General features: G+C 42.4%; 3 protein-coding genes across 3 annotated transcripts; 1 reads left to right on the top strand and 2 right to left on the bottom strand.

Moving 5' to 3' along the window:
* Positions 1–56,248: 56,248 nt before the first annotated feature.
* Positions 56,249–59,106, bottom strand: LOC135513622 (E3 ubiquitin-protein ligase TRIM35-like). The gene has a single exon (XM_064936498.1). It carries the CDS (start codon positions 58,028–58,030, stop codon positions 56,249–56,251), a length of 1,782 nt encoding a protein of 593 aa, XP_064792570.1. The 5' UTR covers positions 58,031–59,106.
* A 4,339-nt stretch (positions 59,107–63,445) lies between these two features.
* LOC135514173 (E3 ubiquitin-protein ligase TRIM39-like) lies at positions 63,446–66,326 on the bottom strand. Its single transcript, XM_064937427.1, has one exon. It carries the CDS (start codon positions 66,136–66,138, stop codon positions 64,348–64,350), a length of 1,791 nt encoding a protein of 596 aa, XP_064793499.1. The 5' UTR covers positions 66,139–66,326; the 3' UTR covers positions 63,446–64,347.
* Positions 66,327–73,954: 7,628 nt separating this feature from the next.
* Positions 73,955–139,647, top strand: LOC135514172 (transmembrane protein 132D-like). Its single transcript, XM_064937426.1, has 8 exons — positions 73,955–74,450; positions 82,742–83,624; positions 124,143–124,332; positions 127,307–127,450; positions 131,770–131,975; positions 135,527–135,794; positions 135,935–136,126; positions 136,229–139,647. The coding sequence occupies exons 1-8, from the start codon at positions 74,378–74,380 to the stop codon at positions 137,609–137,611; spliced, it is 3,339 nt and encodes a 1,112-aa protein (XP_064793498.1). The 5' UTR covers positions 73,955–74,377; the 3' UTR covers positions 137,612–139,647.
* The last annotated feature ends 4,532 nt before the right edge of the window (positions 139,648–144,179 follow it).

Raw genomic sequence — 144,179 nt, 5'->3', positions numbered from 1 at the left:
CCGGTTGTGATACAGCCTGAATATCCCATTGAGCATGGTGAAATTATTAATTGCACTTTGGATGGTGTATAGATACACCCAGTCACTACAAAGATACAGGTGTCCTTTATACTCAGTAGCCACAGAGGAAGGAAACCAATCAGGGATTTCACCATGAGGCCAATGGTGACTTTAAAGCAGTTACAGAGTTTAACAGCTGTCATAGGAGAAAACTGAGGATGGATCAACAACATTGTAGTTAATCCACAATACTAAGTTTATTGACAGAGTGAAAAGAAGGAAGCCTGTACAGAATAAAAATACTCTAAAACAAGCATCCTGTTTGCACTAAATGAATACTGCAAAAAAATGTGTCAAAGCAATTCACATTTAGTTACGTTTGGATCAAATCCAATACTACATATTACTGAGTATGACTCTCCATATTTTCAAGCATAGTGGTAGCTGCATCATGTTGCAAGTATGCTTGTAATCGTTAAGGACTGGGGAGTTATTCAGGATAAATAAGAAACGGAATTTAGCTAAGCACAGGAAAAATCTGGTTCAGTATGCTGGGAGATGAATTCTCCTTTCAGCAGGACAGTAACCTAAAACACAAGGCCAAATTTACACTGGAGTTGCTAAGTAAGAAGACAGTTCACGGAAAGACTGTAATCGCTTCCATAGGTGCTTCTACAAAGTTTTGACTCAGGGATGTGAATACTTATGTAGATGAGATATTTCAATTTGCAAAAATGTCTAAAAACATGTTTTCACCTTGCCATTATGGGGTATTGTGTGCAGATTTTTTAAATCCATTTTGAATTCAGGCTGTAACACAACACAATTGTGAATAATTCAAGGGGTATGAATACTTTACAGAGACTTTACAGTTTACATTCAAATCATCAACATGTAGTGTGCGTACAGTATGTGTACATCTATCTATTGGTTACACATACTGTACGTCCGTACGTATACCCAAAGAGTAGGTCACATGGGGGAGAGGTTGCTTTATTAGTTTTTTGAAACCAGGTTTGCTGTTTAGTTGTGCTATATGAGATAAAAGGGAGTCCCATGCAATCATGGCTCTGTGTAATACTGTATTTTTCCTTGAATTTATTCTGAACCTGGGACTGTGAAAATACTCCTGGTAGCATGTCTGGTTGGGTAAGTGTGGTGTCAGTGCTGTGTGTAAGTTGACTGTGCAAACAATTTGGAATTTCCAATACCTGAGGACTGTGAAAGACCCCTGGTGGCATGTCTGGTGGGGTAAGTATGTGTGTCAGTGCAATGTGTAAGTTGACTATGCAAGAAATTTGGAATTTCCAACACAATGTTTCTTATAAAAACAAGCGATGCAGCTCTTCTTCCCTCAACTTTTAGCCAAGAGAGACTGGCATGCATAGTATTAATATTAGCCCTCTGATTACAATGAAGAGCAAGACGTGCCACTCTGTTCTGGTCCAGCTACAGCTTAACTAGGTCCTTTGCAGCACATGATCATATGACAAATAAGACAAAACTAAAACCTGAAGAACTTGCTTTGTGGAGTGTGACGTCAAAAAGGCAGAGCATCTCTTTATCACGGACAGACCTCCCCCAAACTTTACAACCATTGAATCAATATGTTTTGACCATGACAGTTCACAATCTAAGGTAACATCAGATAATTTAGTCTCCTCAACTGGATCAACAGCCACACAGTTACTGGCCACCTATTCTAAAACCAACTGTAACTCTTTGTTTAGCTGTGGTTGCTGTGGTTGCTGACGCATATAGAGTTGAATCATCAGCATACATGGACACACAGGCTTTGTTTAATTCCAGTGGCAGGTCATTGGTAAAAATTGAAGGGTCAATAGAGATGCCCTGCGGTACACCACACTTTACATGTTTAACATTAGAGAAGCTTCCATTAAAGAAAGCCCTCTGTGCTCTGTTAGATAGATAGCTCTGAATCCACAATATGGCGGAGGTTGAAAAGCCATTACACATACTGTAAGTTTGTTCAACATCAGGTTATGGTCAATAACATCAAAGGCTGCACTAAAATCTAACAGAACAGCTCCCACAATCTTCTTATTAAACATTTCTTTAAACCAATCATCAGTCTTTTGTGTAAGCGCAATGATTGTCCTTCTCTATAAGCATGATGAAAGTCTGTTGTTAATTTGTTTCCAAGGAAATAGCATTGGGCCAAACACAATTTTTTTCTAACAGTTTGTTAAGATCTGGCAGCAAGCTGATAGGTGGGCTGCTAGAACCAGTAAAGCCCAGTTTACCATTGTTGGGTAGAGGAATTACTTCCCTCCGGGTCTGAGACAAACACTTTCCTCTAGTCTCAGATTAAAGATATGATAGACAGGAGTGGCTATAGAGTCAGCTACCATACTCAGTAGGGTTCTATCTGTTTTCAATGCCAGGAGGTTTGTCATTATTGATAGATAACAATACTTTTTCCACCTCTCCCGCACTAACTTTATAAAATTCAAACTTACAATGCTTTTCTTTCATTATTTGTTTTTTATGCATGAATACAATGGCTCACTGTTCATTGTTGGCCACTTTGCCAATGAAGTAATCATTAAAATAATTGGCAACATCAAATGGTTTTGTGATGAATAAGCCATCTGATTGGATAAAATATGGAGTTGAATTTGTCTTCCTGCCCATAATTTCATTTAAAGTACTCAAACATTTTTTCCATCATTGATCTTGGCTATCTTTGATCTTGGAGAGGTGGAGGAGGGCGGTACCATGTCAGCCTGGCCACACACCGACTGTGTGCTCTTATCGGTTTCCCCCTTGAAGGGTGATCTTACATGGGGTACAGGAAAGGGTGACATAGGGCAGCATGCTCCAAGGCCATTGGCATCTCACTGTTTACTAATTCTCTGATAGGGGCCCTCATTACCTCCTAAAATACACAACAGGCTACTCCCATGTTCCCTGTCTGAGAGAGAGGGGTCTATCTTACACAGGGGAGTTGGTACTGCAGAAGTTAGTAATGCAGGGAGTGGGTGTTGTCCATGGAGCAGGGGGTTGATCAGCACTTTTGTTTTACTGTCCAGGCAGCTCCAGGCCCAGAGCTGAGCTGAGGCTGAGAGTGTCAAGTAAGAGACAGAGAGCCTCTCACTCCACACACAGTTGAAAGGAGCAGTGCATCTCATTATGCCAATTATAGCTCCTTTTGTCAGGAGGGTTTTGATCTGCAGAGGGCCGGGCTCAGCGAGACAGTGTGGCCCGATATGGGGGCTGCCACGTTTCAAGTGACAATGGTGATGAGGCCTTTCATATTTACAAAAACATTTAACTCATGTGATGGCCTTGATTGGCAAACTTTTTTGATTACTTAGTAAGTGGCATGAACTAATCACCGCTTGCAGCCGCCCTGTTTGTCAACCCAATCGCAGCCCCAGGAGAGTTTGAAATAAAACACTGCTTTGCCTGCACTATTTGGACCTCAAACACGGAACTTCCTTTAATCTATTCTCTCTCAAAAAGCCATTCAAACATCTTAAATAAATGATGCTCTTAGCATTAGAATCAAAGGGCAACACCATCACTCCTAGAGCTGTGTGAGAATAACTTTTTGATGATCAGATACAGATGCACTTACTGTATGGACAGCATGTACCACAAATGTTCTGATTGTTATTAGATAAATTACTCAGTTGCAAGAAAGGCTCCCAAACCACCACAGGCAACACACTTTATTCTCATCATCTGTAGAGAATATACTTCAATATGTTTCAATTATTTTTAAATGACAAGAGGTATAATAAAACAAACTGCTTAAGATAAATAAATGCCATGTTTGAGAGCTTCACATGAATAGAGATTGGATAGTTTAAGGTCACCAGTGTATTGATCATGAGCAATGAGAGTCAGGTTGCAGGTTATGTCTAGTATTTTTTCTCATCAGGAAAAACTCCGGAAGGAAATAAGTTTAAAACTGGGTCAACCTCTCGACAGACTTGCCTGACAAAGGAAGAAACATTTGAGTGAAACACTTATTGACTTGAACAGTTTAAACAGTGCTAGGAGGGTCATGGTTAAGTCAAGGGCCTTTCCTGTATAACATTTACAAGGTTTCTTTCACCGACAAAGAGAACAAGTTCTGTTGTGAGACAGAAAGGGAGAGAAAGTGTGTGTGTGTGTGTGTGTGTGTGTGTGTGTGTGTGTGTGTGTGTGTGTGTGTGTGTGTGTGTGTGTGTGTGTGTGTGTGTGTGTGTTGTGCGTGCGTGCGTGTGTGTGTGTGCGTGAGAGAGACAGAGAACAAGAGAGTGTGCTTATCTTTGTTCAAATAGTGCATGACAGGAAACACAAAGGGTAGAAAAGAGTGTAGAAACAAAACCAGGTGCAGGATAATGACAAGGTCAAGTGTGTACTCAATGCCTCAATTCAGCCGGTGCTAGATAAGGCCCTACCTGCTGACAAGGTGTGTGCAACATAGGGGAAGGGGAGGTCAGGTACTGCTCTGAGGATGGATTCCCTCTTTACACACCCCCTCTGGAGTCCACTGTTCTGTTAGACTGAGACCCTGCTCTGTCTATGAATAAATTGGCTCGCTCACGCCCTCTTGAGGACCAACTATAAAACATTATTTCCCTTTCAACTACAGTGCATGAGAACATAGCATAACTTAGCCAGGAAAATTAAATAGGAGGGGTCCAATTCCATCTCAAATCAAAATCAAATCAAATTTATTTATATAGCCCTTCGTACATCAGCTGATATCTCAAAGTGCTGTACAGAAACCCAGCCTAAAACCCCAAACAGCAAGCAATGCAGGTGTAGAAGCATGGTGGTTAGGAAAAACTCCCTAGAAAGGCCAAAACCTAGGAAGAAACCTAGAGAGGAACCAGGCTATGTGGGGTGGCCAGTCCTCTTCTGGCTGTGCCGGGTAGAGATTTTAACAGAACATGGCCAAGATGTTCAAATGTTCATAAATGACCAGCATGGTCGAATAATAATAAGGCAGAACAGTTGAAACTGGAGCAGCAGCACGGCCAGGTGGACTGGGGATCCAGTCCACCTGAGAAGCTGCACAGTTTAAATAACAACTCCAGATTATTATCATAGCTAAATACGTAGGTGAATGAATGAATATGAAATTAACATGAAAGTTGGTAAATCTGATGCCTACTAGTGACATCTATAACTCCCATACTGCTCTTTACTAGACCAGTGTTATATAATGGTTCTGGGAAGCTTGGGAAACTACCCAGCTAGTGACAGTGAAGTATTGTTCATGGCACGTTGCCAACGTGCATTTATCTACTGGTTCCTGCAGCAAGTCTTACAATGACTTCTTGATTAAAATGCATTATTGAATATCTATGTTATGTGGCAGCCCTTCCTATAGATCATTTTGGCAAAGATTGGCACATGAAAGCCAAAAACCTTGCAAGAACCTCCTATTAAAGCATAAGGTGAGGGTTCATAAGGACGTGGCCGTCTGATAGAGGCCCAATGTGATGAATCAGTCACGACGTGAGCAAAAATGTCTAGGCTCAAAATAAGATGACACATCTTTCGAGGACTTGAGGAGGGAGAGGTGAGATGAGGTGTTTGAATCCAGATAGGACTGATCCCAATCTTGACCCTGATGCTGAGCCTGGATAAAGGGACAAAAGGTTGAAGTGAGCTGGGAGGTGAACCGGAGACCTTACATGGGGAGGCCTTGTTGGTGCCTGCTGGGAGGTGAACCGGAGACCTTACATGGGGAGGCATTGTTGGGGTCTGCTGGGAGGTGAACCGGAGACCTTACATGGGGAGGCATTGTTGGGGTCTGCTGGGAGGTGAACCGGAGACCTTACATGGGGAGGCCTTGTTGGGGTCTGCTGGGAGGTGGGGTCCTGGGAGACCTTACATGGGGAGGCATTGTTGGGGTCTGCTGGGAGGTGAACCGGAGACCTTACATGGGGAGGCCTTGTTGGGGTCTGCTGGGAGGTGAACCGGAGACCCTTACATGGGGAGGCCTTGTTGGGGTCTGCTGGGAGGTGGGCTGGGCTGGTTGGGGGATTTCTAAACAGGCAGCACTTTGACCAGATCAAACTCAGGAGTTCTGAGGGGCCGAGGCGAGGACTAGCTTGGCTTGATCTGATAGAGCTGGGCTGAGCACAGTGCGTGCATGGGAAGAAGGAGCTCTGAGTGTGTTTTTTTTTTAAAGCAGACAGCAGGTTTCATTTTTTTAAATTAATAATGAAGAGAGATTCAAAAGTGCAACCCTTCCACCACCAAGAACAGGGCTTTAAACTAGACAAAGGCTGTCCAATTCCAGGAGGCATCAAAGACTGTGTTTGTGTGACTGTGACCGTGAAATATGGTTCACGATGGATATCTGTCAATGTTATTTTTTGTATTTGGTTTGTTTTTATGTTCCTCTCCCCATTGTGATCCTAATCAAAGAGTAAAGTTAAATCATTAAGCCAGAATACATTTCCCCCACACATTTATTTGATGCTAAGAACCCACACCTGTCTTAAACTTATCTCCAGGTAAGTTTTATGATGCAGCCCCTCTTTTATTTTTCTTCCACTGTTCATTGGATCTTATTGCCATCTGGTGGTGTTAATGATGTATTACACAACATATGAAGCGCTCTACATGAAATACTACATTCTTATAGAAAACCACTCACTACTGAATATTCTTTATTACTGCATTCCAAATATATTTATTTTAAATGTAATTATAGCTTATTTGAATACCATCTGAAATGGCATTTTCCCCTATGAAATGTAATTTATCATATTTTATGATAGGCTGGTGGCTAAAAATGACTGCAAGCTCTCTGTGCTTATTCATGTATGCACATACAAGTGCAATGGGTAAGGGTTTAGCCCTGGATGTGTTGCTAGGTGTATACATACAGTTGAAGTCGGAAGTTTACATGCACCTTAGCCAAATGCATTTAATCTCAGTTTTTCACAATTCCTGACATTTAATCCTAGTAAGAATTCCCTGTCTTAGGTCACTTTATTTTAAGAATGTGAAATGTCAGAATAATAGTAGAGCGAATTATTTATTTCAGCTATAATTTCTTTAATCACATTACCAGTGGGTCAGACGTTTACATACACTCAATTAGTATTTAGTAGCATCGCCTTTAAAACGGTTTAACTTGGGGTTTAATTTTTTTCATTTATTTAACCTTTATCTAACTAGGTAGGCCAGTTGAGAACAAGTTCTCATTTACAACTGCGACCTAGCCAAGATAAAGCAAGGCATTGAGACAAAAACAACAACACAGAGTTACACTTAAACAGACGTACAGTCAATAACACAATATAAAAAAATAGAAAGAAATCTATGTACAGTGTGTTTAAATGTAGAAGAGTAGGGAGGTAAAGCAATAAATAGGCCATAGAGGCAAAATAATTACAATTTAGCAATAATACTGGAGTGAAAGATGTGCAGATGATGATGTGCAAGTAGAGATGCTGGGGTGCAAAAGAGCAAGAGGGTAAGTAACAATATGGGGATGAGGTAGTTGGGTGGGCTATTTACAGATTGGCTGTGTACACGTATAGTGATCGGTAAGCTGCTCTGACAGCTGATGCTTAAAGTTAGAGAGGGAGGTATAAGACGCCAGCTTCAGTGGTTTTTGGGTAAAACATTTTAGGTAGCCTTCCACAAGCTTCCCACAATAAGTTGGGTTAATTTTGGCCCATTCCTCCTGACAGAGCTGGTGGAACTGAGTCAGGATTGTAGGCCTACTTGCTCGCACACACTTTTTCAGTTCTGCCCACAAATTCTCTATAGGTTTGAGGTCAGGGCTTTGTGATGGCCACTCCAATACCTTGACTTTGTTGTTCTTAGGCCATTTTGCCATAACTTTGGAAGTATGCTTGGGGTCATTGTCCATTTGGAAGACCCATTTGCGACCAAGCTTTAACTTCCTGACTGATGCCTTAAGATGTTGCTTCAATATATCCACATAATTTTCCTGTCTCATGATGCCATCGATTTTGTGACGTGCACGAGTCCGTCCTGCAGCAAAGCACCCACACAACATGATGCTGCCACCCCCGTGCATCACAGTTGGGATGGTGTTCTCTGGCTTGCAAGCCTCCCCCTTTTTCCTCCTGGTTATTATGGCCAAACAGTTCTATTTTTGTTTCATCAGACAAGAGGACATTTCTCCAAAAAGTGCAATCTTTGTCCCCATGTGCAGTTGCAAACCGGAGTCTGACTTTTTTTACGGCCGTTTTGGAGCAGTGGCTTCTTCCTTGCTGAGTGGCCTTTCAGGTTATGTTGATATAGGACTTGTTTTACTGTGGATATAGATACTTTTATAACTGTTTCCTCCAGCATCTACACAAGGTCCTTTGCTGTTGTTCTGGTATTGATTTGCATCTCTAGGAGGCAGGACGCGTCTCCTTCCAGAGTAGTATGATGGCTGCATGGTCCCATGGTGTTTATACTTGAGTACTATTGTTTGTACAGATGAACATGGTACTTTCAGGCATTTGGAAATTGCTCCCAGGGATGAACCAGACTTGTGGAGGTCTACAATTTATTTTCTGAGGTCTTGGCTGATTTCTTTTGATTTTCCCATGATGTCAAGCAAAGAAGCACTGAGTTTGAAGGTAGGACTTGAAATACATTCACAGGTACACCTCCAATTGACTGAAATTATGTCAATTAGCCTATTAGAAGCTTCTAAAGCCATGACATCATTTTCTGGAATTTCCCAAACTGTTTAAGGCACAGTCAACTTAGTGTATGTAAACTTCTGACCCACTGGAATTGTGATACAGTGAATCTTAAATTAAATAATCTGTCTGTAAACAGTTGTTGGAACAATTACTTGTGTCATGCACAAAGTAGATGTCCTAACTGACTTGCCAAAACTATAGTTTGTTAAGACATTTGTGTAGTGGTTGAAAAACGAGTTTTAATGACTCCAACCGAAGTGTATTAAACTTCCAACTTCAACTGTAACTGTGTATATTATTATGGTTAGGGATAGGGTTATGGCTAGGGTTACGGCTAGGGTCTAGTCGGGTTGTAGACATTAAAGCAACATTTCCCTGAAAAACGATCTGTATTTTTGTATTAGTCCGCTGTTGATACAGTCCCAAAATGTTTTGCAAGTCAGCAGTCAAATTTTCAAGATATTGGACTTTCAAGAAGCAAAGTGTGACTTGCCACATCATCATGATAAAACAAAAGATGTGCTATGGTTAGGGTTAGGGTTAGGGTTAGGGTTAGGGTCGAGCCGGGGTGTGGACATAAACCCATGGTTAGGGTTATGGTGTCATGTTCATCGTAAGGATCGGACCAAGGTGCAGCATGAGTAGAGTTCCACATCATTTTAATAAACTGAAACTCAACTAACAAAACAACAAACAACCAAACGAAACATGACGCTATGCAAATAGTGCTGACAGGCAACTAAATATAGACAAGATCCCACAAACCCAAAAGAGGAAAAATGGCTACCTAAATATGATCCCCAATCAGAGACAACGAAAAACAGCTGTCTCTGATTGTGATAAATCACATCAGACATATGTACCTGTCCAGCACCAACACACCAACCCTCCTCTATCCCCCTCCCTCCGTCCCTCTCCCTCTGTCATGAGCTGTGCTCAGAGTTGTGTGAGAATACACCGGCCAGAATATGTCAGTACAGTTCACTGGTCCATGGACTTGCCCGACTGCTCATAACTGGCTGTTGCATTTACTCAGATGAGCATATTATTCATCAAAATGAAAATAGGCATTTGCCACATTTGGTATTGTTTCAAAGAGATTTAAATTCTATGCTGCAGCGTGAGGGTACAATTGTTTATAAAGCAGTTTCTAGCTTGCCTCACCAAGCCAGAGCCGCCAGTCAGCATGGAGCAGCCAGAGCCGCCAGTCAGCATGGAGCAGCCAGAGTCGCCAGTCAGCATGGAGCAGCCAGAGCCGCCAGTCAGCCAGGATCCGCCAGAGCCGCCAGTCAGCCAGGATCTTCCAGAGCCGCCAGTCAGCCAGGATCCGCCAGTCAGCCAGGATCCGCCAGTCAGCCAGGATCCGCCAGTCAGCCAGGATCCGCCAGAGCCGCCATTCAGCCAGGATCCGCCATTCAGCCAGGATCCGCCAATCAGCCAGGATCTGCCAGAGCCGCCAGTCAGACAGGATCCGCCAGAGTCGCCAGTCAGCCAGGATCCGCCAGTCAGCCAGGCCAGTCAGCCAGGATCCGCCAGAGCCGCCATTCAGCCAGGATCCGCCAATCAGCCAGGATCTGCCAGAGCCGCCAGTCAGACAGGATCCGCCAGAGTCGCCAGTCAGCCAGGATCCGCCAGAGCCGCCAGTCAGCCAGGATCCACCAGTCAGCCAGGATCCGCCAGAGCCGCCAGTCAACCAGGATCCGCCAGTCAGCCAGGATCCGCCAGAGCCGCCATTCAGCCAGGATCCGCCATTCAGCCAGGATCCGCCAATCAGCCAGGATCTGCCAGAGCCGCCAGTCAGCCAGGATCTGCCAGAGCCATCAACCTGCCTGAGCTTCCTCTCAGTCCTGAGCTTCCTCCTTGTCCTGAGCTTCCTCTCAGTCCTGAGCTTCCTCTCAGTCCTGAGCTACCCCTCAGTCCTGAGCTACCCCTCAGTCCTGAGCTACCCCTCAGTCCCGAGCTGACCCTCAGTCCCGAGCTGACCCTCAGCCCAGTGGGGCCCTCTGTTAGGGTTCTAAGGCCAAGGTCGGTGGCGAGGGTCGCCACTCTAAGGACTCTAAGTAAGCAGACTAAGGCTATGTTGGAGTGGGGTCCACGTCCCGCGCCAGAGCCGCCAACGTGGAAAGACGCCCACCCAGACCCTCCCTTATGGGTTTAGGTGTGCGGCCGGGAGTCCGCATCTTTGAAGTGGGGGAGATACTGTCACGCCCTGGCCTTAGTATTTTGTGTTTTCCTTATTATTGTGGTTAGGCCAGGGTGTGACATGGGTGATTATGTGTTTGTCTTGTCTAGGGGTTTTGTAGATTGATGGGGTTGTGTTTAGTATAGTATTCTAGGTAAGTCTATGGTTGCCTAGAGTGGTTCTCAATCAGAGGCAGGTGTTTATCGTTGTCTCTGATTGGGAACCATATTTGGGCAGCCATATTCTTTGGGTATTTCGTGGGTGATTGTTTCCTGTCTTTATGTTTGTTGCAACCAGATAGGGCTGTTTCGGTTTTTTCACGTTTCATGTTTTGTATATTGTTCTATTTTTCATCTTTCATTAAAGATGTATAAAGATAACCACGCTGCGTTTTGGTCCGCCTCTCTTTCACCTGAAGAAACCCGTAACAACAGTAAATAGTTCTAGTGATGATACTGGCAAAACAGAAAAATAACAACAACCTGTAATGCATCTGAGGCACTAATGAGAACAATGGGAAGGTCACATGGTCTTGGATTATCCCGGGGGTTTGTCCTATACTGTTTTGTGCCACACTGTGTTGTTGGATCTAGCTCTACGCTGACCATAGATCAGCTGCTGCATGGCATGTTCTCATCATTCACTGCTTTTCCTTTCACAGGTTCTTAAAGTCAGTGCCCATGACTCTTAACCCGAAAGAACCTGAGTGATGGTCTGGAAGGAGGTGAAGGGAGGAGAAGAGATGGGGGGCTCTAAATCTCTAGCCTGCTCATCTTCTGTCCTGCCTGTCTGGTTCACCTGGGTGGCTACCTGGCTGACGGATGGAAGACAGTGTGTGGCTCAGCTCAGGGGCATCTCTGTTCCCTGGACATCCAGGGAACAGTGATGACCAGTGGGCCATTGCCTCTCCCTGCTCCACTAGTCTCTGTTTGTGAATATACATCACAGATACAGAACAGGGTCCATGGAGGACAGAAGAATACTGGTAAGCCCTCTAGAACAAGGTCTTCTATACAGTTGAAGTCGGCAGTTTACATACACTTAGGTTGGAGTCATTAAAAGTCATTTTTTTCAACCACTCCACAAATTTCTTGTTAATAACAAACTATAGTTTTGGCAAGTCGGTTAGGACAACTACTTTGTGCATGACACAAGTAATTTTTCCAACAATTGTTTACAGACAGATTATTTCACTTATAATTCACTGTATCACAATTCCAGTGGGTCAGAAGTTCACATACACTAACATGACTTGTGCATTTAAACAGCTTGGAAAATTCCAGAAAATTACGTCATGGCTTTAGAAGCTTCTGACAGGCTAATTGACATCATGAGAAAATCAAAATAAATCAGCCAAGATCTCAGAAAAACAATTGTAGACCTCCACAAGTCTGGTTCATCCTTGGGAGCAATTTCCAAACACCTGAAGGTACCATGTTCATCTGTACAAACAATAGTAGGCAAGTATAAACACCATGGGACCACATAGCTGTCATACCGCTCAGGAAGGAGATGCGTTCTGTCTCCTAGAGATGAACGTACTTTGGTGCGAAAAGTGCAAATCAATCCCAGAACAACAGCAAAGGACCTTATGAAGATGCTGTAGGAAACGGGTACAAAAGTATCTATATCCACAGTAAAACGAGTCCTATATCGACATAACCTGAAAGGCCACTCAGCAAGGAAGAAGCCACTGCTCCAAAACCGCCATAAATAATCCAGACTACGGTTTGCGACTGCACATGAGGACAAATATTGTACTTTTTGTAGAAATGTCTTCTGGTCTGATGAAACAAAAACAGAACTGTTTGGCCATAATGACCATCGTTATGTTTGGAGGAAAAAGGGGGATGCTTGCAAGCCAGAGAACACCATCCAAACCGTGATCCACGGAGGTGGCAGCATCATGTTGTGTGGGTGCTTTGCTGCAGGAGGGACTGGTGCACGTCACAAAATAGATGGCATCATGAGGCAGGAAAATTGTGGATATATTGAAGCAACATCTCAAGACATCAGTCAGGAAGTTAAAGCTTGGTCGTAAATGGGTCTTTCAAATGGACAATGACCCCAAGCATACTTCCAAAGTTGTGGCAAAAACAAAGTCAGTGTATTGGAGTGGCCATCACAAAGCCCTGACCTCAATCCTATAGACAATTTGTGTGCAGAACTGAAAAAGTGTGCTATCAAGGAGGCCTACAAACCTGACTCAGTTACACCAGCTCTGACAAGAGGAATGTGCCAAAATCCACACAACTTATTGTGGGAAGCTTGTGGAAGGCTACCCAAGTTTGACTGAGTTAGTTTTGACTTAACTGCTTTTTAAATCATCAATGATTTCAAGGATCTGTGTGGAACATGTACAACTGCACATTTGCAGGACAAGAGACAGGCCAATGTATATATTTAACACTAGATGGCAGTTTTTACTCAATACAATTATATTTCTGTGCATGTAAAAATTGAGGACCATCATTATTTGTTTGAACACACCTATATATTTAATACTTTGGTGCTCACATCATTGCCAAGGTCTGTCCATTAGCTCATTGCATGACTGTCATATTAAATTACCCAGAACTCCTCATGTGCCCTGCAAACACATCCATCCAGAGAAACAAAACGAATAACATGGATGACTAACTGCCTGGCAAAAAAATCATAAATGATGGTTACGCTCTGACACCCACCCTTCGCACATTGTGTGTTGATTGTCACTGTCTGTTAATCCCTTGGAACTGGTAGCTGCTTGCCAGGTAATTCCTTCTGGTAAGTAGCTTCGTGTCTATCTGCTGTGGGCAAACTGGGTTTAAGATTAGAGACCCTATAGTCCTACAGAGTACAGTAGCTACTCCTAGTGAGAGGATAAATCCAAGAGATAGTCCTGGAATTAACAAGTTTGATTCTTACAGACGAAACCTACACACTACAGTACATTCTATAAGTAGCACTGTTACATAAAAGTTTCATGTAACCCATACAGTACTACTGTAACTCTGAGTCCAGTTTATTTCAAATGAAAAACTGCAATGTTTCCATCCAGTTTGTGTTGCTGACAATGACAAGGAATCCCTGCAGATGACAAACACATATCTACACAGCAGTACAGGAACCAAGAGAGTTAGAGTATGCTCTTACATACGGTACATTCTACAGACCCTATTTATTTTTAACATTTTATTTCACCTTTATTTCACCAGGAAGGCTAGTTGAGAACAAGTTCTCATTTACAACTGCGACCTGGCCAAGATAAAGTAAAGCAGTGCGACACAAACAACAACACAGAGTTACACATGGAACAAAGCGTACTATCAATAACACAACAGAAAAAAGTAAGTCTAAATACAGTGTGTGAAAATGGCGTGAGGATGTAAAGCAATAAATAGGCCATGGTAGCGAAGTAATTACAATTTAGCAAATGAACACTGGAGTGATAGATGTCCAGATCATGATGTGCAAGTAGAAATACTAGTGAGCAAAAGAGCAGAAAAGTAAATAAAAACAATATGGGGACAAGGTAGGTAGATTGGATGGGCTATTTACAGATGGGCTATGTACAGCAGCAGCGATCATTTCGCTGCTCAAATATCTGATGTTTAAAGTTAGTGTCTCCAGCTCCAGCCATTTTTGCAATTCGTTCCAGTCATTGGCAGCAGAGAACTGGAAGGAAAGGCGGCCAAAAGAGGTGTTGGCTTTGGGGATGACCAGTGAGATATACCTGCTGGAGCGTGTGCTACGGGTGGGTGTTGTTATCGTGATCAGTGAGCTGAGATAAGGCGGAGCATTACCTAGCAAAGACTTATAGATGACCTGGAGCCAGTGGGTCTGGCGACGAATATGTGGCGAGGGCCAGCCGACGAGAGCATACAGATCGCATTGGTGGGTGGTATCAGGGGCTTTGGTGACAAAACGGATGGCTCTGTGATAGACTGCATCCAGTTTGCTGAGTAGAGTGTTGGAGGCTATTTTGTAAATGACATTGCCGAAGTCGAGGATCGGTAGGATATTCAGTTTTACTAGGGTATGTTTGGCGGCGTGAGTGAAGGTGGCTTTGTTGCGAAATAGAAAGCCGATTCTAGATTAAATTTTGGATTGGAGATGTTTAATATGAGTCTGGTAGGAGAGTTTACAGTCTAGCCAGACACTTTGGTATTTGTAGTTGTCCCCATATTCTAAGTCAGAACCGTCCAGATTAGTGATGCTAGTCGGGCGGGCGGGTGCGGGCAGCGAACGGTTGAAAAGCATGCATTTAATTTGGCTAGCATTTAAGAGCAGTTGGAGGCCATGGAAGGAGTGTTGTATGCATTGAAGCTTGTTTGGAGGTTTATTAACACAGTGTCCAAAGAAGGGCCAGATGTATACAGAATGCAGAGAGGTGGATCAGGAAATCAACAGCAGCAAGAGCGACATCGTTGATACAGTGCCTTGCGAAAGTATTCAGCCCCCTTGAACTTTGCGACCTTTTGACACATTTCAGGCTTCAAACTTAAAGATATAAAACTGTATTTTTTTGTGTATTTTCTGTATTTTCATGAAGTGGAACGACATTTATTGGATATTTCAAACTTTTTTAACAAATCAAAAACTGAAAAATTGGGCGTGCAAAATTATTCAGCCCCCTTAAGTTAATACTTTGTAGCGCCACCTTTTGCTGCGATTACAGCTGTAAGTCGCTTGGGGTATGTCTCTATCAGTTTTGCACATCGAGAGACTGAAATTTTTTCCCATTCCTCCTTGCAAAACAGCTCGAGCTCAGTGAGGTTGGATGGAGAGCATTTGTGAACAGCAGTTTTCAGTTCTTTCCACAGATTCTCGATTGGATTCAGGTCTGGACTTTGACTTGGCCATTCTAACACCTGGATATGTTTATTTTTGAACCATTCCATTGTAGATTTTGCTTCATGTTTTGGATCATTGTCTTGTTGGAAGACAAATCTCCGTCCCAGTCTCAGGTCTTTTGCAGACTCCATCAGGTTTTCTTCCAGAATGGTCCTGTATTTGGCTCCATCCATCTTCCCATCAATTTTAACCATCTTCCCTGTCCCTGCTGAAGAAAAGCAGGCCCAAACCATGATGCTGCCACCACCATGTTTGACAGTGGTGTTGGTTTGTTCAGGGTGATGAGCTGTGTGGCTTTTACGCCAAACATAACGTTTTGCATTGTTGCCAAAAAGTTAAATTTTGGTTTCATCTGACCAGAGCACCTTCTTCCACATGTTTGGTGTGTCTCCCAGGTGGCTTGTGGCAAACTATAAACAACACTTTTTATGGATATCTTTAAGATATGGCTTTCTTCTTGTCACTCTTCCATAAAGGCCAGATTTGTGCAATATACAACTGATTGTTGTCCTATGGACAGAGTCTCCCACCTCAGCTGTAGATCTCTGCAGTTCATCCAGAGTGATCATGGGCCTCTTGGCTGCATCTCTGATCAGTCTTCTCCTTGTATGAGCTGAAAGTTTAGAGGGACGGCCAGGTCTTGGTAGATTTGCAGTGGTCTGATACTCCTTCCATTTCAATATTATCGCTTGCACAGTGCTCCTTGGGATGTTTAAAGCTTGCGAAATCTTTTTGTATCCAAATCTGGCTTTAAACTTCTTCACAACAGTATCTCGGACCTGCCTGGTGTGTTCCTTGTTCTTCATGATGCTCTCTGCGCTTTTAATGGACCTCTGAGACTATCACAGTGCAGGTGCATTTATACAGAGACTTGATTACACACAGGTGGATTGTATTTATCATCATTAGTCATTTAGGTCAACATTGGATCATTCAGAGATCCTCACTGAACTTCTGGAGAGAGTTTGCTGCAATGAAAGTAAAGGGGCTGAATAATTTTGCACGCCCAATTGTTCAGTTTTTGATTTGTTAAAAAAGTTTGAAATATCCAATAAATGTCGTTCCACTTCATGATTGTGTCCCACTTGTTGTTGATTCTTCACAAAAAAATACAGTTTTATATCTTTAAGTTTGAAGCCTGAAATGTGGCAAAAGGTCACAAAGTTCAAGGGGGCCGAATACTTTCGCAAGGCACTGTAGGTCTATAACAGTTTGGGTCTAGATTGTCACCCCCTTTGAAGAGGGGGATGTCTGCGGCAGCTTTCCAATCTTTAGGGATCTCGGATGATACGAAAGAGAGGTTGAACAGACTTGTAATAGGGGTTGCAACAATGGCAGTGGATAATTTTAGAAAGAGAGGGTCCAGATTGTGTAGCCCAGCTGATTTGAACGGGTCCAGGTTTTGCAGCTCTTTCAGAACATCTGCTATCTGGATTTCGGTGAAGGAGAAGCTGGGGAGGCTTGGGAAAGTAGCTGTGGGGGGGGGGTGCGGATCTGTTGGCCGGGTTTGGGGTAGCCAGGAGGAAAGCATGGCCAGCCGTAGAGAAATGCTTATTGAAATGATCAATTATAGTGTGAGTATTCTCTACAATATTTTAATGATATTATGAATAGAAACAAAGAAGTTATGTCACATGTTCAGTTATCGATAATATATGGGAATATCTGCTCAATTCAAACTTAGAACCAACCGATTGCAGCACTACCACAAAAATGGAGGAGGCAAGTGGAAAAGGGAGAAGGTAGGGAACTTGTTTGACTGCCATATATTAAAGATATAAATTGGCTGAAAGGTACTGGCATAAATAGAAAAATATACCAGTTTCATCTGAGAACAAAATGTTGACAGCTGCGCCATACAGGTTGCAAAATAAATGGGAGGAGATTTTCGATGTACCAATTCCATGGCACATGGTTTATGAACTGGTACAAACAACTACACTTGATTCAACACTTAGAGTTTTTCAATATAAAATATTTAATAAACTTTTTGCCACAAATAATGCTATATATATGGGGCATACAACAATACCAGCTCTGCAGATTTTGCTGCAAAGAGACAGAATCAACAGATCATTTCTTCTGGTATTGCCCCTGTGTAGCTTGTTTCTGGTCATAGCTTCAGGAATGGTTAAAAACCATAACATGCACTTAAAATGAACCTACAAATAGTAGTGTTGGGAGATTTGGAAAGCCATAGTCAGTTAATAAATAATATACTAATACTCGCAGGAAAGGTTTTCATCTTTAGATCACAATCTGAGGATAATATATGACTAGATAGGTTCAAAAATGTTGTAAAAAAATCACAGTACAATAGAAACATTTATGGCACATGGAAACCAAACGAGGGTGGTCTGTGATGATAGGTGGGATGTGCTGAGAGTGGCTGAGGGTTGGGATTAAAGAGCTGAGGTCTGTGGTGATAGGTGGGATGTGCTGAGAGTGGCTGAGGATTGGGTTTAAAGACCTGAGGTCTGTGGTGATATGTGGGATGGGCTGAGTGTGGCTGAGGGTTGGGTTTAAAGAGCTGAGGTCTGTGGTGATAGGTGGGATGTGCTGAGAGTGGCTGAGGGTTGGGATTAAAGAGCTGAGGTCTATGGTGATAGGTGGGATGTGCTGAGAGTGGCTGAGGGGTGGGATTAAAGAGCTGAAGTCTGTGGTGATAGGTGGGATGTGCTGAGAGTGGCTGAGGGGTGGGATTAAAGAGCTGAGGTCTGTGGTGATAGGTGGGATGTGCTGAGCGTGGCTTAGGGGTGGGACTAAAGAGTCTGCCTGGTAATGTATTATTGTTATGTGACTGCTTTATATAAAAATACCATCTTTGTAAAATATATATGTAAAATGCATGTATATGTAGCAAAAAAGCTGTAAAAAAAACCTAGATATTTGTCCTTTCGAAGAGGGGGGTGGTGGAGGGGTTAATAATAAAAAGAATATACAGCTGAAGTCGGAAGTTTACATACACTTAGGTTGGAGTCATTAAAACTAGTTTTTCAACCACTCCACACATTTCTTGTTAACAAACTATAGTTTTGGCAAGTCGGTTAGGACATCTACTTTGTGCATGACACAAGTAATTTTTCCAACAATTGTTTACAGACAGAATATTTCATTTTTAATTCACTGTATCACAATTCCAGTGGGTCAGAAGTTTACATACACTAAGTTGACTGTGCCTTTATACAGCTTGCAAAATTCCAGAAAATGATGTCATGGCTTTAGAAGCATCTGATAGGCTAATTGACATCATTTCAGTCAATTGGAGGTGTACCTGTGGATGTATTTCAAGGCCTGCCTTCAAACTCAGTGCCTCTTTGCTTGACATCATGGGAAAATCTAAATAAATCAGCCAAGACCCAATTATATACCTCCACAAGTCTGGTTCATCCTTGGGAGCAATTTCCAAACACCTGAAGGTACCATGTTCATCTTTACAAATAATAGTATGCAAGTATAAACACTATGGGACCATGCAGCCATCATACCGCTCAGGAAGGAGACGCGTTCTGTATCCTAGAGATGAACGTACTTTGCTGCAAAAAGTGCAAATCAATCACAGAACAACAGCAAAGGATCTTGTGAAGATGCTGGAGGAAACAGGTACAAAAGTATCTATATCTACAGTAAAACGAGTCCTATATCGACATAACCAGAAAGACCGTTTAGCAAGGAAGAAGCCACTGCTCGAAAACCGCCATAAAAATGCCAGACTATGGTTTGCAACTGCACATGGGGACAAAGATAATACTTTTTGGAGAAATGTCCTCTGTTCTGATGAAACAAAAACAGAACTGTTTGGCCATAATGACCATCGTTATGTTTGCAGAATAAAGGGGGAGGCTTGCAAGCCAAAGAACACCAACCCAACCGTGAAGCACGGGGTTGGCAGCATCATGTTGTGGGGGTGCTTTGCTGCAGGAGGGACTGGTGCGCATCACAAAATAAATGGCATAATGAGGAAGGATAATTCAAATCAAATCAAATGTATTTATAAAGCCCTTCTTACATCAGCTGATATCTCAAATTGCTGTACAGAAACCCAGCCTAAAACCCAAAACAGAAAGCAATGCAGGTGTAGAAGCACGGTGGCTAGGAAAAACTCCCTAGAAAGGCCAAAACGTAGGAAGAAACCTAGAGAGGAACCAGAAAGCCCTTCTTACATCAGCTGATATCTCAAAGCGCTGTACAGAAACCCAGCCTAAAACCCAAAACAGAAAGCAATGCAGGTGTAGAAGCACGGTGGCTAGGAAAAACTCCCTAGAAAGGCCAAAACGTAGGATGAAACCAAGAGAGGAACCAGGCTATGAGGGGTGGCCAGTCCCCTTCTGGCTGTGCCGGGTGGAGATTATAACAGAACATGGCCAAAATGTTCAAATGTTCATAGATGACCAGCAGGGTCAAATAATAATAATCACAGTGGTTGTCGAGGGTGCAACAGGTCAGCACCTCTGGAGTAAATGTCAGTTGGCTTTTCATAGCCGATCATTCAGAGTATCTCTACCGCTCATGCTGTCTCTAGAGAGTTGAAAACAGCAGGTCTGGGACAGGTCGCACATCCGGTGAACAGGTCAGGATTCCATAGCCGCAGGCAGAACAGTTGAAACTGGAGCAGCAGCACGGCCAGGTGGACTGGGGACAGCAAGGAGTCATCAGTCCTGAGGCATGGTCCAAGGGCTCAGGTCCTCTGTGAGAAAAATAAAGAATTAGAGAGAGCATACTTAAATTCACACAGGACACCGGATAAGACAGGAGAAATACTCCAGATATAACAGTCTAACCGTAGCCCCCGACACAAACTACTACAGCATAAATACTGGAGGCTGAGAAAGGAGGGGTTGGGAGACACTGTGGCATATGCCCTCCTTCAGTACAACATGTCACCCTTTATAAAGCACATGTCTAAATCATATTTGACAGTTGGGTTATGTAACATTTGACATAGGTGATTATGTAACACAGTTATGCCACATTTATGAACCCTTTGTAAAGCATGCCATATGATTATAGATGCTTTGTAACACATTTATGTAGTGCTTATGAAGGTATTATGGAGGCTTATTATGAAGGCTTGGGAACACTGGGCCTGGACATCAGACTCCACAGCCCTTTATATCAGAGTTGTGTCAATGAGGCGGTTTGTTTTCAATTGACTAACACTTATAATGTGGTTTGTACAGGCTGAAAAATGGAACACTTGAACATTTTTAACAAGCATGGTAACAAGCGTTCGTTGTTATATGTCTGTAACTTCAGACTGTAATTTCCACCAGTTACATGTTGTTAGCACAGTGTGACTATGAGTTATTACAATACTTGTTACAGTGTAATTAAAATGAAGTGTTACTCTCACTCCTTATTGAGATGATTTACATGTGGATGCCAAGTGAGGTCATGGCCTCGTTCCTCCTCAGAACATTGACAACATCACACCAGTGAATGATCTCTGTTGTGGACTACAGTACCAAGACTCAGATGCTTCCAGTCAGTAGTCAGACAATGATACAGTAAGTAGGTTCTCTCATTACTGATCTACTGAGGTCAGGACCCAGATTTAGTCTCCACAAGATGAAGCTACACTGCCCCCCCCCCTTCAGAATGAGTGGGACCATAAAACCAGAGGATACAATTATGTTTGGCATTGTCTCCAATCTGTTGATCAAATCACAGAGAGTGTACAACAGTTTGATTCCTAGAAAGGATCAGCAGCACATGCAGCTGAAATATAAATGTTAGACTATGCTATCTCCTGAAAGTGGTGGAATATGGTCATTGAAGGGTGAGGGTTTGAGTGAATCTGAACACGCTATAAAGGGAACATTCTGTCGGGTGGGAATCTGAATCATATACCCACGGCTGAGTGAAGCCAGGGGCATGAATTCATTAAAACATGTGAGCAATCTTCTCACCGGGAGAGAGAACTGCCTTCCTGACTGCTGCTAGAGTGTAAGCCGGTCCTATAGGTTACAGTAAGGTCATCTGTTTAAATCATTCTCCCATTATATGGTGTGATTTGACAAAGCTCAACTACTAATGCAGTAATGTAAAATATACCTTGCTTGGGTTGTTTGTCAAGAGTGTAGTTTTCCATCAAGGCAAAGGGGATAGGCTATGTATAGGACACTTGTATATGATCAATTCTCATGATAGATGTATGACAGTATGCCATTTCTGCCCATAATGGTCTGTCTGGCAGTAGCTCCATAAGTGATGTGTGTGTGCATCCTAAATGTGCAGCATTAGATTAGACTGCAGCGGGGCGTGAAGCGACAAGACAGATTAGAAGCTTTTCTCTCACACTCCAGGGGACAGAGTCAGCCATAGTGGAGTGAGCCATGAGGGCATGCCATCCCCATGGTGATATCCATGGATACACATCCATACACAACCTGACCATCAATACTGCAACAGATGATCACTCTGTTTAAAGTAAGATTGAAGACTACATTTAAACAAGATACTGTATATGATGTGTCATTTCATGGGTCTCCGAATATTACGGTCATGTTCCTGGCCTTTTACTCCGCCCATTCCATTGGTGGCCGAATCAGATCACGTGTGCTTACTGCTCTATAGAAAACTTGCTAAACAAACAACAGTCCAGGGCATGTTCACTGAATTAAAGGGAAACTGCACAAAAAAATGAGTTTCTTAGATTTCTCCCCAGCATAAAAAGTCATCCCCTGATATGGTTTAAGCATTGTTGTGAACACATTTTGTTGTTTTTCTATTAAAAAAAGTGTGAAAAAGCTGAGGTAAATCAGAAAAAATGGGGAAATCCGAAACCTGGACAAAAGAAACCAAGAAATGGAATTTGGGGAAGAAGGCAACAACAACAAAAAATATTTTAAAAAGCCCTACCAAAGTTTTTTTGCTGTACGACTGCACTTTAGAATGTGTGTCATCCTGCAGCGCAGCATTTTCTAGATTTTCCCCCCTTTCCAACAATGGATATTTTTTCTATAATTTCCCACCCGTACTGTAGGTGGAGGCATGCACCTCAAATTATTGTTTTCGGACCGCCATAATACCATAGAAGAAAAACAACAACAAAGTGTTGTAGAAGAGACAAAAACATCCACACGGTGGGAAGTTGGCGGAAGTGGATGTTGTGTTTGAAACTGATGAGTAGAGTGGAGATGAGAGTGAGAGGGTATGGATGAAAAAAGGAAATAAGAGATGTAAAGCGGTCGTGGAATCTAGTTCAAGCCTAGTTCTGACTCGTTACTGTAGTTGGAGTGAAGGTTCTGGACTGATGGAGTTACCTTGGAGATCCTTTTGACATCTCGTAGATGCATTGGATGTGGTTGTGTCAGTGAAGATAACAAGAAGCAGGCCTTTTACATATTTTCTTGTCCAAGGAGCAGAAGGAGCTTTGCACCTGAAAAAAATATTGGATTGGAATATGTTGTGTGTGGATCTGCAAAGCAGGGCGCCCAACAAGGGGTTATCTCTGGAGTGGCGCTAGAAGGGGGTTCAAAGGATGGTTAATGGAGTGGTTGGTGCACACCGACTGACCCGTATGGTTAATGGAGTGGTTGGTGCACACCGACTGACCCGTATGGTTAATGGAGTGGTTGGTGCACACCGACTGACCCGTATGGTTGGTGCACACCGACTGACCCGTATGGTTGATTGAGTGACGAAGCCAACTCTATCCATTATTTTGTTCTTTGAAGAAGAGTCTCTCCCTTCACTCGTATATTTGGGTTATGTAAGATACCCTGTATGAGCCTTCATGCCCAAACCCATGCAGTGTGATAAATGTAAAATATTTGGATATGTGTCAAGTGTATGTAGATGGAAGGAGTATCGTATTCCAGTTGAGGCAAAATGCTGTATTTGTGGTGGCGAACATTCTGTATTTGTGGTGGCGAACATTCTGTATTTCTGGTGGAGAACATGCACCCAAATTCCTGAAGTTCCTTGTTAGGGTGAAGGAGACAGAGGTGGCAAGAGTAAGGGCTGTCCAGCTTGTCTCCTATCTGGAAGCAGTGAGAAGAATGGAAGAAGGTGATCACGTTGAAGAAATCATGGTAGTTGAATGGGTGACGCCAGTAAATGTTCCTCGCCAACAGAATCCTGACATGGTACATTTTAAAAAGGTGGACTCTATCGTTTATTGCATTGGTCATGAACTGGTCATAAACTGCACAGCACAAACCAGAGACATAGGCAGAAATTGACTTGTGGCTGGGCCTGAATAAAAGTGACTGGGCCAACATTTTCCAGCAAGAATAGAGCAAAAATACCCAGACATCAGCGGTTTAGTCGTGGTGCATGAAAAAGTCGGTATATTCTAATTTTGCCACAAATTTCCCAAACGTAACAAATTCAATGAGAAACTACTCCAAATTACCTAAAATCATGGCAATGCAAAATCCACCATGATATTCAGAATGAAATAATAAGCCCTTGTGGCTAACATGTTAGGCTAAGGGGCCAGATAAGCGCACAGGTAAGAAATGGAACAGATTTCTGTGGTAGTGCGTTACATGAGAACAGGATACTCAAGGAGCTCCTACACTTCACAAAAGCTGAAGGCTTGGATTATAGACGCTGCTAATTCATCTATTAATTGTGCGTTTTGCTAGAGGATATTTATGGGTTACAAAAAAAAGGCACAGGCTACATTTAATTACGTATGTATACTGTAGCGAACAAAGTAATACTAAGTGTATGTTGTGTAATAAGTTATTTGTAGCCAATGTGCCTCACCCTAATAATTTGGTCTATTTTCCACTCTTAATTTTGCCTCCTGTTCTGACTTGGTGCACATAAAGCCTATAACTGTAATGTGTGCGTACTGGCGGCAGAGAAGTCAGGCGCAGGAGAGCAAAGGCTGTGTTACAACGGTGCAGTTTAATAATAAAAATCACAGTGAACAAAATCAATAAATAAATACAATGGAGGACGAAACCCTTCACACGCCAGACATAACGTGCACAAACTCTTACAATCAACAATTCCAGACAAGGACATGGGGGGAACAGAGGGTTAAATACACCATATGTAATTGATGTAATTGAAACCAGGTGTGAGGGAAGACAAGACAAAACCAATTGAAAATGAAAGGTGGATCAGCGATGGCTAGGCCGCTGACGTCGACCGCCGAACGCAGCCCGAACTAGCAGAGGGACCGACTTAAGCGGAAGTCGTGACATTAACCTGTTTTGGAGAAATGTGATCACTGAAATTGTCTGCTTATATGCCCCCTTTATATATCCTACTGTTCTGACTTGGTGCACATGTAGCCTATAAGCTGTTTTCGAGAAATGTGATCATTGAATATTGTAAGAGCGTTCATAGTTTGCTTATATACCCACTTTATAAATCCTACGGTTCTGACTTGGCGTGCAGGGAGAACACTAAGAACGGCCCATTGTAACGGTTTTCTTCATGTGAAAGAGAGTCAGACCAAAATGCAGCGTGGCTATTTAGATTCATGTTTAATAAAACAACTAAACACAAACACTACAAAACAAGAAACGTAATGTGAAAACCGAAACAGCCTATACAGGTGCAAAGTAACACAAAGACAGGAACAAGGACAATCACCCACAAAACACTCAAAGAATATGGCTGCCTAAATATGGTTCCCAATCAGAGACAACGATAAACACCTGCCTCTGATTGAGAACCACTTCAGACAGCCATAGACTATGCTAGAAAACCCCACTAAGCCACAATCCCAATACCTACAAAAAACCTCAAGACAAAACACACCACATACCAAAACCCATGTCACACCCTGGCCTGACCAAATAAATAAAGAAAACACAAAATACTAAGACCAGGGCGTGACACCCATGTTCTGAATTCTGTCGCTGTACATTTAAAAAGTACTGAAGAAATAGTTATATTGGCTACATTCGTCTTAGCTCACTCATTAATATCTTAATCAAAATGACAGATTGCCTCTTATCCGCTTATGGTCCCCTTATGCCATAGTTTGTATATCTCAACTGTTAGTAGAAACCACATTTCTATAAGCAAGTCAGCCATATTAGCAATGTTTTTTTTAAAGGCAGAAAATGAGGTTGAATGAACTGTTTCGCTGACAGACAAGGCTCCACTAATTGGCAGGTGTAGCAGTAGTAAGGTGTTCGGACTGCTGTTGGGACAGTTTTATATAGGCTCTAACAGTTTGTGGGCACTGTTTGGCACAGTTATAGTGCAATTAATGTATTGTTTAGTGTTGTGTTATGTTTTCCCCACCAAGACTTACATGCTAAAATTGCCACTGCTACATAACTGATATGGCGTATACCTCCACTACACTACTTTCATACACAGTGAGTATACGCACTGAAAAAAGTGGGTATAACTTCCCCTACACCACTGCTCGACATATTTACGTGAAAATTTGTGCAATCACATTGCATAATTTAACACATAACACAGGATAAATGTGACAAAAAAACACAACAAACTTGTCGTTTATTATTGACAAGTATGTAGCGCAAGTGCGCAAGTACACAACCGCTTACAACAACACCGATGACATAACAGGCCGACTGTCCGACAGTAAACAAACAACTGAACTACACGTCTATCATCTAAATATTCAGAGAGGAAGAGAGCGAGAACGAGAATGAGAAAGAGAGATATTCTACAGCAGCAGACAAGTGCAGTGATAAAATGGGAACAATTATACTGTCACAAAAATACAGATAATGGATGAACTGTTCCAACAGTCCAACCTCATGAAATAATCAACATATTATCAGATCAGATCGACCCCTCCCACTCAAAGGATCAATCCACAGTACAGGCACAGCAGGTAGATTCAGGACCATGGTCAGTGTATCGGCCGGACACCAGCTTGGCACTGGATTGCAATATGCACAAACAAACAGCTTATTGCAATACTGCACGAAGAAGCAAGGAAGAATAGAAAGCCCTGAAAGTGTTTTCATTATGAAGACAGCCACATACAATACAATGGAAACACTTTAGGCCTATATCTTGAACTGTATGAAATTAATAGCTTACTTTGAATAAGTAAACGCTACTGTATAGGCATTCAGGCATGAAAACATGAAATCATTATACATAATAGCTCACTTGAATCATAAACCTGGCCTACCAAGCCAGGCATGAAAAGAGGAAATCCTCATGCATAACCTAATAAAACGATGGGTAGCTCACTTTGAATCGAACACAATAGGCCTGGCCTACCAAGGCAGGCATGAAATCATGAATAAACAGTATTCAGGCTTACCTTTCTTGTGTGTTTCATGTTTTACAGCACAAAGCGTAGATGCCTAGGTTTAGTGTCTAAGATGGAGCTTATTTCATAGTCCAAGAGTCACCGAGTTCCCTTTCAAAGGACAACAGAGCTAAATTGTTGAGACCTGCAGTCAACATGCAAGATCTGACAGATGTTTTGATATGAACTGTTGTGGAGAAGAGTTTCTCAACAGTCCATGAAGTAATAGGAAGGGTGATGATGACCCTAGTAGTCTATTGATGTTTGGGAAGTGTCAGGGCTGCAGCTGTCCAAAACTTTAATAAGGGATGGGAATTGTTGGTTGTGTGGGTGGTTCATCAATTGCAGACAAATCCGTAGGTGGACTCGTGATGAGATGCTCAACATGATGAGGCGGGGCTGGGCGATGGTGAGCTAGCTGGGCTGTGGAAGTTGAAGCAGTAGCCATGCAAACCTCCTCATGGAGAAATTTAGATTTTTTTTTCTTCAACATTATTTTGCTTTGTTCAACACTTTTTTGGCAAGTACATGATTCCATTTGTGTTATTTCATAGTTTTCGATATCTTCACTATTATTCTACAACGTAGACAATAGTAAAAATAAAGAAACACATTTGAATGAGTAGGTGTTCTAAAACCTTGGAGTGTTCTAGTAAGTGTTCTTACACCAGTAGTGTATATATATATAAACTGAAGTTTGAGAAACAGGTCAAATAATGTATTTTTCTATAACTCTAATCCCCTTGGAACAAGCTCAACCAAAACAATACTCATCTCCAAAATGGCAAAAGGAAGTCCAAACTTTAAACATAATTTCACCAGGGCCTTAACAATACTGGAAGCAGTGATTTTCCTCAGTGGAATGGCCTCAGGAAAACGACTGGCAGCATACATCATGGTTAAGAGAAACTGCTTTCCACACTTGGCTTTGGGCAAAGAACCACCACAGTCCACCAGAAGCCTGCTGAAGGTTCGTCAAAAGCAGGATTAGGCTGCAAAGGTACAACCAATACAGCTTTGTTTGGTTTACCCAAACTCTACCAAACGCGACAGGATTTACAGTAGGCCAAAATATCCTGTTTCAGACCAGGCCAGACAAAGTTACGCAAGATACGTCTTGTTGACCCCAAGATGGCCTGCCATACAATCATCATGAGCCAACCTCAGTATCTCTTGTCGAAGAGTAACTGGAACGACAATTTGAGATACACTGGGCCAATCGTCTTGCCTAGAAGTGGCGAGAGAATGCCATTTCCTCATTGGAACACCATTTCTCTCAAAGTCACCCACATGAACTTCAAACTCCTTCACTGGACATATCGCATAAAAAAGGAGAGAAGGAAACATCTTTACTCTGTTCCACAATCAGCTGTTTCCTAGACATCGAAGTGTCAACTGTAGGGACCCTCTCTTCCTTCAGTGGTCCTACAAACTCGCTCACCTTTGGGGTTTTCAAAGGAGAGATCAACTTAGGTTTAGCAAAATCAGGATCACCCATAACCATCTTGGACAGATCGACCATGGTGGGATCACTGACATTCTCCTCAACACTAGACTTTCTCAGACACAGCACATTTAATGGCACACACTGGGAACACTCCAGGCTACTTTTCTGATAGCCATCAGGTTCCTTTACTCTGGGTTCCTTACAAATGGCAGGATTTGGCCATCTGAAACAAAGGGTACATACACATCTGATCCAAAATCTGATCCAAAATCTTGTTTAGGAAATTCACCAGACCCAACCAGAGACTTAATGGGCTGGAGTGCTCCCACAAGAAATCAAATTTCAAATCAAATCAAATTTATATAGCCCTTCTTACATCAGCTGATATCTCAAAGTGCTGTACAGAAACCCAGCCTAAAACCCCAAACAGAAAGCAATGCAGGTGTAGAAGGAGGGTGGCTAGGAAAAACAGGGCAGGGTTCCAAAACAGGTCAGGGTTCCATAGCTGCAGGAAGAACAGATAAAACTGGAGCAGCAGCACGGCCAGGTGGACTGGGGACAGCAAGGAGTCATCATGCCAGGTAGTCCTGAGGCATGGTCCTAGGGCTCAGGTCCTCCGAGAGAGAAAGAGAGAAAGAAAGAAAGAAAGAAAGAAAGAAAGAAAGAAAGAAAGAAAGAAAGAAAGAAAGAAAAAAAGAAAGAGAGAATTAGAGAGAGCATACTTAAATTCACAAAGGACAGGAGAAATACTCCAGATATAACAGACTGAACCTAGCCCCCCGACACATAAACAACTGCAGCATAAATACTGGAGGCTGAGACATGAGGGGTCAGGAGACACTGTGGCCCCATCCGATGATACCCCCGGACAGGGCCAAACAGGCAGGATATAACCCCACCCACTTTGCCAAAGCACAGCCCCTACACCACTAGAGGGATATCTCTAGTGAAGAAAGGGCTTTTTCTCTCTCTCATTTTTCTGTTTCAACTCAGGACACTGAGAGACAATGTGTCCTTTCTCATGGCAGTAATGATAAACTGGCGGACACGAAAACTCAGTTTTCTGCCAATCTTTTGGCACTGTAGAAATGGACTGAAACCGCGCAGTAGGAGGTGATTTCTGTGGATTGCTTTTTTTTGTGTAAGGATAACTACTGGGTGCTTTGTTTGTAAAGGTAGTTTTATGTGTAAACACAAACTAATCTGCAAGAACAGCAGCTTTCTCAAGAGTGAGATCCTTGTGCTCAATGTAGGTCGCAACCCTTTCGTGAAGGCAATCCTTGAACTGCTTGAGAAGTATGAGTGCCTTTAAATCCTCAAGGTCCTTGACCTCTTGAGAACCACACCACTGATCAAAAAGACGAACTCAACATGGCTTTGTGATTCTGTCTATCGTAATTGACGGAACTGTTGTCTGTATACCTCTGGGACCAACTCATAAGCCTGAAGGATAACAGCTTCAACAGTGTCATAATTTGAGCTCTGGTCAAGAGATAAAGTAGCGTACTCTTTCTGAGCTTTTCCCACCAGAAAACTTTGGAGGAGCAGTGGCCCAATGTTTCGCGTTCATTTTAGGGATGTGGCAATCCACTCAAACAGAGTGGACATTCCTGCAGTCAGCATGCCAATTGCACGCTCCCTTACAACTTGAGACATCTGTGGCATTGTGTTGTGTGACAAAACTGCACATTTTAGACTGTCCTTTTATTGTCCCTGGCACAAGGTGCACCTCTAATGATTATGCTGTTTAATCAGCTTCTTGATTTGCCACACCTGTCTGTCAGATGTATGGATTATCTTGGCAAAGGAGAAATGCTCACTGACAGGGATGTTAACAAATATGTGTTAAATTTGAGAGAAATAAGCTTTTTGTATGTATGGAGAATTTCAGCTCATGAAAACATGGGACCAATACTTTACATGTTGCGTTTATATTTTTGTTAAGAATAGATCCCGGACAAGCCCCCATTTTGTTACGTTCCACAGCAAGAAAACCAGACATGTCGCTCAAACAGAAGGAACTAATAAAGAGTCACTGACCAACAACCAAAACGAAACAGGTGGGGTTTTAGGAGCGGTTCTGAAAGACACTCATTGGGGTGTCAACTGAAAGTTGACTAGCAACAACAACTGGAATCTGAAAAATACCCACCATGAGCGCCCACTAAATTTGCCCAAGAAGAGGCAAACAAAAGAAAAACCCACATCAAACTGAAAGATAGGAAGCAAACCAAAAAGGTGGAGCAAAACGAAATCAGGGAAATCCAATAAAAAATAGTTTGTCTAGAAATCAAACGAGGTGACACCAATCGGTGCGGCCTATGTGCTAACGAGCTTATCGTGCTTACCTCAAAAAGTCTAACCTCAAAACATAAATGGAAAAACCAAATCCTGTAACATCACCAATGTAAACATGGTCCCATGACTGTAAGGTTGCATATCTCTATAACCCTGCTATACCCTACAGTGTTGAGACAATCTGACAGTACAATCTAGAACAGTATTACACAAAAAAATTGTATGGAATGTTCAACAGTGATTATTGATCTCTCTCTTTCTGCCATCCTCACGTCACTCACTCAGATCGGTACGGCCTATGTGCAGGCTGGTTGATGGCACCTACAGGCCTGTTTGAGGGACAACTGGACAGAACATATCATAATTATTGGACCTCAGCTGAGACCCTTGTCTCCTTCTTTTCAAGGAAAGCCCTTCTTTACACTTCCTGTTAAGCATGATGCTCTCAAGATGTGTCTCTTTCTCATGTTGTGTAGTATTAGATGCCCCTGAACAAGGCAGTTAACCCACTATTCCTAGACCGTCATTGAAAATAAGAATTTGTTCTTATCTGACTTGCCTAGTTAAATAAAGGTATAAATAAAATAATACATTAGGGGAAGTTGTTTGCTGTTGGCACCAATCCCACGCTGCCAGACAACATTAATGACTTTATCCCCCTCATCCAAAACTTTGCTCAACTGCTCTTTTGATTAAATCGGTTTCATTAAATGTTTAAAATAGCTTCAAGTGTTTTTTTAACTGAAAGTTGACAGATGACACTTTTATAGAGTTCGACATTTCAAAGGGTAACATGAAGAATAAAGCTCCTTTTCCAATTGGTTTTGGCTCAGTAAAACCTACCAATCTCTGTCGTAATTTCAACAATGTGTACCAATATAGTATTTTTTGTAGTAAATCTTGCTCCTTAGTCTGGAAACGCATTCATATTTTTTGTCATAACTTCAGTATCCAACATGTTTTGGCTGCTCCCATAGATATAGTAATTACAAGTGTACAACGTTGAAAGTAGCGCTTAGGTATAAAAGCTCTTGTATGGTGTTTGTCATTAGAATTTTGGTGGGCACTATGCTGGCCCAAAGGTTCCATGGCCACAATAAAGCTAGATTATGAATCAGAATGTCACGTAAATATTCTACCAGAATTAATTTGACCAGGATAACAGAGGTCCTACTGCCTGATGCATCTGGATCTGCAGATAGATACAGAGAAGATATTGGCTTAACACTCACCGTCCAATCGGTGTTGGCAACTCAATAGCATTGGCAGATAGCTGGATCATATACTGAGCAGCCCAAATGAGTAGGGGCCAAGAGCAGGGTGCAGGGGGTTTAGGCTTGAGATCCAAAGGCCTTGAATTCTCACAAAATGTGCCTATTTTCCAGAGTTACTCAAACACGGTCCAAGGGGTGCACATTTTTGTAAATGCCCTAGCACTACACAACTGATTAAAATGCTCAACTAATCATCAAGCTTTGATCATTTGAATCAGCTGTGTAGTGTTACGGCAACAAACAAAAAAACATGCACCCCTTGTTGTCCTGAGGACTAAGTTTGGGAAACGCTGCTTTAATCCAAATCGAGCAAATGAGTGCCATTACTCAGTGTAGAAGTCATTAAACCCACACCCACATTTCTGAAACTTTTTACCTGCTGTGCTCCGATCAAATCAAATGTATTTATAAAGCCATTTTTACATCAGCAGATGTTGCAAAGTGCTTATACAGAAACCCATCCTAAAACCCCAAACAGCAAGCAATGCAGATGAAGAAGCACAGTGGCTAGGAAAAACTCCCTAGAAAGGCAGGAACCTAGGAAGAATCCTAGAGAGGAACCGGACTGGGGGGGTGGCCAGTCCTCTTCTGGCTGTGCCGGGTGCAAATCATAAGAGTACAAGGCCATTAAGGCCAGATTGTCCTTCAGTATGTTAAAATGTTCATAGATGACCAGTAGGGTCAAATAATCACAGTAGTTGTTGACGATGCAACAGGTCAGTACTTCAGGAGTAAATGTCAGTTGGCTTTTCATAGTCAAGCATTCAGAGGACGAGTACAAACCCCAGCTTTACTGATCCTTCCGTACCACACAAATTGATTCAATTGTTAATTTACTAACTAACTAAATGATGACAGAGGACACACATGGTAGAGGTTATTAATTAGAATCTTAATACGATGGAAACAGGTCCGGCAACATGACTGCTTGTTTATCAAAAGAGGGAGGAGTAGAGAGGAAAAGGGTTCCATTGGGCCTTCTCCCTAGCTCAAGTGTAAAGCTCTGATTGCCCACAAGAGGTCACAATTTCTTCTTAGTTGTCCGTGGCTTCAATGCCTTGCCCTTAAATCTTAGGCAGAACTAACAGGATCCTTCTCCCATTCTAGAAAAGAGGAGTCCTCTGAAGACAGCTAATCAGCCGTGTCGATGATCCCCAGTGGGGTGATGAGAGCAATGTAGTTAACAATGTTTTGAAGATAGCAACAGGATGGTCCTAATTAAATTCATACACAGTACTTAGAACAGCTACTCAGCCGTAACATTGATTGTTAGAGAGGCTACTTTGTAATCTTCACCTCGTGTTGATTTTCCCGGTCATAACCAATGGAGACCTGAGCTGCAGCTTGAGTTCTTATGGTCTGATATGTTAATTCTCAACTCATCCTTTATACACTCTGTGTCACGCCCTGGCCTTAGTTATCTTTGTTTTCTTTATTATTTTGGTTAGGTCAGGGTGTGACATGGGGGATTTATGTGTTTTGTCTGGTCTAGGGGTTTTGTATGTTTATGGGGTGTGTCCTTTCTAGGTGTTTATGTAAGTCTGTGGTTGCCTAGATTGGTTCTCAATTAGAGGCAGGTGCTTATCGTTGTCTCTGATTGGGAACCATATTTAGGCAGCCATGTTCTTTGGGTATTTTGTGGGTGATTGTCTTCGGTCTTTGTGTCATTGCACCAGATTGAAAACTGAAACAGTCCTCAGATTTGTTGTTTTGTATTTTGTAGTGTTCTCGGTTATCGTCTATATTAAACATGTTGAACAGTAACCACGCTGTATTTTGGTCCTCCTCTCCTTCAACGGAAGAAAACCGTTACACTGGTAAAAAGGGGGCGTTTCCGTCATGCTGACACGCTCTTTGAGCTCCCTTGGGCATGGCTACTTACTGGGCAAAGTATCATCAAAACTATGATCCCGTTAGAAAGCTAAAATCACCTTCCTATCTTAACAGAAATGTTCACTTCATCCCTGGTATTTCCTACACAACGCAAAGGATGAAAACCTGACATACACAATGTGAAAACTCTTCAAGTTACAATATTTTTGTTTAACATTTTTAGAGCATTTTTAAAGACATCACAAAACAGACATTAATTTCCCATATTCCATCGCTCATCATTCCACACATTCGGATGTTAAAAATATTGTCCCAATGTTCACTGTTGGGCGGAAAACTGTCTCTGTAACAAAGAGCTTGATATCACCACTGCTGAAGACCTAAAAGAGTCAGAGGAGAGTCACGACACAGCCTTATTCTAAAATTAATTCAATTGTTTTTTCTACACATAATACCCCATAATGACAAAGCGAAAAATGATTTTTAGATTTTTATTATAATTTATAATTGAAAAAAAAACTGCAATATTACATTTACATAAGTATTCAGACCCTTTACTCAGTACTTTGTTGAAGCATCTTTGGCAGCAATTACAGCCTCGAGTCTTCTTGGAATTTGGGGATTTTCTCCCATTCTTGTCTGCAGATCTCCAAAAGCTCTTTCAGGTTGAATGGGGAGCGTCGCTGCACAGTGATTTCAGGTCTCTCCAGAGATGTTAGATCGGATTTAAGTCCGGGCTCTGGCTGGGCCACTCAAGGACATTCAGAGACCTGTACCCACAGATCTGTGCCTCAACACACTGGATTAATTTTTTCTAAAAATGTCAAGGTAGGAGATACTTCATCACTGCCAGGGCTTCCCCCAGACCGACCACCCAGTGAGTTTCTGGGGGACCCTCGCCTGTGGGGCGAGTCCTGGGGCCAGGTTTTTTGCTTCTCATCAGGGTGTTGTAGGAGGAAGTAGGGTAGGCCCAAGCTTCTGGACTGTGTGACTGACTGGACTGTGTGAATGGTCCTGTGTGAGAGAGTGTGGGGGAAATCAGTAATCAAGTAATATCAAACATTCTCTTTATCATTGATCATCAGCTCCTCTGAAAGGTAGTAAACATACCTTAAGAAAAGTTTTATTTTACAGTTATTTACATATGTACAACAGTAATTGTATTGCAATTCACGTGATGGAAATTGAGAGAACCTGCTCAAGAGCAGATTTGGAAGGAGGGATCTTGTGATTCGTGCTCACATGTCAAAGCTCCTGAATCTCACTCCTGTGAAGAAATCCTTCGGGATAAATGCATTGAGGCAGCCATATGATAAATGTGAAATTCAGATTAGGAGCTTGAAATCAATGAAAAAGTGGAGGACTACTTACAACAGAATATGGCAGAGGACATGTCCAAGGACAACACATCAAGAGCAGACAATGTGAAATACTTACCTCACCATGCAGTACTCCGAGAGGACAAGGTGACGACAAAACTGAGTGGCGTTTGATGCCTCATCCAATGAAGATGTCTGTCCATCCCTCAATGGCTGTGTACTCACAGGACCAAACCTGAATCCGGATCTGCTCAGCATTCTGATAAAGTTCTGACTACATGAGATCGCATTCATGGCAGACATCAAGAAGGCTTTCCTGCAGATATACCTAGCAGAGAGAGCCCGAGACGACATGAGATTCCTGTGGCTCACAGGCTCACAGAGCTTCCCCAAGTCTATTCTTGTTCGCAGCTACAATCAGGAAGCACCTGAAACAATATGAAACAGAACAACCAGAAGTTGTAACGAGTCACTCTACGTAGATGACTTCATTGCAAGTTCATGCGATGTTGAAGAGGCTTACTTTGTGACAACAACTGCAAAGCAAATTCTATCGACTGCAGGCAGGGACATCTGCAAGTGGATGACACACTCTCCTGAACGGAAAACAAATTGGGAGGAGAGTACGACACCTGACCACACGTTGGCGCTATAAACACAAGGAGTAGTGCTGAAAGCCTTCTAAAGCAAAAGGAAAACAAAGAGAAGTGTTCTGCAGTCATCAGCACGCATCTTTGACCCTCTTGGCTTCCTGGCGAAGAGTTGCCATTCTCATGTCAGATCAGGTGGTAACAGTGGTGCTCAGAACTACCCCAGCTACACCAGCTCGCCATACCAAGGTGGTACAGAACAGACATGCAGCCACAGAACAGCCACACACTGAAACTACACACGTTCTGTGATGCAAGTGAAAGTGCTTACAGTGCAGTAGCTTACCTGCAAAGTGAAACACAAGACGGAAACAACGAAAAGTCTAGACTCCTCCAAGTCCAGGGTAGCCCCACTCAAAAAAATGATGCTGCCACACCTGGAGCTCATGGGATCTGTGATTGGAGCGAGACTAGCAAACAACCTGATGATCACACTGAAAATGGAAAAAATATATATCAGAATGTGGACAGACCTGATTATCGTGCTGCATTGGATTTGCAACTCAGCGCAGAAATGGAATCAGTTTGTTGCAAACAGAGTGACAGAGATACAGTCCTTGACCAATCAAGAGCCACGGTCACATATTGAAGGGAAAACAAATCCAGCCGACATCTCTACAAGAGAACAAACTGTTTGAAATTGGACAAAAAGCCTGCTATGGTAGAACGGTCCCAGCATTCTGACATCACACAATCAGGTGGAGGAGACTGATGATGACAAGGTTCCAGAAGAGGTGAAATACAGAACTTAAGTCCAGTCGCCAGGTCACTGTATAGCTCACAGCAAACAGCACAGACATTACTGAACCTGTGTTGGAGCTTGAAAGGTACAGCAAACTGAAAAGAGTGTTCAGAGTGACCGCCTGTATAAAGAGATTCATAGCCATTGCTTGTACAAACACAAATATGCAGGATGAAATGACTGCTGACAAACTGTTCGAGGCAGAAAAGTACTGGATCAAGGAAACACAACAACAGAGTTTCAGTCAGGAGATCAAACTACTGAAGGCAGGAAAAAGCGTAAACAATGACTTAAAATCAGATAACTGAAAACATTCCTGGATGAACACGAACTACTCAGTGTAGAAGGAAGTCCAACTTCACATTCAGAGAGCAGCACCCATGGGTTCACAGATACGCAAATGCTGATACAGTTCCATCATGAGAAGGTGATGCATTTGGGAGGACGAGACATTAGTACAAATCAGAGAGAAATCCTGGATCTTGCATGCTAGGCAGCTAGAGCACAGTGGCAGGATGTATAGACTGCAAGAGATTCAAGGCAAGGGCCGGACAGAATAACTGAATCCCCACCATTCAAAGTCACAGGTGTGGATTTTGCAGGACCTCTCTACGTGAAAGAAAATGGTTATGTGATGAAGTCACACTGTTCACTCGTGCTGTAACCAGAACAGTGCATTTGGAACTGGTTTCAGATCAGTCAACAGAGATATTCCTGAAGAGATTAATCTGAAGAAGAGGATTATGCAAAGTAATGTATTTGGACAATGCAAAAACATTAAAGAGAGCTGATCAGAAAGGAAGGAAATCAAAGAACCCCAACTCTTGGCATTCTTCTCAGAAAGGGGCATCACCTGCAGGTTCATCCCCAAGCGAGCAGCCTGGTAGGTCAGATTCTGGGAAAGACTTGTCAGGTCAGTGAAAACATTCCTGAGAAAGCTCTCCCAAGAAACTTCGCTCAACTTTTAAGAGATGTGCACAGTCCTGACAGAGGTTGAAGCTATCCTACATTCTAGGCCTCTGACTTTCGTGCACAATGAAGTGGATGAACCACAACCCCTGACACCAGCACACTTCCTGGTGGGTAAAAGACTAACCTCTTTGCCGCCAAAGCCATTTCTGTCTGACACTCAGCCCCCAACACTTAACAAGGAGGAAATGACAAGCAGATGGAAGTACAGGCAAAGACGTGTGACAAGCTTCTGGAACAGCTGGGGAAGAGACTACTTGCTGGATCTAAAGTCAGCACACCACTGTGACACACCACAGCCCAACCCACTTAAAGTGGGTGACGTTGAACTCATCAGAGAAGATAACACACCCAGACGAACCTGGCAACTAGGGAAGATGGAGGAACTGTTTCCAGGCCAAGATGACCTAGTTAGGTCATGATCAGTTGGTACAGCCTTTCTCAGCCTATTGCGGACAGTCTGAGCACTGATGGAGGGATTGTGCATTCCTGGTGTAAATCGGGCAGTTGTTATTGCCATCCGGTACCTGTCCCGCAGGTGTGATGTTCGGATGTACCGATCCTGTGCAGGTGTTGTTACACGTGGTCTGCCACTGCGAGGACAACCAGCTCTCCGTCCGGTCTCCCTGTAGCTCTGCTTTAGGCGTCTTACAGTACGGACATTGCAATTTATTGCCCTGGCCACATCTGAAGTCCTCATGCCTCCTTGCAGCATGCCTAAGGCACATTCACGCAGATTAGCAGGGACCTTGGGCATATTTCTTTTTGTGTTTTTCAGAGTCAGTAGAAAGGCCTCTTTAGTGTCCTAAGTTTTCATAACTGTGACCTTAATTGCCTACAGTCTGTAAGCTGTTAGTGTCTTAATGACCGTTCCATGGGTGCATGTTCATTAATTGTTTATGGTTCATTGAACAAGCATGGGAAACCGTGTTTAAACCCTCTACAATGAAGATCTGTGAAGTTATTTGGATTTATCTTTGAAAGACAGGGTCCTGAAAAAGGGACGTTTGTTTTTTTGCTGAGTTTATTTGTTTTATTGGTTAGTATTGGATTACACTACTGACTGCAAGTACCAGAATGCCTTGTGACAGGAAGTAAGAAAAAACTAACGAGAAAGCTCCAGTCTTGTGATTATCCTGGCTTTCGCAATAAACTTTATTTTATTGTTTTGCAGAATCTAAAGTGATAAAATGTAACGAACCAATATTATTACTAAAAGATGCTTTCATCTTATAACCGATGTTCATAGTCATTACTTTGAAGATAGTTATTCTACATTCAGTAAGCAGTAATGATGGCTTGTGAATTATACCCACAACAATAAAAATGCTGATTTTAACTTACAGTATTAGCTGATTTAACTGGATGAAGTTCTGCCATTATGTGTCCTCCTGCAGGCACATTCTGAACCCCCCCGCCCACACACACACACACTATATCAACATTGACTGTAGTTATTGTTGTATTTAATGTGTAAGAAATAGCAATGCAAAAGGACAGACCAGTAACCATTTTGCACTAACTGGACTTCATTATTAGCCTACTCAGTCAATAAACACAAGCCAGAAGGAAGATCTAGTTAAATTAGCTACAGAAAGTACAGTAGAAAACTCACATTTCTGCAGCAGGTACTTCTTGCCGGGCCAATTAATTTTATAACAGGTTGAGGGACTAACGTTAACTAACTTCCGCTAGCTACTACTAGCTAGCATGAGGGACTAACTTACTTCCAGTAGCTAGCATGACTGTAGTCAGGTAGGGCTCACTAGCAAGCAGTAACGTTAGCTGGCTAATGCTAACTAGCCAGGTAGTGCAAGCCAATTTTGTTTGGTTGTTGTTGAATTCTATCTGTTGACATGCTAACTTCGTGATAAATTAAAGTCCTGTCACACAAATCGACCTGGCCCGGGTATCCTGGAAGGATATTGACCTCATCCCGTCAGTAGAGGATGCCTGGTTGTTCTTTAAAAGTGCTTTCCTCACCATTCTAAATAAGCATGCCCCTTTCAAAAAACTGCATTGAGACTAGGAAACACTGTCACCACTGATGTATCCATGATAATCGAGAATTTCAATAAGAGAATTCTCTACGGCTGGCCATGCTTTCCACCTGGCTACCCCAACCCCGGCCAACAGCTCTGCACCACCCGCAATAACTGGCCCAAGCCCTCCCGCTTCTCCTTCACCCAAATCCAGACAGCTGATTTCTGAAAGAGCTGCAAAATCTGGATCCCTACAAATCAGCTGGGCTAGACAATCTGGACCCTCTCTTCCAAGGCTTTCGACAGTATTTTTATCGGCAGACTCAACTGACTTACCTGGTTCAGTAACTACTTCTCAGAGTTCAGTGTGTCAAATCGGAGGGCCTGTTGTCCGGACCTCTGGCAGTCTCTATGGGGGTGCCACAAGGTTAAATTCTAGGCCGACTCTTTTCTCTGTATATATCAATGATGTTGCTCTTGCTGCGGGTGCCTGGCTGGCTGGCGGTTCTGGCAGATCCTGGCTGACTGGCGGATCCTGGCATACTGACGGATCTGGCTGCTCCATGCTGACTGGCAGCTCTGGCTGCTCCATGCTGACTGAAGGCTCTGGCGGCTTCTTGCAGACTGGCAGCTCTGGCGGCTTCTTGCAGACTGGCAGCTCTGGCTGCGCTGAACAGGCAGGAGACTCCAGCAGCGCTGTAGAGGAGGAAGGCTCTGGCAGCGCTGGAGAGGCAAGGCGCACAGTAGGCCTGATGCGTGGTGCTGGCACTGGTGGTACTGGGCCGGTCGCTCTGCCAGTGCGGCGAGGTGAAATAGCCCGCACTGGGCTATGTAGGCGAACCGGGGACACCGTGCGCAAGGCTGGTGCCATGTAAGCCGGCCCAAGGAGACGCACTGGGGACCAGATGCGTAGAGCCGGCTTCATGGCATTTGGCTCGACGCTCAATCTAGCCCGGCCGATACGCGGAGCTGGAATATACCGCACCGGGCTATGCACCCGCACTGGGGACACCGTGCGCACCACAGCATAACACGGTGCCTGCCCGGTCTCTCTAGCACCCCGGTAACCACAGGAAGTTGGCGTAGGTCTCCTACCTGGCCTCGCCATACTTCATGTGAGCCCCCCCCAAGAAATTTTTGGGGCTGACTCTCGGGCTTCCATCCTCGTCGCCGTGCTGCCTCCTTATACCAGCGCCTCTCCGCTTTCATCGCCTCCAGTTCTTCCTTGGGGCGGCGATATTCTCCAGGCTGATCCCAGGGTCCTTTACCGTCCAGTTCGTCCTCCCATGTCCATTCCTTCTCTTGCTGCACCTTGGGGCGGCTACACTCCCCTGGTTTAGCCCAGGGTCCTCTCCCGTCGAGGATTTCCTCCCAAGTCCAGAAATTCTTATCACGCTGCTCCTGCTGCTGCCTTTGTTGTTGCCCGTTACCACGCCGCTTGGTTCTGTTGTGTTGGGTGATTCTGTAAGGGGTTTCCTCTGGTGAAGGAGAAGCGGACCAAAATGCAGCGTGGTGGTTATTCATGTTCTTTAATAAAGGAACTCGACATGAAATAACTAACAAAACAATAAATGAACGAAAACCTAAACAGTCCTATCTGGTGTAGACACAGAGACAGGAACAATCACCCACCAACACACAGTGAAACCCAGGCTACCTAAATATGGTTCCCAATCAGAGACAATGACTAACACCTGCCTCTGATTGAGAACCATATCAGGCCAGACATAGAAATAGACAAACAAGACATCCAACATAGAATGCCCACTCAGATCACACCCTGACCAACCAAAACATAGAAACATACAAAGCAAACTATGGTCAGGGTGTGACAATTGGGTTTATTAATGCATTCTCACATGTATCTGGCTTATCTCTGAATATTAGGAAATGTGAATAATTTGCATTGAAAAGATGTGACTTAAATTCAGTATGTAATATCCCTGTAAAAGATGATCACAAATCTTGGTATTAAAGTTAGCAAAGATCAGAAAGAAAGGGTCAAATTAAATATCTCTCCTATTGTAGAGAAAGTTGGAAAGATATTTAACTCCTGGTTATTAAGAGATCTTTCTTTATCTGGATGTGTACTTTCATCCAAATCTGAAGGTCTGTCCAGATTAGTTTATACCTCTGTAACAGCTTTCTTCCTGGGAAGGAGAGGCTGACCAAAACGCAACGTGGTTAGAGTTCATGTTATTTTAATACGGTAACTCAACATGAACAGAACACAAACCAATAAACGTGGCAAAACCAAAACAGTCGTAACTGGTGCAGAAAACACAAAGACAGGAAACAATCACGCACAAATCCCAACACAAAACAGGCTACCGAAATATGGTTCCCAATCAGAGACAATGACTAACACCTGCCTCTGATTAAGAACCATATCCGGCCAAACATAGAAATAGACAAACCAGACATACAACTTAGAATGCCCACCCAGCTCACGTCCTGACCAACCCTAAAACAAGGAAAACACACAAGAACTATGGTCAGAACGTGACAACCTCCCTTACCTTGGATGTTCCTCTGTCAGTAACTAAAATGGTTGATACTAAATTATTTAACTTCATACGGAGGAATAAACCTAATTATTTAAGAAAAGCAGTAATATGTAGCACCCAAAGTGAGGGAGGGTTGAATGCTCTGGATTTTAAAACCTCTAATATAATATTTAAGATCAAATGGATACACAACTATTTAAGAAATAAGGATTGCATTTGGAATATAATCCCTAATTTAATATTCCAACAGATTGGTGGTCTAGAATGATTACTCAAATGCAACTTTGATATGGGTAAAAGCCCTATTAAGCTTGCTAACTTTCACAAACAAGTACCTCTAACTTGGAACCTAATGTACAAACAATACAAAAACAAGTCTTTATTTTTCCAGAACTGGTTTGACCACATTATTTGGGTTAAACATGTATTGAATAATGATGGCCAACTATATGATTATCAAGAATTTATGAGAACACACAATGTAACATTGTGGTGATTAATTTCTTTACTATCAAATGAGGAGAGACAAACTTATCACACAAGTCAGAGTTATAATTAAACTAAATCTTTAATAATAAGAGCTTTGCAATAGCAATGATTTGTCAATGATTCACCATTTTCTAATGATCTGTTGAGAGTGATAAAACAAAAGTACAAAAGTATTTTATAGCCAAGATACACCCCTTTCAACACACATGACAAACAACAGATACATAGAATGGTCACAAGGTTACGACTCCAAACTAGAACCATCTCTCCCTGGTACGGTTATAGCTCAAACATGAACTCTTATTCTCTGGAATGCTCTTTAGGTTTTATCCCTCAAAGGCATCGTAAATCTCCTCTGTCAGTGTTATCTCATAGAGGCCCATCCTCAGTCGACACACAATAGTTAACAGAATACTCTATTCTGTCAAATAAAACAACCATTATAATGCAATACAAGCATTATAACATAATCTTGCAATTTCCCTGACAACATGAACTCCTGAGGAGTATCAACTTGTTGTTAGAGCTGTCCCTAAAGGTGCTATTCTTCTTTTAGGAGAATATAACAATACTCCAAGTGCAACTGTTGAAGATTTTGTAGCCTCCATACAATTAGAAGGAATTGACATTTTAAACTATAAAATGTAATACCATGTCTATAAGGAAACTATTTGTTAGCAATTGTCCATGCTTTCCCCCATTTTATATCACCATAGATATTTGACCAAAATAATCTTGCTGCGGGAATTGTAGTATCACAAACAATATTCCCAATCTGTTTATTACTACATTTATCTTTGATGTTAATATTGCCAATGAATATATTTTCATGTAAATCTATGTTACTTGCATCAACCAGAGAGGAATTTAAAAGATATTACAACCCCCCTTGGAATCGCATCAAAACAATTGCATATTCTTTCGGGGTTATTGGAATTCTAAACTTATCAAGAAATTCCCCATATGTGAGTAGATATCCTTCCTTATTCAGTAACTGACCAACCAAAATCATTTTATTCTCAAACCAGTTATGTAAAAAAAGAGACTTTAAAAAAATGGTAAATCTTTGTTGTTCCATAAAAAGTATCTGTGAGGGGGAAAATTGTGTTTATACACTAACATCCAAGCTAAAATTGCCTGCTTATGGAATTTGGCCAACTTTATTGGGATTTTATCAATATCAAAATTACATTCCAAATACTGTTCCCCATACTTCAGAATCCAATTTATTTTAAAAGTATTATTTAGTGTATTTAAATCTAAAACCTCAAGACCTCCTTGTTCTTGGGTATTAGTGAGAGTATATTTTCGTAGATAGTGAGGCTTGTTCCTCTAAATAAAATTATAAAGAATCTTATCGAAGTCCTTTACAATTTTAGGGGGTAAGTTAAGTGATAACAAGACATAAACTGATCTGGATAACCCTTCAGCTTTGGATAATAAAACACAACCGTATAACGAAATATCTCTCATCAACCAGAGGTTCAATTTCTTCTTTGTTTTCTCAATAATGGGGTTAAAGTTCAATTCACTCCTTTGTTTTTCATCCTTGCATATAACAATTCCAAGATAAGTAACCTTATCTTTAATTGGGATACCATATACTTCCCGTAAAACACAATCTTTGAGTGGAAATAAGACTGACTTATTGATAATAATTTTCAAACCTAAAACTAAGGAAAAGTCTTCAATACAGGAAACTGCTTTAGAAACCTCATTCCCGTCTCTTAAAAATATGATGGTATCATCAGCCAGTTAAATTCCTTGCCAAGTGCTGAAACATCTTAAAAATGCCCTTTCTTGATATGAAGAGCCATTATTTGAGTAACCAATAAAAATAAAAATTGATTAATTGGGCAGCCCTGCCTAATGCCACGGCCAATATCAAATCTTTGGGATGTCCCGTGAGCTAATTGTACAGAGCAAGTACAACCACTATATAAAGTTTGGATTGCTTTCAAAAAAAAGTCACCAAACCCCAAAAAACATATTGCTTTGAACATAAACTCATGTTATACAGTGTCAAAAGCTTTATAAAAATCAACAAATATAAGAAAACCATCATCAAGGATGAGGTCATTATAGTCAATCATATCTAAGATCAACCTGATGTTATTACTAATGTGTTAACTATGCATAAAACCAGATTGTTCTTCATCAATTATATGATGCAAGCCTTGTTTCAACCTCTTAGCAAATACAAAGTCAAATCATTTCCCATCATTATTCAACAGGCTAATGGGTCCCCGGTTGGCTATATAAAGAGTATCCTTATTAGGTTTGGGAATCAAAGTAATTACACCTTGCTTTAAGGAGGCCGGTAACTCCCCTTTTTCTATTGATTCTTGAAACATAGCAAGAATGAAAGGAATCAATTTATCATTGAATGCTTTATAAAACTCGCTTATTAAACCATCATTTCCAGGGGACCTATTGTCCTTAAGGCTTTTAATACAGTCTTTTATCTCAATTTCAGATAACTCATCATCACAAAAATCATTATCTATCTTCTTAGCAATGTTTGCTACATTGTCTAAGAAAAGATCCATATTGGAAGTTGGCTGGGCTGATGTATACAGCAACATGCTGAGAGATTTCTTTTAGATTTTCATTGGAAGTATTATTAATCATTAATTTACACATGGAAGTCTTTTCGCCTACCCTTTTTTCTTAATTAAAGAAATATGTTGTATTTCTCTCCCTCTTCCATCTATTTTTGTCTTGATCTTACAAACGCTCTCCGGGCCTTTTCCTCGTAGATACAGTCTAACTGCATTTGCAATGACGATAGCATCAGTAATTCCTGATTAGTTAGTTCAGTTTTTTTTAGTATAATCCATTATTCTCTTTATGATGTCATATTCTTTTCTCTCTTGGCACGAGCAATTTCTTTCACCATTGAAATAGCCAAAAGCCTTATATGAAATGTCATTAGCTCCCAGTAACTTCCAAATGTATTCATAACACAGGCACAATTCACAGGCACAGATCCAGTATTTATAAATAATTCCTGCGTCAATACTTCATTCTCTAGTAATGTCTTGTTCATTTTCCAGTAACCTTTACTAACTTTTTTTGTTGACAAACCATGCATGTTTATCTTTATTCAGATCCCTTTGTGGTCTGTTAAAATCGATGGTTCAATCGAGACTGTATCAACCCTGTCAGCCATATCTTCAGATATCATGAAAATAAGAATTTGTTCTTAACTGACTTGCCTAGTTAAATAACGGTAAAAAAATATATATATAAAAAAATCAGCTGTATCAGCTGCTTTTCAAAGCCGAGTTCAATGGTACGTTTTTTTTCTTCTCCACATCACAGGTAGTGTCATAAGTGTGCGACAGTGAAGTAAAGCAGGTCATTTTTACAGTATAGTCATGTAGGTTAATTGGTATTTCATATCAAAGTGTTAATATGAGGCAAATGTATAGCTGTTGTTCCTGGGTTAGAAAATATCCTAAAACAGTTTGCTGTCGAAATATCTGCCTGTCATATTCATCTTTAGATCTGAAGAACAAATTCCATGAGTAAACAGCAGGTATTACCAACTTTACCACACTGTTCCTATATTTATGCCACTAACTACACTATGCAAGCAGTATTTAGTTAACATAAATCTCATCTTTTATGGTGTCATATTATGTTAAGCTTGTGTTGTTTTTCTCTTCCCTTTCAGAAATGGAGTCAATTTAGCCAACCAGCTCACAGGAAGGACAGGAAGAGGAGTTTTCTGCTTGTTGTTTTGACCTCCCTCATTGTACCTTTCTTTTCACACACGTCAGTTCCGTTTAAATTCAGTCAATTCATAAAGTCATTTGTTTATAAAGTCTTAGGATAGCATTCATTATTAGTGTTACATAGACTTCTGAATTGAAACTCATACGGAGTTTTCAGAGATGCTCTTGGTCTCTTACGAGACTAAAGGTCAATATATTTATTTCATTTAAAACCACTTGAAAACCAGGGTGTTGAAACTTTTTGTGAAGTTCTGTTCGATCGACTGGTCCGTGACGTCCAGAGGCCATTTGTTTGTTTAGCTGTTATGGCTACATATTATTCCCTTTTTCTCAGAGACAGTGTCAGGACCCGGTTTGGACAGTCTCCTGGTGGTGGGACAGCGTGGCAAAAAGGTGCTGGGAACTGGCTGCCTCTGGGTTCATTTTTGGCTCTGTTTCTGTCAGGACCCGGTTTTGAACCTGGGTCTCCGGAGTGAGAAACAGTCACTTAACCAACTGAGCCACGAATAGACAGCAGAACCCAGAAGATGAGGCAGACACAGCAGTACTTAAGACGGTGTATTTAATAAAGAAAAAATCCTAAAATACAAAAAAATGGCAAATCCAAAAGGAGGTAGGAAAAACACAAAAAGACCTCAAAAGAAACTCACCAAAAATAAACAAAAACACAAAACAGAATACCACAAGAACGTCATCCGGAATCGACAAGAGCACACAGAACACTAGGGCAGGGTGCTAACATACAAACACAGAGCACAGAACTGAGGGAAACAAAGGGTTTAAATACAATCAGGGGAAACGAGACACAGGTGCAAATAATAAATGGGGATCAAGGGAAAAACATAGGGACAAAAAGCACAATGGGGGCATCTACTGACCAAAACCCGGAACAACCCTGGCCAAATCCTGACAGAATCCCCCCCCTAGGAACGGCTCCTGACGTTCCTACCAGCTCTCTCAGGGTGGAGGACCCTGAACTGACGAATGAGGTCAGGGTCCAGGATGTCTTTGGCAGGAACCCAGGAGCGCTCCTCAGGACCGTAGCCTTCCCAGTCCACCAGATACTGCCAGGACCGCTGCACCCGGCGGGAATCCAGTATCCGGTAGACGGTATAAGCCGGCTGGCCTCCAATGACACGAGGCGGAGGGGGAGGTCTGTCTGCCGGGACAAGGGGAGAAAAAACAACAGGTTTTAACAATGACACATGAAATGTGGGATTAATCTTAAGGGATCTGGGTAAGTGTAGGCGATAAGAAACTGGGTTAACTCTCCTGGCAACCTTGAAGGGACCGATGTATTTTTGGGACAGCTTGCGAGACTCCACCCGTAGAGGTAAGTCTCTTGTGGAAAGCCAGACTCTCTGGCCGGGCGCAGGGTAGGCCCGGGACGGCGACGTCTGTTGGCTTGTTGTTGATACCTCTGTGAGGAACGCATCAGATTAAGACGGGTCTTCCTCCACATAAGCCGACAGCGTCTGACGAACCTCAAGGCTGAAGGCACTCTGACTTCTGCCTCCTGGTCCGGGAACAATGGAGGAGCATAGCCAAACTGACACTCGTGCGGGGACATACCAGTGGAGGAGGAGCGCAAGGTGTTGTGCGCGTATTCGGCCCAAACAATAAAGGATGACCATGTGGACGGGTTGTCACGAGTCATACATCGGAGGGTGGTTTCCAGCTCTTGATTCATCCTCTCAGTTTGGCCGTTGGACTCCGGATGGTACCCAGAAGTTAGACTGGCAGAAGCCCCCATGAGTTGGCAGAAGGCCTTCCAAAACCTTGAGGCGAACTGGGGACCTCTGTCAGAAACCACATCTTGAGGAATGCCGAAGACTCGGAACACATGATTAATTACCAACTCAGCCGTTTCCTTGGCAGAAGGTAACTTAGTCAGAGGGACGAACCTGGCCGCCTTTGAAAACCTGTCGATTATGACTAGGATAGTAGTATTGCCATGGGATGGAGGAAGTCCAGTAATAAAGTCCAATGAGATATGGGACCAGGGTCTGTGGGGAACAGGTAAAGGGTGAAGGAGTCCTTGAGGGCGGAGGTGAGAAGATTTGCCCTGGCAGCACACGGGGCAGGCATTGACGAAAGTGGCAACGTCTTCTCTTATGGTAGGCCACCAGAACTTACGCTGGATGAACTCCAAGGTGCGACCTACGCCCGGATGACAGGTGAGGCGAGAGGAGTGCCCCCACAGAAGGACCTGAGTCCTCACTGCCTTGGGGACAAACAACCGATTGGCAGGGCCTCCTTTAGGGTCCGGTTCGCTAGCTTGAGCACGTCTCACGGTATCCTCAACTTGCCACGAGATCGGAGCCACAATCTTAGCAGCAGGAAGGACAGGCATGTCCGTGTCATCTCGAATGGCAGGAGCGTAGACTCGGGACAGGGCATCCGGTTTGAGATTCTTCGACCCGGGCCGATAGGTGAGGATAAACTGGAATCGATTGAAGAAAAGAGACCATCTAGCTTGTCTAGAGTTCAATCGCTTCGCCTGCTGGATATACTCCAGATTTTTGTGGTCCGTAAGCACTTGAAACGGGTGAGAAGCCCCTCGAGCCAGTGTCTCCATTCCTTCAATGCCATCTTAACCGCTAGGAGTTCACGATCCCCCACATCGTAGTTCCTCTCAGTCGGGGTAAGCCGGTGTGAGAAGAAAGCGCACGGATGAAGCTTCTTGTCTTCACCCCTCTGAGACAGGACAGCTCCAACACCAACCTCTGATGCGTCTACCTCCACCACAAATGGTTCATCCGTAGTCGGTAGTATCAGGATGGGAGCAGAGAGGACGCGCTGCTTGAGTCCTTGGAAGGCCGTCTCAGCTTCTCTTCCCCACAAAAACCTTGCATTGCCACCTTTGGTTAAAGCTGAGAGAGGAGCTGCCACCAAACTGAAGTTCTTGATGAACTTGCGGTAAAAGTTTGTGAAGCCCAGGAAACGCTGAACATCCTTAACGGATTTGGGGGTGGGCCAATCCGCTACCGCCCCTACCTTCCTAGGGTCCATTTGGACTCGACCGGGTTCCACTACAAATCCCAGGAATTGTACTCGGGATGAATGGAATTCACATTTTTCCGGCTTAACGTACAGATGGCTGTCCAGGAGGCGTTTGAGTACTTGTCTGACATGCTTAGTGTGTTCTTGAAGGGAGCTCGAAAAGATGAGGATGTCATCCAAGTAAACAAACACAAATATGTTAAGCATATCCCTAAGCACATCGTTTATGAGCGCTTGGAACACCGCTGGGGCGTTGGTCAGGCCGAAGGGCATCACCAAGTATTCATAGTGACCAGTAGGCGTGTTGAAAGCGGTCTTCCACTCGTCACCAGGTCTGATCCGCACAAGATGGTATGCGTTCCGCAGGTCAAGCTTAGTGAAAACAACTGCTTCCTGGAGCAGCTCGAAGGCTGTGGCCATAAGGGGTAGCGGGTAACGGTTACGGACGGTTATGTCATTGAGTCCCCGGTAGTCAATGCAAGGACGTAATCCACCGTCTTTCTTGGCCACAAAGAAAAACCCTGCTCCCGCCGGGGAGGTGGATGGACGCATGAGGCCTGCTTCCAGAGCGTCCTTGATGTAGGTATCCATAGCAGCTCGTTCGGGTGGAGATAGGGAAAAGATCCGACCCCTGGGGGCAAGTGCCCGGAAACAGGTCGATGGGGCAATCGTAAGGTCTATGGGGTGGTAGCATGGTGGCCCTCTGTTTGCTAAACACCAGTTTGAGGTCATGGTAACACTCGGGAACTCGGGTCAGGTCGATGGATTCTAAAGACTCGGGAGTAGAACTCGGGGAATTCTGGAAAATACAAGTAGCTTGGCACGTAGGACCCCACTGCTTGATAGTGCCCACAGACCAGTCGATGTGAGGGTTATGGCTGTGAAGCCAGGGGTATCCAAGGACGAGAGGGAACTCGGAACAGGAGATCAAATGAAAGTTCATCAATTCCTGATGTTGTGAAACTGAAAGTCTCAAGGAGGTAGTGACATGAGTGACAAGTCCAGATCCCAAAGGGCTTCCATCCAATGTAGTAACCCTCATGGGGTCACTTAGAGGTTCAGAGGGAACGCCATTCTCCTTCGCCCAGACACCATCCATGAAGTTACCTGCGGCTCCAGAGTCTACCAAGGCTTGAAGGTGAAGCTTGTGGTTGTCCCAGGAGAGGGTGACTGGAATGAGCAGACGGGAGTTGGACGGATGGGAGGAGGTTATGTTTCCCGTTACAGTTCCCCCGGTCTGTACGGGACAGAGCGTTTCCCTGGAGCCCGGGACACGTGGAACGGAAATGGCCCGGTTTGCCGCAATATAGACAGCGTCGCTCCCTCATCCGGCGGTCTCTCTCAGCCTGGGAGATGCGTCCAATCTGCATGGGTTCCGGTGGAGCCAGCGATGATAAAGGTGGGGACTCGGAGCTGGGACTGATAGGGGCTAGAGGTCTACGGTTGAGTTCTCTCTCTCTCAGACGCTGGTCAATGCGTGAGGCCAACTTGATCAGGGACTCGAGATTGTCCGGTGGTTCCCGAGTGGCCAGTTCATCTTGGATAGTGTCGGAAAGGCCTTTCAGAAAGCACACCGTGAGCGCCTCGTTGTTCCAGCCACTCGCTGCTGCCACCGTGCGGAACTGGATGGCATAGTCCGTCACGCTGCGCCAACCTTGATGGAGAGTCAGGAGCTGTTTGGCTGAGTCAGAACCACTGCTTGGGCCTTGAAACACTCGTTTGAATTCCTCAGCAAAGGCAGAGTAGCTGGCACAGCAGGAACTATGGGCATCCCACACAGCAGTAGCCCAGGCCAGGGCTTTTTCCGACAGCAGGGTGATGATATATGCGATCTTAGACCGGTCGGTGGGAAACGACGAGGGTTGCAGCTCAAAGGAGAGAGAACATTGAGTGAGAAAGCCTTTACAAGCACTTGGATCACCTGAGAACCGTTGGGGAGGTGGAAGACGAGGTTCAGCCAGGGGGTTAACTGCCATGGGTACGTGAACCTGAGGTACTGGGACGGGAACTGTTGCCGGGGTAAGTCGATCAGATATTTGCTTAATGGAAGTCAGCATCTCCGACAGAAGATGAGAATGTCTAGCCATTAAGGCCTCTTGCTGAACCAGGGCGGCTTCGTGGCGTTGGACAGTCTCCTGGTGGTGGGACAGCGTGGCAAAAAGGTGCTGGGAACTGGCTGCCTCTGGGTTCATTTTTGGCTCTGTGTTTCTGTCAGGACCCGGTTTTGAACCTGGGTCTCCAGAGTGAGAAACAGTCACTTAACCAACTGAGCCACGAATAGACAGCAGAACCCAGAAGATGAGGCAGACACAGCAGTACTTAAGACGGTGTATTTAATAAAGAAAAAATCCTAAAATACAAAAAAATGGCAAATCCAAAAGGAGGTAGGAAAAACACAAAAAGACCTCAAAAGAAACTCACCAAAAATAAACAAAAACACAAAACAGAATACCACAAGAACGTCACCCGGAATCGACAAGAGCACACAGAACACTAGGGCAGGGTGCTAACATACAAACACAGAGCACAGAACTGAGGGAAACAAAGGGTTTAAATACAATCAGGGGAAACGAGACACAGGTGCAAATAATAATGGGGATCAAGGGAAAAACATAGGGACAAAAAGCACAATGGGGGCATCTACTGACCAAAACCCGGAACAACCCTGGCCAAATCCTGACAGACAGAGACACACACACACCTCTTCGTACCTCAGATCTCCAGTGCCCTGCCCTCTCTCTCTTTATGGCCATGTCTGAAGTTTCCCTACTATGTCTAGGCTTTATGAGTAGTCCCTGCATCGGTCTGCAGTGGTGCCAAAAATACATGCTATTGCTGTTCTCTTACAGTTTACAGGCTACACATTCATTTAACAATTTTTTTTTAAACGCACACACCTTTCAATAGTTTTATTTCTTTTTTAAAATTTTACAACTCACATCTCTCATGTTCTTTCCTGTACTTGAATACTTATTAAATTATATTGTTTTCATAGTCAGTTGTTTCAGTTGTTTATTAATATCTATTGTTAGACTTAATCTGCTTATTTCTTTCCTACACCTTTGCTGATCTAAAACAAGATGAAAGTAAAAACACATTCTCTTCCTAATTAGTTTTTTTTCCCACCTGTATTTTGTCAGGCCAGTGAACATGGTGGTAAACTGTACTATTCGTATGGACCCTGGGTTACCTAGGTTACCCTTTCCCTTTGTTATCATACCGACTGTATGTCGTATAACCTTAATCAGTGCTCCCGCTCACCTGATGTACCATGCCAGGTGTGTATAATATTGACGTTAATGGGAGAGGGAAGGGGTTAAGGTGTGGTCTTTACTCCCAAATTGAAAAATGCAATTTTATGAACAACGGTGGATGGTTCTTAAAATAACCTTTGTGTTATGGGGCTCTTAGAAGAGCCGTTTCACTCCACGGCATACTGCCATGGGACTTCACCTGCTGGCGATGAGAAGTAGGTGGTCAGCTTCTCCCTCACCTGGAGTGCCTGTCTGGGGGCTTTGTTGGCACCTGCCCTGGTGACATCAGGAAGGTGACCATTTGGCGTGCCCATCTCCATCCGGAGCGGCCCCTGGGATGCCCTCAGCAGGTAGTTGTGGAGAACACGTGTGGCCTTCACGCAGGCATCGACTTTTGAGGTGCTGAGACCAAGCACTCCAATACATTCTCCATCGGGCTGCCAGAATCCCAAAGGTGCATTCAACAACTAACCTTGCCCTGGACAGTCGTTTGCTAAAGATCCTTACAGGCTTTGGCAATGGCAGCTGGCGTCCAGCGTAGGGCCTCATGAGTCTTAAAGGAAAGGCCTCATCGCCGACGAAGACTTGGTGAACAGGTCCCAGGTCTTCAGCTCCAGGGAGTGATGCAGGTGGTGGAATATCCAGGGTACCATCCTGAAGTGCCTGGCCAAAGGCAGAGTCTCGGAGGGTCACGCCATCACTTCCCTTGCCGTAAGCACCAACATCGACAACACGGAAACAGTAGATGGCATCTACTACAGCCAAGAGTACAACTGAATATGTTCCCTTGTAGTTGTAGAATTGCGAACCTGAGCCTGTATTACTACATGTTTCCTGTCAATAGAGCCAAGACAGTTGGGGAAATTCCTCTCCAGGAACTCGGCAGCGATGACCCTCCAGTCTTCCTCCTTGGGGACAGGCATGTTTTCACCAACCAGACAGTCCCAATTGGCTTGTGCCACAGAGGGGACAATGCCTGCCACCGTGGACTGTCCAACTTGGAAGCTGAATCCTATGGTCCTGTAGGAGTCCCCTGACGCCAAGAATCTAAAATATAATTCAAAATAATGATCAATATTGTGTATAACTTGAATTCCACCCACATATTATATCTACTCAGATAGCTACCTCATTACTGTTTATTATGCTTTACTAATTATATTGTATTACTCATCAACCATCATTAACAATGCCTTGAAACAGTACAATTCAGTCTATGACTATATCAACAAACTGTAGTCCAGGCCAACTCTACTCTTAGAAAGAATGGTACTATCTACTTAAAAGGGTTCTCTGGCTGTCCCCATAGGAGATCCCTTTTAGGTTCCAGGTAATACCGCTTTTGCTTCCAAGTAGAACCCTATTGGGTTCCATGTATTAAGTATTATACCTGGAACCAGAAAGGGTTATCCTATGGGGAAAGCAGAAGGACACTTCTGGAACCTTTCTCTCTAAGAGTGTATGTGAGTCCAATAAGAATGTAATGAATGACTGTAACTGTCTTGAACAACAATGGGTCCTGGAGAAGACTAGCCTACCTTCATCAGGGCAGAAGGCACCTTTCTTTTTATTTGGTAACATAATTAAAAAATGATTATAAACCAACTTTGGGAAAAGTTATAGTCACAATGAACATTCTGTAAAAGTACATCTGATGTCAAATAGGGATTATTAACTAGAGCCCTTCAGCTAGCTAGGTTGCACATAAAAACAATGTATCAAATATCAATCAATTATGGTATCAAAGGCTTTAAAACTGTACGAGAATGTAGTTTACCGGAGACAAATCGCCAGGCGTTCAACTGGGCTGATCGACTCCCGGTAGTTATTATTCATCCGGGTGATCCTGGCTCCAACCATCTGGAGCAGGTGATCGAACTGGCTTCGGTCCAGATGAAAGTAACTTCGGAATTCCTCTCCAAACAGTCGAAGCTCTTGAATTAGACAGTGGAACTCCCCTGCCTGCTTTCGGGACTTTAACCATCTCTGGACCCACACAGACCTGCGCTTTCGGCGGGACTGGTCCCGGCACAACAGTACGATCAAGACCACATTTACATTTACATTTAAGTCATTTAGCAGACGCTCTTATCCAGAGCGACTTACAAATTGGACCTTCCTCAACGTTGGTCTCATTGTTGAAAGAACCTACTCTGCTATCTTGACTATTTATTATTGCATTTCGCTTCAAAACTGCATTTTGGAGGGATATTATATTATAGGCTCTCACAATTAATTTGTGGATGTCATCGAATAAATAATATTGTAATGACCTGACTAGATCATAAAGGAACAATTGTCCAGACTTAGGCTTGAGTTTGCGAATTGACGGTTTATTAAACCAACTTTACACAGGCTACTGCTTGGGCCGTAGCACACGCCAAAAAGATGACAGATAACCCACAAGCCAATCGTGACCTTCTCTTGGGAAGCCCAGACGTAAGAGAGAGTGAACAAAAAGCTGAACCTGGTCTTAACTTCCAATGCTCCACCCCCCTGCCCAACCCCCCTCCACGCCACTCTGCCAACCACCAGGATGCCCGGCATCAGAACATTCCAGGCATTCCCGTGATTGGCAGATAGCAGGTTGATTGACATGTCGGACCCCGCGAACACCGGGTACTGGTCAGTACAACACAACCACCTCCTAGCCTAACACATAACACACAGCTGTCTGTGCGGGTCGCTACAATATACTTGGCAAATAAATTAATAAAAAATGTGAAGAACTTATGCAATCAAACTTTTTATGTAATCGCACATTTTTACTGAATATGTGTGCAAAAAAAATCTACATTCATATTTTGCTACTTTCTGTCAAGTCTACGCATACAATTTGTCATACTGTCTGTTGTTGCCCAGACAGCTAAAACACGCCACATCCATACAGCTACTACCGAAAGAGTCTGCTGCCAGCAGGTCTTATTATACCCCTTCCGCCTCATGTTACCAAACAGGTCTAACACGTCGAAAACGCCACCGTGCAATGAGGAAACGAAATAGCAAAATGGAGCGTCGTGATAGATTTATTGAATTTGATTGATCGTTTGAAATTTGACAGTTTTAAACCACACACAGTAATTTCTTTATTTCACAATTATTGCTTTTACAACAAGTTAATCATTAGCGTTTTTATATATATATATTTTACAGTCATTTAACTAGGCAAGTCAGTTAAGAACAAATTCTTATTTACAATGACAGTTTACCGGGGAACAGTTGCTTAACTGCCTTGTTCAGGGGCAGAACAACATATTTTTATTTTGTCAGCTCAGGGATTCAATCCAGCAACCTTTCAGTTACTGGCCCAAAACTCTAACCACTAGCCCACCTGCCGCCCCAAATGTAACAATGCTACCTGCAACCCCAGAAATGTAATAAGCTTTTGTGTTTGATTTTTAAATGTGTCAGTGTTGTACTGGATGGTACCATGGAAATTAATGGATCATACTCAATCATGAAAATGCTATATTTTTTTGCATTTCAATTTGAATTTTGTCACAAAGGAATTGCAAACATATTGATTTACCATTTGCATTACCAATTGAGTTTCAGCAGCTAAATGCTTCCATAGGCTGTAAAGTATGTTGTTAACTAAATTGGCCACTGTAAGATTTTACTTTTCCAAATCAATGTTTTTATTAACAATTAAAGTGAATAGACTCAGCTATTGATATTACAGTTAAAACATATTTGGAGTCATATAAAAAAAGAATAGAGTAAAAATATGATTGTTCCATTCTGCGGATTTTCAGAAATAATATTCAGTTACATAAAAAAAAGACCTACAGTCATTTTAGTTTCTTAATCAGAACATCCAAATCCATTCCCACACCCTGCATATATTGTACTTATTCTATAGTTTAACTGTTGTTCCACTGTTCACCTTCTTCATATTCTTCATCTACACCATCTTCATCTTCGGGGTCTGCACATTCATCGTATTTGTCCTCAAATTCATCAATGTCCTCATCGAACATATCATAATCATTGTGGGTGTTCACTGTTAAGCCTCTGACATGTGTGTCCTGTAAGAAGGTCTCATTGGGCTTTTCCACTGTCACACAGGCCTTCACTGGTAAAATCCTCACAGGGTGGAGTTTACAGCCATTAAGGCAAAAAGGAAAGACTTTCTCAGTGAAAGTGTGTGTGAATGTGTGTAGAACTGTCTTATTATCAGGGTCAGAGAATGACAGCTTACCTCCATCCCAGTCCAGCTGCACTCTGATCCTCAGGGGTTTCTGTCTCACAGTAAGGAGAGTGTCTGACCCTGATGGAGAATGTGTATCATATTTACCACCAGTGAATCGGATTTGCCAGTATCCATTCTTTACTTCTTCCTTCCTCTGGACAGATTCTGAAATCACACCCAGTGACCAGTGAGTATTGTCCCCAACCTCAATGTCCCAGTTGTGTGTCCCTGAATTAAAGCCTTCAGAGCCTAGGACCATTCTAAAGGTATCAAACCTCTCTGGGTTGTCAGGAAGCTGCCGTGTTTCGTCACTGTCATTGATGCTGTCTTCATCACGGTGTCTCACACTGGTCAGATCATCAGACAGGATGAGATGTGGTTGGGAAGTATTGGGGTTCAGAATCACAGGAGTGTATTTCACAATCTCATGCATCTTCTCCCAGACTCTAAATTGCAGGTTGCCCAAGTATTTAGCCACGTCTATCAGCACTCCTGAGATCAGCATTGGATCTGGCAGTTTGCATTGGGCTCTTTCCTTTGTGGACTCATAGTTCTGCAGAAATGAGAGGTCTTCAGCTTTCAGCTCCTCCTCTAAGAATCTGATTGTGTTTGCAAGTGATGAAATCTCTCCGCTCATTTCTTCAATATTTTCTTTCATCTCTCGATTCTTGTGCTCTTCTTCCTCTTTAAGTTCAGCTATCCTGGCTGCCTCTTCCTCTCGTAGAAACTGGTGAAGCTTCTCAAACTGCGCCTTAATTTGACCCTCTGTGTGCTGGGCCTGGCTCAAGATGTGTTCAGCACAGGTTTGGCTAATTTTACTAAAGACCCCAAGCTTCTCCTTTAAGGAATTCAGTGCTGTCTGGAGTTCTTCCTTCTGATCTTGTGCAGCTTCATCTATGGGGCTACAGTTATGGCTTTTGTGTTTTTTTGAAGTCTGACATACCACACAGATTGGCTTTTTATCCTCCAGGCAGAAGAGTTTGAATTTCTCACTGTGCAAACTGCAGAGCACCTCAGACCTTGCTGTATCCATTAAGATCCTCGTCTTGCACACAGGGCATTGCCGAGAATCTTTCTGGTTCCAGCATTCATGTAGACAGCCTGTGCAGACTTTGTGGTGGCATGACAGTATAACAGGATCCCTGAGGATGTCGTGGCACACAGGACAGGATATTTGGCTGTCTCTCTGTAGTTTCTCAGCTAGATTGTTGTGTTTCATCTTCCTCAGGATCTCTAGTGACACCTTCACAGCTCCCTCATAGCTTGAGGTCTTGATCATCTTATCAACAGTGGTTAGCCTGTCCGTGTTCTCCAGCTTGCTCTTAGGGAAGGGAGGAAAATCGCTGAGCACAACCTGAGTCAGGTACCACTGAAATGTCTTCAGTTCTTCAGTGATTAGCTCTTCTAAAATGGCTAACAGCAGCTCAGGAACAGGAATGGGTGTTTCCATCATCGATCTGCAGATACAGGACTACAGAATGATTTACTTGCCTTTTTAATAACTTTCCCTTCTAACAGTCCGTTATTGGCATTTCCAATTTCTATCTGTTTCTTCTAAAAATGTAAATCCCAGTCTTGTGTTGTGTGTCAGAAAGTATGAACAACCGTAACGAAACCTGATGCCTGTGCGAGACGAGCTTGTCTTCCTGTATTCGGATAACAAGTCAAGGGGTAGAACTTAGAGGAACTAGGTCACATAAAAGTGGTGTACAGTTTCTTCCCCATTCTGAATGACAGATAAATAAGAGGTGTGACATTGGCATGCCAAGGCTGCAATCAGCATGGCACACATTGATGAATGTGGACATAAGTATATTGCGTATAACAGACTGGTACTGTATATACATACAGTTGAAGTCGTAAGTTTACATACACTTAGGTTGGAGTCATTAAAACTTGTTTTTCAACCACAAATGTCTTGTTAACAAACTATAGTTTTCGCAGTATCCTCAAAACCGTGTCCTTTTGACACAACTGCTGACAGCTACAGGGACATAAACACAAAAAATACTGCTTGGAGACAAGTGTCAACGATAGTAGGATTGCCAGGTCAGTTTAGTAGTGAGCTTGTGCTAGATGTGGCTAGTTAGCGTTAGCTACCTTGCTAACCTAGCCAATGAGGTGTGAGTGAAAGAAATAGTCAACTAAATTATGCTAGTTACTACCCCTGATAACATTACCAAATAATAATGTTTTAAAGAGTGAGTGTGTATGCTATATAAATAGTAATAGAAATGGTAGATACTACTGTACCCCTGATAATTTGGTCAGATAACCGTGTGTGTGTCTATGTGTACAGTTGTTGCCATGTCCATGATAGCTATCTAATACCTATAGTTATGCTAGGTAATGGTTTGGCTTATCATGTTCATGTCTATGTAGAAGAAGAATGTAGGAGGAAGTGGAGAAGACTCGGGCAGGTATCAGAGAGAGAGGGCAGAGAAAGAGAAGAAGAGGTCTGGGTCAGCAGCTTCAGGCCTCTGCCACATTCTTTCTTTTCTGGATCCATTTATTGTGCCAAGGGCAACGAGTGGCAATTTTACAGCCAGACCCTCTACTACGTCATCCACAAGTGTTGTTGCCACCGGTGCATCAAGACCCTCAACGTCACCTACAAATGCGACCATCACCTCCACCGGAAGAGTGAGACCCTCTACAACATCATCCACGAGTATGACCACTACCGGTGCAGCCATGGAAGATGATGAAATAGAGGAAGCACCTCTGGATCTAGGACCACCTGAGATTATTATGAACCTCACAGAAGTGACCACTGAGGACCTCGTTGAACAGGATGTGACCGTGGAGAGAAACGAAGAGGAACGTCACACCAGGCGTCATCGGAGGTACCAGATCCACTCAACTCATTTCAGCAGAGGCTCCTCCAAGCCTGTCAAGAGGGATGCAGCCCAACCTGATGCTCACAGGAAGGAGGATGAAGAGACCCTCTTTGCCATCAGCCTGGTGCCAACACTGAAGAGGCTGCCTCAGCAAAGAAAAGCAGCAGTCAAGGTTAAAATGTATCAGCTGCTTTTCAAAGTCGAGTTCAATGGTACGTTTTTTTTCTTCTCCACATCACAGGTAGTGTCATAAGTGTGCGACAGTGAAGTAAAGCAGGTCATTTTTACAGTATAGTCATGAAGGTTAATTGGTATTTCAGATCAAAGTATTAATATGAGGCAAATGTATAGCTGTTGTTTCTGGGTTAGAAAATATCCTAAAACAGTTTGCTGTCGAAATATCTGCCTGTCGTATTCATCTTTAGATCTGAAATACAAATTCCATGAGTAAACAGTAGGTATTACCAACTTTACCACACTGTTCCTATATTTATGCCACTAACTACAATATGCAAGCAGTATTTAGTTAACATAAATCTCATCTTTTATGGTGTCATATTATGTTAAGCTTGTGTTGTTTTTCTCTTCCCTTTCAGAAATGGAGTCAATTTAGCCGACCAGCTCACAGGAAGGACAGGAAGAGGAGTTTTCTGCTTGTTGTTTTGACCTCCCTCATTGTACCTTTCTTTTCACACATGTCAGTTCCGTTTAAATTCAGTCAATTCATAAAGTCCTTTGTTTATAAAGTCTTAGGATAGCATTCATTATTAGTGTTACATAGATTTCTAAATTGAAACTCATACGGAATTTTCACAGATGCTCTTGGTCTCTTACGAGACTAAAGGTCAATATATTTATTTCATTTAAAACCACTCGAAAACCAGGGTGTTGAAACTTTTTGTGAAGTTCTGTTCGATCGACTGGTCCGTGACGTCCAGAGGCCATTTGTTTGTTTAGCTGTTATGGCTACATATTATACCCTTTTTCTCAGAGACAGAGACACACACACACCTCTTCGTACCTCAGATCTCCAGTGCCCTGCCCTCTCTCTTATGGCCTAGGCTTTATGAGTAGTCCCTGCATCGGTCTGCAGTGGTGCCAAAAATACATGCTCTTGCTGTTCTCTTACAGATTACAGGCTACACATTCATTTAACACATTTTGAAAAAACGCACACACCTTCCAATAGTTCTATTTTTTTTATATTTTTTTTTACAACTCACATCTCTCATGTTCTTTCCTGTACTTGAATACTTATTAAATTATGTTTTCATAGTCAGTTGTTTCAGTTTTTTATTAATATCTATTGTTAGACTTAATCTGCTTATTTCTTTCCTACACCTTTGCTGATCTAAGACAAGATGAAAGTAAAAACACATTCTCTTCCTAATTAGTTTTTTTCCCACCTGTATTGTCAGGCCAGTGAACATGGTGGTAAACTGTACTATTTGTATGGACCCTGGGTTACCTAGGTTACCCTTTCCCTTTGTTATCATACCGACTGTATGTCGTATAACCTTAATCAGTGCTCCCGCTCACCTGATGTACCATGCCAGGTGTGTATAATACTGACGTTAATGGGAGAGGGAAGGGGTTAAGGTGTGGTCTTTACTCCCAAATTGAAAAATGCAATTTTATGGACAACGGTGGATGGTTCTTAAAATAACCTTTGTGTTATGGGGCTCTTTGAAGAGCCGTTTCACTCCACGGCAAACTGCCATGGGACTTCACATGCTGGCGATGAGAAGTAGGTGGTCAGCTTCTCCCTCACCTGGAGTGCCTGTCTGGGGGCGTTGTTGGCACCTGCCCTGGTGACATCAGGAAGGTGACCATTTGGCGTGCCCATCTCCATCCGGAGCGGCCCCTGGGATGACCTCCACAGGTAGTTGTGGAGAACACGTGTGGCCTTCACGCAGGCATCGACTTTTGAGGTGCTAAGACCAAGCACTCTAATACATTCTCCATCGGGCTGCCAGAATCCCAAAGGTGCATTCAACAACTAACCTTGCCCTGGACAGTCGTTTGTTAAAGATCCTTACAGGCTTTGGCAATGGCAGCTGGCATCCAGCGTAGGGCCTCATGAGTCTTAAAGGAAAGGCCTCATCGCCGACGAAGACTTGGTGAACAGGACCCAGGTCTTCAGCTCCAGGGAGTGATGCAGGTGGTGGAATATCCAGGGTACCATCCTGAAGTGCCTGGCCAAAGGCAGTCTCGGAGGGTCACGCCATCACTTCCCTTGCCGTAAGCACCAACATCGACAACACGGAAACAGTAGATGGCATCTACTACAGCCAAGAGTACAACTGAATATGTTCCCTTGTAGTTGTAGAATTGCGAACCTGAGCCTGTATTACTACATGTTTCCTGTCAATAGAGCCAAGACAGTTGGGGAAATTCCTCTCCAGGAACTCGGCAGCGATGACCCTCCAGTCTTCCTCCTTGGGGACAGGCATGTTTTCACCAACCAGACAGTCCCAATTGGCTTGTGCCACAGAGGGGACAATGCCTGCCACCGTGGACTGTCCAACTTGGAAGCTGAATCCTATGGTCCTGTAGGAGTCCCCTGTCGTCAAGAATCTAAAATATAATTCAAAATAATGATCAATATTGTGTATAACTTGAATTCCACCCACATATTATATCTACTCAGATAGCTACCTCATTACTGTTTATTATGCTTTACTAATTATATTGTATTACTCATCAACCATCATTAACAATGCCTTGAAACAGTACAATTCAGTCTATGACTATATCAACAAACTGTAGTCCAGGCCAACTCTACTCTTAGAAAGAATGGTACTATCTACTTAAAAGGGTTCTCTGGCTGTCCCCATAGGAGATCCCTTTTAGGTTCCAGGTAATACCGCTTTTGCTTCCAAGTAGAACCCTATTGGGTTCCATGTATTAAGTATTATACCTGGAACCAGAAAGGGTTATCCTATGGGGAAAGCAGAAGGAAACTTCTGGAACCTTTCTCTCTAAGAGTGTATGTGAGTCCAGTAAGAATGTAATGAATGACTGTAACTGTCTTGAACAACAATGGGTCCTGGAGAAGACTAGCCTACCTTCATCAGGGCAGAAGGCACCTTTCTTTTTATTTGGTAACATAATTAAAAAATGATTATAAACCAACTTTGGGAAAAGTTATAGTCCCAATGAACATTCTGTAAAAGTACATCTGATGTCAAATAGGGATTATTAACTAGAGCCCTTCAGCTAGCTAGGTTGCACATAAAAACAATGTATCAAATATCAATCAATTATGGTATCAAAGGCTTTAAAACTGTACGAGAATGTAGTTTACCGGAGACAAATGGCCAGGCGTTCAACTGGGCTGATCGACTCCCGGTAGTTGTTATTCATCAGGGTGATCCTGGCTCCAACCATCTGGAGCAGGTGATCGAACTGGCTTCGGTCCAGATGAAAGTAACTTCGGAATTCCTCTCCAAACAGTCGAAGCTCTTGAATTAGACAGTGGAACTCCCCTGCCTGCTTTCGGGACTTTAACCATCTCTGGACCCACACAGACCTGCGCTTTCGGCGGGACTGGTCCCGGCACAACAGTACGATCAAGACCACCTTCCTCAACGTTGGTCTCATTGTTGAAAGAACCTACTCTGCTATCTTGACTATTTATTATTGCATTTCGCTCCAAAACTGCATTTTGGAGGGAAATTATATTATCGGCTCTCACAATTAATTTGTGAATGTCATCGAATAAATAATATACTTGGCAAATAAATTAATAAAAAATGTGAAGAACTTATGCAATCAAACTTTTTATGTGTGCAAAAAAAAAATCTACATTCATATTTTGCTACTTTCTGTCAAGTCTACGCATACAATTTGTCATACTGTCTGTTGTTGCCCAGACAGCTAAAACACGCCACATCCATACAGCTACTACCGAAAGAGTCTGCTGCCAGCAGGTCTTATTATACCCCTTCCGCCTCATGTTACCAAACAGGTCTAACACGTCGAAAACGCCACGGTGCAATAAGGAAACGAAATAGCAAAATGGAGCGTCGTGATAGATTTATTGAATTTGATTGATCGTTTGAAATTTGACAGTTTTAAACCAAACACAGTAATTTCTTTATTTCACAATTATTGCTATTACAACAAGTTAATCATTAGCGTTTTTATATATATATATTTTACAGTCATTTAACTAGGCAAGTCAGTTAAGAACAAATTCTTATTTACAATGACAGTTTACCGGGGAACAGTTGCTTAACTGCCTTGTTCAGGGGCAGAACAACATATATTTATTTTGTCAGCTCAGGGATTCCAATCCAGCAACCTTTCAGTTACTGGCCCAAAACTCTAACCACTAGCCCACTTGCCGCCCCAAATGTAACAATGCTACCTGCAACCCCAGAAATGTAATAAGCTTTTGTGTTTGATTTTTAAATGTGTCAGTGTTGTACTGGATGGTACCATGGAAATTAATGGATCATACTCAATCATGAAAATGCTATATTTTTTTGCATTTCAATTTGAATTTTGTCACAAAGGAATTGCAAACATATTGATTTACCATTTGCATTACCAATTGAGTTTCAGCAGCTAAATGCTTCCATAGGCTGTAAAGTATGTTGTTAACTAAATTGGCCACTGTAAGATTTTACTTTTCCAAATCAATGTTTTTATTAACAATTAAAGTGAATAGACTCAGCTATTGATATTACAGTTAAAACATATTTGGAGTCATATAAAAAAAGAATAGAGTAAAAATATGATTGTTCCATTCTGCTGATTTTCAGAAATAATATTCAGTTACATAAAAAAAAGACCTACAGTCATTTTAGTTTCTTCATCAGAACATCCAAATCCATTCCCACACCCTGCATATATTGTACTTATTCTATAGTTTAACTGTTGTTCCACTGTTGGAGATCGAGACAATATCATATTTGTCATCTTATTAATAATCATCTTCTTCGTATTCACCTTCTTCATATTCTTCATATTCTTCATCTACATCTTCATCTTCGGGGTCTGCACATTCATCGTATTCGTCCTCAAATTCATCAATGTCCTCATCGAACATATCATAATCATTGTGGGTGTTCACTGTTAAGCCTCTGACATGTGTGTCCTGTAAGAAGGTCTCATTGGGCTTTTCCACTGTCACACAGGCCTTCACTGGTAAAATCCTCACAGGGTGGAGTTTACAGCCATTAAGGCAAAAAGGAAAGACTTTCTCAGTGAAAGTGTGTGTGAATGTGTGTAGAACTGTCTTATTATCAGGGTCAGAGAATGACAGCTTACCTCCATCCCAGTCCAGCTGCACTCTGATCCTCAGGGGTTTCTGTCTCACAGTAAGGAGAGTGTCTGACCCTGATGGAGAATGTGTATCATATTTACCACCAGTGAATCGGATTTGCCAGTATCCATTCTTTACTTCTTCCTTCCTCTGGACAGATTCTGAAATCACACCCAGTGACCAGTGAGTATTGTCCCCAACCTCAATGTCCCAGTTGTGTGTCCCTGAATTAAAGCCTTCAGAGCCTAGGACCATTCTAAAGGTATCAAACCTCTCTGGGTTGTCAGGAAACTGCCGTGTTTCGTCACTGTCATTGATGCTGTCTTCATCACGGTGTCTCACACTGGTCAGATCATCAGACAGGATGAGATGTGGTTGGGAAGTATTGGGGTTCAGAATCACAGGAGTGTATTTCACAATCTCATGCATCTTCTCCCAGACTCTAAATTGCAGGTTGCCCAAGTATTTAGCCACGTCTATCAGCACTCCTGAGATCAGCATTGGATCTGGCAGTTTGCATTGGGCTCTTTCCTTTGTGGACTCATAGTTCTGCAGAAATGAGAGGTCTTCAGCTTTCAGCTCCTCCTCTAAGAATCTGATTGTGTTTGCAAGTGATGAAATCTCTCCGCTCATTTCTTCAATATTTTCTTTCATCTCTCGATTCTTGTGCTCTTCTTCATCTTTAAGTTCAGCTATCCTGGCTGCCTCTTCCTCTCGTAGAAACTGGTGAAGCTTCTCAAACTGCACCTTAATTTGACCCTCTGTGTGCTGGGCCTGGCTCAAGATATGTTCAGCACAGGTTTGGCTAATTTTACTATAGACACCAAGCTTCTCCTTTAAGGAATTCAGTGCTGTCTGGAGTTCTTCTTTCTGATCCTGTGCAGCTTCATCTATGGGGCTACAGTTATGGCTTTTGTGTTTTTTTGAAGTCTGACATACCACACAGATTGGCTTTTTATCCTCCAGGCAGAAGAGTTTGAATTTCTCACTGTGCAAACTGCAGAGCACCTCAGACCTTGCTGTATCCATTAAGATCCTCTTCTTGCACACAGGGCATTGCCGAGAATCTTTCTGGTTCCAGAATTCATGTAGACAGACTGTGCAGACTTTGTGGTGGCATAACAGTATAACAGGATCCCTGAGGATGTCATGGCACACAGGACAGGATATTTGGCTGTCTCTCTGTAGTTTCTCAGCGAGATTGTTGTGGTTCATCTTCCTCAGGATCTCTAGTGACACCTTCACAGCTCCCTCATAGCTTGAGGTCTTGATCATCTTATCCACAGTGGTTAGCCTGTCCGTGTTCTCCAGCTTGCTCTTAGGGAAGGGAGGAAAATCGCTGAGCACAACCTGAGTCAGGTACCACTGAAATGTCTTCAGTTCTTCAGTGATTAGCTCTTCTAAAATGGCTAACAGCAGTTCAGGAACAGGAATGGGTGTTTCCATCATTGATTTGCAGATACAGGACTACAGAAGGATTTACTTGCCTTTGTAATAACCTTCCCTTCTAACAGTCCGTTATTGGCGCTTCCAAAATGTAAATCCCAGTCTTGTGTTGTGTGTCAGAAAGAGTGAGAGTGAACAACCGTAACGAAACCTGACGCCTGTGAGAGACAAGCTTGTCTTCCTGTATTCGGATAACAAGTCAAGGGGTGGAGCTTAGAGAAACTAGGTCACATAAAAGTGGTGTACAGTTTCTTCCCCGTTCTGAATGACAGATAAATAAAAGGTGGGACATTGGCATGCCAAGGCTGCAATCAGCATGGCACACATTGGTGAATGTTGACATAAATATATTGTGTATATCAGACTGGTACTGTATATACATACAGTTGAAGTTGTAAGTTTACATACACTTAGATTGGAGTCATTAAAATTCGTTTTTCAACCACACATTTCTTTTTAACAAACTATAGTTTTGGCAAGTCGTTTAGGACATCTACTTTGTGAATGACACAAGTCATTTTTCCAACAATTGTTAACAGACAGATTATTTCACTTTTAATTCACTGTATCACAATTCCAGTGGGTCAAAAGTTTACATACACTAAGTTGACTGTGCCTTTAAACAGCTTTGACAATTCCAGAAAATGATGTCATGGCTTTAGAAGCTTATGATAGGCTAATTGATATCATTTGAGTCAATTGGAGGTATACCTGTGGATGTATTTCAAGGCCTACCTTCAAATGCAGTGCCTGTGACAATACAGAGGCGGATGCAAGATGCAAGCAACGATGGTTTAATGAATATAGTTTACAGCAGCAACAGGACAGACAGACTGTACTCAGACGGAACCTGACCCAGGGACTCGGGCGCATCTTCCGATGATAGCGTGCTGAGAAAACCAGGGGAGTGTGTCCGGATGGGTAGGAAGGAGCACAGCAGATAATCCACACAAGGGCGGTGAGAGAAGAGCACGGACACACGACACAACCTCAGGGAAGAAACAACGATCTGACAACAAGAAACACTGGTTACAGAACATATAAAGGGAAGATAAGTGGTTCCAGCTGGCGCAGACAATCAGGTCGAGATTGGGAACCACGCCCACACAAACGAGAGAGAGAGAGAGAGAGAGAGAGAGAGAGAGAGAGAGAGAGAAAAAGAGAAAAAGAGAAAGAGAGAGGGAGGCAGTGGATTCATGAACCGTGACAGTGCCTCTTTGCTTAACATCATGGGAAAATCAAAGGAAATCAGCCAAGACCTCAGAAAAAAATTGTAGACCTCCACAAGTCTGGTTCATCCTCGGGAGCTATTTCCAAATGCCTGAAGGTACCACGTTCATCTGTACAAACAATAATACGCAAGTATAAACACCATGGCCGTCATACCGCTCAGGAAAGAGATGCGTTCTGTCTCCTAGAGATGAACATACTTTGGTGCGAAAGGTGCAAATCAATCCCAGAAAAACAGCAAAGGACCTTGTGAAGATGCTGGAGGAAACCGGTACAAAAGTATCTTTTGCCACATTAAAACAAGACCTATATCGACATAAGCTGAAAGGCTGCTCAGCGAGGAGGAAGCCACTGCTCCAAAACCTCCATAAAAAAGCCAGACTACGGTTTGCATCTGCACATGGGGACAAATATTGTACTTTTTGGAGAAATGTCCTCTGGTCTGATGAAACAAAAATAGAACTGTTTGGCTATAATGACCATCGTTATGTTTGGAGGAAAAAGGGTATTGCAAGCAAAAAACACCATCCCAACTGTGAAGCATGGAGGTGGCAGCATCATGTTGTGGGGGTGCTTTGCTGCAAGATGGACTGGAACACTTCACAAAATAGATGGCGTCATGAGTGAGGAAAATTATGTGGATATATTGAAGCAACATCTCAAGACATCAGTCAGGAAGTTAAAGCTTGGTCGCAAATGGGTCTTCCAAATGGGCAATGACCCCAAGCATACTTCCAATATTGCAAAATTCCTTAATGACAACAAAGTCAAGGTATTGGAGTGGCCATCACAAAGCCCTGACCTCAATCCTATAGAAAATTTGTGGGCAGAACTGAAAAAGTGTGTGCGAGTAACCTGACTCAGTTACACCAGCTCTGTCAGGAGGAATGGGACAAAATTCACCCAACTTATTGTGGGAAGCTTGTGGAAGGCTACCTGAAATGTTTGACCCAAGTTAAACAGTTTAAAGGCAATGCTACCAAATACTAATTCAGTGTATGTAAACTTCTGACCCACTGGGAATATGATGAAAGAAATATAAGCTGAAGTAAATCATTCTCTCAACTATTATTCTGACATTTCACATTCTTAAAATAAAGTGGTGATCATAACTGACCTAAGACAGGGAATTTGTACGAGGATTAAATGTCAGGAATTGTGAAACTGAGTTTAAATGTATTTGGCTAAGGTGTATGTCAACTTCAGACTTCAACTGTACATATGATATGAGCAATGTAAGATACAGTGCCTTGCGAAAGTATTCGGCCCCCTTGAACTTTGCGACCTTTTGCCACATTTCAGGCTTCAAACATAAAGATATAAAACTGTATTTTTTGTGAAGAATCAACAACAAGTGGGACACAATCATGAAGTGGAACGACATTTATTGGATATTTCAAACTTTTTTAACAAATCAAAAACTGAAAAATTGGGCGTGCAAAATTATTCAGCCCCTTTACTTTCAGTGCAGCAAACTCTCTCCAGAAGTTCAGTGAGGATCTCTGAATGATCCAATGTTGACCTAAATGACTTAATGATGATAAATACAATCCACCTGTGTGTAATCAAGTCTCCGTATAAATGCACCTGCACTGTGATAGTCTCAGAGGTCCGTTAAAAACGCGGAGAGCATCATGAAGAACAAGGAACACACCAGGCAGGTCCGAGATACTGTTGTGAAGAAGTTTAAAGCCGTGTTTGGACACAGAAAGATTTCCCAAGCTTTAAACATCCCAAGGAGCACTGTGCAAGCAATAATATTGAAATCAAGGAGTATCAGACCACTGCAAATCTACCAAGACCTGGCCGTCCCTCTAAACTTTCAGCTCATACAAGGAGAAGACTGATCAGAGATGCAGCCAAGAGGCCCATGATCACTCTGGATGAATTGCAGAGATCTACAGCTGAGGTGGGAGACTCTGTCCATAGGACAACAATCAGTTGTATATTGCACAAATCTGGCCTTTATGGAAGAGTGGCAAGAAGAAAGCCATTTCTTAAAGATATCCATAAAAAGTGTTGTTTAAAGTTTGCCACAAGCCACCTGGGAGACACACCAAACATGTGGAAGAAGGTGCTCTGGTCAGATGAAACCAAAATTGAACTTTTTGGCAACAATGCAAAACGTTATGTTTGGCGTAAAAGCAACACAGCACATCACCCTGAATACACCATCCCCACTGTCAAACATGGTGGTGGCAGCATCATGGTTTGGGCCTGCTTTTCTTCAGCAGGGACAGGGAAGATGGTTAAAATTGATGGGAAGATGGATGGAGCCAAATACAGGACCATTCTGGAAGAAAACCTGATGGAGTCTGCAAAAGACCTGAGACTGGGACGGAGATTTGTCTTCCAACAAGACAATGATCCAAAACATAAAGCAAAATCTACAATGGAATGGTTCAAAAATAAACATATCCAGGTGTTAGAATGGCCAAGTCAAAGTCCAGACCTGAATCCAATCGAGAATCTGTGGAAAGAACTGAAAACTGCTGTTCACAAATGCTCTCCATTCAACCTCACTGAGCTCGAGCTGTTTTGCAAGGAGGAATGGGAAAAGAATTCAGTCTCTCGATGTGCAAAACTGATAGAGACATACCCCAAGCGACTTACAGCTGTAATCGCAGCAAAAGGTGGCGCTGCAAAGTATTAACTTAAGGGGGCTGAATAATTTTGCACGCCCAATTTTTCAGTTTTTGATTTGTTAAAAAAGTTTGAAATATCCATTAAATGTCGTTCCACTTCATGATTGTGTCCCACTTGTTGTTGATTCTTCACAAAAAAATACAGTTTTATATCTTTATGTTTGAAGCCTGAAATGTGGCAAAAGGTCGCAAAGTTCAAGGGGGCCGAATACTTTCGCAAGGCACTGTATATTCACAGATGGATCTAAGGACCCTAAAACAGGGAGGGCAGGTGCAGCTTTTAGTTTAAGGGGGCAGTGATGAAAAGAGCAACAGATTATTTGTTGGACATACTGCTGCAGAGTGGGTTGGACATACGGCTGCAGAGTGGGTGGAGGTGGTGAGGCCAGACAGTAGTAATCTGCTCTGACTCCTGTGCAGCACTGGTGAGCATAGATTAACGTGTGTCTCAGAGCAGAAAATATGCATTGTATGAGATTTTGCAGTGCTTGTATCAGGTGAAACAGATGGGGGTATTTGTGCTGTTCCTTTGGGTTCCAGCTCATTTGGGAGTAGACAGGAATGAGGTGGTGAATGTTATCACCAAGCAGGCTCTTAAACATCCTAATGTTTAAATTGGATTTTCAATCAGTAAAGCAGACGCCAAGGGGTTAATAAGAACAACGGTTAAAAACAAATGGCAATAGTTGTGGAGCAGGGAGAGAAAGGGTAGACACCTGAATAAGATCCAGGAAAAGGTGGAGGCAGGGAGGTCCTCAGGCCGAGAGAGAAGGGAGGAAACTGTAATCACGAGGCTGAGACTGGGACACACCAGGCTCAATAGTACAATGAAATTGGTGGGGAAACATCCAACTAGGTGTGATCATTGCCAGGAGGAGATGGAGACAGCGGAACATATTAGCTTTCAGTGCCAGAAATATGTGAGGGAAATGGAGCAATTGTTATTAGATTTGAGGAGTAATGGGGTTGAAGAGCCAGGATTAAGTGAACTTCTGGGGAAATCTTCAGGGGATGTAGTATTTAAATATGTATTTTGCTTCCTTAGGGAGACGAGATTTTTCGGTAGGATTTCGACCTTCACTGCCTCTGGTCCACACTCCAATCCAGTTGGTGGCGGTAATGCACCTTAACGTTGGTTGCCAACCACCATATAAAATCCAAAGAAGGCCAGGGCTGAATTTCAAACACTTAAAAGACACACCCTCTCCCCTCAGATTAAGTGGACACTTCTGAGAATGTTTGACTAGTTTAAATTGGCAGGGCAAGGGAGGAATTAATTCATTTTAAAATTGACCGCCCTTTCCCGGAAATTCGTCACTCATTAGGTCGGAGCTCGGGGCGGCAGGTAGCCTAGTGGTTAAAGCGTTGGGCCAGTAATGGAAAGGTTGCTGGATCGAATCTCCAAGCTGATTTTAACTGACTTGCCTGGTTAAATAAAATAAAAATAATTTGGCCCACGGGTGTGTTTTCATGTGCCATCGTCAATTATGATTGCATTTCTAATTAAATTAACTATATAAATATTAATATATATACGCCTCCTGTATGACAGCTAACTAATTGATGGAACTCGATGGAACTTTGAATAAATACGTTTTATTTCTACAATTTCCAAAAGCTAACCAAACAAACACATCATTACTTTGACGAGATGTTTGTGCATTTGTAGCACAATTTCTAATTTATGTACATTCGTTTTTACTTGTATGTTGACTTTTTTTATGGATGTACAATCATCGCAAATTGAATTATGGGGGTTTCAGGCGCCGAGTGAACAGAATTGTACACTGCAAACTCTATCAATAACGAGGACTGAGGGGTTTACGTTGCGACGTTCCCTTGTTTGGTTAATAATTTCGACCAACGGCAGGAATTCCCCCAAGGTCATAAAGCGAGGGTAAGTGGAGCCCAGATCAAACCTCATGGCCTCATAGACTGCGGGTCCGTGATTGGTCTGTGTCAGCACGTAATCTTGTGTGACGACAAATTTAGTCCAAATGGATCACTATTTAATTCAATATCTCGATTTGTAGCGAACTTTAAAACAATTCACCATGGAGATCGAACTTGATCATAGTAAACAAATTTTAGAGCCCGAAAAAGGCGTCTATTATTATTATTATTATTATTTTTTTTTTTTTTTGGGGGGGGGTTATTCTGGCTATCGTAATTTACATAGGCTTTCTATGGCAGATATGGCTTTTGGCACGGCTATTGTAGGGTAGCTAAGCAGTTGCCAACCAGCAGAGCTCGTGACTTCACGCTACAGACCGGACACTGGGGCTTGAGTCAAACATAATACCTGTACGCCCCCGAGCAAACTGTTTGTTGAGTTCATCCTCAGTTTGAAACTCTTGCGAAAGTGTTAGAAGGGAAATATGAACATTTACTGTTGTTGATACAAATGTTTAAATTCCATGCATTATGGCAACGACATTTTCTTACTCTTGACAACTTTTCATTCTAATGATATGAGAACCCTTTTCACAATGAGGTACAGACACTGATAATTTCTTATTTAACTTGCTGCAAGAAATATATGGATGTTAAAAGACTCCAAGTCCACCAACATACAGTAGAGTTCGTATAATTAATTATCTTTAGCCACCAGGGGGCACTAGAATTCCACCCCTTTAACTTTAACAGTAGGTGTTCATAACAACAAGGGTTCAGCCTCATTTAGCTAATGCTAATTTATAGTTGCGCCAATCACAGATGGAGAGCATCATATCCACCATGCCCATCATGTTCTTTTTGCTGTCACTTACAAAATCATACACCTTTGATATCCCGCTCATGAGTATCCCTGTATTCATGAATAAACAGAATATTCCAAATTTAAATTAATATGGGTTAATAGGAATAGTAACTGAAATGTGGACACTGACTGTAGGCCTATCACTTCTGACATGTAGCGTAATACAATATTAACTCCTGCAGAATTATGCGTTTCTTGCAGTGAAATTATACAACAAATGTCAATTTTGTTTCCGGAACAGGAGTGGAGAGATATGTTTTCTTTCTTTCAGCATCTCTTGTCAAAATGCAATGCTTGTGTAATGTGTTATCTTTTACATTTTTATGCAAGCAGACAGTATTTCAACCACACAAAACATGCACCCAAGACGAATTGAAGTGTTATCATAAACATGTTTTCTCAGCTTTTAATTTCCTTAAAATCGGTCAAACTGATGACATTTAGATATTTTGCACTGGACCAAACATAATCACACAACACCCATGATATGCGAAACTGAGCTTGCACAGACTGTAAATAAGATAAGGAATTTACATGTATCCTGTCTTAGATCACCATAACCCAGGCATCTGATCTGGGTTTCTTATATCCGGGACACAAGCTTTTTCGTGTTATTGTAAACTGGATATGATGTTTATATGTACCAACTCAAACAGAATAATTGCGTATCTAGAATAATAACGGGATATTGGTGTTCATGTCAATGTGGTCATTGGTGGCATAATGGGTGCAAGTGTACCCATAGAGCAAAGTAAAAGCAGGAAGAGTAACCATCAATATGTGCTGTGATTTGATTAAACTCAACTGACATTACAAAAAATACATTCCATTGCATGAGCCACAATAACTGGAGAAAAGTTAATTCGTGAGCATATTTAAATTAACGGGTACACTACCCTAAACACTTTTAAAATGCCCCATGTACATTGTGAGAGCCTCAAATAAATTGCGTATCTTCTGGAATAACACAAACTATAGCCAACTAATCACTATAATTAGCAGCATGTACAGTAGTGGCTGTTTGTTTACACCACCCTCTTATCATCTCTTTCTTACGCTGGATTTAGAATCACATGAAATCGTGATGGTCTCCTGCTTAATTTACTGGACGAGAGGTGCTCAGGCCGGATTGAGTTGTGACAGATGATTACTTTAGTGCCCCAAGGGGTTGCGCACAAGGCAGTCGGTGATCTGTGAACACACATGGAACATTTCAGCGCAGTCAGTCCCAACGATGGTCAAAGTTGGGTAAATGTGTGAGAGCTGATGCAAGGACTTCAAAATGAATCAGATGGAGTTGCTGTATCAAATAACCGTATTCGGTATGGCGGTATAAGGAATAAAAGAAAAGCACATCGAAACTTGGCTGATCGCTATCTGATTAACGGGACGGGACGTCTCCAAGTTCGTTAAGCAAAACCTTTCCACCATCGAGACAGTTTCTGATAGCTCAATGTATAGTTTACGTGACGCACGGGGTGCACAAGACAAGGCTGTATTCGTACAGGTGCGATTTTGTAGCCTACACTAGTCAAGCTACTCTTCTTGGGTTGTTGAAACTCACGAAACTCCGAGACTGGAAGTTACATGGAATAAAGTGACAGCCAAAATGAGCATTTACTCTCATATCTGGAGGTTTTTACAGATATTCCTAGCGACGATTGTCACAGTTGTCACCCAAGGTATGTGCCTTTTATTGTAAGTGAAAACTAGCCTGAGTGATTGTCTGCATATACCTATATCAATTTAGATTCTATTTTGCTCTATTCCATGGATGTGTTTAATTATAGACTCTTTATGGTGTTGTTCGAGTAGTCTAGACGTGTATTCTAGTTTATTTCCTATAAAATAATATCAAACTAGTAGCCTCTTAAATGTTTGTGTTGTCTCTTTATAATATAATTATGATCGAGATGTTGATGACACAACATTATCCAGCGTTTCCCAAACTCGGTCCTGGGGACCCCAAGGAGTTCCCGTCTTGGTTTTTGCCACAGCACTACACAGCTGATTCAAATAATCAAAGCTTGAAAATGAGTTGATTATTTGAATCAGCTGTGTAGTGCTGTGGCAAAAACCAAAACGTGCACCCCTTTGGATCCCCCGGACCGAGTTTGTGAAACGTTGAAATAACCACTGTTACCCTTGTGGTTCAAAATGTATTTAACTTATAGTTTCCTTAAATTATATACCTTACTTTTATGACTACAATTGACATACACACTGACCAAGTCATCAGTCAAATGGCCTACCAAGATACAGTAGGTCCACTTTAGCCTAATTAGCCTACTCCAAAGAGCATGGTAAACAACGTTTTTTTTATTTTATTTGGGGTTGATCTTATTGATTTGTGCTGATGTAACATTGCTGATGTGAATTTTGTTTTTTGCAAACCTCAATTTCTGTCTGGCGTTATGGCAGCGCCAAATGCATGCTCTGGCAATTTCGACTTGTGAAAGCCAGCACTCTGCTATTTTCCAATGGTGGCGCCAGGGTCGGTAATTTGCCTGTTTAATATAAACTCAAATAGCGCTAGGTTGGAAAGGTGTGTCCTTAAAAACATGCGCCAATGTGCCAATTTCATGCAGCGCTACTGGTGATATTTAAACTGGTCTTAGCAGTAATGCAATTAGTTATGCCATCGATTTTGCCAGCAGAGGAGCACAATACCCCAATCAGTAACATATAACAATGTTTTATTCAAATATAATTAGCAGCAAAACAGTCAACAGACATTCCTGTTTTTTCTTTATGCTGAACGTAATTATTTGTCCATGCAGCTTCTGTGCAAAGTATGGACTCATTAGGCATTTCTGTGATGCACATTGAAAGAAAGGTGTCAGTGACTGTAGGAAGGCTTTTTAGGAACATAAACTTATAACAATAGACTGCTTATTGTTTGTCATTTTATCATTTACAAAAAAATGCATCTTCTGCGTTTATCTGTTGCACCCAACTGTAAAATCACGGGAATTCCGATCCCTGGCCTTGCTGCTGAATCCTCTTGTAGTTTAGGCTATTTGCCTGTTCATTTGTTTATCTTTCACGTGGCAAAGTCCAAAGTCACTAACAGGCCATATCAAGCGATGGTACTGTAAGCTAATCTTATTATAATGTTTTTGTCCATGGCTCTAACATGCAGTGCATTCTGGAAATGCGAATGCTATGTGTGTAGACGAATATTTTTATGTTAAAGACAATTGCTTCAATGTTGAAGCCTGACACACCCCTGAACCTATACCACCAGCACTAAGATTTACTATTGCGTTAAGTAGCGCTGAGATGTACCATTATGTTAGGTTTGTTAAAATAGAGCACTAGAGTATGTGTTGGATGTACTGTGTACCAGCACCCCTGTTACATTGAAGTATCACCAGTTTGTGCACTTTGTATCATATAAAATGTTATTTGTCACATGCTTCATAAACAGCAGGTGTAGACTAACAGTGAAATTCTTACTTATTGCGCTTTCTAACAATGCAGAGAAAACAATTGAATAATAATAGAAGGACAATAACATGAGAAATAAATACACAATGAGTAAAGATAACTTGGCTATGTACATGGGGTACCAGTACATAGTCAATGTGCAGGGGTTACGAGGTAAAAGAGGTGTACATGTACATATATATATATATATATATGTATATATATATATATATATGTGTATATATATGTAAGGGTAAAGTGACGAGGCAACAGGATAGATAATAAGCAGTAGCAGCATATGTGATAAGTCAAACGAGTTAGTGCAAGGGAGGGGCAATGCAGATAGTCCAGGTAGCTATTTGATGAACTATTTAGCAAGTTCCACTCATGAAACGGACACACATAAAACATTTAAATTGCTTTCATTCCCTAAGTGTAGTGACAGTGTCCAGCAGAGCTAGTCCAGAACTCATCATTGTGCTCATTCACATCACCTCAGTAAGGAAATGGACAAGACCCTGTGGACTTTAATTACAAACCCAGCAATATTCCACATCACAAAGGCATTTGCTAAAAAGCTTTTAACTGCCTCAAAGACTGCTATTTCCAGGCGATGTGGCCCTCCTGAATTATAATAAACAGACTGGATAAAGAGATAATAAAAAGGGAGAAATCCTGATAAAACAGATTTTTAAAAGCAGCTTTAAGAGTCTCATTGGATATAGCAATCTCAACCAATCCCCACACAGGCCTAAGCATCTCCCTCCCTCCCCTCCCTTTCTGTACAAATCTGATCAGTGCTCTATCTCGTTTGTATGTTTATGTAGCAGTTGCAGGGACATAGGGTCTTTTCAAGAGTAAACCACCATTTCTATTAGGAGAGCTTTGTCCCTGAAATGCTTAGGTCATGCCTGACCTTTGCCCTGGGGAGAGGACACTGCCATTATGGAAGTAAACAACATCTTGACCTAAGCACAGGCTCTCTTCACCACTTCATGTGGAATAAGTGAGATATCTGTGTCATGGCTCCGTCAAGTCATTGGAAATCAGATCACTTACAGGCTGTCCTGCATATATGGAAATGGCAGGTAGCCTAGCGGTTATGAGTGTTGGACCAGTAACCGAAAGGTTGCTGGTTCAAATCACCAAACTGACTAGATTAAAAACCTGTTTGTGCTCTTGAGCATGGCACTTAACCATAATTGCTACTATAAGTTGCTTTGGATAAGAGTGTCTGCTAAATTACTGAATTGTATTTTAGCACATTAGAATGCATGGGGGTTGCACACACAATGTACTTAGTGATGGAGGAACAGACACTTATCTGCATACAAACATGATGTTATTGCAGAAGAAAAGGAACAGGCAAACTGTTACTGGTCATTCAAACACCATGCATCATAGGCAAGGTTTGTTTGGTGTGTGGTCAACCCAAATCAGTGGGTTCCATCAAGACAAATTCAAGTTGAATAACTTGTCAGAGCGCGATTTGTAATTCTGTATTAAAAGAGACAATGTATTGTATGCTAGTTGTCTCAATATGATACTGACAATAGCATACAATGACAGCATGAGTAATGTTTTGTTTCCTAGTAACAACCAATAGCCTACTGTAATAGTACTGTAAGTAAAGATACCTTGTTCTCATGACTGAGCAGTACTGTGCTGTCCAGAAATTGGTCAGCTGACAGCTTTATCTCTACTGGGAACAATGCCAAGACCGAAAGACACTTATAGCCATGTCATTAATTAGCTTTTGCCTTAGTTTCCTCACTTTTTTTTATCAACCTTATATGTTTCATTGTGTCCAGTGATGCTAATGGTACTGTGGTACTGTTTTTACCCCCAACATTAGAACACAGGACCACATGTAGTCCTTTCGGGCTCCCTGTTCCTAGCGTTCTGATGCCCTTATTATTTGCTTTATCTAACAGGCTCACAAGTAGTGACTTATTCTGAGAAAAGAGACTCATTATGTTTAAAGGTTGCCTTAGTCTTATTTCATCAGTTTTGAAAATCTCTCTCCCTGCTTTTTCATATCTAATATATTATTATTAAATTGTTATTACTATTGCTTAATGCAAGTGCTTATTCCCTGAAGATAGACTCACACTGTACACATCTACCTATTCACAGATATTTTCATTTGGAATCACCTGGAGAATTTGGAAAATAGATTTGATTAACAGCATATCATTTTGCGCTCGGTATATGGATTCAGTTGTGCATTATTTTTCCTTTTGCATTTGAAGAGCAAAGCAGTTGATCCTTGTAAGAATGAAAACAACAATGTCAATGGAGACATTAGAGAAGTGCATTTCTGTAGGCCAGAATAGATATTGTTTAGGTGGACAGGGAAATAGAAAAGTGAAAGGTCTGTCTCCAAGTTGAGGGATTGGCGCAGCTCTGTGCTGAAACAGCTGGTGGAGGGATTTGGCATTGTGTTTATCAGCTGGATGCAATGCTTTCATCATGGGTAGTGAGGATGGATATACAGTATAGGCACAGCATATACACTATATATACAGAAGCATGTGGACACCACTTCAAACTAGTGGATTCGTCTATTTCAGCCACACCCGTTGCTGACAAGTGTATCCTGTGAAATCGAGCAAACAGCCATGCAATCTCCATAGACAAACATTGACAGTAGAATGAAGTGCTCAGTGACTTTCAACATGCACCATCATAGGATGCCAGCTTTTCAATTTCTGCTCTGTTAGAGCTTCCCCGGTCAACTGTAAGTGCTGTTATTGTGAACTGGAAATGTCTAGGAGCAACAATGGCTCAGCCATGAAGTGTTAAGCCACACAAACTCACAGAACGACTAGTGCAGAAGCGCGTAGCACGTAAAAAACGTCTGTCCTCGGTTGCAACACTCACTACCGAGTTCCAAACTGCGTCTGGAAGCAACGTCAGCACAATAACTGTTTGTCGAGAGCTTCATGAAATGGGTTTCCATGGCTGAGTTGCCGCACACAAGCCTAAGATCACCATGCACAATGCCAAGCGTTGGCTAGAGTGGTGTAAAGCTCATCGCCATTGGACGCTGGAGCAGTAGAAATGCATACTCTGGAGTGATGAATCACACTTCACCGTCTGGCAGTCTTACGGACAAATATGGGTTTGGCGGATACCAGGAGAACGCTACCTGCTAGAATGCATAGTGCAAACTGTAAAGTTTGGTGGAGGAGGAATAATGGTCTGGACTGTTTTTCATGGTTTGGGCCAGGCCCCTTAGTTCCAGTGAAGGGAAATCTTAATGCCACAGCATACAATGACATTCTAGAAGATTCTGTGCTTCCAACTTTGTGGCAACAGTTTGGGGAAGGCTCTTTCATGTTTCAAATGTTTTATTTAACTAGGCATGTCAGTTAAGAACAAATTCTTATTTACAATGACGGCCTACCCTGGCCAAGCCCTCATGACACTGGGCCAATTGTGCTCCGCCCTGTGGGACTCCCAATCACGTTCGGTTGTGATACAGCCTGGAATCGAACGAGGGTCTGCAGTGACGCCTCTAGCACTGAGATGCAGTACCTTAGAACACTGTGCCACTTGGGAGCTCTGGAGCATGACAATGCCCCAGTGCGCTAAGCGATGTCCATACAGAAATGGTTTGTCGAGATCGGTGTGGAAGAACAGTTGCAGCACATCTCCCTCCTGCAAAGATGCAGAAGCAGAAAAGGCCCAGTGAGTGTTTATTCACAGCGGTGGGAGATGTTGCCAGCTCTGGTATTAAACAGCACATCTGTCTGTCAGTGGCCACTGGTGGAGACAGCCCAAGCCCAGACCCCAGACCCAGCCTTCTCCTACAGAAAATGATTGAGACACATGTCTGTGAGAGAGAAAAAAAACCTCAATTTGTGTTTCTCTTTGGATTGTCGCTACGTAGACATGGCTCTGTTGTGTTTCCCTGACCTTGTAAAGCTTTCCAACGAGTCCACAGCCTCCGTACGATGGCTGCTCAGTGATAAAAGCAGGCAAAGGAGGGATGATGTCACACGCCACAGACCATGAGGGACCAGACTCAGTTAAATTTACGAAAAGCTCAACAGAAGCAAAGGTACAGGACGGCAGGCAGGGTCAGGGGCAGGCAGAGTGGTCAGGCGGGTGGGTTCAGCGTCAGGACAGGCAAGGGTCAAAAAGCAGGAGGGCGAGAAAAACAGAGGCTTGGAAAAGACAGGCGCTGACAGGACAAACGCTGGTAAACTTGACAAACAAAACGAACTGGTAACATACAAACGGAGAACACGGGTATAAATACACATGGGATAATGGGGAAGATGGGTGACACCTGGAGGGGTATGGAAACAATCACAAAGACCGGTGAAACAGATCAGGGCGTGACACTCCTCCTCCTCAGGAAAAAAGCCATCAAAAAATCCAGTGACAGATGTGCCGTTCTCTCTGTCATCTTTTGTTATGATTTGACAAATGGAACTAAAACATATGTGTCTCTACAGATGCAGAGAATTATGTCTGTAATCTTAGTCAACTCTGTGGTAAGCACAAGTTTATGACAGTTATGGGATCAAGAATAGTTGTCAAGAGGGACATTGTTGATGATATCTACAAATAGTTGACTTGTCACAGTGTTATGTGATGCATGCATTGTGTATTCTTAGTTTGTCATAGTTCATGATGAATAGAATCACATTACATTGCAGGGCTCATAGGCTAGTCTTTGGATGAGGTTGTCCTCTTGGCAAAACCGAATGTGCCCATTTTTCATGAACAAGCATCTGACTTTATTCTGCAATGCAAACTATAGGCCTACCCTTAAGAGGATAATAGACTTGGTTTCACTATTTTTTAACAGACAGTTTGTGAGATAATTTCCGGTAATGAGCACATACCAGGCAGTTGGTGCTTTTCTCTCTCTCTCTCACTCTCTCACTCACACACACACACCAAGTAGGCCAATTAGCCTCCCATTGACAGTGCAGCCTCAGGTCAGCTGCTATAATCTGTGTAATCTATCAAAATGGCCGCAAAATGAGAGTGGATGCTGGCCTGCGGACCTGTGCCCAGTTCACTTCCAGAGAGACAGACATGCCGCAACCCTCATGCTTTTAGGCCGGATCAAAGGGCTCTCATGCTGTTGTCTCTTTCGACATCCTCACGCTACTCCAAACACCCAAAATTACAATTCTGCCCTGTGTGGGAAACAAAGGCAATAACATACAGAAAACAAAGCAGTAACTGTACTGAACAAAAATAGAAACATAACATGTAAAGTGTTGGTCACATGTTTCATGATCTGAAATACAATATTGCCAATTTTTTTTACATCCCTGTTAGTGAACATTTCACCTTTGCCAAGATAACCCATCCACCTGACAGGTGTGGCATATCAACAAGCTGATTAAACAGCATGATCATTACATAGTTGCACATTGTGCTGGGAACAATAAAATGGCACTATAAAATGTGCAGTTTTGTTACACAACACAATGCCACAGTTGTCTCCAATGTAATTTTAGAGAATTTGGCAGTACATCCAACCAGCCTCACATCCGCAGATCACTTGTAACCACGCCAGCCCAGGAGCCCTACATCCTGCTTTTATACCTATGGGATTGTTTGAGACCAGCCACCCGGACAGCAGATGAAACTGAGGAGTATTTCTGTCTGTAATAAAACCCATTCTGATTGGCTGGGCTGGGCTCCCAAGTGGGTGGGGCTATGCCTTCCCAGTCCCACCCATGGCTGCTCCCCTGCCCAGTCATGTGAAATACATAGATTTGGACTTTATTTATTTATTTCAATTGACTGATTTTCTTATATGAACTGTAACTCAGTAAAATCGTTGAAGTTGTTGCATATTGCATTTGTATTTTTGTTCAGTATTATTTGTTCTGTTTTCACGTCATCAGATCATGTAGATGTTATTGCTTGCTACTTTGCCATTTTGTTTTACGTTAATGGTTTGAGCTGAAATCACATTGATAATGGGATTGACTTGATCGAGATGATGGATGATATAATGGCAATGGAGTCTGTTCTGATGCTATCCCACTAGTGTGCCGGGCCACTGCATCACACTGTAATAACCTTAAGCTGCTCCTGCTATAATTTGTAATATAAAGGCCCTATTGTCTACTGTGTCATGGGAATTCGAAGATTAAGTAAAAGGTCAGTGCTAGCCCTTTCACTTTAATGACGAGGTCACATCCAGTTGATCAGCTTGCCTCAAGTCTAGTTCAATAGTTGATCCAATATTTTTATAGGATATTTTTGTGTTCAGATTAATAATGATAAAGGCCATGAATTATTCCTGACCTCTTGATATAACCAAGAAACAATGGACCATGTTCTAGAACTCCTGACCCTGATCATGAAGGGGTGTTAGATAGAGTTTAGAGAAGCAGGACAGTAGCCAGAAGGTTGTAAATTCCAAGGCGTAGGCTATTAGGAGAGGCTAAGGGTCTAGTGACTCACTAGTCCATCCAAAATGATAAACATTAACTTCCTCTACATGTCTTCAAAACAACAATGTCTGTTAACGTGGGGTAATGTTTTGTCTCTTGCTTTCCCACAGAGTTGGACAGTCAGGAGATGTCAGACAACACCAAGAGCTCTCTGCCCTTCCCTGTGTTCCTTCCAGTCAACTACCAGGTGCGAGATGCAGACTGCTTCTTCCTGAAGGAGACCGGTCAGGACATCATGAGAAACTCCAGCCTGCAGACACAGACACAGCCATTTGTCATCCTGAGAGCCAGCCGGCCGCCTATTGTCAACGCCAGCTATGGGCCCCTTTCCAAAGAGCAGCCTGTCCCTCTAGACCTGATCCAGTCTGTGCAGCTGTTCCGGGCCCCGGGGATATTCACCTATAACTGGAAGGTCCAGTTCTTTGTGCTGACCCCCCGGGTCTACTCCTCCATGCCCAAGGTGCAGGTGTTGTTCTATGTGGCTGGGAGGGACTGGGACAGAGGAGCAGAGGGGTTAAATGATGAGTTGCCCTGTGTGATGTTGTTTGCCTTCTGGCAGACCCAGGAGGTAAGGGGCTCCTGTGCCCTTGGAGGTCAGAGGGGCACCTGCATGGCTGAGCTGGAGCCTGTAGCCAGCTGGTTTAGTCCCGCAGCAGAGAGCTCTAGCCGGGAGAGGCTGTACCTAACAGAGGGCAACACAGTAGAGTTGTACTACCAGGCCCGGCCCAGTGCCTATGGGAAGTGCAGGGAGTGGGATGGGGGCCGCTGGGGTAGCTCAGGGCAGCAGCAGCAGGCTGAGTACGTCCCTGTTACTCCAATGCAGAGAATCTGCAGTGTACGCCTCCTTCAGGTGCCCAAGGGAGCTGCAGCTGTGTCTCAACTCAAGCTGGGAAAGGCCGTTGTCATTCAGACCTCCTCCAAACCCCTGAAGAAAGATATCGCCACTTTCAACATCCTCACGGCCAGCTCCTCCCTGGAGAACTTCACTCTGCGGTGAGTCTCATATGACATGATTGATGTTTTCACTCATACTTAACCTACTTTACTTTTTATTATGTCAAGTCACGTATTCTAAAACAATAAGTTATCTTAAAAATGCGTCATTCCAAATGCCACTATTTCCCTAAGACATATAGGAAACAACTATAGTGAAGTGCTTTATCAGACCAATAACTGTCCTGTAGCACACTGTGGTTATAATTGGTTAACAACTAACCCTATTTTCTGATGTATTGCACAGTAGCCCAACTTATCTTCTACATTTAGCCACACGTTCCCAAACTGTCCATTAAAAATAAGGGAATATTGGAGGAAATTAGATTTGATGTGGATTAAAGCATTTCTCAGAAAATATCATAGATGTTAGCAGTCTTACTGGGAATTGAGGCAGATTATTAATGTTAAATTGAAAAATACATGTCTTTGCTAGTGGAGAGTAATGATATTCAGAGCTATTTCAACTTCCCTTGCAGTCATCAAGCGACTATTGCTTTTGCATTAACCTACTATATTCCAGTATTTTCATCATTCAGTTAATCATAACTAAGGTGAGTTTTCCTCTCTCTGCGATTTTTTTCTAGGCCCAATGGCAATTTCCTCTTCTCCTCACTCACTCTGGCTATTTTCAGGTTTGGGCTCAACTTCTGTAATGTCGTACCAGGCCTGGGCTCGGGGTTCAGTTCACCGGGCTTGGGTCTGACCGGGATCAAATGTTAAGTTCTGATGAGAAATGAGAAAGGTAGTGCCAATTATGCATGTGCTTTGAATTCATGGTGACTTTGTGTGAAGTAAATACGCTAGGCCAACGGCTTCCATGAGACAACCTGTTTGGATGAAGTGCTATTTTATTTTTGGCAAATTTTCTGCTGCACATATTGTGTATTTTGTGGAATTGCATTAGTGCGACATTGGGAGGAAATTTGGTAATTTCCCGGTAATTTTACACCATCTGTAATATTTTCTATCTAAAAATGTATATACAGTACCAGTCAAAAGTTTGGACACACCTACTCATTCTGGGATTTTTCTTGATTTTTACTATTTTCTACATTGTAGAATAATAGTGAAGATATCAAAACTATTAAATAACACACATGGAATCATGTAGTAACCAAGAAAGTGTTAAACAAATCAAAATATATTTTATATTTGAGATTCTTCAAAGTTGCCACTCTTTCCCTTGATAACAGCTTTGCACACTCTTGGCATTCTCTCAACCAGCTTCATGAGGTAGTCACCTGGAATGAATTTCAATTAACAGATGTGTTAACTAACGTGTTAGTTAAAAGTTAATTTGTAGAATTTCTTTCCTCCTCAATGCGTTTTTAGGCAATCAGGAAGGGTGGTATACAGAAGCTAGCCCTATTTGGTAAAAGACCAAGTCCATATGTGAATTTTTATTTATTTTTACATTGGATAAAAGCAGAGACACAGAGCGACAAAATGGTATATTATACACAGCATTTGAGAAACAATTGGATAGTAATTCTGCTTTGAAAGTGGATAAACTTCACTTGAGAAAATGGCCTTTGAATGTTTTAGTACAGTACCTACTGAAGAGCTCTTCTTTGTCTACACCCATTCAGCATCGTTCACACCCTCTTATGCTTTAGGGTTGATCTGAGCGTTCTGTCCTAACAACAACAGTCAAGCACTCAAGCTAACTGGCTAACGTGAGAGAACAGTTCACTGACTATTTTACTCGCCCTAGCAGAGCTGGTTAGGTTGTTAATATGTTATCCAGAGCGTTGGTGACTGCAACTGTGCTGCTGGCAACAATTTAAGCTTTTTTGGCAATGTTTACCGACACTGGCCATATTCAACAGGTGTTGAGTGTTCGTAAATTTGACATTTATTCTGCACTCTGGCACACTCAAGACGAGTGCTCTGAAATCAGAGTAAACAAATCCAATTTTATTAGTCACATGAGCCGAATACAACAGGTGTACTAACAGGTTCACCTTACAGTGAAATGCTTACTTACGAGCCCCTAATCAACACTGCAGTAAACAAAAAGGCCAGTGTGGAGTGCAATAGAGATTGCATCATCTGTGGATCTGTTGGTGCGGTATGCAAATTGGAGTGGGTCTAGGTTTCTGGGATAATGCCGTTGATGTGAGCCTTTCAAAGCATTTCATGGCTACAGACATGACCAGCCTTTCAAAGCATTTCATGGCTAGAGATGTGAGTGCTACAGGTCATTTAGGCAGGTTACATTCGTTTTCTAGGGCACAGGGATTATGATGGTCTGCTTAAAACATGTTGGTATTACAGACTCAGACAGGGAGAGGTTGAAAATATCAGTGAAGACACTTGCCAGTTGGTCAGTGCATGCTCGGAGTACATGTCCTGGTAATCCGTCTGGCCCAGCAGCCTTGTGAATATTGACCTGTTTAAAGGTCTCACTCACATCGGCCGAGGAGAGCGTGATCACACAGTCGTCCAGAGCAGCTGGCGCTCTCATGCATGTTTCAGTGTTCTTTGCCTCTGAGCGTCAGAGCCGGTGTAGTACGACTCGATCTTAGTCCTGTATTGACGCTTGCCTGTTTGATGGTTCGTCGGAGGGCATAGTGGGATTTCTTATAAGCTTCCGGGTTAGAGTCCCGCTCCTTGAAATTGTCATCTCTAGCCTTTAGCTCAGTGCGTATGTTGCCTGTTATCCATGGCTTCTGGTTGGGGTATGTACATACAGTCACTGTAGGGACGACGTCATCGATGCACTTATTGATGAAGCCAAAGACTGATGTGGTGTAGTCCTCAATCCCATCGGAGGAATCCTGGAACATATCCCAGTCTGTGCTAGCAAAACAGTCCTGTAGTTTAGCATCTGCTTCATCTGACCACTTTTTTATCGACCCAGTCATTGGTGCTTCCTGCTTTAATTTTTGATGTAAGCAGGAATCTGGAGGATAGAGTTATGGTGGGCGAGGGAGAGCTTTGTACACGTCTCTGTGTGTGGAGTAAAGGTGGTCTAGAATTATTTTCCCTCTTGTTGCATATTTAACATGCTGATAGAAATTCGGTAAATCTGATTTCAGTTTCCCTGCATTAAAGACATCTGCCGCTAGGAGCGCCGCTTTTGGATGAACGTTTTCCTGTTTGCTAATGGCGTAATACAGCTCATTGAGTGTGGTTTTAGTGCCAACCTCGCTCTGTGTTGGTATGTAGACCGCTACAAAAATTACAGATGAAAACTCTCTTGGTAGATAATGTGGTCTACAGCTTATCATGAGACGCTCTTCGTCAGGTGAGCAAAACTTTGAGACTTCCTTAGATATTTTGCACCAGCTGTTGTTTACATAAATGCATAGGCCCCAGCCCCGTGTCTTACCAGAGGCTGCTGTTCTGTCTTGCAGATAGAGTGTATAACCCGCCAGCTGTACTGTATGTTCTTAATGTCGTCGTTCAGCCACGACTCAGTGAAATATAACGTATTACAGTTTTTAATGTCCTGTTGGTAGGATATATGTGCTTTCAGTTCGTCCCATTTATTTTCCAACGATTGAATGTTAGCTAGCAGAACGGAGGGTAAGGGCAGATTAGCCACTAGTCGCCTGATTTTGCCTCAATTTATTTTTCCTTCTCCAGCGAATCACGGGGATCGGGCCTGGTCGGGTGTCTGCAGTATATCCATTGAGTCTGACTCATTGAAGAGCAACTCCTCATCCAATTTGAGGTGAATAATCCCAGTTCTGATGTCCAGAAGCTCTTTTCGGTCATAAGAGATGGTAGCAGCAACATTATGTACAAAACAAGTTACGCACAACGCAAAAAAAAACAAATTAGCATGCATGGTTGAGAGCCAATAAGATGACAGCCCTACCCTCCCTACGGTTATAGTTAAGGTTATAACTTAGGTTCAGGTTAATGTTAGGGTTATGGGAAGGGTTAGCTAACATGCTAAGTAGTTGGAAAGTAGCTAAAAAGTAGTAAGTTGTTTCAAAGTTCCTGCAATGCTAAAGTTGTCTTTGATGAGATTTGAACACACAACCTTTGGGTACTAGACATTCATGTTATATATCCATTCACCCCAACCAACCACCCTCCTTTCATTTTTGCCTTAAGTAACCTTCTATCTTATGTAACAATACCAAACGTAACATATCATACTCATTTGAGAGTCCTAGATGTATGTTTACTGTGTTATGTCTATGAGATCAGTCTATTATACCAGATCTGACTTATTTGTTTGTGTTCAAAATCTATTTTTGACCAATCCACAAACCAAACCAAAGATAGATAAACTAAGATATCCAATCATATCAAACCAGAAGACATCCTCTTGGAAGGGGGTCACATCAATGTGTGATGGCCTTAGGGGGTTGGCTGGGTAGGACAATTGCATACAGTGTCATCAGAGTTCACTCTGAACAACTACAAGTAACCACAGAGTTCATATATCCATATAGATAGCGTCAGAGTTCTATTCAGAGTACAAGTTTTAGATAAATACCAAACGTGGCTGCAATAGTGTTATTCTATCACACATTTAACAGTCAGTCCTCTGCATACTGTAGAGAGAGATACATGTTGACCCATTGATGGGGGAAGGGCTGACTGGTCCTTGGGTATATTCTTGGGCCATTTGTCATGCTGCCGGAGGTGACACATCAAGAGCACATCAATTAGGGCTGAACCAACAGGAGTATAGGGAGGTTAAAGTGTGTGTGTGTGTGTGTGTGTGTGTGTGTCAGTCACCAGATCTCAACCTAATTAAACACTTATAGGAGATTCTAGAGCGGCGCCTGAAACCGCTTTTTCCACCTCCATCAACAAAACACCAAATTATGGAATTTCTTGTGTAAGAATAGTGTCACATTCCTCCAATAGAGATCCAGACACTTTTAGAATCTATGCCAAGGAGCATTGAAGCAGTTCTTGTAGCTCGTCATGGCCCAATGCCCTATTAAGAAACTTTATGTTGGTGTTTCCTTTGCCTTCAACATAGACAGGTGAAGATTTATGTTGTCTTGCTTAGAGATAATACTTGTTCTACTGCTACTATATTTCCTCCAAACTACTGTATGTGGTGAATAATTGTCCTGTCTGGGGTTCCAGAATCAATTTTCTCTATATGCCGCAATTATTTATTTGGCTTGCATGTATTCTGTTATCCATTTGATGGTATCAGGAAGAAATGTATATCAAATTGCCTATCGTTTTTATGACATACTGTACATCTCTTACCTAGAGATCTTATTCCCCCTGAAGTTGAAATGTAAACTCTGCAAACACAGGTGCCACAGTCACAGGGGCTTTGTCTATTCTGTAGGTGGGCTTCAATAGGCTAAAACAGGGATGACCCAAAAAGCAGGACAGCCGGAATGCATTATTCAGCATGTCCTTTGCTCAGCCATTCGTATACCCAAATGAGAATGGTACCTGGAGGAGACCAATATTAAGTCAGTCAGTGGTGAGCGTTGCATGGATGCACCTCACCTCCTTTTTTGAGAATATCAAATTAAGTGGAGATGGAAGGTCTAGTTGAAGGAGCTGGTCTCTCCCTCAACCTCAATAGGTCCATCTGCGCTTACAGTGCTGCTATTCCCAGAGCACACTGGCAGGCACATGCACTGTTCTGATTTAATGCTTTAGCTGGGATTTCTCACCGTCAACAGGCTATACAGTAGCTTCTCATCCCACAGTGTTTGCTGTGTGTCTTAGTAATGTAAATGTTTTCATGTTTTCAATAAAATTTCGATAAAGTACAAGAATATGTAGCAACTTATTTGAATGAGATTGATTTAAATCAAGTTGGCAGCCTTCTCTCTTCCTGTTCCACTCCCCTGTGTTGGAATCTATGTTTACTTAAGCAGTGGGGCTGAAAATAAGCCTTTTCCCTTGGCTCTGTTCATCTGTCACCCCAGTGCCCATGTATCTTAATCACTGTTGCTTTAAATCCATTTGAAATTGCCTCTCACTCACAGTCTCTCCTCAGTCGCTCTGCCTCATGGGGTCAATGGCCACATAATAACAACAAGGAGAGCAAAGGAAGAGGATTGATGGCAGGATCTCCTCTCCTCAAGAAGTTATTACCTTGCCTCTCATAAACAGAGGAGTACATCTGTGTGTATGTTCAGTATCTGTGTACTGTTCACCTCCCTGCCCATACACACAGCTGGTGTTCTAGCCCTCCTCTTCCCCACCATGCGGCCAGTTAATTAAGGGATCCTGTGTGTCTCTTCTGGTCTGGGCCTCAGCAGCTGTCTGGCTGTTTTATCGCTGTTCAAGTGTACCATTAAGTTAGGCTTAACGCTTAGTCGTCAACATAATGAGCCAAGTGGTGGTGATCGCTAGTGACCAGGGGACCAGAGATCCAGTCAGAGTGTGATAACATGGTCAAACCACACCTGATAGTTTCATTAGCCTTCCATTAGATTGTTTTTGCAGGTTTCATTCTCTATTACAGATGTATTACTGCTCATATTGACAATGTAGTGCCATCACCTCCGTATGCTGCATGGTAAATTACATGAGGGGGAATCAGATTGCTGTAGAAAATGTGTTTAGTCTGTGCACCATTAGCTGGATAGTGTTACAGATTGAGTTAGCAAAATCCCAGATCACAGCCTCAGTTTTTAGGCAACGATTAAATTATTAAATAGTGATGATATCTGATCAAACACCATTTGTAGTTAATTCAATTCTCTCTGATAACATTTGTTTTAATCACAGACAGTATCATGAATAAAACCAATAAGCTTTGCTATATGCCAGATACTGTGTCAGTGGGCTACTGCCAAGAAGTCTGATCATTCATCCATGTGACAAACACAACTTTTTCATCCCATTTGATGTGTTTTTAGTCCTGTCCTGCAAACAATGAGTTGTAAGGATGTCCCCGGAACGTCGCGAAATAGTCACCTGTAGTCATCAGGACGTTGTGGAAGTTTTGTCTAGTTCCTGGTAGGTCCCGAGGATGTCCCTGGGGATGTTTTTAGGACATTCTTGGGACGTTATGTCATGGTCCCCTGGAGGTTTTGTCTAGTTCCCGGGGATGTCCCCAAGGACATTTTTAGGACTTTCTTGGGATGTTGTGTCATGCTGCACTGGAGGTATTTGTCTAATTCCGGTTTGTCACGGGGACGTCACCTGATGGTCGCAAAAAAAGGGACGTGCACATCATCCCTTTTTACTGTTGCTGGGTGAACCACTGATCCAATCACAGCTCTTTGTGTTTTGGTAATGCTAGGGACATCCACACACACAAACAGTGCTTTCAACTTAAATAAAAAGTTTGAAAATGGATTAAATTATATTTTTCTCATCAATCTCTACATGCAATACCACATAATGACAAAGCGGAAACAGAAATACCTTATTTACATAAGTATTCAGACCCTTCACTATGAGACTCAAAATTGAGCTCAGGTGCCTCCTGTTTCCATTGACCATCCTTGATGTTTCTACAACTTGACTGGAGTCCAACTGTGGTAAATTCAATTGATTGGAAATGATTTGGAAAGGCATACACCTGTCTATATAAGGTCCCACGGTTGCCAGTACATGTCAGGGCAAAAACCAAGCCATGGGGTCAAAGGAAATATCCGTAGAGCTCCGAGACAGGATTGTGTCGAGGCACAGATCTGGAGAAGAGAGGTCCTCCATCATTCTTAAATGGAAGAAATTTGGAACCCCCAAGACTCTTCCTAGAGCTGGCCGCCCAGCCAAATGGAGCAATCTGCGGAGAAGTGCCTTGGTCAGGGAGGTGACCAAGAACCAGATGATCACTATGACCAAGCTCCAGAGTTCCTCAGTGGAGATGGAAGAACCTTCCAGAAGAACAACATTCTCTACAGCACTCCACCAATCCGGTGGTCAGACGGAAGCCACCCCTCAGTAAAAGGCTCATGACAGCCCACTTGGAGTTTGCCAAAAGGCACCTAAAGGATTCTCAGACCATGAGAAACCAGATAGATTCTCTGGTCTGATGAAACAAAGATTGTACTCTTTGGCCTGAATGCCAAGCGTCACATCTGGAGGAAACCAGGCACCATCTCTCTGATGAAGCGTGGTGGTGGCAGTATCATGCTGTGGGCATGTTTTTCAGTGATCAGGATCTAGGAAAAGATGAACGGAGCAAAGTACTGAGAGACCCTTGATAGACCCCTGCTCCAGAATTCTCAGGACCTCAGACTGGGGCAAAGACTCACATTTCAACGGGACAACGACCCTAAGCACACAGCCAAGACAACACAGAAGTTGTATACAGGTCTTGGAATGTCCTTGAGTGGCCTAGCCAGTGCCCAGACTTGAAACCGATCTCTGGAGAGACCTGAAAATAGCTGTGTAGCAATGCTCCCGATCCAACCTGACCGAGCCTGAGAGGATCTGCAGAGAAGAATGAAGAAACTCCCCCAAATCAGGTGTGCCAAGCTTGTAGAGTCATACCAAAAAAGACTCAAGGATTTAATCGCTGCCAAAGGTGCTTAAACAAAGTGCTGAGTAAAGTGTCTGAATACTTATGTAAATGTGATATTTTGTTTTTTATTTTGAATTAGCAGACATTTAAAATCCTTTTTTTTGCTATGTCACGACGAAAAATGTATAACGATAAAAGCTATTTTAGCAATTTTAGAATAAGGCTGTAACGTAACAAAATGTGGAAAAAGTCAAGCGGTCTGAATACTTACCAGTAAAAGTGACGGTTTTAGCCAGCCGGCTACTTTTCATCCGCAGTCCCTGGGCAGGCTATTAAAAACAATTACCATACAATAATTAATGAGCAGTGAGTGTAACCGATGTGAAATGGCTAGCTAGTCAGCAGTGGTGCGCGCTAATAGCGTTGTGCGCGCTAATAGTGCAGTTGTCACGCCCTGGCCATAGTTTACTTTGTATGTTTCTATGTTTTGATTGGTCAGGGTGTGATCTGAGTGGGCATTCTATGTTGTATGTCTTGTTTGTCTATTTCTGTGTTTGGCCTGATATGGTTCTCAATCAGGGGCAGGTGTTAGTCATTGTCTCTGATTGGGAACCATATTTAGGTAGCCTGGGTTTCACTGTGTGTTTGTGGGTGATTGTTCCTGTCTCTGTGTTTTGCACCAGATAGGGCTGTTTTCGGTTTCCGTACATTTGTTATTTTGTTAGGTTATCGTGTATAGTTTCCGAATTAAATAAAATGAATCACAACTACGCTGCATTTTCGTCCGCTCCTCCTTCCCACAACAAAAGCCGTGACAGCAGTAGTCTAACCTCGAAGTGACAAAAGCATGGATTAATTTTTCTGCATCATTTTTGGACAGAAAGTTTCTGATTAATTAAGATTAATTGTCAGATTCAACAAAAGATCTCTTTGTTTCTTGGGACCTAGACCAAGTATCTCTGTTTTGTCCGAGTTTAAAAGTAGAAAGTTTGCAGCCATCCACTTCCTTTTGTCTTAAACACATGCTTTTAGCAAGGGCAATTTTGGGGCTTCCCCATGTGTCATTGAAATGTACAGCTGTGTGTCATCCGCATAGCAGTGAAAGTTAACATTATGTTTTCGAATGACATCCCCAAGAGGTAAAATATATAGTGAAAACAATAGTAGTCCTAAAACGGAACCTTGAGGAACACCAAAATTTACTGTTGATTTGTCAGAGGACAAACCATTCACAGAGACAAACTGATATCTTTCCGACAGATAAGATCTAAACCAGGCCAGAACTTGTCCGTGTAAGACTAATTTGGGTTTCCAATCTTTCCAAAAGAATGTGGTGATCATTGGTATCAAAAGCAGCACTAAGGTCTTGGAGCACGAGGACAGATGCAGAGCCTCGGTCTGATGCCATTAAAAGGTCATTTACCACCTTCACAAGTGCAGTCTCAGTGCTATGATGGGGTCTAAAACCAGACTGAAGCATTTCATATACATTGTTTGTCTTCAGGAAGGCAGTGAGTTGCTGCGCAACAGCCTTTTCTAAAAATTTTGAGAGGAATGGAAGATTCGATATAGGCCAATTTAGTTTTTTATATTATATTTTTCAAGAGAGGCTTTATTACTGCCACTTCTGAGTTTGGTACACATCCGGTGGATAGAGAGCCATTTATTATGTTCAACATAGGAGGGCCAAGCACAGGAAGCAGCTCTTTCAGTTGTTTAGTTGGAATAGGGTCCAGTATGCAGCTTGAAGGTTTATAGAGGCCATGATTATTTTCATCATTGTGTCAAGAGATATAGTACTAAAACGCTTGAGCTTCTCTCTTGATCCTAGGTCCTGGCAGAGTTGTGCAGACTCAGGACAACTGAGCTTTGAAGGAATACGCAGATTTAAAGAGGAGTTCGTAATTTGCTTTCTAATAATCATGATCTTTTCCTCAAAGAAGTTCATGAATTTATCACTGCTGTAGTGAAGGCCATCCTCTCTTGGGGAATGCTGCTTTTTAGTTAGCTTTGCGACAGTATCAAAAAGGAATTTCGGATTGTTCTTATTTTTCTCAATTAAGTTAGAAAAATAGGATGAACGACCAGCAGTAAGGGCTCTTCGGTACTGCACGGTACTGTCTTTCCAAGCTCGTCGGAAGACTTCCAGTTTGGTGTGGCGCCATTTCCGTTCCAATTTTCTGGAAGCTTGCTTCAGAGCTCGGGTATTTTCTGTGTACCAGGGAGCTAGTTTCGTATGAGAAATGTTTTTATCTTTTCCTACAGACAACAGACAACATTGGAAAGCAGCAATACACAGCTAGGGATTATGTTCACAAATCTGATTGACCTTTAGCCATGTCTTCATGTGAAAGTGTGATAGGTGGTGCAGTTATGTGTGTCTGATGTCAGTGTTTTCCATACAAGGGAAGCTCTCAGAGAGAAAGCAGATTGACTAAAAGTGCTTTTCCTTATGGGAACTATACAGCCACCTCTCATGGCAGACCTTGTGGATCTGCTGCCATATGTTTGGGTTTTCTGTTTAACAAAAGTACTGAGTGGAGGGGGAGCCAGGCCATTTAGGATCTTGAATACAAGACATGCATCGGTGTATTGCACAAGATTTTCCAAACTCAGGAGCTCATGCTTTCTGAGGATGTAACAGTGATGATGGCTATTGGTCTTCCTATCAAGCACTTTAAGAGCTTGTTTGTAAGACAGACTGAATATGTTTTAATGTTGTACAGCAAGCTTGGGCCCAACTAGTCAAGCAGTATGTTAAGTGGGGGAGTATCATAGATTTGAAGTATAGTTTTGCTACCTCTGTAGTCAAACAATTTTGTATAAATTGGAAATTAGCTAGGTTGAATTTGGTTATTTGAATGACATTTTTCACCTGCTTTTTAAAAGAGAGGTTGGAATCAAGTATGATGCCAAGGTACTTAAAATCAGATACCACCTGGAGCTTCTCCCCTGACACGTAGACATCTGGCTCAGTAGCATCTGACATGCAGACAGATCTTTTCACATTGAGATGCAAGCACGAGTCACTGAGCCACTTTGTAACCATGGACCATTACAGTAGTAAGTTCTTGTGCAGCTTGTTGTTTGCTCTTTGCATTCACTTATATCACTGTGTCATCCCCATACATTTGAACTTCAGACCCAGTACAGACAGAAGGCAGATCATTAATGTTCAGGCTGAACAGGAGGGGCCCCAGTATTGACCCTTGGGGCACACCCACATCATAGCTAAGAGTAGGTGACAGCTCATTGCTCACTCTGACACACTGAGTTCTGCCTTCAAGATATGATTTCATCCATCTCAAAGCATCGGGGGAAAAGTTGAACTTGGGCAATTTTGTGCTGATAACCTCATGGTTACCAGTATCAAAAGCCTTCCTTAGGTCCAGAAACACAGCCCCAACAACGCCCCTCCTGTCATTACTAAATATCAGTTTCACATGCTGTGAAAGCTTTACATAGTAGCACAGACAAATAGGCAATGTGGAGCAGCGTCAATCTTATTTTGGGAGAACCCTGGCATAGTGACCTTGGTTTTAAACGCTTTAAATGGACACTTCCGAATTTTGTATTTCCCGGGACTCTCTGGATAATTCTGAATCATTCCCACTATGGAAACTTGGTAGATCTTCTGGAAAATATGAATCCCTACCTGACATGGTCCTCAGTGGCATCCTGGGAATGTACAGGGAACAAGACAAAGGTCCCCTAGAGAACGTTCCCTTGGGACAATCACGCAGCCTTCTTAGAATGTTCTCAGAAATTCAGTGGGATAACGTTGCGCAAAAACCCTTAAGAGACCTAATGGGAACGTCACTGAATGTCCTCATGATATCTCCTGTTTGCTGGGCGGACATCTGGCGTTAACATTGCCCTAAAGAACTCCCTAAACTGACACATAAGTATGACAAGCATGTCATTGATGAATGGCGGAACATCAGACTGGCTGAACGATGGTTATTTGCTTACATAATGAAAGATTGCAGTGGAAAAGTGGATCAGGGGCCTGATTGTAACCCCTGAACAGGTGGGCCTGCCTGTGGAGTGGGTCTTACTGGGAATAGGGCAATGGGTTGCCCTCAAAACCAGGTCAGATTAGGATGGGGAGCCTCATGACAATGCCGACGGCTGTATTATCAAATCAAATACAATTTTATTTGTCGCGTACACATAGCTTGCAGATGTTATCGCGAGTGTAGCGAAAATCTTATCTTCCTTGCTCCAACAGTGCAGTAATACCTAACAATTCACGCAAATCCCCCAAATAAAAAGAATACAGTAACACTTTACTTGACACCTGGTCATAACCATGTCATAATATGTCGTAACACTGTCATGACCCATATACTTACACCTGTTGTGACATATATTTCTCTAATTTATGGCTGGTTATGACACCTACATAAGAGTGTCAAAACCCAAATTTATTCAAATTTGCCAAGAAGTTTCCTTTTGTTTGAAAGTTTGTCTCTTAAATCCTTTGTATTTTCAGCATATTTTAAATAACTCGTAGAAAATACTCTTTATGACACTGTCATGAAGCATTATGACCATCCTGTGTCACTTTACTTGGACTAACAAAATACACTTTATGACACTGTCAATAAGCATTATGACCATAATCATAATAATCCATAATCATATAAGCCAGATAGGCCTATCACGTACATGCACTTATATCAGTCATCAGTCACAAAGAGGGTGTCTTGTCCCGCTCCTAAAATCTGCTCCCAGTCATCAGCAACAGAGCATTGGGGTAGGACAATGTCTGACATCAATGTATGCACAATTACAATGATGCTTTAACATGGTCAATAAAATAATTTATTTCATAAACGTACTGTTGACACATAGACTATGGTATAATGGAATGTTTAGCCTTGTGTAATAGGTTTTGTGTGTTTTGACACTCTTATGTAGGTGTCATAAGGTGCCATAAAATAACACAGTATACTATGTCACAACAGGTCTCAACAAATGTGTCATGACAGTGTTATGACCATAAATTATTAACACTTATTTGAACTCTTATGACATCTTATGATGCTGGGTGTCAAGTAAAGTGTTACTGTCTATACTATATGTATGTATATGTATATGTGTGTGTGTGTGTGTGTGTGTGTATGTGTATATATATATATATATATATATATATATATTTATTTATATTTATATTAGAGGTCGACCGATTATGATTTTTTAACGCCGATATGATACCAATTATTGGAGGACCAAAAAAGCCGGTGCCGATTAATCGGCCGATTTTAAATTTGTAATAATGACAATTACAACAAAACTGAATTAACACTTATTTTAACTTAATATAAAACATCAATAAAATCAATTTAGCCTCAAATAAATAATGAAACATGTTAAATTTGGTTTCAATAATGCAAAAACAAAGTGTTGGAGAAGAATTTAAAATAGTTTTTTTACATGGCACATATTGCAAACGTTTAAGTTCCTTGCTCAGAACATGAGAGCATATGAAAGCTGGTGGTTCCTTTTAACACAAGTCTTCAATATTCCCAGGTAAGAAGTTTTAGGTTGTAGTTATTATAAGGCTATTTCTCTCTATACAATTTGTATTTCATATACAGTGGGGCAAAAAAGTATTTAGTCAGCCACCAATTGTGCAAGTTCTCCCACTTAAAAAGATGAGAGGCCTGTAATTTTCATCATAGGTACACTTCAACTATGACAGACAAAAAGAGGAAAAGAAATCCAGAAAATCACATTGTAGGATTTTTAATGAATTTATTTGCAAATTATGGTGGAAAATAAGTATTTGGTCAATAACAAAAGTGTATCTCAATACTTTGTTATATACCCTTTGTTGGCAATGACAGAGGTCAAACGTTTTCTGTTAGTCTTCACAAGGTTTTCACACACTGTTGCTGGTATTTTGGCCCATTCCTCCATGCAGATCTCCTCTAGAGCAGTGATGTTTTGGAAGATTTTTTATGGGGTTGAGATCTGGAGACTGGCTAGGCCACTCCAGGACCTTGAAATGCTTCTTACGAAGCCACTCCTTCATTGCCCGGGCGGTGTGTTTGGGATCATTGTCATGCTGAAAGACCCAGCCACGTTTCATCTTCAATGCCCTTGCTGATGGAAGGAGGTTTTCACTCAAAACGCACGAAAGTGCTGTTTGAATGAATGCGTACGAGCCTGCTGCAGCCTACATTGCTCAGTCAGACTGCTCTATCAAATATGGTCATTAATATGGTCGAATCCGGAAACGTATAATTTCAAAAACAAAACGTTTATTCTTTCAGTGAAATGCGGAATCGTTCTGTATTTTATCTAACGGGTGGCATCCCTAAGTCTAAATATTGCTGTTACATTATACAACCTTAAGTGTTATGTCATAATTATGTACAATTCTGGCAAATTAATTACGGTCTTTGTTTGGAATAAATGGACTTCACACAGTTCGCAACGAGCCAGACGGCCCAAACTGCTGCATATACCCTGATTGCTTGCACGGAACTCAAGAGAAGTGACACAATTTCCCCAATTCAATGAAATTCATGTTAGCAGGCAATATTAACTCAATTATCAGGTTTAAAAAATATGTACTTGTGTATTGGTTTTAAAGAAAGTGTCACGCCCTGGTCTTATTTTGTGTTTTCTTTATTAATTTGGTCAGGCCAGGGTGTGACATGGGTTTATTATGTGGTGTGTTTTGTCTTGGGGTTTTTGTAGGTATTGGGATTGTGGCTTAGTGGGGTTATCTAGTATAGTCTATAGCTGTCTTGAGTGGTTCTCAATCAGAGGCAGGTGTTTATCGTTGTCTCTGATTGGGAACCATATTTAGTCAGCCATATTCTTTGAGTGTTTCGTGGGTGATTGTTCCTGTCTCTGTGTTAGTTTGCACCAGTATAGGCTGGTTTGGTTTTTCACGTTGATTGTTTTGTATTATGTTCATGTTTGAGTTTTTCCTTTATTAAAAAACATGAACACCAACTACGCCGCATTTTGGTCCGATCCTTGCTACACCTCCTCTTCAGAGGAGGAGATAGAAGAAAACCGTCACAGAAAGGCATTGATGTTTATGGTTAGGTTTGATGCTAAATCATCACCCGTTTGGCGAAGTAGGCTGTGATTCGATGAGAAATTAACAGGCACCGCATCGATTATATGCAACGCAGGACACGCTAGATAAACTAGTAATATCATCAACCATGTGTAGTTAACTAGTGATTATGTGAAGATTGATTGTTTTTTCTAAGTTTAATGCTAGCTAGCAACTTACATTGGCTTCTTGCTGCCCTCGCGTAACAGGTAGTCAGCCTGCCACACAGGCTCCTCGTGGAGTGCAATGTAAGGCAGATGGTTAGTGCGTTGGACTAGTAACTGTAAGGTTGCAAAAACGAATCTCCGAGCTGACAAGGTAAAAATCTGTCGTTCTGGCCCTGAACAAGGCAGTTAACCCAGGCCGTCATTGAAAATAAGAATGTGTTCTTAACTGACTTGCCTAGTTAAATAAAGGTGGGAAGAAAAATGGCCAAATTGGTGTCCAAAAATACAGATTTCTGATTGTTATGAAAACTTGAAATCGGCCCTAATTAATCGGCCATTACGATTAATCGGTCGATCTCTACTCTAAGGACACGGTTAGGGATGCCATCTGGGCCAGCAGCCTTGTGAGGGTTAACACACTTAAATGTCTTACTCATGTCGGCCCGGGAGAATGAGAGGTCAGTTCTCGTGAGCGGCGGTGGCCCGCGTCGGCGGCGCTATGTTTTCTTCGAAGTGGACGAAGAAGGTGTTTAGCTTGTCCGGGAGCAAGGTGTTGGTGTCCTCGATGTGGCTGGTTTCCCCTTTATAATCTGGGTCCATGACATGGCTGGTTTTCCCTTTATTATCCGTGGAAATATTTTTCATCTTCATACAATCATCGATACAATCATTCACTTTACATTGGATGATTTTTAAAATGTATTTTAACAACCATAGTGGTACTTGTCCACAAATAGTATTTTATTATCACAGAAAATGCACTAATATGGTGAATTAAAGTCAGGCTAATCTACATTTAACACTGTTTACTTGATTTTTAGGGTCTGCCATTATTCACTCACTCAGTTATGACTGAAAAAATAAGGCTTAGAGGGAAGACAAGCACAGGGGAGGGGGTTGCTGACTGGAGCGGGCCAGGGGGCAAGGGCTGCCATGAGTGTGTGTGACAAAAGTAAGAGAGGCCATGGTGGTCAGGTGGTGGGGCATTGGTATGCAAAATACACGTTAGTTCGACACTCAAACCTTGCCTGGAGAGAAGTGAGATGGATGGCAGGTGCAGCACCTGAGAGCTGCTTTTCTCACACACTGTCAGCTCCAGTCTCTGGGCCAATCCATCTTCCCTGCCCTGCTGCCTCGATACCTCCTCCTCCTGCCTCCCCAGCCAGCACTGCCTAAGCACAGTCACTGACCGTTATGGTTCTTGCTCAGAACCACTGTTAAGAAAAATCCCTCCTCCCTCTCATCACCGTGGGGTTTCCCCCTTAGATCCCAGAAGGCCTGGGGGAGAAAAGGCAGATAGGTACTCTTGTAACAGTTAGTTTTGATTAGGTAAACCCCACACCACCAGGCTCAACACTAGCATGAGTGGGTATATTTAGAATGCCATTACCAGATGAACTGTTCTCAGATATTTTCTCATTACTTATTACAAGAAGCGTGTCATCAGGGTTACACATTTTTTCATTATAGATGCCAATTCATTGATGGCAAATAATAGCATTGTTCTGTTTACCACTATGACCCCAGCAAATCCTTGTGAGTCAGAATAAGGATTATGCTGTGACCTGCCCCTATAGTAACTGCTAAACTAATGGAAGTTCATGTGAAGACAGGATGCTATAGTTTTTATAACATCTCCTGGTACTGCTGGTATATTACTATACCTTTATCCCAGAGGTTGTAGAGGCCTCAAGGTTACCTGACATCCTGGCTCTAGGAGTGTTGTTGTGGTCACGAGAGATGGGTGGTGACAGGCATGTCCCCTTCTACCCAGTCACCTTCACCCCCACTCACAGTCCCTGTCCCCCTGTTAATATGTGGCTGCTGCTCCACTCCCGCTCTCCCCTCAGAGCCTGTCAGTCCTGCTCCCCTTAGAGCCTGTCAGTCCTGCTCCCCTCAGAGCCTGTCCGTCTCCTGTGCATTTGCTCCTGCTTTCCCCCTGGGAACCTGCTGGTTGTTGCTAACAATATAGTGAGGGCCCCTCCCTGTCCCCTCTGTGCCACTTACTCTAATGGATGAACAGTACAGAGAGAGGCAGGTCACCTTCACACACACACACACACACACACACACACACACACACACACACACACACACACACACACACACACACACACACACACACACACACACACACACACACACACACACACACACACACACACACACACACAACAGGGCGTTGAGCACTGTGTTAGTTACTCCACTATCAGCCTGTACTACTGTACTGCCCGGAATTGACATTTCTACTGCTTGCAACTCTTTTTAGATTATCCCAAGATATTTCCTGATTTACATCCATCCAGCCCCTTTGGGGATGTGTAATTCTCCTGTGATCGCCAAACTTTCCTTTGCCAGTTTAGTAAGTACTGTTAGCACTTTTGTCGGATAGAGATTGTAGCAGTAACATGGCAGGATCAGTGAAATCTTACTGAAATGTCTGAGTCCCTGTCTCACACGTGCCACAAGTATGTCCCCTCATGTTGACAGAGAGAAGGAGGGAGAGGAGACAGAGGGAGAGGAGACAGAGGGAGAGGAGACAGAGGGAGAGGAGACAGAGGGAGGGGAGACAGAGGGAGGGGAGACAGAGGGAGGGGAGACAGAGGGAGGGGAGACAGAGGGAGGGGAGACAGAGGGAGGGGAGACAGAGGGAGGGGAGACAGAGGGAGGGGAGACAGAGGGAGGGGAGACAGAGGGAGGGGAGACAGAGGGAGAGCCGAAGGCATTGCATCATTTTTGTGCGCCATGTGGCAGCATCACAGGACGATTTCAGCAACCTCCATGCCAAGATTAGTGCTCCCTTGAGCCTTCAAACCAGTACTCCTGATTACATCTTGGAAGAGCTGTATGTGCAGATGTTCAAGCACACATATACAAACACACACCACACATGCACACTTCCATAACACCCACAACTACACACATAGGCAAATAACATTAACTAAAACAAATGCGTTTTTAAACGGGATGAGTACATACGCATGGCAGTAGCATGAGTATAGCATCTGTCCATATGACCTTGAATGTCCCACAGGAGGGGGAGTAGAGAGGATCAGATGGATGCTCATATCATAGATTACCTCTCCCCAGAGACACATAATGTGCTCACTGTTGTTTTACTGCCAGAATGTATGTCTGAAAGAGTCAGGGATAAACCCATGAGCAGCATTAGGCTACACATGACATGCATGCACATGATAATACTACACTGACGATGTTACGCACTATTAGGCATATTTTTATGAAGAAACAACTTGGTGGAGCTCCGTTTATATAGATCATTAAGCTGGAAGAATTGAATTTGAAAAATCCTTTGAGTGGCTCTAAAGAAAGACGAGATCAACGAGTGCAGTGTTGTTATCCTGTACATTTGTAGAGGATGTAAAGTAGGATGCCTCTCCGGTACAACACTATGGATGTTTTCATGTATATATATGACCTCTTCCACTCATACGCTACGCTAACTTCCGGTAGGACATTTTACACTAGCCATTAATACCAGGGTAATATTTTCAATTAGCATTAGGCTCTCTGTTGTTGTACTCGGTGTTCAGCTGCATTAGATAATGCTTATCATTTACAAATGAGAGGCCAGCAGACCAACAAGCCATTAGTACACTATGAATCATTTGTGTACAAGACAGGACCAAAGATGCCCATAGTATATGAGGAATACTAAACACTCAAAATGCATTTTTCCTCTGGCTATTGAAACCTATCCTATGGGGTTTGCTCAAGCCTCTTAAATGATAGGGATTTGCGACGAGCAAAGTGGTCTTTGATTGACTGAAGGTCTTAGGAATGAATCATGTCATGGCCCCAAGCTATGGGAGGCCAACGTCATACTAGCTAGGTCCAGTGGAGATGGACTTACTGCTAGGTGTACAATTTTTAGAGTTGGCGGTATTTGTCTTATACATTTTTCTTGTCTTCATTCACAGAGCGATTGTAAAGAAGGGAGTGTCGTTTCGCACAGCAACACCTAGTAACTCGTTGCTGTGGGATATCACTCTGGACGCTGGAGCAGATGGCACCATCGCTGTTGTTTGTCAGAGGAAATCTGCCATACCGGGAAAAAGGCAAGTCTGCTGAAAATACACAACAATCCCCCAATTTACTATCAGTGAACTCCATTGGGGCGGCAGGGTAGCCTAGTGGCTATAGTGTTGGACTAGTAACCGGAAGGTTGCAAGTTCAAACCCCTGAGCTGACAAGGTACAAATCTGTTGTTCTGCCCCTGAACAGGCAGTTAACCCACTGTTCCTAGGCTGTCATTGAAAATAAGAATTTGTTCTTAACTGACTTGCCTAGTTAAATAAAGGTAAAATAAATAAAAATTAAACTCACTGTGTTCAACCACTGGATCATGGATGGACCATTCATGTCTGGGCTTGGCTGCTCATAGACAACTTTAAACACATTTCTGAATGTTAAGAGGTCATATTATGTCATGGGTTGTTAGATAATGTATTGTAATAATAGTGTACATGCTACTGGGGCTTAATGATTTCAGTTTTGCCTGAGGGAGTGAAAAATATTCTGCAAAGTAGTATGAGTAGGATAATGCCTCAGAATAAATACCACCCACACACGATGCCATTTTGACCGAGGCTTAGCCTATCTGACCTGACTAGACACCGTATGCTATCCAAGCACAAAACTGCTGCTGGGAAAAGCTTAAGTAAATCTGCTCTTAAAAAGGCCACTGTCCTCACACCTTATTAAGTAGAGCTACCTCTTAACCTTTTATGCAGTGGGCTAAATCAGGGTCCCACAGAGTGTTTCTTGGTAGTCTTAAACAAATGTACTTTGAAACAAAAGTATACACCTCACACACATGGTTATGGGCTTAGAAAAAAGAAGACACCACGACCATGTCAGATATAGAGTTGAAGTGTATTCCATTTTGAGTTTGCATCTCAATGTGTGACTTTATATAAATCACAGAAGACTGAAATATAACAAAACCATTTGACATAGGAACACCGTTGTTAAAAAAATGTATCATGTTTATTAATTGTGAAATTATGAAAAATATTAACATTCCACCAATGAGGCCACCAGAGGGCAATTTGGTCATTTGACTGCAGGAAAGGGCTACGTCAATCTCTGGAAAGTTCTAATTGCTTATCTATAGTTCACATGAAATCGTTGAAAAGTATTTATGTCCCCTATTTAGAATATTAAAGTGTTTTTGTATCCCTTACATTATGTTAGTGCTTTTGGAAAACAATTAAACAATGATTAACATGAAACATTAGCCAGCCCCAGTCAATGTGAAGATGTGGCTTTGTTGATAATACCCCTTTCGTTCCTAGAAGCTAAACTTGTATGTCCTTTTAAGTCTGTGGGATATTATTCTGGTACCATTGCTGCTGTCACAAATATATCTAGAGTCATGGTCCTCTTTCTGAAGTGTAACCTTTTCCTTGCTTGAGGACAATAGCCCAGATGTAGGAACCTGTCCATGCTGGAACAGGACCTTCAATTGACATTCCATGTAACTGGCCAACTCTGTAGCTAGGATGACCTTTAGATGATCTGGTGTGGCTCCAGGTATTTATAGTCTATGACAAGTTCCCATGAAATCAAATGTGGCACTTAATTTGTCGTTTGTAATTTTAATTGAAGCATTTTGGTGTCCATGATTGAATTGAGCTGGGTTGACCTCATTTTCTTTTTTTCCCTATGTGATGGTATTAGTTCATTGTTTATCAAACCCGTTTTGGGGAACATATTTGTGGATGCAAAATCGTTTGTTAGGGCTAATCCATTTTAAAATGTCATAATTTACTAGACCCCCTGTAGGGGCTGTCTAATGTCACACCACTTTGGGGATTTCATGGACTTTGTCTCTCAGTTTCCTATAGTGGCAGTAAGTACCGTGAGTGTTTATGCAGCTATCTGGACATTAAGACATTTTTTTGCCTCTGTTTGACAATAGACTGCAATGGATTTTCCGACTTAAAACAGCTGCTTAGTGAGAGTGTCCCTTTAATAATCTGTGGGTTGGAGTACTTCACTGCTTCACCCACAAGAATGGCAGAAGGCTACAATGGTGTCCCCCATTTCAATGTAATGCCAGATTAAACCGGCAAAATCTGTTTTAATGTGGGATAGAGACCCTCTTTTAATCGGGCACATCTTGTTTTGATACTTGTCTAAAACATTTATGGTTTGTTTGTGTTTCAGCGTCTTTGTGCAATATACTAAGATTATTTAATTTAAAGTAAATCTCTCTTTTTTTGTGCTTTTACATATGGTGTGCAGAATTAAAGAAGATCTCAAAGAATAAATGATAGAGAACTCATCAGATTAGCTTTGTGCTTGCATTTGACTTTGTGTTCTTAGTCCCCTCCTGTACTCCCTGTTTACCCACAACTGCGTGGCTACGCACGACTCCAACACCATCTTGAAGTTTGCTGACAACATGACGGTGGTAGGCCGGATCACCGACGCCGATGACTCAGCCTACAGGGAGGAGGTCAGTGACTTAACAGTGTGGTGCCAGGACAATAACCTCTCCCTCAACGTCAGTAAGACCAAGGAGCTGATCATGGACTATAGGAGAAAGAGGGGAGAGCATGCCCCCATCCACAACGACAGGGTTGTCGTGGAGCGGGTCGAGACCTTCATGTTCCTTGGCGTCGACATCACTAAGGACTTAACATGGTTCACACACACCCACACAGTCATGAAGTGGGCACAGTAGCGACTCTTGACCGCAAAGCGTTACAGGGGGTTGTGCGGACAGCCCAGTACATCACACGGGCCGAGCTCCCTGCTATCCAGGACCTCTATATCAAGCAGTATCAGAGGAAGGCCCGAAAAATTGCCAAAGACTCCAGCCACCCAAGCCATAGACTGTTCACTCTGCTATACTCTGGCAAACCCCTAAAATGGGTTCCACCTGAAAGAAAAAAAGGTTATCTATGGAGACAGCTGAAGAACCCTTTTTTCAAAGAGTCTACCAAACTATCTGCACTGACCCAACGCAAACTCACTAGACCAGTGGTTCCCAAACTTTTTATAGTCCCATACCCCTTCAAACATTTAACCTCCAGCTGCGTACCCACTCTAGCATCAGGGTCAGCATACTCTCAAATGTTACTTTTTGCCATCATTGGAAGCCTGCACACACTATACAATACATTTATTAAACATAGGAATCAGTGTGAGTTTTTGTCATGACCCGGCTCGTGGGAAGTAACAAAGAGCTCTTATAGGACCAGTGCACAAATAATAATAGAATAATAATCAATCATTTTGCTCTTTATTTAACCATCTTACATATAAAACGCTATTTGAAAGATGAATATCTCACCACAGGTTAATGAGAAGGGTGTGCTTGAAAGGATGCACATAACTCTATTGGAGAAAGTCTCGGTCTTAAATAATTTTCCACAAACGGTCTGTGCCTGTATTTAGTTTTCATGCTAGTGAGGGCGGAGAATCCACTCTCACATAGGTACATGGCTGCAAAGGGCATCAGTGTCTTAACAGCTCGATTTGCCAAAGCAGGATACTCTGAGCGCAGCACAATCCAGAAATCTGTCAGTGGCTTCCGATTAAATTAAATTTTCCCAGAACCGCTTGTTGCGATTTCGATGAGGCTCTCTTGTTCAGATATCGGTAAGTGGACTGGAGGAAGGACATGAAAGGGATAAGAATCCAGTTGTTTGTGTCGTCCGTTTCGGGAAAGTACCTACGTAATTGCGCACCCAACTCACTCAGGTGCTTCGCTATATCACATTTAACATTATCCGTAAGCTTGAGTTCATTTGCACACAAAAAAAATCACACAATGATGGAAAGACCTGTGTGTTGTCCAACTTCTTAATCATAGCCTCAATTTTGTCCCGCACATTGTATGTTGTTGCGGAGAGTTACTGTAATCCTAGATTCAGATCTTTCAAGCGAGAAAAAACATCACCCAGATAGGCCAGTAGCGTAAGAAACTCGTCATCATGCAAGCGGTCAGACAAGTGAAAATGATGGTCAGTAAAGAACGTTAAGCTCGTATCTCAATTTTTTTTAAACGTGTCAATACTTTGCCCGTTGATAACCAGCTCCCTTCTGTATGTTGTAAAAGCGTTACATGGTCGCTGCCCATATCATTGCATAGTGCAGAAAATACACAAGAGTTCAGGGGCTTGCATTAACAAAGTTAACCATTTTCACTGTAGTGTCCAAAACGCCTTTCATGCTGTCAGGCATTCCCTTGGTAGCAAGAGCCTCTTAGTGGATGCTGCAGTGTACCCAAGTGGCGTCGGGAGCAACTGCTTGCACGCGCGTTACCATCCCACTATGTCTCCCTGTCATGGCTTTTGAGCCATCAGTACAGATACCAACATCAGCAACAGCTACGTTTGGCTACATACGGACTGTTAGTGGAATTCCCGTGAGAGAGTAACGGTTAATGTGATTGGATGTTAATTATTTGACTAGGCTACCTGTATTTGACATTGTGTTCTTATTTCGCTGAACACTAGATGGTTTCATTTTATTTTTGGCAGTGAAACGAGGCTACCCAGGCGGGGAATGTATAGCCCCGTTGGAAAATATAAATTGACTGTTTGAAAATGTGAGAAGAAAAACAAAAATCCCAAAAATCACATTTGTATTTGGCGTACCCCCGACGGCATTGCGCGTACCCCTGGGGGTACCCAGTTTTGGAATACCTGTACTAGACTATATACAAACCATATACAGTGCCTTATTCCACCTGTTTTTGTGTTACAGCCTGAATTAAAAACACATTAAAAAGATTTTTGTGTAAAATTTAGCAAAATTATTGAAAATGAAATACAGAAATATCTAATTTGCATAAATATTCACACCCATGTTTGAATCACCTTTGGCAGCGCTTACAGCTGTAAGTCTTTCTGGGTAAGTCTCTAAGCGCTTTGCACACCTGGATTGCACATGATTATTTTTATAATTCTTTAAGCTCTGTCAAGTTGGTTGTTGAACATGGCTAGACAGCCGTTTTCAAGTCTTGCCATAGATTTTAAAGCCGATTTAAGCCAAAACTGTAATTAGGCCACTCAGGAACATTCAATGTTATCTTGGTAAGCAACTCCTGTGTATGCTGGGAATTGTGTTGTAGGTTCTTGCCATGCTGAAAGGTGAATTTGTCTCCCGGTGTCTGTTAGAAAGCAGACTAAAGGACGTTTCCCTCTAGGATTTTGCTTGTGCTTAGCTCTATTCCGTTTCTTTTTATCCTAAAATACTCCCTAGTCCTTGCCAATGAAAATCATACCTATAACATGATGCAGCCTACAGCCTGCTAAGAAATATGAAGAGTGGTACTCAGTGATGTATTAGATTTGGCCCAAACATAACACTTTTGTATTCAGGGCATAAAGTACATATCTTTGCCACATTTTTTGAAGTTTTACTAAAGTGGCTTATTGCAAATCGGGTGCGTGTTTTAGAATATTTTATTCTGTACAGGCTTCCTTCTTTTCACTCTGTCATTGAGGTCAGTATTATGGAGTATTTGTATTAATTAAGGATCCCCATTAGATGCTGCCAGGGCAGCAGCTACTCTTCTTGGGGTCCAGCAACATTAAGGCAGAATTTAAAATATTACATGACATTACATTTCATATTACTTTTCACAACACATGAATTTGTGTCCTCAGGCCACTACTCTGCTACCACATATCTACAATACAAAATCATGTGTACATGTGTGTAGAGTGCATGTCTTATCATGTGTCTGTACCTGTGTGTGTTTCTTCACAGTCCCCGTTGTTCCATAAGGTGTATTTTGTTTCTCCTGATTTTACTGCTTGCATCAGTTACCTGATGTGGAATAGAGTTCCATGTAGCCATGGCTCTATATAGTACTTTACGCCTCCCATAGTCTGTTCTATACTTTGGTATTGTGAAGAGACCCGGTGGCATGTCTTATGGGATATGTATGGGTGTCCGAGCTGTGTTAGTAGTTTAAAGACAACTCGGTGCATTCAGCATGCCAATACCTCTTACAAAACAAGTACTGAGACAGTTCGGGCCAGCCGTGCTGCCCTGTTCTGAGGTAATTGGGAATTTTCCTAAGTCCCTCTTTGTGGCACCTGACCACACAAAAGGATAGTAGTCCAAGTGCAACAAAACTAGGGCCTGTAGGACCTGCCTTGTTGATAGTGTTGTTAAGAAGGCAGAGTAGTGCTTTATTGTGGACAGACGTCTCCCCATCTTAGCAACTGTGGTTTTCATGTTTTGACCATAACAGTTTACAATCCAGGGTTACTTCAAGCAGTTTAGTCTCCTCAACTTGCTCAAATTCCACATGATTCATTACAAGATTTAGTTGAGGTTTAGGGTTTAGTGAATAGTGTGTCCCAAATACACTGCTTTTAGTTTTAGAAATACTTACTTCTTGCCACTCATTCTGAAATTGACTGCAGCTCATTGTTAAGTGTGGCAGTGATTTCACTCACTGTAGTAGCTGACATGTATAGTGTTGAGTCATCCGCATACAAGTAAGGGGCCTAGACAGCTGCCCTGGCAATTTCCTGATTTTTGCTGGATTACGTTGGAGAGGCTTCCATTAAAGAATACCCTCAGTGTTCTGTTAGACAGGTAACTCTTTATCCAAAATATAGCATGGGGTGTAAAGCCATAACACATACATTTTTCCAGCAGCAGACTGTGATCGATAATGTTAAAAAGCCTAACAAAACAGCTCCCATAATCAATGAAGTCTAACAAAACAGCTCCCACAATCTTTTTATCATCAATGTCTCTGTCATTTGTGTAAGTGCCGTGGGTATGTTGAATGTCCATCCCTATCAGCATGCTGAAAGTCTGTTACAATTCAATTTTACGGTAAACAAATTGATATCTGACTTATTAAGGGTTAATAAGATGGTTGGTCGGCTATTTGAGCCAGTAAAGGGGGGTTTACTATTCTTGGTTAGCGGAATTACTTTGCTTCCCTCCAGGTCTGAGAGCACAAACTTTCTTGTAGGCTTAGATTGAAGATATGGAAAATAAGAGTGGCAATAACGTCTGCTATTATCCTCAGTAGTTTTCTATCCAAGTTGTCAGACCCAGGTGGCTTGTCATTGTTGATAGACAACAATAATGTTTTCACCTCTTCCACACTCACATTTCGGAAATCAAAATTACAATGCTTGTCTTTCAGAATTTGGTCAGTTATACTTGGATGTGTAGTGCCGGCATTTGTTGCTGGCATGTCATGCCTAAGTTTGCTAGTCTTGCCCATGAAAAAAATCATTAAATTAGTTGCCAATATCACTGAGATTTGGAATGAATGAGCCATATGATTCAAGGAATGATGGAGCTGAGTTTGTCTTTTTCCCCAAAATTTCAATTAAGGTGCTCCAAAGCTTTTTACTATCATTCTTTATATAATTTATCTTTGTTTCATAGTATAGTTTCTTATTTTTTATTCAGTTTAGTCACATGATTTCTCAGTTTGCAGTACGTTTGCCAATCAGTCATGCAGCCAGACTTATTTGACATTCCTTTTTGCCTCATCCTTCTCAACCATACCATTGTTTATTTCCTAATCAATCCTCAGGGATTTAACAGTTTTTACAGTAATTTTCTTAATGAATTTAATTCATAAATGTGTCAAGTGCAGTGTCTGGCTGCTTATTTTATTTTATTTTCAAATGCTCCTCAATACACACCACCGACTAGCAAATTTTCTTTATATCATCAACTTAGGAATCACTACAAAACATATTGTATGACCTCTTCTACACTATATTAGGCCCAGCCTTTGGAACTTTGGTTATCCTGTAAATGGCTACTATATTGTGATCACTACATTCGATGGATTTGGATACAGCTTTAAAGAAGATTGACACGGTCGCCAGTTATACGTTGTTTCCTCCGACACATTGGTGCGGCTGGCTTCCGGGTTAAGCCAGCAGTGTGTCAAGGAGCACTGTGGCTTGACAATAGAGGTCGACCGATTATGATTTTTCCACGCCGATACCGATTATTGGAGGGCAAAAAAGCCGATACCGATTAATCAGCCGATTTTTTCCGTGTGTGTGTGTGTATAAATATATATATATATATACACACACACACATTTTTTTAATAATGACAATTGCAACAATACTGAATGAACACTTTTATTTTAACTTAATATAATACATATGGGCTTTTGGATGGGTGTTCTTAAGGTGATTCCACAGGTTGGTGGTATTGTTTGATTTAGCCGTTGCTGACCCCATGTTTACATCTTTATCACTAATAAGACACCTTGCTTTCCCTGGTGCCAATTCCATGTAATAGACCCACACTGGTGCTCTGCTTTTCTCTGCCATCTGTAAAACACACAGCTCTGAAGTGACAATTATACTGAAGAGTCTGCTTAGGAGACAAATACTCTCAACTGTTTGAATAAAAATAGAGCTTAGGTTACCTGTTATGAATGTTGAAAACAAAAACGGTAATTTCTATATGCAGGAAATCCTATTTTAATAATGGGCATGGTAAGAATTGACTACCAAAGTGCGAGTCATAATTCCCTTGACACCTTCTAGCAAAATCTGAAAAGCGGTTCCTTCATTCATTTATTCCATAGGACATTTTTAGATTCACTTTAAAATAAGGTCTGTGTTTCGTGTAGGCTTACACCACCATGCCAATTTTATAACTGTGTAGATATCCATAGGACAAGGTAACTCTGATCAATATTGGCTAAATATAAGCGAAGATAATTTTTTTAGAGTGGATTTCTGAAAATTTTGACAAACATTACCTTATCCTAGTGAGATGGGTATCAAAACGCCGAGGCGGTTTAAGCACGAAACACAGACCTTATTTGAAGTAGATCAAGACATTCTCTATGGAAGACATGAACGGTAAAATAACGAAGGAACCCCTTTCAAGTTCAGCCGCAAGTTATTACAGGAATTACAACGCGTCGACTATTTCTCTCTAAACCATATACCTTTGACTATTACGAGCCTGCTGCTGCCTACCACCCCTCAGTCAGACTGCTCTATCAAATATTAAATCATAGACTTAACTATAATAAACACACAGAAATACGAGCCTTAGGTTAAATCCGGAAACTATCACCTCGAAAACAAAACGTTTATTCCATTCCGTATTTTATCTAACGGGTGGTATCCATGAGTCTAAATATTCCTGTTACATTGCACAACCTTCAATGTTATGTCATAATTACGTAAAATTCTGGCAAATTAGTTCGCAAAGAGCAAGGTGGTCAAAACTGTTGCATACACCCTGACTCTGTGTGCAATGAACGCAAGACAAGTGACAATTTCACCTGGTTAATATTGCCTGCTAACCTGGATTTATTTTAGCTAAATATGCAGGTTTAAAAATATATACTTGTGTATTGATTTTAAGAAAGGCATTGATGTTTATGGTTAAGTACACATTGGTGCAACGACAGTCGTTGATTGTTTTTATAAGATAAGTTTAATGCTAGCTAGCAACTTACCTTGGCTTACTGCATTCGCGTAACAGGCGGGCTCCTCGTGAGGCAGGTGGTTAGAGCGTTGGACTAGTTAACTGTAACGTTGCAAGATTGGATCCCCCAAGCTGACAAGGTAAAAATCTGTCGTTCTGCCTCGTTCCTAGGTAGTCATTGAAAATAAGAATGTGTTCTTAACTGACTTGCCTAGTTAAATAAAGATTAAATAAAGGTGTAAAAAAATAAAAATTTAAAAATTGGCAAAATCGGCACCCAAAATACCAATTTCCGATTGTTATGAAAACTTGAAATCGGCCCTAATTAATTGGCCATTCTGATTAATCGGTCGACCTCTACTTGACAGGGTCGTGTTTCGGAGGACACATGTCTCTCAACATTCCCGTCTCCCGAGTCCATACGGGAGTTGCAGCGATGGGACAAGACTGTAACTACCAATTGGATATGATGAAATTGGGGAGGAAAAACTGCTATGACTGAGCTGGACAGGCGGAAGACTCCGGCAGCGCTCGAGAGGAGGAAGGCTCTGGCAGCGCTGAACAGGCGGGAGACTCCGGCAGCGCTGGAGAGGAGGAAGGCTCTGGCAGCACTGGACAGACGAAGCGCACTATAGGCCTGGTGCGTGGTGCTGGCACTGGTGGTACTGGGCCGAGGACACGCACATGAAGACTGGTGCGGGGAGCTGCCACCGGAGAGCTGGTGCGTGGAGGTGGTACTGGATAGACCGGACATGCGCACTGGAGCTCTTGAGCAGCGAGCCTGCCCAACCTTACCTGGTTGAATGCTCCCGGTCGCCCTGCCAGTGCGGCGAGGTGGAATAGCCCGCACTGGACTATGCAGGCGAACCGGGGACACCGTGCGCAAGGCTGGTGTCATGTAAGCCAGCCCAAGGAGACGCACTGGAGACCAGATGTGTAGAGCCGGCTTCATGACACTTGGCTCGATGCTTACTCTAGCCCGGCCGATACGAGGAGCTGGTATGTACCGCACCGGGCTATGCACCCGCACTGGAGACACCGTGCGCATCACAGCATAACATGGTGCCTGCCCGGTCTCTCTAGCCCCCCAGTAAGGACAGGAAGTTGGCGCAGGTCTCCTACCTGGCTTCGCCATACTCCCTGTGTGCCCCCCCACAAGAAATTTTTGGGGCTGACTCTCGGGCTTCCATCCGCGTCGCCGTGCTGCCTCCTCATACCAGCTCCTCGCCGCCTCCAGCTCTTCTTTGGGGTGGCAATATTCTCCAGGCTGAGCCCAGGGTCCTTTACCATCCAATATCTCCTCCCATGTCCAGAAAACTGGATTATGCTGCTCCTGCCGCCGCTGCCTGTCACCATGCCGCTTGGTCCTGTTGTGGTGGGTGATTCTGTTAAGGTTTTCTTGTGTCGAAGGAGAGGCGGACCAAAATGCAGCGTGGTTATTTCGATACATGTTTAATAAAAGATAAACACGAACAATACAAAACGATAAACGTAACATGAAAACCTAAACAGCCTATCTGGTGCAAACAAACACAGAGACAGGAACAATCACCCATGAAACACTCAAAGAATATGGCTGCCTAAATATGGTTCCCAATCAGAGACAACGATAAACACCTGCCTGTGATTGAGAACCACTCCAGGCAGCCATAGACTATTTGAGACAACCCCACTAACCACAATCCCGTGACCTACATAAAACCGCAAGACAAAACACACCACATAAATAACCCATGTCACACCCTGGCCTGACCAAAATAATAAAGAAAACACAAAATTCTAAGACCAGGGCGTGACAAATAATAAATAATATTTTTGCAGCATTAGTAAAGATGTGATCAATCCATGTTGATGATTTCATTCATGTGCAGTTTGTAAATACCCTGCTAGGTTGACTGATAACCTGACCCAGGTTGCAGGCACTGGTTACAGTTTCAAGCTTTTTCTTGAGTGGGCAGCTTGATGAAAGCCAGTCAATATTAAGGTCACCCAGAAAATATACCGTTCTGTTAATATCACATACAGTGCCTTCGGAAAGTATTCAGAATGCTTGACTTTTTCTACATTTTGTTACGTTACAGTCTTCTAAAAATGGATGTAAAAAAATCTACACATAATACCCCATAATACCCCATAAGTTTTTGCAAAAACAGAAAACCTAATTTACCTAAGTATTCAGACCCTTTGCTATGAGACTCAAAATTGAGCTCAGGTGCATCCTGTTTCCACTGATCATCCTTGATATGTTTCTGCAAACCCCTCAAGGACCGAAAGGCAGTGGGGCTCAATGGATCCAAGCTAGCTGCAGTATCCATCATGGATGATGGATGGGCCAGAGTCTTAGATAGCCTCATGGTCCAATGAGGGGGAGCTTTGAGGATCTGAACCCAAGGTAGGAACCATCAGAGAGGGAGAGGGAACAGAAGACGACAGTGCAGGTACATCCAGGGAAGAAGTCGCCGGAACTTCTGGATCCAGGGCGACAAAGTTGTTTCTAGTCTGAGTCTTGTCTTACCTTCGCCAAGGAGGCGCCCGTTGCCAGAGGTTGCTCTTTTTGACTTCCATGGCGAGTGACATATCTCCTTGGCTGGTTGGTTAGGTCGAGATCAAGAACATCCACCAAGTCATCCAGGAGCATCCTACTAACTCCATTCTCCAGGGAAGGGGGTAACACCTTCGGGAAGGGATCCCTGCAGAGTACCGGCCAGTCGGCTGTGGAGAGCCAACATGGCTGAATACTTCTACCAGGCCAGAGCGCTGTCCGGCTACAGCGGTTGAAGAGGAAGAAAAAGTAGGCGGGCATGGATTCCCCAGTAGCTTGTGTAAGTTCACTACTTGTTTGCTAAGAGTAGTCAATTAGCTCCTGTAGTCCTCTGCAAGCAAGCATTGATTGTCTGGGTGGTCCACATTGTCCGGGAATAAAGCAAAAATAAACACAGCTCTTGCAGCATTAAAAAGTTTGTTAGTGTCCTCCATTTTATTTTATTCCTCCTTTAAACTCTGTTGTTGTCAGACATATGTGTATAGGTGGCAGGGAAGTCAGGCGTAGGAGAGTCAAACGGAGTGTAAAATGGAGTCTTTTAATAATGTCCAAGTAACATGCTCCATAACACCAAATAGAAAAAAGGAATATAAACAAATAGGGGTACGAAGACCCGTCGCGCACCTATACAACAAACACTACACTGGCAATAAACAATCTCTGACAAAGACATGAGGGGAAACAGAGGGTTAAATACCCAACAGGTAATGCATGGGATTGAAAACAGGTGTGTGGGAAGACAAGACAAGACAAAACCAATGGAAAATGAAAAATGGATCAATGATGGCTAGAAGACCGGTGACGTCGAACGCCGAGCACTGCCAGAACAAGGAGACAAGTGACAGTTGTTGGGAAGGGCTCATAAGAAAGCATTTTACGGTAAACTCTACACCAGTTGTATTTGGCGCATGTATCAAATACTATTGGTATGATTTAAATTCACCTTTCAGAAAAACAATAACATAAAACACAAGGCCAAATATACACTGAGTGAACATAACATTAGGAACACTTGCTCTTTCCATGATGTAGAATAACCGGATTAATCCAGGTGAAAGATATGATCCCTTATTGATGTCACCTAATGTGCAGTACACTCATTTGCTTACCAAGATGACATCGAATGTTCCTGAGTGGCCTAGTTACAGTTTTACTTAATTTGGCAAAACTTGAAAATGGCTGTCTAGTAATGATAAACAACTTGACAGAGCTTGAAGAATTAAAATAATAATAATGCAAATATTGTACAATCCAGGTGGGCAAAGATCTTAAAGACTTACCCAGAATGACTCACATCTGTAATTGCAGCCAAAGATGATTCTAACATGTATTGACAGAGGGGGTTATATACCTTGCGAAAGTATTCGGCCCCCTTGAACTTTGCGACCTTTTGCCACATTTCAGGCTTCAAACATAAAGATATAAAACTGTATTTTTTTGTGAAGAATCAACAACAAGTGGGACACAATCATGAAGTGGAACGGCATTTATTGAATATTTCAAACTTTTTTAACAAATCAAAAACTGAAAAACTGGGCGTGCAAAATTATTCAGCCCCTTAACTTTCAGTGCAGCAAACTCTCTCCAGAAGTTCAGTGAGCATCTCTGAATGATCCAATGTTGACCTAAATGACTAATGATGATAAATACAATCCACCTGTGTGTAATCAAGTCTCCGTATAAATGCACCTGCACTGTGATAGTCTCAGAGGTCCGTTAAAAGCGCAGAGAGCATCATAAAGAACAAGGAACACACCAGGCAGGTCCGAGATACTGTTGTGAAGAAGTTTAAAGCCGGATTTGGATACAAAAAGATTTCCCAAGCTTTAAACATCCCAAGGAGCACTGTGCAAGCGATAATATTGAAATGGAAGGAGTATCAGACCACTGCAAATCTACCAAGACCTGGCCATCCCTCTAAACTTTCAGCTCATACAAGGAGAAGACTGATCAGAGATGCAGCCAAGAGGCCCATGATCACTCTGGATGAACTGCAGAGATCTACAGCTGAGGTGGGAGACTCTGTCCATAGGACAACAATCAGTCATATATTGCACAAATCTGGCCTTTATGGAAGAGTGACAAGAAGAAAGCCATTTCTTAAAGATATCCATAAAAAGTGTTGTTTAAAGTTTGCCACAAGCCACCTGGGAGACACACCAAACATGTGGAAGAAGGTGCTCTGGTCAGATGAAACCAACATTGAACTTTTTGGCAACAATGCAAAACGTTATGTTTGGCGTAAAAGCAACACAGGCCATCACCCTGAACACACCATCCCCACTGTCAAACATGGTGGTGGCAGCATCATGGTTTGGGCCTGCTTTTCTTCAGCAGGGACAGGGAAGATGGTTAAAATTGATGTGAAGATGATTGGAGACAAATACAGGACCATTCTGGAAGAAAACCTGATGGAGTCTGCAAAAGACCTGAGACTTGGACGGAGATTTGTCTTCCAACAAGACAATGATCCAAAACATAAAGCAAAATCTACAATGGAATGGTTCAAAAATAAACATATCCAGGTGTTAGAATGGCCAAGTCAAAGTCCAGACCTGAATCCAATCGAGAATCTGTGGAAAGAACTGAAAACTGCTGTTCACAAATGCTCTCCATCCAACCTCACTGAGCTCGAGCTGTTTTGCAAGGAGGAATGGGAAAAAATTTCAGTCTCTCGATGTGCAAAACTGATAGAGACATACCTCAAGCGACTTACAGCTGTAATCGCAGCAAAAGGTGGCGCTACAAAGTATTAACTTAAGGGGGCTGAATAATTTTGCACGCCCAATTTTTCAGTTTTCGATTTGTTAAAAAAGTTTGAAATATCCAATAAATGTCGTTCCACTTCATGATTGTGTCCCACTTGTTGTTGATTCTTCACAAAAAAATACCGTTTTATATCTTTATGTTTGAAGCCTGAAATGTGGCAAAAGGTCGCAAAGTTCAAGGGGGCCGAATACTTTCGCCAGGCACTGTATTTGGCTAAGGTTTATGTAAACTTCAGACTTCAACTGTATATGGCTGTATTTCAGATTCGTGTTATGCATTTGAATGTTGCAGTAATAGGATCTAGGCCTAGCGTTTGAAAGAGTGAGAGAGAACGTTATTTTGATATCAGGCCTGATCCCAATGTCTTGACTGCCCCCGCATTGAGAGAAAGAGAACTGCTCATTCGTGAGACTCTTTTGAATTTTCTGATGCAACAGGAAAATTCTCTGTGACAAGAGTGATCAAGTTAAGATCCAACATCTCTACTGGACTGCCTCACTTGAAAGTAAGTGGGCCTGTTCCTATTCAGTAGTGTGTTTCACAGGGAGTTGCAATGACAAAGAATAAAATTGAGACTTTGTATTGTCGAAGTTCCAGCAGCACAATATTCCAGCTGGGCAATATTATGAGTTTAGGGAGATCTCATGAGTTCATGACAGCTTGCTTGACTCTTGAGTTCAAAGTCCATAGTTAAAAGCTATCTTAACACCATCACTGCACTTACCCATTCTTGTCAATCCATGTTAATGATGATGATCTAACATACTTTCAGTTAAAACAGGCCTAACACTCTCTGTAACGCTTTACAGATGTTTCACTTTAGAGACTTTGGACAGATTCATCAGATTAGAGGGGATCCTATCCTAGTCCTATTCAAGGCATTCTAGTGTACATTGAGAGGATCAGGCTATCAGAAAAATGTACTGCTATGAGCTGTCCTATTTAGCCCATGCGTACATCCACCTTTAGCCTTGCGCCTGCAGTGGCACGTGTGTCTGTTTAGAGTTAATAGGTTTCAGTGGAGGGAGATTGCTCATCTCATTAATCTGATGTCTCACACAATCAAATCCCCGATGCTCAATTGCCATGCTCGACTGGTCATACCTTACATGTGCACAAACAAAGTGATTACTTTAGAGTAGCAGGACATTTATGTTAGAGCATTAATTGACACCCTCGGTGTGGATAATCTTGTTTCATGCTACCGATGGCTTTGGAAGGAAAATCCCATCTTTTGTTGTTATTTGGATGAAGGACAAAAGACCAAGGAATTAAGTCATTATTATTATTGCATGACGAACGAGACAACAATTAAATGAGTGTTTTCTTATTATCTATATTGTTAAGGAATATGTAGTTTAGACAGCACACTACAGCTCACAACCGCTTCCACACTACATTCCCCCAGGGGGCAGCTCCAACCTTGTCCAGGTGGTGAGCCTGGTTGATAAGCACATCAGGTGCTGCCAAATAGGTGATCGTCAGTCAGTGTCCCAGCTTACAAGCCGTGAGCCTGCTACGGCTGTTGCGGTGACGGTATTACCACCACATTTTGCGGTCATGAGTCATGAAGGCACTCAAATTCCATGTGACCGTTTAGTCACTGTAATTAGGCATCTCCAAGCTTTGATGCTGCTGATGGTCATTAGTAGCCTACCAAACTTGATAACTGCCTGGTACTCAGCACTCTATTGTCCCTCTTATCACTATGACATCAATGAAAATGTTTTTGAAAATCTAATCAAACACTTCATGAGAACCCATGAGCTCATGTTGTGCTACATTTCTATAGGCTATGCTATTGCAGGAGAAAACAGTGATGGCCTCTACTAAAAAGAGAAGGATCAGCTTTCTATAGACTATGCCTACTATATTTATTTCTCAACTTTCCTAATATTAATCACATTGCTTGTCTTTACAACAGGAGTACAGCCTACCTGGCTGGCAGGAAAATAAACCACGGGAAAAGCGTACTCCATTCGCTATTTAAGTGCAGAAATGACACGCATGTTTCAATACAGGTGCATGTTAATGGTCCAGTCTAAATCAAAACAAATTTTAAACTTATATTATTTAGTTTATGTAAAGACAAGATTAAATCAAGAATAGTCTGATGGGTGAAAATATTAGCCTATCACTTGTGAATTATATATTATCACTTGTGAATGATGCCCGTCATAAGAAACAATGCCTTTTTTTGTGCGACTTTTTCGAATCATAGTCGCACACCTCATGTAGCCTAGCCCATAGGCCTATATGTTTTAATAAGGTTAGTATCACACCTCGTGTAGCCTAGCCCATAGGCCTATATGTTTTAATAAGGTTAGTATCACACCTCGTGTAGCCTAGCCCATAGGCCTATATGTTTTAATAAGGCTAGTATCACACCTCGTGTAGCCTAGCCCATAGGCCTATATGTTTTAATAAGGTTAGTATCACACCTCGTGTAGCCTAGCCCATAGGCCTATATGTTTTAATAAGGTTAGTATCACACCTCATGTAGCCTAGCCCATAGTTATATGTTTTAATAAGGTTAGTATCACACCTCATCAGCCCAGGCCTATATGTTTTAATAAGGTTAGTATCACACCTCGTGTGTAGCCCATAGGCCTATATGTTTTAATAAGGTTAGTATCCATAGGCCTATATAGGTGTTTTAATAAGGTTAGTATCACACCTCATGTTGCCTAGCCCATAGGCCTATATGTTTTAATAAGGTTAGTATCACACCTCGTGTAGCCTAGCCCATAGGCCTATATGTTTTAATAAGGTTAGTATCACACCTCATGTAGCCTAGCCCATAGGCCTATATGTTTTAATAAGGTTAGTATCACACCTCATGTAGCCTAGCCCATAGGCCTATATGTTTTAATAAGGTTAGTATCACACCTCGTGTAGCCTAGCCCATAGGCCTATATGTTTTAATAAGGTTAGTATCACACCTCGTGTAGCCTAGCCCATAGGCCTATATGTTTTAATAAGGTTAGTATCACACTCGTAGTAGCCTAGCCCATAGGCCTATATGTTTTAATAAGGTTAGTATCACACCTCGTGTAGCCTAGCCCATAGGCCTATATGTTTTAATAAGGTTAGTATCACACCTCGTGTAGCCTAGCCCATAGGCCTATATGTTTTAATAAGGTTAGTATCACACCTCATGTAGCCTAGCCCATAGGCCTATATGTTTTAATAAGGTTAGTATCACACCTCGTGTAGCCTAGCCCATAGGCCTATATGTTTTAATATGGTTTGTATCACAAATAAAGTGGGCAAATAACTTCTTAAAAATAAGCACATGAATCGGCTTTAGAAGGGGTGTTGAGCCTAACTGGCATACATAAGCAGCGCGTGAGGTTCAAGTTTAGGAAGATCCTTTTCACCGTAAAAATGCACCTTTATATTGGAAGCATTACATGCATAATTGCATTTGCTTTCACTTTTGATAATGGTGTTTTCTGCTAATGAAACAATCACGCTTACAGCCTACTACTTACTATGTGTGCATTGCTGCCCTTATGTGAAGAAATAACTGAATAGTTTATCAACATTTTAATCTAAACGTTCTGATCTGTTGCCTCAGCCACATTGCGTAAAAAAGTTTTTTTGATGTTTGTGGTTGTATTCATTTGGGATCCATCGCATCCCACAGCCTCAGGCTGCTAGTTTGTTTGTTTTTTAGTTTGTGCATGCCTTTGATATTTTTCATTTTTGTACATACAGTATTTATGTTTTGTCACCAGCTGAACAAATAATAATCCGCTTGGACTGACCGACCAAGAGATCAACAGAGACAGGGCTGGCCCTGGACCAATGTAAGGTTGCTGTCTCCCTGGGAACATGTACATTGAACACCTAGGCACAGACGCTGATTTCCCCCATAGCTGCACATGTTAAATCAGGTTACAGAGCAGTTAAATAGGACAAAGACCTCTAGACTTTGCGAGTGCAACCATATGAACTAGATAGTTTAATGGTTTCTTAACAATATGTATGAAAACACTTTGACAATGCTAATCGTTTTTCTGTAATTGGTACAATTATTGTAATGTGTACAATTCAATGTAATCCATTTTAATGTATACTTTAGGGCAGAGTGCCCCAACTGGCGGGCCACGGGCAAAATTTGGTCCACAGGTGATTTTATTTGGCCACCCAAGTTATAATTTTTTGGGGAGGGGGGTGATTTCAGAAATTATTCATACCTATTGACTTATTCCACATTTTGTGTTACAGCCCTAATTCAAAATGTATTAAATACAATCCCCCATGGTGACAGTGTAACAGGGTACTTCCTGGGAAGGAGAGGCAGACCAAAATGCAGCATGGTTATAATTCATGGTTCTTTAATAAAGAAACTATGCATGAATAAACTACAAAAACGTGAAACCCAAAAACAGTCCCATGTGGTACAAATACTGACACATGAGACAATCACCCACAAAACCCAACACCAAACAGGCTACCTAAATATGGTTCCCAATCAGAGACAATGACTAACACCTGCCTCTGATTGAGAACCATATCAGGCCAAACACAGAAACAGACAAACTAGACACACAACATAGAATGCCCACTCAGATCACACCCTGACCAAACAAAACATAGAAACATACAAAGCAAACTATGGTCAGGGTGTGACAGAGTGAAAATATGTTTTTAGGAATTGTAGCAAATGTATTGAAAATGAAATAAAGAAATATCTTATTTACATAAAGTATTCACATTAAAATACTGTTGTAGTTTGTTTGTGTCTCTATTTTTGTTTAATTTGCTAAGATCATTTAATTACAGTAAATCTATTTTTGTTAATGTCTTTACATATGGTGTGTAGAATTTTTTAAAAGCTCTTAGAGAACTCATTAGAAGGTGCTTTGTGCTTGCATTCGACTTTGAAGGCAACACGTACGGTACATTTGAAAAGATTTGACAGTTGGTTGTGTACAAATGTAAGGGCTTGACGTGGGGAAGAAGGGGGTGTGCTGGATACAGAACTGCCTTGAGAGTGAGTGGAGCAGGTTCTATTCAGTAGTGTGTTTCATAGGGAGTTGCAAAGGAATAGAAATTATACTTTGACAATACAAAGTTCCAGCTGCGCAATATTATGAGATCTCATGAATTCATGACACCTCACTTGACTCTGTGTTCAAAGTCCATAGTTAAAAGCTGTCTAAACCCATTCACTGCACTCACCCATTACTGTCAATCCCCATGTTAATGATGATGATCTAACATACTTTCAGTTAAAAACAGGCCTAACACTCTCTGTAATGCTTTACAGATGTTTCACTTTAGAGACTTTGGACAGATTCATCAGATTAGAGGGGATCCTATCCTAGTCCTATTCAAGGCATTCTAGTGTACATTGCGAGCATCAGGCTATCAGAGAACTTTACAGGTATGAGCTGAGTTTCTATCCTATTTAGCTCATGCGTCCATCCTCCCTCTGCCTGGCGCCTGCAGTGGCACATGTGTCTTTTTAGAGGTAATAGGTTTCAGGGGAGGAGGATTGTTCATCTCATTAATCTGGTGTCTCACACACAATCAAATCCCTGATGCTCATTTGTCATGCTCCGCTGGTCATGCCCTACAGGAAATGAATGTGGGAAAGAACATTAAATGACCCCCTTGTGTGGATAATCTTGTTTTATGCTTCTGACAACTTTGGAAGGAAGATACGTTTTTGTTGTTATTTTGATGAAGGGCAAAATACCAAGGAATTAAATCATTATTATTGCATGATGAAACAGACATTAATCAAATGAGTATTTCCTTATTTCTCTTGAGTGTAAACAATGCTATCCATACACTAATGATAACAGCCTCCTCGTGTCCCAGGGCATATTTGATTGAGGAACCCAGATCCTCCCACCCTCTATCAATTCTTTATTGCTTTTCTTGTCTCTGTTTACACTGTGGCTGCTGTGTCAGGATCACTGCTGTGTCATCTTGATTACTTTAGGCTTTGCTGTCCTACCTTGACTGTTTATGGTAGCACCATTCTTCTCCTTTCTTTAATTTTTTTTTACTTCCCGGCCATGAATAATGTTTATCTCCGCTTACCGAAACAACCACATATAATAGCTTGAGTTAAGACGCGCTGAATGAGTTCCTCTGGCAGTGACAGTCCCAGTCTGATCCTGTTTCTTCTATCTTCTCTCAGGCTGGACAGCAGTCTACTGGAGGTCCTACAGATGGACTTTGAGGTGGAGGAGCAGAGCAGCCAATCAGACAGCCAGGTCATCACATGGCGCCTGGAGTTGCCCGCAGACACCAGGGATGGGGGGAAGGAGGGTTCCATGGAGATCTACACCACCCAGAGAGACTTTGTGGGCCTGGCCACACTCGTCATGGTGAGCACCGACTGACAACTCATCTCTAGCATCTACAGTCAGGCCAAAAAATTATTGGCACCATTGATAAAGATTTGCAAAAAAGACTGTATAAAATAAATGTTTCAAATAGTAAGGTATAATGTGTGCAAAACAATTGAAGAAATTATATTATTTTAATACTAATACAATTGCTCAGAGAAATATATTTTGTTTAACAAGTAACACAAATCTAAAAAAGATAGGATTCCGAATTATTGGCACCTCTGTTCTCAATACACTATTGAGACTTTATTCTAAAAGGTTTTATGAGATTGGAGAACACGTTGGGAGGGATATTAAACCATTCCTTCATACATCTTTCCAGATCCTTGATATCCTTCATCTGCGCTTATGGACTGCCCTTTCCAAGGTTTTCAAAGTCCGGAGACTGAAAAGGACATTGCAAAACATTTTGCTTTGACCATCTCAGTCTCTGGACTTAAATCCCATTGAAAACCTGTGGTTTCATTTGAAGAGGGTAGTCCGTAAGTGCAGACGAAAGATATGTATGATTCTGTATGAAGGAATGGTCTAAGATCCCTCCCAATTAGCCTGGGCAGGCTCGAGTGGGCTTCATGGATCTCAACTATCGTTTGGGCTTGGTGTGGCCAGCCAATAATACACTTGTTAGCCCCGGCAACCAGTTCGTACTTAAAATAAGCTCCGTTCAGGCTGCAAAGGCTTTGATATCCTCCTTAACTTTATTTAATTTAAAACATTTAAATTTAAATTTCACCTTTATTTAACCAGGTAGGCTAGTTGAGAACGAGTTCTCATTTGCAACTGCGACCTGGCCAAGATAATGCATAGCAGTGTGAACAGACAACAACACAGAGTTACACATGGAGTAAACAATAAACAATAAACAAGTCAACTGGAGTGATAAAAGATCAGATGAACATGTGCAGGTAGAGATACTGGTGTGCAAAAGAGCAGAAAAGTAAATAAAATAAAAACAGTATGGGGATGAGGTAGGTAAATTGGGTGGGCTATATACCGATGGACTATGTACAGCTGCAGCGAGAAGACAGAAGACAGAAAAAAAGACAAGACAAGGCGAGAAGACCAATTTCCACCACCATGCTTGAGTGGCTAAATGCTAATCCTTGATGTATTTAGCGTTTAGCCACTAGCATGGTGGTAGAAAATGGTGTTTCATAAAAAAGGTACGGATATTTTCCACTTTCTCACCATTAAATAAGGTTAAGGAGGAACTCGAAGCCTTAACGAACAATAAAGCTCAGTATTTGTATAATTTTATACTGTTTTTTTTCTTCTCATCTTTATCAAGCGTGCCAATGATTTTATACCTGATTTGAATATGCATGTATTATTTTCACCTGTGAAATGTGCTATTGTAAATTATGTTTGCCTTGAACGAGGCCTCCAACAACAATTGTATCTATGAGATCTATTGTTGGTAACGGGACCTAATTCACTGTGCACTCATGACATTGATGCCTCTGTGTCATAATGATGTACAAGGAGATAGCCAGTCTCTGACCGATGCTTCACTATTGTTGTTTTTTGTGTTTGTTTTCTTTCTCGTAATATAGGATCTCTGCAATTAATACATCATATAATCTCTATACCGTAACTAAATAAGAAATGTTATGAGCAGTTGTTATTACAATACTCTATCTGCTCTTAGCCCTTTGTGCTACTGCAATCAAGAGGCCCTGCTGATCTCTTAAAACACTATTGTTTGTTGTCATGGGAGATTTAGCATTTCTGTGTAGTAATACTTTTTTCAAAACCATATCTTCCCCCCAAAAAATCTTATTTTGTGATACATCTTTTGGCCATTTTGTTCATAAATGTATTTAATGGCTTCATGTAAATTAATGTTTGTGAACAGGAAAAATCTTGATTGTCTTTCAATAAATCTTGTCGTATCATACAATAAACAGTATCTGAAAATATAATACAGATAAAAGGCACTGAAATATGAAGGCACTGGTACTGTGATTTTTTTTCAGGACTTTGACTTCCTTCATCTCAATCACGGATTAGATGGTGACCTCAGGCTGAGAGCCAAACATGAGGATAATAGATGTTTGGCAAGAGGGCCATTAGGTCTGTACTGATCTAGCACTCAGCACTATGAGCTGCTGAAAATTGTTAAATATTGGTTGGAGCTACAGTTATATTGCCAATAAAAGAAGGATTATATATATTTACAGTATCAGTCGAAAGTTTGGACACACCTACTCATTCAAGGGTTTTTCTTATATTTGTACTATTTTCTACATAGTAGAATAATAGTGAAGACATCACAACTATGAAATAATACATATGGAATCATGTAGTAACCAAAAACGTGTTAAACAAATCAAAATATATTTTATATTTGAGATTCTTCAAAGTAGCAACCCTTTGCCTTGGATGACAGCTTTGCAGCCTCTTGGCATTCTCTCAACTAGCATCATGAGGTAGTCACCTGTGTTATGTCATAGCTTTGATGTCTCACTATTATTCTACAATGTAGAAAATAGTAATAATAAAGAAAAACCCTTGAATGAGTAGGTGTGTCCAAACTTTTGACTGGTACTGTACACATCTACCTAAATGACCTCGTACCCCTGCACATCAACCCGGTACTTGTACCTCATGTATATAGCCAAGTTATCATTACTCACTCTGTATTGATTATTGCTTCTATTATTTCTCTATTTTCCTTCTCGCCGCATTGTTGGGAAATGCATTTCAGTGTTAATCCACACCTATTGTTTACGAAGCATGTGACTAATAACATTTCATTTGACCGTTTAATTAATCAAATATGTATTTGTACTAGCGATGGGAATTGAGAACTTCAGGTCATGTTGTTTCCACTCACAATTTCTCCCCTGCTCCCCCTGCCCACAACACGTTTATATCTTAACCATGAGTGGTTACATTAGGTTGATATATTATTAAACCTATTTCCAGACTGATGATGTGTTCCCTTTAGGACACAGAGATCCTGAACACGGCGGTGCTGACTGGGAAGAAGGTGGTGTTGCCTGTCAGGACTGTGGCTGTGGAGGAGGACGGGTCAGTCACTGACGTCTCAGACTTCACCAACTGCAGCTCCACTGATGAGGACATCCTGAAGGTACTGCTGGCCGCCTGCCGGTTGATGCCACATTGTCCCCTGGAATGTATCCTTGGGTAAAGGGTGTATGTGTGCTAAAACCATGGCTTAGTGATGGAGGTACTTAGAACTTTAACACAGAAATAAGGGGAGTGTGTTTCTCTAAGGTGTTCATATGAAGCTGTCAGACTCAGTTGCTAAACACAGAGCAACACCGAGATTATGGGGCTATTCTAACATTCACCTTCACTTCTTTTACCGAAAGCTTCCTTACTTTACACAGGTGTCACTGCCAGGATACTTTGCAGATCTGTGGTGTGAATAAACATGTCCAACAACCAAGGAGAGGATTTCTAGTCATGTGGTTACCAGCCTGTTTTGACTGTGGTTAGAGTGCCGGTAGAGTGTGTCCTGTCTAGCTGCCCCAAGACTATGAGACAGGAGGAGGGCCATTTAGTGTGGGTGTAAGAGGGGGGAGTGACTGCTAAAGGCAAAGAAGTTGTACCAAAGTCACCTCTGCACATGCTCTCTTCCACATCACAAAACAAACAGTGAGTGACGCTCCAGTGACGTCCTCCATCATGCCCATCAGCTGCTGAACTGAAATGAACACAACAGGACATGACAGGGAAACAAAGGAAGAACAAACACTTCACAGTGCATGTTGTTGTTGCTGCACAATATCCCTTTATTACAGCCATTAATCTACATTCAGTCAATGTAAGTGTAATTATGCAACTTGCTCTGTGTACTAACATAAGTTTAACATAAACAACGGCTTATCCACCCATTTGTCTGTTGTTTTGTATTTGAAGAAATCCATTAGTACATGACCACAGGAAATAAGTGATGTCTGTTTTGTAAAGTAATGGAATAGATATGAGATCATTGGGATTATGATAGTGACAACAAAATGTAAATCACTATTCATGCATTTAAAAGATGAATGACCCTTTATAGTTGGCCCCAGCTTAGACTTAAAGCTTATAGTGTTTGTTTGCTGATCAGATGTATAAGTAAGCTTTAGTAGCAAAAATTCTCCCTAAGCTTCTTAGTTTAGCAGCTCCACTCAGATATCTTTGCTCTTATGACGCATGTGAAAAGAGTATGAAATCTGCCGATGATAAATGGCAAGGCTTTATTCCATTTTATTTTCTCTGGTCTGAAATGCTAAAACAAAGTCAAATCTGCCATGATGAAAAGGCTTTTCAGAGGTATAGAAACATTTGCTTTGTCAGTTGTGAGTAATGGACACTTGGGTACTTGTGTGAAATGCCTTGAGATTAAGAAGAATCTGGCACGTCACATATTAAAAAACAGTTATCTTTAAAATGGGTATTAATAAAAGTATATTCTCTGTCAATTTGTAGCTTCTTGTGTAATGAATACAGTATACTCACTGCAACCTTAGATTTTTGGGGGTGGAGATCATTTATCCATGCAGTTGTTATTCACTCTGTCAGCACAGTTACTGATACATGTTTGTGAGTCAAGAGAAAGATGCAAATGAAGTGAATCTTGTTGACCTGAAAGAGAGATTTTCTCACTCTGCCTTGATACTGCACAGTGATGAAAGACAAATGGCATAGATCAAATGAAACGTACATTTCAGACATGGTTTCATGGTAGAACACTGAGTGATATTATGTGCTCCATGCTGAGATTATGTCTTTGGAGACTTGCAAGAGACTTGGATCCGCACTTCAAAACACCTTTTGAAGTAAATATCTTTGGAAAATGATTTGGTTATGTTGCCATGTAAACATGGAAGAGCTTGAGGCTGTCAGTGAGATTGAACTAATATGGAGTAGCTTGGAGATGGAAGGAAGAGAGCTCTTACCTAAGAAAGTAACTGGGCTCTTATATTAGGGATGATTGTCTGACCTTGTCTACTGTCTCTGGATGAAAACTCTTCATGACCTCATTGGAAAAAGATCAGTGCATACTGGCACGGGCAATTAAGTGATAATGCCTGGAAAGACAGTGTCTGGAGGATATATCAGCACGGGTGTTGTTAGGCCCAAAACGAAGTTACCAACATATTCAAATAATGATTGACATATTTTCATACAAAATGTTATTTTGATGAATTTATTTCATCCTTCCACAAGATATAATCCCGACACAAATCTAAGCTGGCTGGTCGTTTGTTCTATCGGTTCGGTTGCCAGAAACGCGACCAGTCGTTCAGTCTTTTTGTTCTGTATCTATGGACGCAAACCAGTCGTTCAGTCTTTTTGTTCTGTATCTATGGACGCAAACCAGTCGTTCACTCTTTTTGTTCTGTATCTATGGACGCAAACCAGTCGTTCAGTCTTTTTGTTCTGTATCTATGGACGCAAACCAGTCGTTCAGTCTTTTTGTTCTGTATCTATGGACGCAAACCAGTCGTTCAGTCTTTTTGTTCTGTATCTATGTACGCAAACCAGTCGTTCAGTCTTTTTGTTCTGTATCTATGTACGCAAACCAGTCGTTCAGCCTTTTTGTTCTGTATCTATGAACGTGAACCAGTCATTCGTTCTAAATGTTCGATTGCCATACTGGCTGGCAACGTTCCTATCCCTTGCTTGCTAGCTAGCCAACAATGGCTAACTTACAGTCAAGTCAAACAGTGCAGCCAGAATAACAACAGTAGCTGCCTTTGCATTTGTTTAAGCTGTTTTCTAGAGACATTTATTTGGATACATCCATAACAATGAGCTAATGAGGCGCGATTTGGCCTGGCATAGAAAATGTGCTCTCTCGTCAGGACACTGTTGTTTAGAAGAGCTAGCCAACAACACACAATCACTTCAAACTGAAGATGGAAAGACTGCAAACTATCTGCACTTTGTTTTGTTTGACCCTTTTTCAATATACATTTCTTTGTATATATCCTTAAAAATTATGGTAATTGATTCATGATTTCGACTGGCCGAGAAACGCTGTCTGTCTCGTCCCGAAACGTTCATTACTATGGGACAGCTGGATATCGAATTTGAATATTGGAACAATGTTGCTAATGTCAGAGAGACAGACAGCAAGGTTTATGCAAATCTCCACTGTTGAAAACTAAATGCTAGTCTTAAATAAGTGTGAGATTATGTTTCGATGCTTTTTATAGTGGAGATCAAGTTGATAAATTGCTTGGCTGGGCTGATGAGACAGTGGATTGCTCCGTCAAATGGAACAGAGTAAATAGACATTTTAACATCATAGATTTAGCCTGTGGTAACTTGTGTAATAGACACCTGCTGGATTATGGTTTTAACCAATCAGCATTCAGGAATAGAACCACCCGTTGTACAATTGTTCATACATTTGCTTGGATGAGAAACTGCAGCAACACACTTTTACTCCCCTTCCAACTCAATTTCCCATGTGGGACATTCGATAGTCTTTTAACCAAAACAGAGTTTTAGTTAGTGTGCAAGGTAATTGTTGTCAGCTACTTGCTGACTATGATATCACAGGATCCCCCACAACAAACAGGACATTACTCTGACGATGCATCTTCTAACTGCTGAGTGCGTGGCGGTAGAGTAGGAAGCTCTTCTATTTGCATTCCTCCCTTGAGTCTGTCAAAGTCAAGGCAATTTTTCTTTACCCCCCTGAGCACTTACGGGAGGGAGCCAATGATAACGGAATTTCAATGCTCCATAAATGATCAAATTCCTTCAAGCAAGGAACTTTGATAGAACCGGGCTGAACCTGCAGTATGTTTTCTATGGTTTAAAAAAATGCATGAAATTTCTCAATGGGCTGACAGAAACTGCTAACCAAGGTATACATAATAAATTCAAATGTAATGATTGTGTTCTTGGATAAGGTTGTGAAGGATTTCTGTCCAATATAGCACAGTGTGTTATTGGATTAACATAAATTTCAATGTTATATCTTATTATGGCCTTCGCCTTGTGTTCAGTGTAGCAGTTTCTTACAGCTGTTTGACTATATTACCATAGTGTGCATGCACTGCTAAGATACGGCAGAACCATTTGTTGAGTTCATTAAAGCTCTGGGAACCATTTGTCCTCGGTTAAGGATAACTTAATGTCTGGTTTCATTACCTCTCCTTTTCATTGGTGTAACTTTGCATCATATAAGATATCTCTATAATTTAAGACCAATTGAGTTCCACTTTCACACCACTGATTTACAAATAAATGCTATATTTAATGTTTAATAGAACAAATCTGTACATACAGTAGTTTAATTTAGAAGCTGGTCACATGCTTAATCTGAATATATAGTATAACATATTCACCCATAAATAGCATAAATGACAGGGAATGTATGTTTTGGTAAGGCCTGTTCTGATGTTTAACTATTGCTGTTATTTGTGCTCATCCCATGTCCAGGTGTCAGACAGGTGTGACTATGTGTTTGTGAATGGGAAGGAGATGAAGGGCAAGGTGAGGATGATGGTGAACTTCACCTACAGCTACCTGAGTGCCCAGCTGGAGATGAATGTGTGGGTCCCACGGCTGCCCCTCCAGATCGAGGTGTCTGACACAGAGCTCAGCCAAATCAAGGGATGGAGGGTGCCCATCATGACCAGCAAGAGGTACAGTAGAGCCCACCCACCAGCCACCCCCATTCCTGGCACACAGTGAAGTCTAGTGGCTTAAAAGGAAGCCATTTACATTTTACATTTAAGTCATTTAGCAGACGCTCTTATCCAGAGCGACTTACAAATTGGTGAATTCACCTTCTGACATCCAGTGGAACAGCCACTTTACAATAGTGCATCTAAATCATTAAGGGGGGGGGTGAGAAGGATTACTTATCCTATCCTAGGTATTCCTTGAAGAGGTGGGGTTTCAGGTGTCTCCGGAAGGTGGTGATTGACTCCGCTGTCCTGGCGTCGTGAGGGAGTTTGTTCCACCATTGGGGGGCCAGAGCAGCGAACAGTTTTGACTGGGCTGAGCGGGAACTGTACTTCCTCAATGGTAGGGAGGCGAGCAGGCCAGAGGTGGATCATAGTGCCCTTGCTTGGGTGTAGGGCCTGATCAGAGCCTGGAGGTACTGCGGTGCCGTTCCCTCACAGCTCCGTAAGGCAAGCACCATGGTCTTGTAGCGGATGCGAGCTTCAACTGGAAGCCAGTGGAGAGAGCGGAGGAGCGGGGTGACGTGAGAGAACTTGGGAAGGTTGAACACCAGACGGGCTGATTCTGGATGAGTTGTAGGGGTTTAATGGCACAGGCAGGGAGCCCAGCCAGCAGCGAGTTGCAGTAATCCAGACGGAGATGACAAGTGCCTGGATTAGGACCTAAATGCGGATGTTGTAGAGCATGAACCTACAGGAACGGGCCACCGCCATGATGTTGGTTGAGAACGACAGGGTGTTGTCCAGGATCACGCCAAGGTTCTTAGCGCTCTGGGAGGAGGACACAATGGAGTTGTCAACCGTGATGGCGAGATCATGGAACGGGCAGTCCTTCCCGGGAGGAAGAGCAGCTCCGTCTTGCCGAGGTTCAGCTTGAGGTGGTGATCCGTCATCCACACTGATATGTCTGCCAGACATGCAGAGATGATTCGCCACCTGGTCATCAGAAGGGGAAAGGAGAAGATTAGTTGTGTGTCGTCTGCATAGCAATGATAGGAGAGACCATGTGAGGTTATGACAGAGCCAAGTGACTTGGTGTATAGCGAGAATAGGAGAGGGCCTAGAACAGAGCCCTGGGGGACACCAGTGGTAGGAGACAGATTCTCGCCACGCCACCTGGTAGGAGCGACCTGTCAGGTAGGACGCAATCCAAGCGTGGGCCGCGCCGGAGATGCCCAACTCGGAGAGGGTGGAGAGCAGGATCTGATGGTTCACAGTATCGAAGGCAGCCGATAGGTCTAGAAGGATGAGAGCAGAGGAGAGAGAGTTAGCTTTAGCAGTGCGGAGCGCCTCCGTGATGCAGAGAAGAGCAGTCTCAGTTGAATGGCTAGTCTTGAAACCTGACTGATTTGGATCAAGAAGGTCATTCTGAGAGAGATAGCGGGAGAGTTACGTTCAAGAGTTTTGGAGAGAAAAGAAAGAAGGGATACTGGTCTGTAGTTGTTGACATCGGAGGGATCGAGTGTAGGTTTCTTCAGAATGTCCGGAAGGGACGTAGCCAGCGGTCAGGGATGAGTGTGTAAGGGAGAAGGTACGGGCAGGTTGTTGGGCGGCCGGCCGTCACAAGAAGCGAGATTTCATCTGGGAGAGAGGGGAGAAAGAGGTCAGAGCACAGGGTAGGGCAGTGTGAGCAGAACCAGCGGTGTCGTTTGACTTAGCAAACGAGGATCGGATGTCGTCGACCTTCTTTTCAAAATGGTTGACGAAGTCATCTGCAGAGAGGGAGGAGGGGGGAGGGGGAGGAGGATTCAGGAGGGAGGAGAAGGTGGCAAAGAGCTTCCTAGGGTTAGAGGCAGATGCTTGGAATTTAGAGTGGTAGAAAGTGGCTTTAGCAGCAGAGACAGAGGAGGAAAATGTAGAGAGGAGGGAGTGAAAGGATGCCAGGTCCGCAGGGAGGCGAGTTTTCCTCCATTTCCCTCGGCTGCCCGGAGCTCTGTTCTGTGAGCTCGCAATGAGTCATCGAGCCACGGAGCGGGAGGGAGGACCGAGCCGGCCTGGAGGATAGGGGACATAGAGAGTCAAAGGATGCAGAAAGGGAAGAGAGGAGGGTTGAGGAGGCAGAGTCAGGAGAAAGGTTGGAGAAGGTATGAGCAGAGGGAAGAGATGAAAGGATCGGGGAGAGAGAGCGAAGGTTGGGACGGCGCGATACCATCCGAGTAGGGGCAGTGTGGGAAGTGTTGGATGAGAGCGAGAGGGAAAAGGATACAAGGTAGTGGTCGGAGACTTGGAGGGGAGTTGCAGTATTGCCTGCCTTGTGAGTAGGGGGGAAGGTGAGAGGGTGAGGTCAAAAGAGGAGAGGAGTGGAAAGAAGGAGGCAGAGAGGAATGAGTCAAAGGTAGACGTGGGGAGGTTAAAGTCGCCCAGGACTGTGAGAGGTGAGCCGTCCTCAGGAAAGGAGCTTATCAAGGCATCAAGCTCATTGATGAACTCTCCGAGGGAACCTGGAGGGCGATAAATGATAAGAATGTTAAGCTTGAAAGGGCTGGTAACTGTGACAGCATGGAATTCAAAGGAGGCGATAGATAGATGGGTAAGGGGAGAGAGAGAGAATGACCACTTGGGAGAGATGAGGAGCCACCATGACCAGAAGCTCTCGGGGTGTTGGGCGGACGAAGAGAGAGCAGTAGGAGTAGCAGTGTTATCTGTGGTGATCCATGTTTCCGGTGCCAGGAACGAGGGACTGGAGGGGCATAGGCTGAGATGAACTCTGCCTTGTTGGCCGCTCAGTTCCAGAGGCTGACCAGATTAGGCATGCGCCACGCTTGTTGGCGAAGAGAGAGCAGTAGGAGTAGCAGTTATCGTGATCCATGTTTCCGTTGCCAGGAAGTCGAGGGACTGGAGGGAGGCATAGGCTGAGATGAACTCTGCCTTGTTGGCCGCAGATCGGCAGTTCCAGAGGCTACCGGAGACCAGAACTCCACGTGGGTCGTGCGCGCTGGGACCACCAGATTAGGGTGACAAGTGGCCACGCGGTGTGGAGCGTTTGTATGGTCTGTGCAGAGAGGAGAGAACAGGGATAGATAGACACATAGTTAACAGGGTACAGAAGAGGCTACGCTAATGCAAAGGAGATTGGAATGACAAGTGGACTACACGTCTCGAATGTTCAGAAAGTTAAGCTTACGTAGCAAGAATCTTATTGACTAAAATGATTGAAATGAAACAGTACTTGGAGTAGGCTAGCTGGTAGTGGCTTTTGACACTACACTAATAAGTGTAATAGTTACTACAGTGCTGCTATTCGGAAGCCCTAACTCTAAAATTAGTGTATGTTTTTAACACAAATAATATTTCTCAACGAGATCAGGCTTGTGTTTTAATACCATTACATAATGTATTAAAATAACTCAATGTGATCCAATCTACAGAGTGAGAGAATTAAAATGGGAAACAGTGATTAGGGACAGGGCACAGGATATGTGTGTGTGCATGCTTGCGTGTGTGTGTGTTTTGTGACAGGTGTGATGTGTGCTGTAGCCTAATTCAGAGTGTTTCTATTAATTCCCTAGGCTCAGCTGGAACAGTGATGAGGAGGAGGATAAGAAGGGTAAAGGCTGCATGTTGCAGTTCCAGCATGCCCTTGTGCGTGTGATCACACACTTCATAGCCGAGCAGTCGGACCCCCGGGAGCCCCAGGTCTACTTTCTGGGCTCAGACTGGCAGGTGGACGTCACCAGGCTTGTGCGCCATTTCCTCAAGGTGGAGGACCCCCGCATCGCCAGACTGCAGGCAGGCAGGGTGCTGTCAGGACAAGACATGGGGACCACCTCCATCCAGGTAACCATCAGGCCTGGTGGGAAGCCTGACTGACTGTATGTTTAAATGGGCCTTTAACTATAGAGGCAACATTGGATATTATCATGACGTGATATTTACATTGTGATATTTAATTCACTCTGTTTTTTGTGCCTGCGAAGGTGTTCTCCCCCCTCTCAGACTCCATCTTGGCAGAGAAGACCGTGACGGTAGTGAATGACAAAGTCACCATCACAGAGCTGGGGGTGCAACTGGTCACCGGCCTGGCTCTGTCCCTGCAGCTCAGCCCAGGAAGCAACAGGGCCATCCTCGCCACGGCAACCATACAGGAAGTGCTGCAGAGCCCCAAACAGGTGCTGTTTATGATCTTCTTGAATGACAATCAGATCAGACACAGGTATACTTTAGATTGAGTTTAATGATATTAAATATTGTTTGTTATTTTGTCTCCTCAGAAGGCTGTGGTTAGTTCCTGGGTCCAGTTCAGCGATGGCTCCCTGACCCCTCTGGACATTTATGACCCGGCCTACTACCGCGTGACACTGACCTCTCTGGACCAGGGCGTGGTGTCAGTGCAGGGCTCCCCGCCTGCAGTTGTGGCAGAGGGCGAGGGACAGGGTGTGCTGGTCAGGGTGGAGATGGCCATCTGTGAGGCTTGCCAGAAGTCCAAACGGAAGAGCTCGCTGGCCGTGGGCAGCGGCAGCCTCAAGGTCAAGTTCCAGGTCAACAGCCGGCGCTTTTCCAGCAATAGTAGCAGCAACAGTAGCAGTAGTAGTGGAGGTGGGGTTGGCAGTGGCAGTAGTAAGGACAGCAGCAGTGACTATGGGAATGATGGGGAGGAGGTGGACAGTGAGAGGAAGCAACAGCAGCCACAGCAGCCCCTGCCCAGCAGCTCAGCCTCAGAGCGGGAGGAGAGCGCCATGCGCAAGGTCACCACAACCGCCAAATCCAGTGAGCCAGACGCCGCTCCGGGGAGCATGTCCAGCAGTGGCAGCAGCCACGGCGGAATGGGGAGGGCGAGTGAATCAGGAAGTTTCTTAAATGCTGCAACCATCAACAGTCCTGCCAGCCCCATCAATGACAGTGATGTTAGCAGCCCTAGTGACTATGGCACAGCTGAGGGGACAGACAATGGGCTAATTGGAGGTATAGGTAGTGTTGCAGTCAGTAGCACTGTGAAGACACTTGGTAACCTGATCAACTACAATAACTTCCCCTCTCAGGTAGAGGTGCCTGACCAGGAGCGAGTTGAGGTGGACATGGGCAATGAGGACATGCTGTCTAACCGGCCTCTCTCAGACTTGGAAATCGGCATGTACGCTCTGCTGGGGGTCTTCTGCCTGGCCATCCTGGTCTTCTTGGTGAACTGCATCTCTTACGTAGTAAAGTTCAGGCACAAACATCCCTCCTCTCATGGCCAGGAGCCCACAGGGCACAGGCACGACTGGGTGTGGCTGGGCACTGATGCAGAGCTGGTGATGAATGTGCCTGGCACTCCCCTCCAGCAAGACGACCACAGCACCACAACAGTCATAGACATTGGGCCTGATAAGACTGCCTCTCTGCCCAGGCAGCCCAGCTGCCTAGCCTCCTCTAGACCCTCGTCTCCTTTGGTCTGTGGGGGCTCCCTCGGGGCCAAGCCCATGAACCGCACTGAGTCCGTCCACTCCCCCACAAGCAAGAGGAAGAGGGTCCAGTTCACCACCTTTGCCTCTCTGGACCGTGAGCACTCCCCACACCTCCCCAGAGAGAACGGCCATGGCATCCACTGGGTGGGGAAGGAGGAGAACTATGTTGAACCCCAAGTGCCCATCACAGAACCTGTGGACCATTTATAATACATAAAGGGACCGTTTCACCCCAACTGTGGGTGTGTATGTGGCTTTGATTGCCTCAATGCCTTTATTTATGGATAAAAGCAGACACAACATAAGGAGCATCACCGCAAGTGGTTATACTTATTCATTATTTATGGTTAGTTTTAAATATCTGTCAAGGCGTCTTACATGTAAATATCTTAAATGCTTTGTGAGAGAGACACTTTTTGTATTAGATATTAGAGGAAACACTGTGAATACGTGTGAGGATGCTTCTCATCAACCGACTAATGGCACTTTGTGTGGTGGACAGGATAAAACGTTTGACTCAGGCCAGTTGAAATATCATTTTTCTAAACAAAAAAACAGAGGGTCTTGTTGCATGTGAAAAATGTAATTATCTTACCTTTTACACTCACATAATGGTACGCCCTAAAGCAGGGATCTTCAACTAGATTCAGCCACCGGCCAATTCTTTTCTTGGTAGAATGCAAATTGACTTCAAGAAGCCGAAACAGATATATTTGACTATAGCATAATCATTTCAAACCTTGCTTACATTTGTACACAATCACATTAACTACATGACCACTCGTCGAACATCTCATTCTAAAATCATGGGAATCAATATGGAGTTGGTCCCCTTTTGCTGCTATAACAACCTCCACTCTTCTGGGAAGGCTTTCCACTTGATGTTGGAACATTGCTGTGGGGTCTTGCTTCCATTCAGCCACAACAACATTAGTGAGGTCAGGCACTGATGTTGGGCAATTACGCATGGCTCGCAGTCGGCGTTCCAATTCATTATCATGCTGAAACAGGAAAGGGCCTTCCCCAAACGGTTGCCACAAAGTTGGAAGAAGCACAGAATTGTCTATAATGTCATTGTATGCTGTAGTGTTAAGATTTACCTTCATTGGAACTAAGGGGCCTAGCCCGAATCATGAAAAACAGCCCCAGACCACCTCTATCAAACTTTATAGTTGGCACTATGCATTGGGACCGGTAGCGTTCTCCTGGCATCCGCCAAACCCAGATTCGTCCATCAGACTGCCAGATGGTGAAGCTTGATTCATCACTCCAGAGAAAGTGTTTTCACTACTCCAGAGTCCAATGGCGGCGGGCTTTACACCACTCCAGCTTGGCATTGTACATGGTGATCTTAGGCTTGTGTGCAGCTGCTCGGTCATGGAAACCCATTTCATGAAGATCCCAACAAACAGTTTGTGTGCTGACGTTGCTTCCGGAGGCAGTTTGGAACTTGGTAGTGAGTGTTTCAACTGAGGACAGACCATTTTTATTCGCTTCAGCAATCGGCGGGCCCATTCTGTTAGCTTGTGTGGCCTACCACTTCGCAGCTGAGTTATTCCTGCTCCTAGACGTTTCCACTTCACAATAACTGCACTTACCGTTGACCACGGCAACTCTAGCAGGGCAGAAAAAAGATGAACTGACTTGTTGGAAAGGTGGCATCCTATGACGGTGCCACTTTGAAATTCACTGAGCTCTTCAGTAAGGCCATTCTACTGCCATTGTTAATTGCATGGCTGTGTGCTCGATTTTATGCACTTGTCAGCAATGGGTGTGGCTGAAATAGCCAAATCCACTAATTTTAAGGGGTGTCCACATACCTTTGTGTATATATATATAGTGTCAATCTATAATGCGTGGGAGTACTTTGGAAGTAAAAATCACCTGCTGGCCGCCAGTAAACAAACATAACATCGCTGTCTGATGAAAACCTCATAACTCAATTTGACATGTATTGAAAGCAGTACTCCCTTCAATGTATTCTGAAAATACTCTAGGAACAATAAAATGTATTCAAAACAGCCTCTATCATTTCATAACTGTACGTTTGTTAATGGGACAATATTACTTTTTTCAATATCCTGAAACATTTCTGTTGGATATGAGAGATTCATCCGACAGCGAAGCAACCCAACAAGGAATTTTTGTATATGCACTGTTTGTCTTTATATTGTGTACATTTGTTTGATTTGATTTTTGATAATGTCGGATATGATTTTTCATTAAACATACAGTACCAGGACTCATTCAAGGGTTTTTCTTATTTATTTTTTTAGTATTTTCTACATTGTAGAATAATAGTGAAGACATCAAAACTATGAAATAACACATGGAGTCATGCAGTAACCGAAAAGGGTTAAACAAATAAATATATTTTAGATTTGAGATTCTTCAAAGAAGCCACACTTCACCTTGATGACAGCTTTGCACACTCTGCATTCTCTCAACCAGCTTCATAAGGAATGCTTTTCCAACAGTTGAAGGAGTCTCCACATATACTGAGAACTTGCTGGCTACTTTCCCTTCACCCATCAGTCCAACTCATCCCAAACCATCTCAATTGGGTTGAGGTCGGGTGATTGTGGAGGCCAGGTCATCTGATGCAGCACTCCACTCTCCTTCTTGGTAAAATAGCACTTACACAGCCTGGAGGTGTGTTGGGTCATTGTACTGTTGAAAAACAAATGATAATCCCACTAAGCGAAAACCAGATGGGATGTCATATCGCTGCAGAATGCTGTGGTAGCCATGCTGGTTAAGTGTGCCTTGAATTCTAAATAAATTACTGACAGTGTCACCAGCAAAGCACCACCACACCATTTTTTAAATTAACAAGGCAAGTCAGTTAAGAACAAATTCTTATTTACAATGACGGCCTACCAAAAGGCCTCCTGCAGGGACGGGGGATTAAAAATAAAAATAAATCAAATATAGGACAAAACACACATCACGACAAGAGAGAACACAACACGACATGAAGAGAGACCTAAGACAACAACATAGCATGGCAGCAACACATGACAACACAGCATGGTAGCAACACAACATGACAACAGCATGGTAGCAACATAACATGGCAGCAGCACAACATAGTAGCAGCACTAAACAGGGTACAAACATTTTTGGGCACAGACAACAGCACAAAGGGCAAGAACGTAGAGACAACAATACATCACGCAAAGCAGCCACAACTGTCAGTAAGAGTGTCCATGGTTGAGTCTTTGAATAATGAGATTGAGATGAAGCTGTCCAGTTTCAGTGTTTTTTGCTGCTAGTTCCAGTCGCTAGCTGCAATTGAACTGAAAAGCGAGCGACCCAGGGATGTGTGTGCTTTGGGGACCTTTAACAGAATGTGACTGGCAGAACGGTGTTGTATATGGAGGATGAGGGCTGCAGTAGATATCTCAGATAGGGGGGAGTGAGGCCTAAGCTGTGTTTAATAAATAAGCATCAACCATACCTCCTCCTCCATGCTTCAAGTTGGGAACCATACATTCAGAGATCATCTGCTCACCTACTCTGCATCTCACAAAGACACCGCGGTTGGAACCAAGAATCTAAAATTGACAGATTTCCATCGGTCTAATGTCCATTGCTCTTGTTCCTTGGCCCAAGCAAGTATCTTCTTTTTATTGGTGTCCTGTAGTAGTGGTTTCTTTACATAAATTCGACCATGAAGGCCTGGCTTCAGTTGATGTTGAGATGTGTCTGTTACTTGAACTCTGTGGAGCATTTATTTGGGCTGCAATCGGAGGTGCAGTTAACTCTAATGAACTTACCCTCTGCAGCAGAGGTAACTCTGGGTCTTCCTTTCCTGTGGCGGTCCTCTTGAGATCCAGTTTAATCAGAGCGCTTGATGGTTTTTGCAACTGCATTTGAAGAAACTTTCAAAGTTATTCAAATGTTTTGTAGTGACTGACCTTCATGTCTTAAAGTAATGATGGACTCTCGTTTCCATTTGCTTATTTGAGCTGTTCTTGCAATAATATAGACTTGGTCTTTTACCAAATAGGGCTATCTTCTGATACCACCCCTATCTTGTCACAATACAACTGATTGGCTCAAATGCATTAAGAAGGAAAGAAATTCCACAAAATAACTTAAATGCATCCCAGGTGGCTACCTCATGAAGCTGGTTGAGAGAATGCCAAGAGTGTGCAAAGCTGTCATCAAGGGAAAGGGTGTGTCATGACGTTGCCCTCTTTGGGTACAGCAAGCACCGCACCCCTCTCCCTGTCTCCTACACCCAGGCTGCTGTGGTCAGAGAGAGGTCATAAATTCCTGGAGGAGATTATCTCCTCATGGCCACAGTATAGAGAGAGAGTAAAGGAAAGGAATTTCTTCCACCTCAAAGAACTTGAGGTCCTAACAACATTTATGTTCTGGAGAAGGTATAAAAGATTGATGAAGAATCCATCTACGAACTGGTCCGTTTGGTAAAATTTTGTGAAACTCATGGGAGACAATACGGCCACATTACCATAACGCTGTTTATATAGCCTCAGATATGAGGTTTACATCTAATTGTTGTACAAGATGAATGAGTGAAGATGATACTGATTGTAAAATTGTGTAATGTGATTTTGGACTGTATAATGAAGGAAACTCCAATTCCCTTTGAGTTTAACTAAATCAGAGGACCACCCATGGGCACAGTTAGGACCTGGCATCATGAGACAGCCTTTTTCTGCTCTCCCGAATAAAACCCCCACTTTAAGAATTTCTCAACAGACCATGTTGCTCTCAATTACGAGAGGACAAAGGTTGCAGACCAGCTTACCTCGATAACGAGAGGTCCCAGGTTTGAGACCAGACTGCTGATTATTTTAACCATCCCACGTGGTTAAACTCTTAGACTATCGATACCGACAGAATAAGAACAAGTCTTTGATATTAATTACTAATCTGCAGCTAGGAATTCGGTATCATTGAACGCCAAGAACGACAACCGCCGAAACATCTATCTATAACGACATGAATGAATGTCACTCTGAAGGATCCATTCTAACCGCAGAGAGAAACAAACTTTTCAACAGAGATCCCGATGACACACAGAGCGTAAATATATATATTGATTGCAATTGTTTCCGAATGAGTGAGTGTTCATGTGCAAAGGATTAGCATTTCAATTGTTATAATTATCAACTCTGTTGTGACTTCTCAGCTGACCCCCACTCCCATTTTGTCTAACAAGCCGCCATGCCGGTTTAGCCCACTAGGGCACATTCCCCTATCATTTCTTGTAACCATATTTACTTTGTTTGTTTGTGTGTGCACTTCTGTGATTAGTTAGTTAGTAAATCAATTATTTAAGACAATTGATGTATGGATGACTCATAGTGAAGACTGTATTCTTGCAGATAACCAACAATTTACGACATTTGGAATGAGACTAATGTGAGGTAAAGAATAATTCATTAATCAGAAGACTATTGATCAGATATGAAAATATCTGAAAAGTTATATTAGGAAAATTTGGAAAATGTAGGAAAATTTGTAATCTGAATATTTTCCTTGGTGCCCCGACTTCCTAGTTAATTACAGTTACGTGATTAATCAGTTTAATCGCGTAATAATAATTACAGAGTCATTTTATAAAGATTAATCTTCAGTTTAATGATGCCAAAGACACCACAGATGGCTACATTAAAGAATCTCAAATATAAAATATATTTTGATTTGTTCAACACTTTTTTTGGTTACTACATGATTCCATATGTGTTATTTCCTAGTTTTGATGTCTTCACTATTATTCTACAATTTACATTTAAGTCATTTAGCAGACGCTCTTATCCAGAGCGACTTACAAATTGGTAGAAAATAGTAAAAATAAAGAAAAACCCTTGAATAAGTAGGGGTGTCCAAACATTTGACTGGTACTGTCATCTGAATGATGTTTGTATTCAATAGTTCCACTGTTGCATATGTAGTTCTATGGTACTGATCATGTGAAATGTTTGATTCTAGACTAGACATTTGGACTAATCTGTTATAGAGCTCTGCTACGCAACCGGAGACAACAGGCCCCAAACTTATACATCGGGTGAGGGATGGGTAGGGCCTATTTTTTTCATCAATAACTGTAAGCGCAGGGCTCTGTTATTGCTAACTTGATTTACATTTTGAAGCTGAGCCATTTGCCCGTGTTCTGCTGCAGAGTACAGTCATATCTGACTAAGATCATAACATTGTGTCAGAAGTGTTCCTTAAGTTTTGTTTGAGTTTACAGTTATATAGTTAGCTAACTGCTCTCATGTCTCTTCATTGAGCCGAGTAGCCCAAGTGGAGCCGTTGCTATGGATACTCAGGCTCAGAGCGCCATGCACAGAGCGCATGTAGAGCTCTTTTTTCAGAGCTGATCTATTTGGTCAAAAGACCAAAAAAAGGTTAGAATGCCTAGGGGGCCTCCCGGGTGGCCCAGTGGTCAAGGTTGCGTGCTTGGATGCGCGCTGTGTTTAAGAAGCTTGGTTGGGTTGTGTATTGGAAGACGCATGAAATTAGGGAGAAAGAAAAGAAGAGGAAAAAAGCAGCCTCAGTCACCAGATCTCAACCCAATTGAACACTTATTGGAGATTCTGGATTGGTGTCTGAGACAGCATTTTCTACCACCTTCAACAAAATTATGGAATTTGTGGAAGAATGGCGTCACATTCCTCCAATAGAGTTCCAAACACTTCGATGAATCTATGCCAGGGCGCATAGAAGCTGTGCTGGCTGCTTATGGTGGCCTAACGCGATTCTCCGGTACTGTTGAAAATTATGATTCATTTTGAAGGAT

This window comes from Oncorhynchus masou, chromosome 25 (genome assembly GCF_036934945.1).
Source record: "Oncorhynchus masou masou isolate Uvic2021 chromosome 25, UVic_Omas_1.1, whole genome shotgun sequence".
NCBI classification, from domain to species: domain Eukaryota; kingdom Metazoa; phylum Chordata; class Actinopteri; order Salmoniformes; family Salmonidae; genus Oncorhynchus; species Oncorhynchus masou.
This window is presented reverse-complemented; position numbering and strand designations above follow the sequence as displayed.

What these genes read in the sequence shown, in the direction of transcription:
- LOC135513622 (XM_064936498.1), bottom strand. Translation starts at nt 58,030, where the DNA reads ATGATGGAAACACCCATTCCTGTTCCTGAGCTGCTGTTAGCCATTTTA.
- LOC135514173 (XM_064937427.1), bottom strand. Translation starts at nt 66,138, where the DNA reads ATGATGGAAACACCCATTCCTGTTCCTGAACTGCTGTTAGCCATTTTA.
- LOC135514172 (XM_064937426.1), top strand. Translation starts at nt 74,378, where the DNA reads ATGAGCATTTACTCTCATATCTGGAGGTTTTTACAGATATTCCTAGCG. An exon ending in TGTCACAGTTGTCACCCAAG is followed by an intron (nt 74,451 to 82,741) that starts GTATGTGCCTTT and finishes GCTTTCCCACAG; the next exon opens with AGTTGGACAGTCAGGAGATG. An exon ending in CCCATCATGACCAGCAAGAG is followed by an intron (nt 131,976 to 135,526) that starts GTACAGTAGAGC and finishes TTAATTCCCTAG; the next exon opens with GCTCAGCTGGAACAGTGATG.